The sequence below is a fragment of the Dendrobates tinctorius genome, unplaced genomic scaffold (assembly GCF_039654945.1).
Source record: "Dendrobates tinctorius isolate UK_male_01 unplaced genomic scaffold, ASM3965494v1 ptg000152l, whole genome shotgun sequence".
NCBI classification, from domain to species: Eukaryota; Metazoa; Chordata; class Amphibia; order Anura; family Dendrobatidae; genus Dendrobates; species Dendrobates tinctorius.
Genome location: NW_027361819.1, coordinates 2066630 through 2185987, shown reverse-complemented (window position 1 = coordinate 2185987; position 119358 = coordinate 2066630). Strand labels below are relative to the sequence as shown.

At 47.9% G+C, this 119358-nt stretch overlaps 5 protein-coding genes and 2 long non-coding RNA genes across 14 annotated transcripts; 6 read left to right on the top strand and 1 right to left on the bottom strand.

Annotated features, from left to right (window-relative positions):
• The first annotated feature begins 2140 nt into the window (after positions 1 to 2140).
• Positions 2141 to 11340, top strand: LOC141050719 (eukaryotic translation initiation factor 3 subunit C). Its single transcript, XM_073547319.1, has 21 exons — positions 2141 to 2278; positions 4412 to 4543; positions 4635 to 4700; positions 4781 to 4970; positions 5990 to 6115; positions 6225 to 6285; positions 6366 to 6478; positions 6697 to 6821; positions 6918 to 7092; positions 7176 to 7279; positions 7351 to 7492; positions 7570 to 7695; positions 7897 to 7990; positions 8476 to 8663; positions 8742 to 8966; positions 9050 to 9413; positions 9493 to 9652; positions 9736 to 9801; positions 10018 to 10105; positions 10412 to 10577; positions 11167 to 11340. Exons 2-21 carry the CDS (start codon positions 4443 to 4445, stop codon positions 11250 to 11252), a joined length of 2766 nt encoding a protein of 921 aa, XP_073403420.1. The 5' UTR covers positions 2141 to 2278; positions 4412 to 4442; the 3' UTR covers positions 11253 to 11340.
• Positions 11341 to 11406: 66 nt separating this feature from the next.
• PRODH2 (proline dehydrogenase 2) lies at positions 11407 to 20638 on the top strand. 2 transcript variants are annotated; one of them, XM_073547321.1, is made up of 10 exons: positions 11407 to 12302; positions 12608 to 12801; positions 14035 to 14155; positions 14251 to 14334; positions 14416 to 14496; positions 14579 to 14725; positions 15390 to 15556; positions 15674 to 15784; positions 20126 to 20214; positions 20290 to 20638. In XM_073547321.1, exons 1-10 carry the CDS (start codon positions 11991 to 11993, stop codon positions 20457 to 20459), a joined length of 1476 nt encoding a protein of 491 aa, XP_073403422.1. In that variant the 5' UTR covers positions 11407 to 11990; the 3' UTR covers positions 20460 to 20638. The 2 variants fall into 2 exon arrangements, with proteins under 2 accessions (XP_073403422.1, XP_073403421.1); XM_073547320.1 differs by having other exon boundaries at positions 20126 to 20638.
• A 2936-nt stretch (positions 20639 to 23574) lies between these two features.
• Positions 23575 to 28953, top strand: LOC141050715 (ADP-ribosylhydrolase ARH1-like). 2 transcript variants are annotated; one of them, XM_073547311.1, is made up of 8 exons: positions 23575 to 23861; positions 27029 to 27120; positions 27333 to 27431; positions 27683 to 27788; positions 27867 to 27946; positions 28025 to 28208; positions 28324 to 28538; positions 28612 to 28953. In XM_073547311.1, exons 1-8 carry the CDS (start codon positions 23851 to 23853, stop codon positions 28767 to 28769), a joined length of 945 nt encoding a protein of 314 aa, XP_073403412.1. In that variant the 5' UTR covers positions 23575 to 23850; the 3' UTR covers positions 28770 to 28953. The 2 variants fall into 2 exon arrangements, with proteins under 2 accessions (XP_073403412.1, XP_073403411.1); XM_073547310.1 differs by having other exon boundaries at positions 23576 to 23861; positions 27029 to 27255.
• Positions 28954 to 28968: 15 nt separating this feature from the next.
• On the top strand, positions 28969 to 73099 carry LOC141050716 (calcium-binding protein 5-like). Of its 6 annotated transcripts, none has more exons than XM_073547316.1 (7): positions 28969 to 29103; positions 71421 to 71567; positions 71654 to 71684; positions 71798 to 71941; positions 72115 to 72224; positions 72654 to 72801; positions 72885 to 73099. In XM_073547316.1, the coding sequence occupies exons 2-7, from the start codon at positions 71508 to 71510 to the stop codon at positions 72908 to 72910; spliced, it is 519 nt and encodes a 172-aa protein (XP_073403417.1). In that variant the 5' UTR covers positions 28969 to 29103; positions 71421 to 71507; the 3' UTR covers positions 72911 to 73099. The 6 variants fall into 6 exon arrangements, with proteins under 6 accessions (XP_073403417.1, XP_073403415.1, XP_073403414.1 ...); XM_073547314.1 differs by lacking the exon at positions 28969 to 29103 and adding an exon at positions 31587 to 31700; XM_073547313.1 differs by lacking the exon at positions 28969 to 29103 and adding an exon at positions 65185 to 65297.
• LOC141050714 (WD repeat-containing protein 47-like) lies at positions 29030 to 65165 on the bottom strand. The gene is made up of 11 exons (XM_073547309.1): positions 65037 to 65165; positions 64550 to 64713; positions 31593 to 31677; positions 31371 to 31506; positions 31091 to 31280; positions 30815 to 30923; positions 30705 to 30736; positions 30529 to 30628; positions 30355 to 30420; positions 29902 to 29994; positions 29030 to 29414 (listed from the first exon to the last, which is right to left on the bottom strand). The coding sequence occupies exons 2-11, from the start codon at positions 64693 to 64695 to the stop codon at positions 29271 to 29273; spliced, it is 1101 nt and encodes a 366-aa protein (XP_073403410.1). The 5' UTR covers positions 64696 to 64713; positions 65037 to 65165; the 3' UTR covers positions 29030 to 29270.
• A 16290-nt stretch (positions 73100 to 89389) lies between the features above and the next one.
• Positions 89390 to 93501, top strand: LOC141050713 (uncharacterized). Its single transcript, XR_012220527.1, has 2 exons — positions 89390 to 89463; positions 91759 to 93501. It is a non-coding gene; the product is annotated as an uncharacterized lncRNA (long non-coding RNA).
• A 5293-nt stretch (positions 93502 to 98794) lies between these two features.
• LOC141050712 (uncharacterized) lies at positions 98795 to 103183 on the top strand. Its single transcript, XR_012220526.1, has 3 exons — positions 98795 to 98922; positions 100351 to 100412; positions 100927 to 103183. It is a non-coding gene; the product is annotated as an uncharacterized lncRNA (long non-coding RNA).
• The last annotated feature ends 16175 nt before the right edge of the window (positions 103184 to 119358 follow it).

Sequence of the window (119358 nt, the reverse complement as noted above, 5' to 3'; positions counted from 1 at the left end):
ATTATAACCAATCTACAGAGCAGGTGATCACTTGATTGGTGGGAACCAACCCTGAGGACATGCACTGAGCGGCAGAATGAGGGCACTTTTATCCTTGTGCGCCTGCCTGACCGTCGAACTATTCACTTCCTATGCAGCTGCTCTTCCTTCGGAGAGGTGATAACTTGTCTGCATAGGACAACTTCTGTAAGGGGTATCATACACTGATGAAATAAAGGAAGACTAAAATCCCACATCCTAGATATTACTGAATGAAATATTCCAGTTGCAAATCTGTATTCATTGAATAGTGGAATGTGATGAGAACAATAAAACATAAAAATGATCAATGTAAATCACAATAAATATCCCATGGAGGTCTGGATTTGGAATGATACTCAAAATCAACATGGAAAATCAAATTACAGGCTGATCCAACTTCAGTGGAAATGCCTCATGAGAAGGAAATGATGCTCAGTAGTGTGTGTGGCCTCTATGTGCCTGTACGACTTCTTTACAACGTCTGTGCATGCTCCTGATAAGGTGGTGGATGTTCTCCTGAGGGATCTACTCCCAGACCTGGATTAAAGCATCAGTCAACTCCTGGATAGTCTGTGGTGCAACGTGACGTTGGTGGATGGAGCGAGACATGATGTCCCAGATGTGCTTGATTGGATTCAGGTCTGGGGAATGGGCGGGCCAGTCCATAGCTTCAATTCCTTCATCACGCAGGACCTGCTGACACACTCATGCATCAGAAGGAACCTAGAGCCCACCGCACCTGCATATGATCTCACAATGGGTCTGAGGATCTCATCCCGGTACCTAATGGTAGAGTACCTCAGGCTGGCACATGGAGGTCTGTGCGGCCCCACAAAGAAATGCCTCCCCACACCATTACTGACCCACTGATAAACTGGTCTTGCTAGAGGATGTTGCAGCAGAACGGACTGCACAGCATCTTCAGACTCTGCCATGTGCTCAGTATGAACCTGCTCTCACCCGTGAAGAGCACAGGGTGTAAATGTTGACTCTGACATTCTTTCTGTTCTCTGGCTCTCTGCTATATGGGCATTTGTGATCAGACAGGGTTTCGGGAAGGCCATATCTTGTTAGCTGTGTTCTCTGGCGAATAACAATCGCCCTGCACAGTGTTGAGGGTGTTGGGCTGTAAGCACAGCACCCACTTGTGGACATCAGGTGCTCATACCGCCCTCATGGGGTCTGTTTCTGACACTTTGAGCAGACACATGGATGTTAGTCTGCTGGAGGTCATGTTGCAGGGCTCTGGCACTGCTCCTTGCACAAAGGAGGTGCTAGCGGCCCTGCTGCTGTGCTCCATGGTATAGACACGGCTTGCATAGATGTGCCATCCTGGATGAGTTGCACGACCCGAGCAACTTCTCTGTGTTGTAGACACCGCGTCATGCTACTCTACAGTACCTCAAAGGGATGAGATCAATGACAAAATGCAAAAGTGACCAAAACGACAGCCAAAAAGGATGAGAACAGAGAAATGGTCTGTGGTCACCCCCTGCAGGACTGCTCCTTTATAGGGGTTGTCTCAGGAGAAACTGACAATTGGTGTCGCTTCATAGCTGGTCAGGATGCTGTCACAGAAGTGACTCGGAGTTCCATCGCGGGATTTCGTGTCCCTTATTGTTAAGATCAGTGCATTTTACTGAACAGTTGGGGTTCTGTTGGGTGGGAACAGACGGAGCTGAAGATATGAGAGGTGTGACGTGTCCGTGTCACAGCCGAGCCGCGGCCAGAAGTCATAATGGCGGTCTGGGCCGGATAGAGAACAAGGGAGCGTGTCCGGCGGCCGTGGGGCGCGGGTGATCTCTGGTGTCGGCGCTACACGGCCCCGTATGGCGGTAACACGGCTCCAGGTACAGAAGTCCTGTCACCTGCGGCGGATCCTCCTGGGAGGTCACGAGCGCCAGACCCCGCGGATCACACAATGGAGCTGTCGTGGCTCCCATTTATATATAACCCCTGTAACCCCGGCTGCTAACCTGTCAGCAAAGCTTTTGGTTTCCATAGTGACAACCATGTAGCCAGCAAACAAAGCGCCGTCCTGTGGCCGGGAGCAACAATCACATGTCTGAGCCCCTGCCCCCGACCACACACAGAGGAAAGGGGCGTGTCCCGCTGTCCGCACTGCACGCCGGGAAATGTCCAGCACAAAACAGGAAGTGACGTTACTTCCGGTGTGCGGCTTGCCGGTTTGGCGCATGCGTGCTAGTCTTTCTGCGCCGGATCTATCGAGGCCCGCAACGTGTGTGCGGCTCCAGAGGTGAGAGCGGCCCGGGGGCCCCAAAAGAGGGAAGAGTGCGGGGCCCGGAGCTGTGAGGCCTGGGGAGAGCGACACCAGACCGGGCCCCGGAGCTGACAGATGTGTGTGTGACACCGGGCCCCAGAGCTGACGCTCTACAGATGTGTGTGTGATACCGGGCCCCGGAGCTGACGCTCTACAGATGTGACACCGGGCCCCGGAGCTGACGCTCTACAAATGTGTGACACCGGGCCCCGGAGCTGACGCTCTACAGATGTGTGACACCGGGCCCCGGAGCTGACGCTCTACAGATGTGTGACACCGGGCCCCGGAGCTGACGCTCTACAGATGTGTGACACCGGGCCCCGGAGCTGACGCTCTACAGATGTGTGTGTGATACCGGGCCCCGGAGCTGACGCTCTACAGATGTGTGTGTGATACCGGGCCCCGGAGCTGACGCTCTACAGATGTGTGTGTGATACCGGGCCCCGGAGCTGACGCTCTACAAATGTGTGATACCGGGCCCCGGAGCTGACGCTCTACAGATGTGTGACACCGGGCCCCGGAGCTGACGCTCTACAGATGTGTGTGTGATACCGGGCCCCGGAGCTGACGCTCTACAGATGTGTGTGATACCGGGCCCCGGAGCTGACGCTCTACAGATGTGTGTGTGATACCGGGCCCCGGAGCTGACGCTCTACAAATGTGTGATACCGGGCCCCGGAGCTGACGCTCTACAGATGTGTGACACCGGGCCCCGGAGCTGACGCTCTACAGATGTGTGTGTGATACCGGGCCCCGGAGCTGACGCTCTACAGATGTGTGTGTGATACCGGGCCCCGGAGCTGACGCTCTACAGATGTGTGTGTGATACCGGGCCCCGGAGCTGACGCTCTACAGATGTGTGTATGTGTGATACCGGGCCCCGGAGCTGACGCTCTACAGGTGTGTGTGATACCGGGCCCCGGAGCTGACGCTCTACAGGTGTGTGTGATACCGGGCCCCGGAGCTGACGCTCTACAGGTGTGTGTGATACCGGGCCCCGGAGCTGACGCTCTACAGGTGTGTGTGATACCGGGCCCCGGAGCTGACGCTCTACAGGTGTGTGTGATACCGGGCCCCGGAGCTGACGCTCTACAGATGTGTGTGATACCGGGCCCCGGAGCTGACGCTCTACAGATGTGTGTGTGTGTGAGATACCGGGCCCCGGAGCTGACGCTCTACAGATGTGTGTGTGTGAGATACCGGGCCCCGGAGCTGACGCTCTACAGTTGCGTGTGTGATACCGGGCCCCGGAGCTGACGCTCTACAGATGTGTGTATGTGTGATACCGGGCCCCGGAGCTGACGCTCTACAGGTGTGTGTGATACCGGGCCCCGGAGCTGACACTCTACAGATGTGTGTGTGTGTGATACCGGGCCCTGGAGCTGACGCTCTACAGATATGTGTGTGTGTGTGATACCGGGCCCCGGAGCTGATGCTCTACAGATATGTGTGTGTGTGTGTGTGATACCGGGCCCCGGAGCTGACGCTCTACAGATGTGTGTGTGTGTGATACCGGGCCCCGGAGCTGACGCTCTACAGATGTGTGTGTGTGTGTGTGTGATACCGGGCCCTGGAGCTGACGCTCTACAGATGTGTGTGATACCGGGCCCCGGAGCTGACGCTCTACAGATATGTGTGTGTGTGTGTGATACCGGGCCCCGGAGCTGACGCTCTACAGATGTGTGTGTGTGTGTGTGTGTGATACCGGGCCCTGGAGCTGACGCTCTACAGATGTGTGTGATACCGGGCCCCGGAGCTGACGCTCTACATATGTGCGTGTGATACTGGGCCCCGGAGCTGACGCTCTACAGATGTGTGTCTGATACCGGGCCCCGGAGCTGACGATCCACAGACCCTGCAGTATTGCTGATCCCATCTCTGGTGATTGGCAGCAGCGGTCTGTGTGTGATTCCAGAAGCTGACGATTCACAGCCCCCAGAGATGAGCGACGTCTCTCAGTGCTCTCCTCTCCCCCACAATAAGACCCCTTAATTCCGTATGCCCCCACAGCTGGTACGCCCGTAGCCCCGGCAGACGTATTTGCTTCTGCACTGACACATTGTAACGAGCCCTCAGCATTGAGTATTCTGTATCCTTCTTCCTCCTCAGTGCTGAGTGACGCGCTCTTCTGTCCGCCGCCATGTCCCGTTTTTTCGCCACCGGCTCAGACAGTGAGTCGGAGTCATCGCTGTCCGGAGACGAGATCCTCCCCAAACCAGTGGGGGGCACCTACGGCAAACAGTGAGTGTCTCCTCCTCCTACCTCCCGGGTGGATTTGGGGGGGGCGATCGCAGGAATCTGACAGTCTCCCCCTTTCTGTGCTCACATTTAGGCCGATTATTCTCAGCGATGACGAGGAGGACACAAAGCGCGTGGTGCGCAGCGCCAAGGATAAGAGGTGGGTGATAGCGGACACCCCCCATATTACCACTGTTGTCCGGAGCGTCGCCCGTTCACCCCGTCTCTTGTGTCGCTCAGGTTTGAGGAGCTGACGAACATCATCAAGACGATCCGCAACGCCATGAAGATCCGCGACATGACCAAGTGTCTGGAGGAGTTCGAGCAGCTGGGGAAAGCCTACATCAAGGCCAAGAACATAGTGGACAAGGAGGGCGTCCCTCGCTTCTATATCCGCCTGCTGTCCGACCTGGAGGACTACCTGAACGAGGTATAAGGGGAGCTCCACCCAAAATCGCCCTGTACTGCTGCATCTGTCTGCAGCTTCCAGTAGAGGGAGCGCTCTCTGCAGACTGCAGCTGCCGCCGGAGGGAGCGCTCTCTGCAGACTGCAGCTGCCGCCGGAGGGAGCGCTCTCTGCAGACTGCAGCTGCCGCCGGAGGGAGCGCTCTCTGCAGACTGCAGCTGCCGCCGGAGGGAGCGCTCTCTGCAGACTGCAGCTGCCGCCGGAGGGAGCGCTCTCTGCAGACTGCAGCTGCCACCGGAGGGAGCGCTCTCTGCAGACTGCAGCTGCCGCCGGAGGGAGCGCTCTCTGCAGACTGCAGCTGCCGCCGGAGGGAGCGCTCTCTGCAGACTGCAGCTGCCGCCGGAGGGAGCGCTCTCTGCAGACTGCAGCTGCCGCCGGAGGGAGCGCTCTCTGCAGACTGCAGCTGCCGCCGGAGGGAGCGCTCTCTGCAGACTGCAGCTGCCGCCGGAGGGAGCGCTCTCTGCAGACTGCAGCTGCCGCCGGAGGGAGCGCTCTCTGCAGACTGCAGCTGCCGCCGGAGGGAGCGCTCTCTGCAGACTGCAGCTGCCGCCGGAGGGAGCGCTCTCTGCAGACTGCAGCTGCCGCCGGAGGGAGCGCTCTCTGCAGACTGCAGCTGCCGCCGGAGGGAGCGCTCTCTGCAGACTGCAGCTCCCTCTGCTGGTCACTTCTGCAAATAACAGCCGCAGAAATAAAGGGACTGTGCACAATAATGGAAGAACGTGGCCATAAAATAATAGACGCGTTTCTTATCTGGTGACTCCGCTCCTTTGTCTGCTGTGCTGCAGTGATGGCCGCGGTTAATCAGTGGACTGGCATGATGTTATTGCAGGGAGGCTGGAGCGGCTGCCTCCTGTACGTCATGCGTTTTATGCAGTGGAAATCGCAGCCTTCTCTTCCTATTTTTGACGCTTCGTTAAAACGTAAAATCGATAGTGTGAACTGACCCCAAATCCCCATCACCTGCCTCTGTCTTTTTTCCCGCAGCTCTGGGAAGATAAGGAAGGCAAGAAGAAGATGAACAAGAACAATGCCAAAGCCCTGAGCACGCTGCGCCAGAAACTGCGCAAGTACAACCGCGATTTTGAGGCCCCGATCTCCGCCTATAAGCAGGTGAGACGATCTGGCAGAACAGGAAAGCGGTGTGCGTGTGTAAAGTGCTTCCCCCAGGGAGAGCTGGCACCAAGTCTGATACTCGCCCACATATATTTCCATTTCCCAGAACCCCGAGGAGTCGGCAGATGAAGACCAAGACAAGGATGAGGATGAAGACGACTCCGAAGGTGAGTGTGTACCTTGTGCGGAGCGTTGCCGGCGGCCATGTTTCCTGCATCCGTCTATTCTCGTGTTTCCTCCTCTTCAGCCTCAATGTCCAGCGATGATGACAAAGGTGAAGGCATCAGCGCCAGCAAGTTCCTCAAGAAGGCCGAATCCGCTCCTGCGGACGCCCGCGGCAAGTTACAGAAGAAAGCCGAGGTGAGGAGGATTCTGGGTACCAATGTCTGATGTCGCTAAGTATCTGGAGTCCATTAATTTGGAAAGTCTGATATTCCGGCACCTTTTATAAGGCAGTGGGTCGTGGTAAACAGTCATTTGGGGGCGTAACTCTTAAAGTGACAGCAGATTATTCACGTGTCAGTGCCGGATTAAAGGAATTTTATCAATGCGCCATTAACCTTGTGCTCTTGTGTCAGGACGCGGAGGACGACGAAGAATCCTCCGACGATGAAATCTGGGAGTCCGACTCCGAGGACTCTGACTCCGAATCCGAGGACGAAGACGACAAATACACCACTCTGGCCGCCCGGTTCCTTAAAAAGTGAGTAAAGCTTGGGGGGTCCCTCATCCGACCACTTCTTGGATGGAGGGTCCGGCTCCGCTGCTGTCGATGAGCTGACGCTTTGCTGCCTCGCAGGACCGGAGGACAGTCAGATCGTCAGTCCACCGAAAAGAAGAAGGAAGAAAAGATCAAGAAGAAGCAGGATCGGAAAGTGAAGACCATAGCGGACGAGGGGCTGGAGGGGGAGATGGACGAGAGCGAAGCCGGAGGAGAGTGGGAGAAGGTCAAAGGGGGTGCGCCCATGGTGAAGGTGAGACCTGGAGGAGATTGTGGGGGCTTCGGGGGGCTCTCTTCGCCCTCCGACCTCTCATCAGTCTTTTCTACCTCCTACAGGAAAAGCCCAAGATGTTTGCTAAAGGCACCGAGATCACTCCCCCCATTGTGGTGAAGAAGTTGAACGAGATCCTTCAGGCCCGAGGGAAGAAGGGCACGGACAGGTAACAGGAGGTTGGAGGGTGTCCTCTGACCCCGGGTGTCCTCTGACCCCCCGGTGTTTGCCTCCTCTCAGGGCCGCACAGATCGAGCTCCTGAATTTGCTTGTTGCAATCTCGGAAGAAAATAATTTGGGGCAGGGAGTCGCCGTGAAGATCAAGTTCAACATTGTGGCGTCTCTATACGACTACAACCCCAATCTGGCCGCGTACATGAAGGTAGCGTCGCCCAATGATCAAAACGCAGCAAAGCAAAAACCTCGATCATGCCACTTAACCCCTTCCTCCATGCGCAGGCCGACATGTGGAAGAAATGCCTGGAGTGCATCAACGACCTGCTGGATATCCTCTTCTCCAACTCCAACATGTTCATCGGGGAGAACATCTCCGAAGACTCCGAAAATCTCATCGTCTCAGACCAGGTGAGCGTCGGAGAACTACAACTCCCAGCATGCTGTATATCCTGTAGAACTATAACCAAGGACATCCTAGTGCTGGCTCGTCTGGGAGATGTAGTCAGTAATGAGTCAGGACCAGATGTCACAGCTGCCCGGACCCTCCCCTCCACCCTTATTATATGGGGGTGCACTTACTTATATCCTACTCTTCTCCCTCCCCTCCAGCCTCTCCGCGTCCGCGGCTGCATTCTCACCCTGATCGAGAGGATGGATGAAGAGTTCACCAAAATCATGCAGAACACGGACCCGCACTCACAAGGTACGAGGAGCTGGCTTGTATTGTGCCCTCAAAGAGGTGCTGCAGCGCCCTGAGATCCGGCCCGGAGATGTGTGTGATGGGGTTGGCACATATGACAGATAACTGGTATTGGTCTGAACAGGTTTTCCATTCACTGACAGAAGAAAAGTAAACTTCATATCTGGACCCCTGGGTGATGCCACCGCCGGGTGACCCCGGGGTTCTGCTGCTTCGTATCTGGACCCCTAGGTTGTGCGACCCCTGGCTGAGTGACCCCGGGGTTCTGCTGCTTTGTATGTGGACCCCTGGGTGGTGTGACCTCTGGGTTCTGCTGCTTCGTATCGGGACCCTTCCGCGACCATCCTGCTTTGTATCGGGACCCCTGGGTGGTGCGACCCCCGGCTGGGTGACCCTGGGGTTCTGCTGCTTCATATCGGGACTCCTGGGTGGTGCCGCTGTCCGGGTGACCCCAGGTAACATGTCATCTCCTTACTTGCTCCTTGCAGAGTACGTGGACAACCTGAAGGACGAGGCGCGGGTGTGCGAGGTGATTGAGCGAGCCCAGAAATACCTGCAGGAGAAGGGCAGCACGGAGGAGATCTGCCGGATCTATCTCCGCAGGATCATGCACACCTACTACAAGTTTGACTACAAAGCGCATCAGCGGCAGCTCAGCACCGAGCAGGAGTCTAAGGTGACGGTCGGGCAGGGGAAGTGGTGACCCGCTGGTGGTCTTCTCACCTCCGTCCTGACCTTCCTTCCTTCTCTGCAGTCAGAACAGGACCAGGCGGAAAACGAGGCGGAGGACAGCGCCATCCTGATGGACCGACTCTCCAAGTACATATACGCCAAGGACAGGACGGACCGGATCCGCACCTGCGCCATCCTGTGCCACATCTACCACCACGCCCTGCACAACCGCTGGTTTCAGGCCCGAGACCTGATGCTCATGTCTCACCTGCAAGACAACATCCAGCACGCTGATCCTCCTGTGCAGGTAAGGGCGACCCGGGCCCCTTGTGTCCATCCTGACTTTTTAACCCCCCTGACCCCTTTATCGCGCCCTCTCGTTGCCTCTAGATCCTATATAACCGCACCATGGTCCAGCTGGGTATCTGCGCCTTCCGGCAGGGCATGATCCGGGACGCCCACAATGCCCTCCTGGACATCCAGTCCAGCGGTAGAGCCAAGGAGCTGCTGGGGCAGGGGCTGCTGATGAGGACCATGCAGGAGAGGAACCAGGAGCAGGAGAAGATCGAGAAGCGGCGACAGATCCCCTTCCACATGCACATCAACCTGGAGCTGCTGGAGTGCGTCTACCTGGTGTCTGCCATGCTGCTGGAGATCCCGTACATGGCGGCGCATGAGTTTGATGCCCGCAGGAGGATGATCAGCAAACAGTTCCACCACCAGCTGCGTGTGGGCGAGCGGCAGCCGCTGCTGGGTGAGTCGGACGGCAGCCATATTGGTCTGTGAGACGTGTCTGTGCTCAGCTCTTGTTGACCACTCTCCTTTCTCCGCAGGCCCCCCAGAAAGTATGAGGGAGCACGTGGTGGCCGCGTCCAAAGCCATGAAGATGGGCGACTGGAAAACCTGCCGCAACTTCATAATCAACGAGAAGATGAACGGGAAAGTGTGGGATCTGTTCCCGGAGGCGGAACGTGTGCGCAACATGCTGGTCAGGTGAGGACGGGGTCCGCCATATTGGGGGGGGGGAGGGGTTGTTGTGTCGGGATATGATAGTAAATGTTCTATGCTTCCTGCAGGAAGATACAGGAGGAATCACTGAGGACGTATCTATTCACATACAGCAGCGTGTACGACTCCATCAGGTGAGACCCCCGAGCGCCCACCCACCTCCAATCTGAGGCTCTCCTGCAAACTACAGGTATCAGCCTGTGCCTGATCTCTGCCGAATGCAGCCTCATAATGCACCATAAGTTTCCATTCACTGACCGCAACAGACAGTGTCTATATTAGCCTGACGGGACCCCGGTGCGGCCGTGAAATGCTCGGGGGTCACAATTCTCTTCCTCCTCTCCCCTCAGGATGGGCATCTTGGGCGACATGTTCCAGCTGGAGATTCCCACCGTCCACAGCATCATCAGCAAGATGATCATCAACGAGGAGCTCATGGTGAGTAGTGGAGCTGCCTGCCACGACCGGACCCCCAGCTCCCTCCAGAGTCTGCACTCTGCTGATGTGTATTCTGTTCCCCGCCTTTTCTACACCTGTTCCGCTCGTCGTCTGCGCGCCTGTTCCGCTCGTCGTCTGCGCGCCTGTTCCGCTCGTCGTCTGCGCGCCTGTTCCGCTCGTCTATCTTGCGCCTTTCCCCTCCTCTTCTTCGTCTTGCGCTTTCATCCCTCCTGTTGTGCGCCAGGCACCTTCCCTTCATTTCTTCGCCCTATGCTTCCTATCTGATGACCCCGTTCTCCTCCGCAGGCTTCGCTGGATCAGCCCACCCAGACGGTGGTGATGCACGGCACGGAGCCCAGCTCCCTCCAGAACACGGCTCTGCAGCTGGCAGAGAAGCTCGGGAACCTGGTGGAGAACAACGAGCGCATCTTCGACCACAAGCAGGGCAGCTACGGGGGATACTTCAATCGCGGTGAGGACGGCTGTGTGCGCTGCAGGCTCCTGCTCGTCACTAACCCTCATCATCCCTGCCGCGCTCCAGCTATTGTAGTACTACTACTGCCGGCGTGTCTCAGCATGCTGGGAGTTGTGCGAGCGGCGGGTGGGTGACGACAGGTTCAGGGGCTTCTCTGCTCGTGACGTCTCCTCATTCACATCCATCATCCTGAGGGGGCGGGGAAGCTTTACCGCGCTGCACACCTCACGTCCTGTTCCCTGTAATGCAGCGCTCTCCAATCTGTGGCCTCATTACAAGTCTCAGCCTGCAAGTGTTAGGACTTGCTGGGAGTTGTGGTTTTGCAGCAGGGGCTGTGCTGGCATCTCATTACCATGTCTTCATCTTGGAGATGAGCGGCACCGCACGATCTGATGCCGCTTATCTCCATCTTGTCTCCGTCCTGTCCAGTCATTCACGGGTCACTTGTGGCTCTCCAGCTGCTGCCGAACTACAGCTCCCAGCATGCCCTGAGAGGCTGTAGATGTGTGCAGCTGCGTCCTCTGGTGGTGACATTGAGTCATCGCGCCTCCATCTTCTCTTACATTTTCTTTCTCTAATTTTCCAGACCAAAAAGACTCGTACCAGAGGAAGGAGGGCGGCTACATGCGGCGCGGCTACCGGCGAGACCAGCAGAACCAGAACAATTACTGATCTGTCCGGACCCCAAGATCGGCGACGATCTGTCTGTTATTTTTTATTTCCTTGCCATCATGTCTCTTAATAAAGATATTGGAGTGAACCCCGCCGCCGTCTGTGTATACTGTCTGCATGACCTTAAAGGGACGGGGGTCACCTAGGACATCCCCCCCCCCCCCCCCCCAATCCTCCGCCACTCCAGCGGTTTACATAGGTCTGCAGACGGTAACTTCCCCTTGTGAGAAGTGTTTCAGCTGCCGCTCCGTGCGATAAATCCTTGGGTCTGGACAGATGCGACCGTTCCCACAGGTCATCAAAATGCAAATTGGGACAAGGGCCCTTTAAGAGCAGGAGGTTGGGATGCAGCGGCTCCCTCTGGTGGTGGAGCTCAGTAATTGCACCTTTTCTGCCTTACGCAGGGATGCAGCCTGATTCTTTACGGTTCCTGCGTCTCTATGAACCATGGTGCTCCGCCTGAATAATGGGGAGACGGGGGCTGGGACCCCGGTATTGTGCGTAGTGGTCTGTAGAGGAGATTTTCCCCCTTTGCTGCTCCCTGGTGGTGGATGTGGACATTGCTCTGCGGTGTCATCTCAGAGCATGGGTGACCTTTATTACATTGCCCCCTGCGCGGTCGGACCTGTCGCTGACTAATCGGCCGCTGGTGAAGCGCTCAGCAATGGGTTAATAAGTGTCCCGTCCCTATATACATATGTGTTAACCCCGTCATCCCCTGCGGTGGGGCCATCATTTATGTACACAGCTGCCGCCGTCCCACGTGCGCGGTCATTGGTCACTGACTGTCCCCCCGCGCTCACTGCAGTCCGCAGGTGTCCCCGAGCTGCACTGATCATGTGGCGCTTCGCTCGCTGCCTGCGTTCTGGGTTGTGGCTCTCGCCCCGGGTCTGGACTTGGTCCTGTAAGGCGTTCGCTCACGGGCCGGGACCGGCGCTCAGTTTTTCAGATGGAAAGGCTTTCAGGCTGAAGAGCGGCTGGGAGGTGGTGCGGGGGCTGCTCATATTCCGGCTCTGCTCTGTGCCCACTCTGGTGAGGAACTCCGACAAGGTGAGTGCCGGAAACGTCACCGCTGACTGGTCACAGCTGAGGGTTCGCTGCAGTGTATCAGGCTGAACCATCAGAGCATTGTCCTGACTGATCCCAGACCTGTGCGCACAGCTGAGGGTCTGTTACAGTTGCATCAGATCCTCCCCAGACGACGCATTGTAACAGCCGTCCGGTCCGCAGCCTGCGCTCACTGCAGAGACTTGTTACAATGTGTCAGACCAGGTTAAGACGCATCTCTCACACAGGATCGGACCCCCGATGTTCAGACCCCCGATCTCCTCCATGTCTGATTCTTCTCCCCGCAGCTTCTCTCCGTGGCTCGCAGGCTCCTGGGCCGCAGACTCTTTGAATGGGGCATGAGAGGCTCGGTGTACGGCCAGTTTGTCGCCGGAGAGACCCTCCCTGAGATCCGGGCCTGTACGGAGCGGCTGGCGCTGCTCGGCATTCGCCCCATGTTGGCTGTACCCATCGAGGAGGACTTGGGCGAAAGCAAAAGCGGGTGAGCTGGGAGCCATGATACATAACCTGACCACTAGGGGGCACTGCAACATATTTCATGTGTGATTTTATTGTCCTGCTTTCCTAATGTAATAGTGGAAACAGTCAGTATGAATGACCCCCCCCCACCCTCCTGCCAGTGGTGGTAGCAGCTGCTTATATGTCAGCTAAATTATAGGCCCAGATCATATAAATGGTTTGCATCGGGCCCCGGAAGCCTCACGTTACCCCAATGTCTACACTTCATTAAGAAAAATATTACATTGAAGATAGATATATATAAGGTCACATTACCAACAACTGCCAGCAGATGTCACCAACAATGGAAACTGCCACCTTCAGGTTAAAGGTGGTACTGCAGCACAAAATTAGCAATCTTGCACTTTGACACCATTCACTCTTTTATACTCCTTGTAATTCAGGATGATTTTACAGCAGCTTCATTATCAGCAGAGGCAGGATTACAATGATGGCACCTCAATATACAGCTCACCTCCTCCTGTACAATGACTGACAACACCTCGATGTCACAACTCACCTCTTCCTCCCTTCACCATGACCTTTGATGCTCTCTTATATATTGAAGCATCTAATGAGCGTGTGCAGAGTCTGTTCATTGCTTCTAATGTACACCTCAATTTCCTGGAATAATAAGGAAGAGGCTAAAAAAAAAGAATGAGGGGTCGGTGTGAAAATTGTAACATTTTTAATATGGATTGTGGTAGCATAACATTTTTTACCAGTTTTGTTATTTTTTTTCCTGCCGTTCCCTTGATTTTTCCACTTTCTTTTGTTTTAATCTGTAATTTGGTTCGAGATAAGGGCCTTATTATTTGGTTCTACTCTTTATGGTGTTTTCCATGGGGGCGTGGCTCAGAGCAGCCCAAGAGGATCCTGTGAGCCACACCCCCTCTCAAAGATCATACATTAATGACCAATAGTGCTTAATCTGATGAACACATTGGCTTTAAGGGGGCTCAGAGAGTGTTTGAATGGTGGTGTAGGCTCTTGCTATAGGTTTTGCATTAGAGCCTGAAGTTACATCTCTACACATGAGAACGAAAACGGAAAAAAAAAATGTTTTTTGATATTTTGAGCTGCAGTACCAGTTCCTGCCAGCAGATGTCACTTCTGTTAGTATTGAGCAGGAGCAGTGCCACCTGCAGTCCATGATCGGTACTGCACCCAGTCTTCTGTAAACGCTTTGCTCCGTGTTTGCCGCATCATTTCGCAGGGAGCGCTGGTACGAGCAGAACGAGGAGATCATGCTGAAGTGCGTGGACCTCTCCTCGGCGGGAGGCGACCGTCCCATGATGCAGCTGAAAATCACGGCCCTGATGAGCGCCGACCTGTGCGTGAGTGCGGCACATAATGTAAAGCTGGGGGGAGCGGGAAGCGACAACCATCAGACCCGGTCACCACGTCTCCTCTTCCTCCCTCGTGTCATCAGAAGGTTCTGTCCGTGTGTCTGTCCGATCCGTCTCAGCGGCCGGCGCTCAGTCCTCAGCGGATCGTCTCCATCATGGGGGGCCAGGTACGGGGGGCGTCTCCGCTTTTCGGCCATATTGGCACAGTTTTACGACACTCGTAGTAAACGTCGCCGTCGTTCTCGCAGGATCCGGCTTTTCCCTTCCTGTCCGACGAGCAGAATCGGCATCTCCAGACGGCGGTGCGGAGGCTCAGCCGCGTCGGGAAGGTGAGGACGGCGAATGCGCAGTGTTGCCTAGCAACCACCTGGCTTCCTGCTGTACAGTGCACTGCCTCTGATCTCTCCACAGCACGCCAAGGCGAAGCGCGTCCGTGTCCTGGTGGATGCTGAGTACACGTACGTGAACCCCGCGCTCAGCCTGGTTACCATGGCGATGATGGCCCAGAGCAACACGGACGAGCCCTGGATCTGGAACACCTATCAGTGCTACTTAAAGGTAAGACGTCGTCATGGAGACAGAACAGTCAGGGTGCTTGATGGTCTCTGCCATCTTGGAGAAGGGGCCATGTATCAAAGATAAGACAATCGCCATGGAGACAGAACAGTCAGGGTGCTTGAAGGTCTCCGCCATCTTGGAGAAGGGGCCGTGTACCAAAGGTAAGACAGTCGCCATGGAGACAGAACAGTCAGGGTGCTTGAAGGTCTCCGCCATCTTGGAGAAGGGGCAATGTATCAAAGGTAAGACAGTCGCCATGGAGACAGAACATTCAGGGTGCTTGAAGGTCTCCGCCATCTTGGAGAAGGGGCCCTGTACCAAAGGTAAGACAGTCACCATGGAGACAGAACAGTCAGGGTGCTTGAAGGTCTCCGCCATCTTGGGGAAGGGGCCATGTACCAAAGGTAAGACAGTCGCCATGGAGACAGAACAGTCAGGGTGCTTGAAGGTCTCCGCCATCTTGGGGAAGGGGCCAGGTATCAAAGGTAAGACGGTCGCCATGGAGACAGAACAGTCGGGATGCTCGATGATCTCTCCCAACTTGGAGAAGGGGCCACGTACCTTTGAGCGAACGCCATGGTCGTGCGGGAGGTGCCGTTATGTTGGTGACACCCTCATGGATGGGCTGTTACCCCCCTTGTTGTTTTGTCTTTCCGTCATGGAGCATTCATACAAGAACCTGACCCAGGACCTGCGCACGGCGGACACTCTGGGCCTTTGTTTCGGGGTGAAGTTGGTCCGCGGGGCGTATATGGAAAAGGAGCGGAAACTGTCGAAAGAGAAGGGTTACAGGGACCCCGTCCAGCCCGACTGGGCGGCCACCAACAGGAGGTGAGGAAAGTGGAGCGGACACCGCTGAGGGGCTGTTACAGTGTGTCAGTGAGATCAGAGCTGCGGAATGATACATTGTATCACTGCAGAATTCAAACACTGACCTCTGACCCCCAGTTACCAGCAATCACTGGATCACCTGCTGGAGCTGATCGCACAGGACGGAGCGAAACACAACCTGATCGTCGCCAGCCACAACGAGGAGTCCGTGCTGCACGCTGCGCACAGGTGGGCGTACCACAGGGCTGAGATACACGGCTCAGCAGTCAGTATCACACAGGATAGGATTAGATACACGGCTCAGCAGTCAGTATCACACAGGAGAGGATTAGATACACGGCTCAGCAGTCAGTATCACACAGAAGAGGATTAGATACACGGCTCAGCAGTCGGTATCACGCAGGATAGGATTAGATACACGGCGCAGCAGTCGGTATCACGCAGGATAGGATTAGATACACGTCGCAGCAGTCGGTATCACGCAGGATAGGATTAGATACACGGCTCAGCAGTCGGTATCACACAGGAGAGGATTAGATACACGGATCAGCAGTCAGTATCACACAGGAGAGGATTTGATACACGGCTCAGCAGTCAGTATCACACAGAAGAGGATTAGATACACGGCTCAGCAGTCGGTATCACGTAGGAGATTAGATACACGGCTCAGCAGTCGGTATCACGCAGGATAGGATTAGATACACGGCGCAGCAGTCGGTATCACGCAGAATAGGATTAGATACACGGCTCAGCAGTCAGTATCACACAGGAGAGGATTAGATACACGGATCAGCAGTCAGTATCACGCAGGAGAGGATTTGATACACGGCTCAGCAGTCGGTATCACGCAGGAGAGGATTAGATACACGGCTCAGCAGTCGGTATCACGCAGGAGAGGATTAGATACACGGCTCAGCAGTCGGTGTCACGCAGGAGAGGATTAGATACACGGCTCAGCAGTCGGTGTCACGCAGGAGAGGATTAGATACACGGCTCAGCAGTCGGTGTCACGCAGGAGAGGATTAGATACACGGCTCAGCAGTCGGTGTCACGCAGGAGAGGATTACATACACGGCTCAGCAGACAGTATCACACAGGAGAGGATTAGATACACGGCTCAGCAGACAGTATCACACAGGATAGGATTAGATACAGAGCTCAGCAGACAGTATCACACAGGATAGGATTAGATACACAGCTCAGCAGACAGTATCACACAGGAGAGGATTAGATACATGGCTCAGCAGTCAGTATCACGCAGGATTGGATTAGATACACGGCTCAGCAGTCAGCATCACAGGATAGGATTTCAGCAGTCAGTAATACACAGGATAGGATTAGATACACAGCTCAGCAGTCAGTATCACAAAGGAGAGGATTAGATACACGGCTCAGCAGTCAGTATCACACAGGAGAGGATTAGATACACTGCTCAGCAGTCAGTATCACCCAGGAGAGGATTAGATACACGGCTCAGCAGTCAGTATCACACAGGAGAGGATTAGATACACGGCTCAGCAGAGAGTATCACACAGGAGAGGATTAGATACACGGCTCAGCAGTCAGTATCACACAGGAGAGGATTAGATACACGGCTCAGCGGTCGGTATCACACAGGATAGGATTAGATACACGGCTCAGCGGTCGGTATCACACAGGAGAGGATTAGATACACGGCTCAGCGGTCGGTATCACACAGGAGAGGATTAGATACACGGCTCAGCGGTCGGTATCACACAGGAGAGGATTAGATACACGGCTCAGCAGTCGGTATCACACAGGAGAGGATTAGATACACGGCTCAGCAGTCGGTATCACACAGGAGAGGATTAGATACACGGCTCAGCAGTGAGTATCACACAGGATAGGATTAGATACACGGCTCAGCAGTCAGTATCACACAGGAGAGGATTAGATACATGGCTCAGCAGTCAGTATCACACAGGAGAGGATTAGATACACGGCTCAGCAGTCAGTATCACACAGGATAGTATTAGATACATGGCTCAGCAGTCAGTATCACACAGGAGAGGATTAGATACACGGCTCAGCAGTGAGTATCACACAGGAGAGGCTTAGATACACGGCTCAGCAGTCAGTATCACACAGGAGAGGATTAGATACACGGCTCAGCAGACAGTATCACACAGGATAGTATTAGATACATGGCTCAGCAGTCAGTATCACACAGGAGATTAGATACACGGCTCAGCAGTGAGTATCACAAGAGAGGCTTAGATACACGGCTCAGCAGTCAGTATCACAGGAGAGGATTAGATACACGGCTCAGCAGTCAGTATCACACAGGGTAGGATTAGATATACGGCTCAGTAGTGAGTATCACACAGGATAGGATTAGATACACGGCTCAGCACTGAGTATCACACAGGAGAGGATTAGATACACGGCTCAGCAGTCAGTATCACACAGGAGAGGATTAGATACACGGCTCAGCAGTCAGTATCACACAAAGAGGATTGGATACACGGCTCAGCAGTCAGTATCACAGGATAGTATTAGATACATGGCTCAGCAGTATCACACAGGAGAGGATTAGATACACGGCTCAGCAGACAGTATCACGCAGGATAGTATTAGATACACGGCTCAGGAGACAGTATCACACAGGAGAGGATTAGATACACGGCTCAGCACTGAGTATCACACAGGAGAGGATTAGATACACGGCTCAGCAGTCAGTATCACACAGGATAGTATTAGATACATGGCTCAGCAGTGAGTATCACACAGGAGAGGATTAGATACACGGCTCAGCAGTCAGTATCACCCAGGAGAGGATTAGATACACGGCTCAGCATCACACAGGATAGGATTAGATACATGGCTCAGCAGTCAGTATCACACAGGAGAGGATTAGATACACGGCTCAGCAGTCAGCATCACACAGGAGAGGATTAGATACACGGCTCAGCAGTCAGTGTCACACGGGAGAGGATTAGATACACGGCTCAGCAGTCAGTATCACACAGGAGAGGATTAGATACACGGCTCAGCAGTCAGCATCACACAGGATAGTATTAGATACACGGCTCAGCAGTCAGTATCACACAGGACAGGATTAGATACATGGCTCAGCAGACAGTATCACACAGGAGAGGATTAGATACACGGCTCAGCAGTCAGTATCACACAGGATAGGATTAGATACACGGCTCAGCAGTCAGTGTCACACGGGAGAGGATTAGATACATGGCTCAGCAGTCAGTATCACACAGGATAGGATTAGATACACGGCTCAGCAGTCGGTATCACACAGAATAGGATTAGATACACGGCTCAGCAGTCAGTATCACACAGGAGAGGATTGGATACACGGCTCAGCAGTCAGTATCACAGGATAGTATTAGATACATGGCTCAGCAGTATCACACAGGAGAGGATTAGATACACGGCTCAGCAGACAGTATCACGCAGGATAGTATTAGATACACGGCTCAGGAGACAGTATCACACAGGAGAGGATTAGATACACGGCTCAGCACTGAGTATCACACAGGAGAGGATTAGATACACGGCTCAGCAGTCAGTATCACACAGGATAGTATTAGATACATGGCTCAGCAGTGAGTATCACACAGGAGAGGATTAGATACACGGCTCAGCAGTCAGTATCACCCAGGAGAGGATTAGATACACGGCTCAGCATCACACAGGATAGGATTAGATACACGGCTCAGCAGTCAGTATCACACAGGAGAGGATTAGATACATGGCTCAGCAGTCAGCATCACACAGGAGAGGATTAGATACACGGCTCAGCAGTCAGTGTCACACGGGAGAGGATTAGATACACGGCTCAGCAGTCAGTATCACACAGGAGAGGATTAGATACACGGCTCAGCAGTCAGCATCACACAGGATAGTATTAGATACACGGCTCAGCAGTCAGTATCACACAGGACAGGATTAGATACATGGCTCAGCAGACAGTATCACACAGGAGAGGATTAGACACACGGCTCAGCAGTCAGTATCACACAGGATAGGATTAGATACACGGCTCAGCAGTCGGTATCACACAGGATAGGATTAGATACACGGCTCAGCAGTCAGTATCACACAGGAGAGGATTAGATACACGGCTCAGCAGTCAGTGTCACACGGGAGAGGATTAGATACATGGCTCAGCAGACAGTATCACACAGGAGAGGATTAGATACACGGCTCAGCAGTCAGCATCACACAGGAGAGGATTAGATACACAGCTCAGCAGTCAGTATCACACAGGATAGGTTTAGATACACGGCTCAGCAGTCAGTGTCACACGGGAGAGGATTAGATACATGGCTCAGCAGTCAGTATCACACAGGATAGGATTAGATACACGGCTCAGCAGTCGGTATCACACAGAATAGGATTAGATACACGGCTCAGCAGTCAGTGTCACACGGGAGAGGATTAGATACATGGCTCAGCAGTCAGTATCACACAGGATAGGATTAGATACACGGCTCAGCAGTCGGTATCACACAGAATAGGATTAGATACACGGCTCAGCAGTCAGTGTCACACGGGAGAGGATTAGATACAGGTTCTCTGCTCTTCCAGGATGGCGGAGCTCGGGATTGGTGGGAGCGGCGGTGCCGTGTGCTTCGGGCAGCTCCTCGGGATGTGTGACCACGTGTCTCTCACGCTCGGTAGGTTGGTGTGGGTCAGTGTCTCTCCTCGCGGTACGCCTGGCGGGGCTGACGTTTCGCCGCTCTCGTCCTCAGGGCAGGCTGGGTATCTGGTCTATAAGTCCATCCCTTACGGTTCGGTGGACTCGGTGATTCCGTATCTGGTGAGACGAGCGCAGGAGAACCAGAGCGTCCTCCAGGGAATCCGGAAGGAGCGAGACCTCCTGCGCCGGGAGCTGAGACGTCGCCTCCTGTGTCGAAGCTGAGACTGCCTGCGGCAAAGATGGAGGAGAGATCCCAGGACTCTGACCGGACTCTGTTCTGCGGTGGAGGGAGGAGCTGACAACCTCCTATAAGCGGCGCTCGTGCATGGAGGGGTGCACTTACTTATCTTCGCTGTCTCTGGAGCAATACGAAGGAATTTTATAAAATCTGCCTCAAAGTTTGGTGATTTGGGAGCGTTATGGACGGACGTGGCCAAACTGCCCAGCCAGACACTGCGCCAGCAGGGGGCGACACCTGTCTGCCTCTACACAGATCAGTATTGGGGGACGGTCTGCCCCTCGCTGCCCTGTATTGGCTGTCACCCCGTGTGACCCTGGCATCCTGTCACCAGTTACAGGGGGGAGCGCTGAGAGTAACGGGATGTTCCCTGTGCGCGAGAAAAGGCGTGGCTAAGCCGGCAGAGAGCACTGGGCAGGAACGCTGAGCGCGCGTCGGGGGTGTGAGGTGAGGGCGGGGAGCTAGGGACGAGAGGACGCGCTGACAGGAGCCGACCGAAGGGGTCCTGCTGACACCCCGCATGTACCGCCGTCTCCGCCTACATCCAGGACCTTGACGAGGCTGAGAACTCGGCCGACGACGCTGACACAACTGACGGTACTGACCGGGGGAGGCGAGATCTGTGTGAGGGATACAGACGCGCGTCGCTACAGCACAGCAGCCCGGACACACCGCCATGAACGGTGTCAGGACCGTGTCACAGGCCCCGATAGTGCGAGGACTCTCACCGCTGAGGGAAGAGTCTATTCCCCCGTCCAAACCTACATCCGTTGGGGCCAGTACCCCGGGCAATGACCGTCAGGATCAAAAGAAGACACCGTCACCGCCAGTGTTATAGAGCACACCGTCACCGCCAGTATTAGAGAGGACACCGACACCGCCAGTATTAGAGAGGACACCGACACCGCCAGTATTAGAGAAGACACCGTCAGTGTTATAGAGGACACCGCCAGTATTACAGAGGACACCGTCACCGCCAGTATTACAGAGCACACCGTCACCGCCAGTATTATAGAGGTCACCGCTAGGGTTATATAGGACACAGTCACCACCAGTGTTATAGAGGACACCGCCAGTATTACAGAGCACACCGTCACCGCCAGTATTATAGAGGTCACCGCCAGTGTTATAGAGGACACCGTCACCGCCAGTGTTACAGAGGACACGGTCACCGCCAGTGTTACAGAGGACACCGTCGGTGTCCTCTGTAATACTGGCGGTGACGGTGTCCTCTGTAGTACTGTCGGTGTCCTCTGTAATACTGGCGGTGACGGTGTCCTCTGTAGTACTGTCGGTGTCGGTGTCCTCTGTAATACTGTCGGTGTCCTCTGTAATACTGGCGGTGACGGTGTCCTCTGTAGTACTGTCGGTGTCCTCTGTAATACTGGCGGTGACGGTGTCCTGGACACCGACAGTATTACAGAGGACACCGTCACCGCTAGTATTACAGAGGACACCGTCACCGCCAGTATTACAGAGGACACCGACAGTATTACAGAGGACACCAACAGTATTACAGAGGACACCGTCACCGACAGTATTACAGAGGACACCGACACCGCTAGTATTACAGAGGACACCGACAGTATTACAGAGGACACCGACAGTATTACAGAGGACACCGACAGTATTACAGAGGACACCGACAGTATTACAGAGGACACAGTCACCGCCAGTATTACAGAGGACACCGTCACCGCCAGTATTACAGAGGACACCGTCACCGCCAGTATTACAGAGGACACCGTCACCGCCAGTATTACAGAGGACACCGTCACCGCCAGTGTTACAGAGGACACCGTCACCGCCAGTGTTACAGAGGACACCGTCACCGCCAGTGTTACAGAGGACACCGTCACCGCCAGTGTTACAGAGGACACCGTCACCGCCAGTGTTACAGAGGACACCGTCACCGCCAGTATTACAGAGGACACCGTCACCGCCAGTGTTACAGAGGACACCGTCACCGCCAGTGTTACAGAGGACACCGTCACCGCCAGTATTACAGAGGACACCGTCACCGCCAGTGTTACAGAGGACACCGACAGTATTACAGAGGACACCGTCACCGCCAGTGTTACAGAGGACACCGTCACCGCCAGTATTACAGAGGACACCGCCAGTATTACAGAGGACACCGTCACCGCCAGTGTTACAGAGGACACCGTCACCGCCAGTATTACAGAGGACACCGTCACCGCCAGTGTTACAGAGGACACCGTCACCGCCAGTGTTACAGAGGACACCGTCACCGCCAGTATTACAGAGGACACCGTCACCGCCAGTATTACAGAGGACACCGTCACCGCCAGTATTACAGAGGACACCGTCACCGCCAGTATTACAGAGGACACCGTCACCGCCACTGTTACAGAGGACACCGTCACCGCCAGTGTTACAGAGGACACCGTCACCGCCAGTATTACAGAGGACACCGTCACCGCCAGTGTTACAGAGGACACCGTCACCGCCAGTATTACAGAGGACACCGTCACCGCCAGTGTTACAGAGGACACCGTCACCGCCAGTATTACAGAGGACACCGTCACCGCCAGTATTACAGAGGACACCGTCACCGCCAGTGTTACAGAGGACACCGTCACCGCCAGTGTTACAGAGGACACCGTCACCGCAGACCCCCGTTGTGGCCCCGGCTCCGATCGGAGCTACCTGGTAGTGCAATTTAATTAAGTACATTACTGCGGCGCTCCGGCGGGTGCTGTGGCCAACGCTGTCTTGGGGGCCCGCCGGCCCGGTGCGTGCAGTGTAGGGGATCCAGGGCCCCGGCGGAAAACAACATACGCTATGATTTCGCAGCCTACGCTGCATTTCTGTGCCTGCTGGGCGGAGCGAAGCACACATTGGGCCCGCCTCCCTGCCTGCAGCCAATCACAGAGTGTATTGCTTCAGACTAGTTCAGTCCCGCCCCTTCCCTGAGCCCTCGCTGTCTATTAGCTCTCTGCAGAGCTGCCTGCTGCATGGACCTCTGGGAAATGTAGTTCCTGGAGAGGTGTGTCTTTGAGGGGGTGTGTCTTTGAGGGGGTGTGTCTTTGAGGGGGCCCAATCAGTTCTAGTTACACCCCTGCATCTTTGCATTAGGGAATCACTCTCCCCCATGTCCATATCTCCCTGCCTGCGGTCTCCTCCTGTGAACTAAACCCCTTGTTAACCCTTGCTCTGCCTCTTGCCCGTCACATACACACCCGGTTTAAATGGGTGAACTTTGACCTCCGCTGAGCGCCCAGAAACAGACACAGAATGCGCCGGGCCCTGGCAGTGAAGGGGTTACACCAGGACACGCAGGTCACATGACTCCAGGACAGGAGGGGGGATTCTGGGTAGAAACTTTGCTCCATCGCGTCCACAGGACACAACATGGAGAACAAGTAAGAGACCGGAGCTGCTGCAGCGCCTCACTGCCCGACAGAACCCTGCAGCTGTAATGTCCCCCATGAGCTGCGATTACCAAATCTACTGCTCCCTGTGATCAGTCACTTCAGGCTGATTAATAATGGGAGGAGGGAGAAGAGCAGAGCCCCCCATATATCCCCTCCTGCCCCCATATATCCCCTCCTGCCCCCCATATATCCCCTCCTGCCCCCCATATATCCCCTCTCCCAATATATCCCCTCCTGCCCCCCATATATCCCCTCTCCCAATATATCCCCTCCTGCCCCCCATATATCCCCTCCTGCCCCCATATATCCCCTCCTGCCCCCCATATATCCCCTCCTGCCCCCCATATATCCCCTCTCCCAATATATCCCCTCCTGCCCCCATATATCCCCTCCTGCCCCCCAATATATCCCCTCCTGCCCCCATATATCCCCTCCTGCCCCCATATATCCCCTCCTGCCCCCATATATCCCCTCCTGCCCCCATATATCCCCTCCTGCCCCCCATATATCCCCTCCTGCCCCCCATATATCCCCTCCTGCCCCCCATATATCCCCTCCTGCCCCCCATATATCCCCTCCTGCCCCCCATATATCCCCTCCTGCCCCCCAATATATCCCCTCCTGCCCCCCAATATATCCCCTCCTGCCCCCCAATATATCCCCTCCTGCCCCCCATATATCCCCTCCTGCCCCCCATATATCCCCTCCTGCCCCCCATATATCCCCTCCTGCCCCCCATATATCCCCTCCTGCCCCCCAATATATCCCCTCCTGCCCCCCATATATCCCCTCCTGCCCCCATATATCTCCTCCTGCCCCCCCATATATCTCCTCCTGCCCCCCAATATATCCCCTCCTGCCCCCAATATATCCCCTCCTGCCCCCCAATATATCCCCTCCTGCCCCCCCATATATCCCCTCCTGCCCCCCCATATATCCCCTCCTGCCCCCCAATATATCCCCTCCTGCCCCCCAATATATCCCCTCCTGCCCCCCATATATCCCCTCCTGCCCCCCAATATATCCCCTCCTGCCCCCCCATATATCCCCTCCTGCCCCCATATATCCCCTCCTGCCCCCCATATATCCCCTCCTGCCCCCCATATATCCCCTCCCCCAATATATCCCCTCCTGCCCCCCATATATCCCCACCTGCCCCCCAATATATCCCCTCCTGCCCCCCATATATCCCCTCCTGCCCCCCATATATCCCCACCTGCCCCCATATATCCCCTCCCCCAATATATCCCCACCTGCCCCCCCATATATCCCCTCCCCCAATATATCCCCACCTGCCCCCCCATATATCCCCTCCTGCCCCCCATATATCCCCTCCCCCAATATATCCCCACCTGCCCCCATATATCCCCTCCCCAATATATCCCCACCTGCCCCCATATATCCCCTCCCCCAATATATCCCCACCTGCCCCCATATATCCCCTCCCCAATATATCCCCACCTGCCCCCATATATCCCCACCTGCCCCCATATATCCCCTCCCCCAATATATCCCCTCCTGCCCCCATATATCCCCTCCCCAATATATCCCCACCTGCCCCCATATATCCCCTCCCCCAATATATCCCCACCTGCCCCCATATATCCCCTCCCCAATATATCCCCACCTGCCCCCCCATATATCCCCTCCTGCCCCCCAATATATCCCCTCCTGCCCCCCAATATATCCCCTCCTGCCCCCCAATATATCCCCTCCTGCCCCCCAATATATCCCCTCCTGCCCCCCAATATATCCCCTCCTGCCCCCCAATATATCCCCTCCTGCCCCCCAATATATTCCCTCCTGCCCCCATATATCCCCTCCTGCCCCCCCATATATCCCCTCCTGCCCCCATATATCCCCTCCTGCCCCCCATATATCCCCTCCTGCCCCCCATATATCCCCTCCTGCCCCCCATATATCCCCTCCTGCCCCCCATATATCCCCTCCTGCCCCCCATATATCCCCACCTGCCCCCCATATATCCCCACCTGCCCCCCAATATATCCCCTCCTGCCCCCCATATATCCCCTCCTGCCCCCCATATATCCCCTCCTGCCCCCCATATATCCCCACCTGCCCCCATATATCCCCTCCCCCAATATATCCCCACCTGCCCCCCCATATATCCCCTCCCCCAATATATCCCCACCTGCCCCCCCATATATCCCCTCCTGCCCCCCATATATCCCCTCCCCCAATATATCCCCACCTGCCCCCCATATATCCCCTCCCCAATATATCCCCACCTGCCCCCATATATCCCCTCCCCCAATATATCCCCACCTGCCCCCATATATCCCCTCCCCAATATATCCCCACCTGCCCCCATATATCCCCTCCCCAATATATCCCCTCCTGCCCCCCCATATATCCCTTCCTGCCCCCCATATATCCCCTCCCAACCCCCCATATATCCCCTCCTGCCCCCCCATATATCCCCTCCTGCCCCCCATATATCCCCTCCCCCAATATATCCCCACCTGCCCCCCCATATATCCCCTCCCCCCAATATATCCCCACCTGCCCCCATATATCCCCTCCCCCAATATATCCCCACCTGCCCCCCCATATATCCCCTCCTGCCTCCATGTATCCCCTCCTGCCCCCCATATATCTCCTCCCAGGCCCCCCATATATCCCCTCCTGCCTCCCATATATCCCCTCCCCAGCACTGATATCCAATGTCACCGGAGCTGGATGAGGCCATGAAAGTTACCTGGGAACACCCCTCCTCCACTGCACAGATGGTTCTGTCCCAGATGGTGCACTTCCCCTTTAATGATGTTGGGGGCTCTGAGCAGTGACACCTGCTGGTTATTTACCGGCACTGCATGTAGTAATAGAAGTCTGCTCTCCCTGCACTGAGCGGGCAGAGCTGCAGTGTAAAGCATGGAGGAAGGGGAGCTGGATATTAGACTCCCGGGTCACTGATCATAGCTGTGGCCTAATGGAGCAGAACGGCAGTGTAAAGCATGGAGGAGGCGAATTTTAGACAACCGCCGACTCCAACAGACAATGCAGCTTAGCTGAAGTCACTTGTCAGGCAGAGCTGCAGTGTAAAGCATGGGGCGGATTTCTGGCCACCACAGACTCCCATAGACGCTGTACTCGTGGCGGAGCTCCTGTAACGTCTGCTTGTCGCTGTGTCTCAGGACGGCGCCGTCTCGTGACCTCTACGTGGCCGCCATGTTGCTGAGCGGGGCCGGAGACGCTCTGGGCTACAGGAACCAGCTGTGGGAATATTGTAAGTCGGGGCCCCAGATCCACACGGAGCTGCAGGCGCTGGGAGGACTGGCGGAGATCAGGGCGGCTCTCCCGGACTGGCCGGTCAGTGACGACACCGTGCTCCACCTGGCGACGGGCGAGAGCCTGGCATCGGGTGGGTGGGCTATAATATGGTGGACGGGGGTCCTCCAATCAGATCGCCTCCTGACTTCTCCCGTTCTCCGCCCGCAGGGAAGCAGAATGACGAGCTGTATCACGACCTGGCCGCGAGATACGTGTCCGCCATGACGGATATGGAGGGGCGGAAGCCCGGACCCACGAGCATTCTGGGTAAGAAGCTTGTCTTCCGTTGTTCTATACTCCAGAGCTGAATTCATAATTCTGCTCTGAAATGTTGGCAGAGATCCTGCTGCCGTGCATTGTGGGAGATGTAATGTCTGTAAACCATCGCAGCCGGTTTCTGCCGGGCCGACACTATGTCTCCCACAATGCAGCAGCGCGCGCCCAGGCCCTGAACCAGCAGAGTGCAGCTCTGGGTGTGACTGGAGCAGAAACCGTGATGGACCCTCTTCTCATTTTAGGAACCTCCCAGTTGCGACCCGGGGAACCTGGCGGCTACAGAATCCCCTTTAACCCCTCTGCGACCGGATGCGGAGCGGCCATGAGATCCATGTGTATAGGGCTGAGGTGAGGAGGAGCCAAAAACTATAGGGGGTCCTGTGCACCCCATCGTAGTCCGCGTGATGTCTGGCAGTCTCTCCGCAGGTTCCCGCGGCCGTCTGAGCTGTCGCTGCTGGTCGCTGTTAGCGTGGAGAGCGGGAAGATGACGCACAACCATCCGACAGGTCGGTGATTGCAGCTCCGGGGGGGCGAGCGCTGGTGGCAGCCATGCTGGGTGTGACCGTCCCGCTTGCTGTCTGCAGGGTATCTCGGCTCTCTGGCCTCCGCTCTCTTCACGTCCCTGTCGGTGCAGAGGGTCCCGCTAGCACAATGGGGCCTCCGCCTGCTGGAGACGCTCCCTCTGGCGCTGGAATACGTGCGCTCCACGGACGCAGACGCCGAGCGCCACCTGGAGGTGTGGGATTATTTTCAGCAGTCCTGGGAGAGGTGAGGAGGAGAGGGGCACAGTCGTAACCACCATTCTTTACACTGCAGGCTGCATCCACAAAACAGAAACCAGAGTGACTCTTACGCTGTGACGATTGTGAGGTTCTCTCCCCAGGTACCTGTCGGAGAGGGGTCTTCTGCAGGGCGCCGGGCCGGCGAGGTTCCCGTCTCCTTACGGCGCGGTGGAGAGGGATGTGGAGTACGGGCGGTGGAGTCTGGATGGCTGGCCGGGGCGAAGCGGTCACGACGCTCCCATGATTGCCTACGATGCTCTGCTGGGGGCCCAGGGATCCTGGGGGGAGCTGTGCAGCAGGTCCATGTTTCATGGGGGTAGGTAGCGGGGTATACTCTGGCCCCTGCTTGGTACAGCCAGACTCCGCGCTGACACTGTCCGTCCCCACAGGTGACAGCGACTCCACCGGGGTGATTGCCGGCAGCTGCTGGGGGGCCCTCCATGGCCTTACAGGGGTCCCGGAGGGAAACTACAGTCACCTAGAATACAGGGAGCGGATGGAGGCGGTGGCCCACTCCCTGCACCGGCTGGCCTGGCCCGATCACTGACCCCGGACAGAAGACCACCCTTAAAGGGGAACTCCGGCTCGGTGATGTCATAGAATGCTGCTCTGTGATGAATTGTGAGAGGATGCTGGGAGTTGTAGTCAGATCAGTGAAATCAACTACTTTTATGCTAATTTCATCATGTGACTTCATAGGAAGACAAGTAATAAAATCCGCAGTGACAAAATCCCGAGATTCTATGGAACGTTCCTCATCGCCTCCTGGTGGCCACCACGAGAACTGCGCAGACAACGGCTCCGACAGAATCTGGATAGATCTTTATTATTGGGAGTCAGGGATATAACCCGGAATTGTCGCCCTCTTGTGGGAGGAGTCGGTATGTGATTGGTCAGTAATGGGTGAGGGGCATCGGTGTGGCACTGAGCTTGTGGCAGATGGCAATGTGGCACTGACTGGTGACTGTGGCTGGAGCAAACCTGCAAATAACGAGCTGCACAGTGGATGATTGATGATGGGGGTGGTGGTTCTCTGTACACGGAGGTGTCAGGAGAAGGCGCTGCCTGTGGGACGCATCAGGAAGACTCTGTGCCCAGAGGTGACGGCGAGAAGAGGGGCAGCTGGAGAGACGGGCGACGAGACGTCCAGACTGTAGACTCCACAGGGCAGGTCAACCAGGCTCCCCCGAGTCTGAAGAAAGAGAGCATCGAGTGTGAATGAGCGGCGCGTGCCAGTGACCGGACTGCAAGAAGGCAATGTGTGCCAGTGACCGGACTGCGAGGGCGCGGCGTGTGCCAGTGACCGGACTGCGAGGGCGCGGCGTGTGCCAGTGACCGGACTGCGAGGGCGCGGCGTGTGCCAGTGACCGGACTGCGAGGGCGCGGCGTGTGCCAGTGACCGGACTGCGAGGGCGCGGCGTGTGCCAGTGACCGGACTGCGAGGGCGCGGCGTGTGCCAGTGACCGGACTGCGAGGGCGCGGCGTGTGCCAGTGACCGGACTGCGAGGGCGCGGCGTGTGCCAGTGACCGGACTGCGAGGGCGCGGCGTGTGCCAGTGACCGGACTGCGAGGGCGCGGCGTGTGCCAGTGACCGGACTGCGAGGGCGCGGCGTGTGCCAGTGACCGGACGGCGAGGGGGCGACATGCGAGAACATGTTCCATTTCTAGTATTTTCTCACCTGGAAGGAACTCCGGTCGATAATTCGACAGATGTTGATGTCGCTTCCTGCTGCAATCATGTGACCTGCACCCAACCAGCGGCAGCCGTACACCTGAGAGGCAGAGCGACACATGACAGGACCGGGACATGCAGCAAGCGGATCAGTGCACCGCGCCGGGGTGGAGGCCGCGTAAGTCACTAACTCTAGTCACACATGGAGCTGTCAATGATTGAGGCTAGTGATCGCATCTCCCTGCTCTCCTGCTGGTTCAGCTTCTGTACAGAGCTAATGTTAAACTACAACACCACTAGCCTCCAAACAGGCAGTGAGCAGAATTGTGAGTGCAGCTCTAGATGTGACTAGAGTATAGTGTCAGCGGGAATGTAACTCCAGACGAGCTCCTGTTTCCTGACTTTGGCAGCGGTCGGACCCCCACTGTCCGGTGCTGTCGGCAGGGTTTCCCAGACTCACCCTGGAGGGTCCCCGGTAGTCGTCGGGCACGGTTTCCATTTTCTGTCCGGTTTGGGAATCCCAGACCTGCGAGAGATCACCGATGAGTGGGGGATGTAAGGGTCTACAGGGGGCTTCACCTCGAGTCTGCAGGGAATGCTGGGTGACTCCCGCTATGGCCCCCGCTCTCCTCACCTGCAGATTCTCCTCCTTCCGCCAGGAGCCGATCAGGATCTGCTGTGTGTCCGGATCGATGTCCAGGGCGTCTCCACACACGTGGGGTCCGGAGATCCTCCTGGAGAGGGGAGATTAGGAGTTAGACCACCGTCGCTCACACCTCGGCCCCCCGCACGTCAGCCGCTCACCGTTACCTTAAGGAATGAGTCAGTCTGACGTCCCAGAACTGCAAGAGACGAGACGGCGGCTTATAATAACCTCCTGGAGTGTAATAACCTCCCTGTGCTCACACACGGCCTCTCACCTGCACGGTGTCGTCCCAGCCCCCCGACACAAAACGCTCCTCACTTAGGGGGTGGAAGGTGAGGCCGAAGATCCGGGAACGGTGCCCGTCCATCACAGACAGCGAGGGGCTGCCGGGGGAGCGTAGACACAATATTACATACCTGCTCCTGCCACTAGAGGGCGAGCTGTATTCAGCTCCATATCAATAGGAGCCCTATCCCGCCATGTGCAGCTCGCCCCCTGGTGGTCTGAGCGCTGGTGCAGGTTGGGCCCCGGTGGTGTCGCTGGCACAGACCTGGGCTGACAGATGTTCACACACTTCATGGTTTCGGTGTCATAGACAAGGATCTCATCACTGGACCCTGCGGTCAGGAACCTGCAGCCGGACGGACTGAAGGCTGTGGCGAGGGTCTGGCGCTCCTCTGTCAGGGATCGCACGCAGCTCTGGGTGGAGATATGCCAGAACTTCACCCGCCCGCTGGCATCTGAGGAGGTGAGGAACAGGTGAGACTCAGAGGGGCGAGCGCCACGGTCTTTGGATGATCGCGAGAAGTACGAGCAGCGCGGTATCTCACATGTGGCCAACAGCAGCTCCCCCCGTGAGGACGGCCTGCAGGGCTGAAATCGCAGCGCTGTCACCGGCAGGCGTTGTGCCACAGACTGCTCATCCTGTAGGGTGTGCGCCCAGTGTCCGGCGGGCATGGAGTACACCTGGAGAGACACAGAGCATCGCTCACACCACCTGACACGGGAGCGGCGGCAGCACCGCTGAAGACACTCACCCCACCACACCTCACCTTTATGGATCCAGTGATCAGACCAACAGCAAGCAGAGATCCTGAGGGGTTAAATCTGCAGCTCATCACCCCCTCTCCACAATCACTGGGGAAGAAACAAGCAGAATAGTGAGTGCAGCTCTGGAGTATAATACAGGATGTCACTCAGGATCAGTAATGTAATGTATGTACACAGTGACTGCACCGGCAGAATAGTGAGTGCAGCTCTGGGGTATAATACAGGATGTAACGCAGGATCAGTAATGTAATGTATGTACACAGTGACTACACCAGTAGAATAGTGAGTGCAGCTCTGGGGTATAATACAGGATGTAACTCAGGATCAGTAATGTAATGTATGTACACAGTGACTACACCAGTAGAATAGTGAGTGCAGCTCTGGAGTATAACACAGGATGTATCTCAGGATCAGTAATGTAATGTATGTACACAGTTACTGCACCAGCAGAATAGTGAGTGCAGCTCTGGAGTATAATACAGGAGGTAACTCAGGATCAGTAATGTAATGTATGTACACAGTGACTGCACCAGTAGAATAGTGAGTGCAGCTCTGGAGTATAATACAGGAGGTAACTCAGGATCAGTAATGTAATGTATGTACACAGTGACTGCGCCAGCAGAATAGTGAGTGCAGCTCTGGGGTATAATACAGGAGGTAACTCAGGATCAGTAACGTAATGTATGTACAGAGTGACTGCACCAGCAGAATAGTGAGTGCAGCTCTGGGGTATAATACAGGAGGTAACTCAGGATCAGTAATGTAATGTATGTACACAGTGACTGCACCAGCAGAATAGTGAGTGCAGCTCTGGGGTATAATACAGGATGTAACTCAGGATCAGTAATGTAATGTATGTACACAGTGACTGCACCAGCAGAATAGTGAGAGCAGCTCTGGGGTATAATACAGGATGTAACTCAGGATCAGTAATGTATGTACACAGTGACTGCACCAGTAGAATAGTGAGTGCAGCTCTGGAGTATAATACAGGAGGTAACTCAGGATCAGTAATGTATGTATGTACACAGTGACTGCACCAGCAGAATAGTGAGTGCAGCTCTGGGGTATAATACAGGAGGTAACTCAGGATCAGTAACGTAATGTATGTACACAGTGACTGCACCAGCAGAATAGTGAGTGCAGCTCTGGAGTATAATACAGGATGTAACTCAGGATCAGTAATGTAATGTATGTACAGAGTGACTGCACCAGCAGAATAGTGAGTGCAGCTCTGGGGTATAATACAGGAGGTAACTCAGGATCAGTAACGTAATGTATGTACACAGTGACTGCACCAGTAGAATAGTGAGTGCAGCTCTGGAGTATAATACAGGAGGTAACTCAGGATCAGTAATGTAATGTATGTACAGAGTGACTGCACCAGCAGAATAGTGAGTGCAGCTCTGGAGTATAATACAGGATGTAACTCAGGATCAGTAATGTATGTACACAGTGACTGCACCAGCAGAATAGTGAGTGCAGCTCTGGAGTATAATACAGGATGTAACTCAGGATCAGTAATGTATGTACACAGTGGCTGCACCAGCAGAATAGTGAGTGCAGCTCTGGGGTATAACAGGATGTAACTCAGGATCAGTAATGTATGTACACAGTGAGTGCACCAGCAGAATAGTGAGTGCAGCTCTGGAGTTCTGCAAATTGTCTCTTCAGAGAGGAAGAGGACTAGAACTCTAGTGCCACCTATTGGAGGTAGCAATCCTAAAAGTCAGTGTTGACCCTTTAACAAGCCTTGTTATATGACTTAGGATAAAAGCCAAACCAGAATCTCCATTTGCAGACACTGTGTTTCGGGGTACTGCCCCTCATCAGTGCAAAGTGGGAGATCTGATTTGGCTGTGAGAGAGGCGTCTGACCGATATCCAAGAAGTATCATTTCTCCTTGCGGAGAATGACATGCTAAGCATGTCGAGGTGAGGAGACTTAAAGCCGCAATGCTCCTCTGGGAAATATGCTAATTATGCAAATTGTCTCTTCAGAGAGGAAGAGGACTAGAACTCTAGCAGAATAGTGAGTGCAGCTCTGGGGTATAATACAGGAGGTAACTCAGGATCAGTAATGTAATGTATGTACACAGTGACTGCACCAGGAGAATAGTGAGTGCAGCTCTGGAGTATAATACAGGAGGTAACGCAGGATCAGTAATGTAATGTATGTACACAGTGACTGCACCAGCAGAATAGTGAGTGCAGCTCTTGGGTATAATACAGGATGTAACTCAGGATCAGTAATGTATGTACACAGTGACTGCACCAGCAGAATAGTGAGTGCAGCTCTTGGGTATAATACAGGATGTAACTCAGGATCAGTAATGTATGTACACAGTGACTGCACCAGCAGAATAGTGAGTGCAGCTCTGGGGTATAATACAGGATGTAACTCAGGATCAGTAATGTAATGTATGTACACAGTGACTGCACCAGCAGAATAGTGAGTGCAGCTCTGGGGTATAATACAGGATGTAACTCAGGATCAGTAATGTAATGTATGTACACAGTGACTGCACCAGCAGAAATAGTGAGTGCAGCTCTGGAGTATGGTACAGGATGTAACTCAGGATCAGTAATGTAATGTATGTACACAGTGACTGCACCAGCAGAATAGTGAGTGCAGCTCTGGGGTATAACAGGATGTAACTCAGGATCAGTAATGTAATGTATGTACACAGTGACTGCACCAGCAGAATAGTGAGTGCAGCTCTTGGGTATAATACAGGATGTAACTCAGGATCAGTAATGTAATGTATGTACACAGTGACTGCACCAGCAGAATAGTGAGTGCAGCTCTGGGGTATAATACAGGATGTAACTCAGGATCAGTAATGTAATGTATGTACACAGTGACTGCACCAGCAGAATAGTGAGTGCAGCTCTGGGGTATAATACAGGATGTAACTCAGGATCAGTAATGTATGTACACAGTGACTGCATCAGCAGAATAGTGAGTGCAGCTCTGGAGTATAATACAGGATGTAACTCAGGATCAGTAATGTATGTACACAGTGGCTGCACCAGCAGAATAGTGAGTGCAGCTCTGGAGTATAATACAGGATGTAACTCAGGATCAGTAATGTATGTACACAGTGGCTGCACCAGCAGAATAGTGAGTGCAGCTCTGGGGTATAACAGGATGTAACTCAGGATCAGTAATGTATGTACACAGTGAGTGCACCAGCAGAATAGTGAGTGCAGCTCTGGGGTATAAGACAGGATGTAACTCAGGATCAGTAATGTATGTACACAGTGACTGCACCAGCAGAAATAGTGAGTGCAGCTCTGGAGTATGGTACAGGATGTAACTCAGGATCAGTAATGTAATGTATGTACACAGTGACTGCACCAGCAGAATAGTGAGTGCAGCTCTGGGGTATAATACAGGATGTAACTCAGGATCAGTAATGTAATGTATGTACACAGTGACTGCACCAGCATAATAGTGAGTACAGCTCTGGTGTATAATACAGGATGTAACTCAGGATCAGTAATGTAATGTATGTACACAGTGACTGCACCAGCAGAATAGTGAGTGCAGCTCTGGAGTATAATACAGGATGTAACTCAGGATCAGTAATGTATGTACACAGTGGCTGCACCAGCAGAATACTGAGTGCAGCTCTGGAGTATAATACAGGATGTAACTCAGGATCAGTAATGTATGTACACAGTGGCTGCACCAGCAGAATAGTGAGAGCAGCTCTGGGGTATAACAGGATGTAACTCAGGATCAGTAATGTATGTACACAGTGGCTGCACCAGCAGAATAGTGAGTGCAGCTCTGGAGTATAATACAGGATGTAACTCAGGATCAGTAATGTATGTACAAAGTGGCTGCACCAGCAGAATAGTGAGTGCAGCTCTGGGGTATAACAGGATGTAACTCAGGATCAGTAATTTATGTACACAGTGAGTGCACCAGCAGAATAGTGAGTGCAGCTCTGGGGTATAATACAGGATGTAACTCGGGATCAGTAATGTATGTACACAGTGACTGCACCAGCAGAAATAGTGAGTGCAGCTCTGGAGTATGGTACAGGATGTAATTCAGGATCAGTAATGTAATGTATGTACACAGTGACTGCACCAGCAGAATAGTGAGAGCAGCTCTGGGGTATAATACAGGATGTAACTCAGGATCAGTAATGTAATGTATGTACACAGTGACTGCACCAGCAGAATAGTGAGTGCAGCTCTGGGGTATAATACAGGATGTAACTCAGGATCAGTAATGTAATGTATGTACACAGTGACTGCACCAGCAGAATAGTGAGTGCAGCTCTGGGGTATAATACAGGATGTAACGCAGGATCAGTAATGTAATGTATGTACACAGTGACTGCACCAGCAGAATAGTGAGTACAGCTCTGGGGTATAATACAGGATGTAACTCAGGATCAGTAATGTAATGTATGTACACAGTGACTGCACCAGCAGAATAGTGAGTACAGCTCTGGGGTATAATACAGGATGTAACTCAGGATCAGTAATGTAATGTATGTACACAGTGACTGCACCAGCAGAATAGTGAGTGCAGCTCTGGGGTATAATACAGGATGTAACGCAGGATCAGTAATGTAATGTATGTACACAGTGACTGCACCAGCAGAATAGTGAGTACAGCTCTGGGGTATAATACAGGATGTAACTCAGGATCAGTAATGTAATGTATGTACACAGTGACTGCACCAGCAGAATAGTGAGTACAGCTCTGGGGTATAATACAGGATGTAACTCAGGATCAGTAATGTAATGTATGTACACAGTGACTGCACCAGCAGAATAGTGAGTGCAGCTCTGGGGTATAATACAGGATGTAACTCAGGATCAGTAATGTAATGTATGTACACAGTGACTGCACCAGCAGAATAGTAAGTGCAGCTCTGGAGTATAATACAGGATGTAACGCAGGATCAGTAATGTAATGTATGTACACAGTGACTGCACCAGCAGAATAGTGAGTACAGCTCTGGGGTATAATACAGGATGTAACTCAGGATCAGTAATGTAATGTATGTACACAGTGACTGCACCAGCAGAATAGTGAGTGCAGCTCTGGAGTATAATACAGGATGTAACTCAGGATCAGTAATGTAATGTATGTACACAGTGACTGCACCAGTAGAATAGTGAGTGCAGCTCTGGGGTATAATACAGGAGGTAACTCAGGATCAGTAACGTAATGTATGTACAGAGTGACTGCACCAGCAGAATAGTGAGTGCAGCTCTGGGGTATAATACAGGAGGTAACTCAGGATCAGTAATGTAATGTATGTACACAGTGACTGCACCAGCAGAATAGTGAGTGCAGCTCTGGGGTATAATACAGGATGTAACTCAGGATCAGTAATGTAATGTATGTACACAGTGACTGCACCAGCAGAATAGTGAGCGCAGCTCTGGGGTATAATACAGGATGTAACTCAGGATCAGTAATGTATTGTATGTACACAGTGACTGCACCAGCAGAATAGTGAGTGCAGCTCTGGAGTATAATACAGGAGGTAACTCAGGATCAGTAATGTAATGTATGTACACAGTGACTGCACCAGCAGAATAGTGAGCGCAGCTCTGGGGTATAATACAGGATGTAACTCAGGATCAGTAATGTATGTACACAGTGACTGCACCAGCAGAATAGTGAGTGCAGCTCTGGAGTATAATACAGGAGGTAACTCAGGATCAGTAATGTAATGTATGTACACAGTGACTGCACCAGCAGAATAGTGAGCGCAGCTCTGGGGTATAATACAGGATGTAACTCAGGATCAGTAATGTATGTACACAGTGACTGCACCAGCAGAATAGTGAGTGCAGCTCTGGAGTATAATACAGGAGGTAACTCAGGATCAGTAATGTAATGTATGTACACGGTGATTGCACCAGCAGAATAGTGAGTGCAGCTCTGGAGTATAATACAGGATGTAACTCAGGATCAGTAATGTAATGTATGTATACGGTGACTGCACCAGCAGAATAGTGAGTGCAGCTCTGGAGTATAATACAGGAGGTAACTCAGGATCAGTAATGTAATGTATGTACACAGTGACTGCACCAGTAGAATAGTGAGTGCAGCTCTGGGGTATAATACAGGAGGTAACTCAGGATCAGTAACGTAATGTATGTACAGAGTGACTGCACCAGCAGAATAGTGAGTGCAGCTCTGGGGTATAATACAGGAGGTAACTCAGTATCAGTAATGTAATGTATGTACACAGTGACTGCACCAGCAGAATAGTGAGTGCAGCTCTGGGGTATAATACAGGATGTAACTCAGGATCAGTAATGTATGTACACAGTGACTGCACCAGCAGAATAGTGAGTGCAGCTCTGGAGTATAATACAGGATGTAACTCAGGATCAGTAATGTAATGTATGTACACAGTGACTGCACCAGTAGAATAGTGAGTGCAGCTCTGGGGTATAATACAGGAGGTAACTCAGGATCAGTAATGTAATGTATGTACACAGTGACTGCACCAGCAGAATAGTGAGCGCAGCTCTGGGGTATAATACAGGATGTAACTCAGGATCAGTAATGTATGTACACAGTGACTGCACCAGCAGAATAGTGAGTGCAGCTCTGGAGTATAATACAGGAGGTAACTCAGGATCAGTAATGTAATGTATGTACACGGTGATTGCACCAGCAGAATAGTGAGTGCAGCTCTGGAGTATAATACAGGATGTAACTCAGGATCAGTAATGTAATGTATGTATACGGTGACTGCACCAGCAGAATAGTGAGTGCAGCTCTGGAGTATAATACAGGAGGTAACTCAGGATCAGTAATGTAATGTATGTACACAGTGACTGCACCAGCAGAATAGTGAGTGTAGCTCTGGGGTATAATACAGGAGGTAACTCAGGATCAGTAATGTATGTACACAGTGGCTGCACCAGCAGAATAGTGAGTGCAGCTCTGGGGTATAACAGGATGTAACTCAGGATCAGTAATGTATGTACACAGTGAGTGCACCAGCAGAATAGTGAGTGCAGCTCTGGGGTATAAGACAGGATGTAACTCAGGATCAGTAATGTATGTACACAGTGACTGCACCAGCAGAAATAGTGAGTGCAGCTCTGGAGTATGGTACAGGATGTAACTCAGGATCAGTAATGTAATGTATGTACACAGTGACTGCACCAGCAGAATAGTGAGTGCAGCTCTGGGGTATAATACAGGATGTAACTCAGGATCAGTAATGTAATGTATGTACACAGTGACTGCACCAGCATAATAGTGAGTACAGCTCTGGTGTATAATACAGGATGTAACTCAGGATCAGTAATGTAATGTATGTACACAGTGACTGCACCAGCAGAATAGTGAGTGCAGCTCTGGAGTATAATACAGGATGTAACTCAGGATCAGTAATGTATGTACACAGTGGCTGCACCAGCAGAATACTGAGTGCAGCTCTGGAGTATAATACAGGATGTAACTCAGGATCAGTAATGTATGTACACAGTGGCTGCACCAGCAGAATAGTGAGAGCAGCTCTGGGGTATAACAGGATGTAACTCAGGATCAGTAATGTATGTACACAGTGGCTGCACCAGCAGAATAGTGAGTGCAGCTCTGGAGTATAATACAGGATGTAACTCAGGATCAGTAATGTATGTACAAAGTGGCTGCACCAGCAGAATAGTGAGTGCAGCTCTGGGGTATAACAGGATGTAACTCAGGATCAGTAATTTATGTACACAGTGAGTGCACCAGCAGAATAGTGAGTGCAGCTCTGGGGTATAATACAGGATGTAACTCAGGATCAGTAATGTATGTACACAGTGACTGCACCAGCAGAAATAGTGAGTGCAGCTCTGGAGTATGGTACAGGATGTAATTCAGGATCAGTAATGTAATGTATGTACACAGTGACTGCACCAGCAGAATAGTGAGAGCAGCTCTGGGGTATAATACAGGATGTAACTCAGGATCAGTAATGTAATGTATGTACACAGTGACTGCACCAGCAGAATAGTGAGTGCAGCTCTGGGGTATAATACAGGATGTAACTCAGGATCAGTAATGTAATGTATGTACACAGTGACTGCACCAGCAGAATAGTGAGTGCAGCTCTGGGGTATAATACAGGATGTAACGCAGGATCAGTAATGTAATGTATGTACACAGTGACTGCACCAGCAGAATAGTGAGTACAGCTCTGGGGTATAATACAGGATGTAACTCAGGATCAGTAATGTAATGTATGTACACAGTGACTGCACCAGCAGAATAGTGAGTACAGCTCTGGGGTATAATACAGGATGTAACTCAGGATCAGTAATGTAATGTATGTACACAGTGACTGCACCAGCAGAATAGTGAGTGCAGCTCTGGGGTATAATACAGGATGTAACGCAGGATCAGTAATGTAATGTATGTACACAGTGACTGCACCAGCAGAATAGTGAGTACAGCTCTGGGGTATAATACAGGATGTAACTCAGGATCAGTAATGTAATGTATGTACACAGTGACTGCACCAGCAGAATAGTGAGTACAGCTCTGGGGTATAATACAGGATGTAACTCAGGATCAGTAATGTAATGTATGTACACAGTGACTGCACCAGCAGAATAGTGAGTGCAGCTCTGGGGTATAATACAGGATGTAACTCAGGATCAGTAATGTAATGTATGTACACAGTGACTGCACCAGCAGAATAGTAAGTGCAGCTCTGGAGTATAATACAGGATGTAACGCAGGATCAGTAATGTAATGTATGTACACAGTGACTGCACCAGCAGAATAGTGAGTACAGCTCTGGGGTATAATACAGGATGTAACTCAGGATCAGTAATGTAATGTATGTACACAGTGACTGCACCAGCAGAATAGTGAGTGCAGCTCTGGAGTATAATACAGGATGTAACTCAGGATCAGTAATGTAATGTATGTACACAGTGACTGCACCAGTAGAATAGTGAGTGCAGCTCTGGGGTATAATACAGGAGGTAACTCAGGATCAGTAACGTAATGTATGTACAGAGTGACTGCACCAGCAGAATAGTGAGTGCAGCTCTGGGGTATAATACAGGAGGTAACTCAGGATCAGTAATGTAATGTATGTACACAGTGACTGCACCAGCAGAATAGTGAGTGCAGCTCTGGGGTATAATACAGGATGTAACTCAGGATCAGTAATGTAATGTATGTACACAGTGACTGCACCAGCAGAATAGTGAGCGCAGCTCTGGGGTATAATACAGGATGTAACTCAGGATCAGTAATGTATTGTATGTACACAGTGACTGCACCAGCAGAATAGTGAGTGCAGCTCTGGAGTATAATACAGGAGGTAACTCAGGATCAGTAATGTAATGTATGTACACAGTGACTGCACCAGCAGAATAGTGAGCGCAGCTCTGGGGTATAATACAGGATGTAACTCAGGATCAGTAATGTATGTACACAGTGACTGCACCAGCAGAATAGTGAGTGCAGCTCTGGAGTATAATACAGGAGGTAACTCAGGATCAGTAATGTAATGTATGTACACAGTGACTGCACCAGCAGAATAGTGAGCGCAGCTCTGGGGTATAATACAGGATGTAACTCAGGATCAGTAATGTATGTACACAGTGACTGCACCAGCAGAATAGTGAGTGCAGCTCTGGGGTATAATACTGGATGTAACTCAGGATCAGTATTGTAATGTCTGTACACAGTGACAGCACCAGCAGAATAGTGAGTGCAGCTCTGGAGTATAATACAGGAGGTAACTCAGGATTAGTAATGTATGTACACAGTGACTGCACCAGCAGAATAGTGAGTGCAGCTATGGAGTATAATACAGGATGTAACTCAGGATCAGTAATGTATGTACACAGTGACTGCACCAGCAGAATAGTGAGTGCAGCTCTGGAGTATAATACAGGATGTAACTCAGGATCAGTAATGTAATGTATGTACACAGTGACTGCACCAGCAGAATAGTGAGTGCAGCTCTGGGGTATAATACAGGATGTAACTCAGGATCAGTAATGTAATGTATGTACACAGTGACTGCACCAGCAGAATAGTGAGTGCAGCTCTGGGGTATAATACAGGATGTAACTCAGGATCAGTAATGTAATGTATGTACACAGTGACTGCACCAGCAGAATAGTGAGTACAGCTCTGGGGTATAATACAGGATGTAACTCAGGATCAGTAATGTACTGTATGTACACAGTGACTACACCAGCAGAATAGTGAGTGCAGCTCTGGGGTATAATACAGGAGGTAACTCAGGATCAGTAATGTAATGTATGTACACAGTGACTGCACCAGCAGAATAGTGAGCGCAGCTCTGGAGTATAATATAGGAGGTAACTCAGGGTCAGTAATGTATGTACACAGTGACTGCACCAGCAGAATAGTGAGTGCAGCTCTGGAGTATAATACAGGATATAACTCAGGATCAGTAATGTAATGTATGTATACAGTGACTGCACCAGCAGAATAGTGAGTGCAGCTCTGGGGTATAATACAGGATGTAACTCAGGATCAGTAATGTATGTACACAGTGACTGCACCAGCAGAATAGTGAGTGCAGCTCTGGAGTATAATACAGGATGTAACTCAGGATCAGTAATGTAATGTATGTATACAGTGACTGCACCAGCAGAATAGTGAGTGCAGCTCTGGGGTATAATACAGGATGTAACTCAGGATCAGTAATGTATGTACACAGTGACTGCACCAGCAGAATAGTGAGTGCAGCTCTGGGGTATAATACAGGATGTAACTCAGGATCAGTAATGTAATGTATGTACACAGTGACTGCACCAGCAGAATAGTGAGTGCAGCTCTGGAGTATAATACAGGATGTAACTCAGGATCAGTAATGTAATGTATGTACACAGTGACTGCACCAGTAAAATAGTGAGTGCAGCTCTGGGGTATAATACAGGAGGTAACTCAGGATCAGTAACGTAATGTATGTACAGAGTGACTGCACCAGCAGAATAGTGAGTGCAGCTCTGGGGTATAATACAGGAGGTAACTCAGGATCAGTAATGTAATGTATGTACACAGTGACTGCACCAGCAGACTAGTGAGTGCAGCTCTGGGGTATAATACAGGATGTAACTCAGGATCAGTAATGTAATGTATGTACACAGTGACTGCACCAGCAGAATAGTGAGTGCAGCTCTGGAGTATAATACAGGATGTAACTCAGGATCAGTAATGTAATGTATGTACACAGTGACTGCACCAGTAGAATAGTGAGTGCAGCTCTGGGGTATAATACAGGAGGTAACTCAGGATCAGTAACGTAATGTATGTACAGAGTGACTGCACCAGCAGAATAGTGAGTGCAGCTCTGGGGTATAATACAGGATGTAACTCAGGATCAGTAATGTAATGTATGTACACAGTGACTGCACCAGCAGAATAGTGAGCGCAGCTCTGGGGTATAATACAGGATGTAACTCAGGATCAGTAATGTAATGTATGTACACAGTGACTGCACCAGCAGAATAGTGAGTGCAGCTCTGGAGTATAATACAGGAGGTAACTCAGGATCAGTAATGTAATGTATGTACACGGTGATTGCACCAGCAGAATAGTGAGTGCAGCTCTGGAGTATAATACAGGATGTAACTCAGGATCAGTAATGTAATGTATGTATACGGTGACTGCACCAGCAGAATAGTGAGTGCAGCTCTGGAGTATAATACAGGAGGTAACTCAGGATCAGTAATGTAATGTATGTACACGGTGACTGCACCAGCAGAATAGTGAGTGCAGCTCTGGGGTATAATACAGGAGGTAACTCAGGATCAGTAATGTAATGTATGTACACATTGACTGCACCAGCAGAATAGTGAGTGGAGCTCTGGGGTATAATACAGGAGGTAACTCAGGATCAGTAATGTAATGTATGTACACATTGACTGCACCAGCAGAATAGTGAGCGCAGCTCTGGGGTATAATACAGGATGTAACTCAGGATCAGTAATGTAATGTATGTACACAGTGACTGCACCAGCAGAATAGTGAGCGCAGCTCTGGAGTATAATACAGGATGTAACTCAGGATCAGTAATGTAATGTATGTACACAGTGACTGCACCAGCAGAATAGTGAGCGCAGCTCTGGGGTATAATACAGGATGTAACTCAGGATCAGTAATGTAATGTATGTACACAGTGACTGCACCAGCAGAATAGTGAGTGCAGCTCTGGGGTATAATACAGGAAGTAACTCAGGATCAGTAATGTAATGTATGTACACAGTGCCTGCACCAGCAGAATAGTGAGTGCAGCTCTGGGGTATAATACAGGAGGTAACTCAGGATCAGTAATGTAATGTATGTACACAGTGACTGCACCAGCAGAATAGTGAGTGCAGCTCTGGGGTATAATACAGGATGTAACTCAGGATCAGTAATGTAATGTATGTACACAGTGACTGCACCAGCAGAATAGTGAGTGCAGCTCTGGGGTATAATACAGGAAGTAACTCAGGATCAGTAATGTAATGTATGTACACAGTGCCTGCACCAGCAGAATAGTGAGTGCAGCTCTGGGGTATAATACAGGAGGTAACTCAGGATCAGTAATGTAATGTATGTACACAGTGACTGCACCAGCAGAATAGTGAGTGCAGCTCTGGGGTATAATACAGGATGTAACTCAGGATCAGTAATGTAATGTATGTACACAGTGACTGCACCAGCAGAATAGTGAGTGCAGCTCTGGGGTATAATACAGGATGTAACTCAGGATCAGTAATGTAATGTATGTATACGGTGACTGCACCAGCAGAATAGTGAGTGCAGCTCTGGAGTATAATACAGGAGGTAACTCAGGATCAGTATTGTAATGTATGTACACAGTGACTGCACCAGCAGAATAGTGAGTGCAGCTCTGGGGTATAATACAGGAGGTAACTCAGGATCAGTAATGTAATGTATGTACACAGTGACTGCACCAGCAGAATAGTGAGTGCAGCTCTGGAGTATAATACAGGAGGTAACTCAGGATCAGTAATGTATGTACACAGTGACTGCACCAGCAGAATAGTGAGTGCAGCTCTGGAGTATAATACAGGATGTAACTCAGGATCAGTAATGTATGTACACAGTGACTGCACCAGCAGAATAGTGCGTGCAGCTCTGGGGTATAATACAGGATGTAACTCAGGATCAGTAATGTAATGTATGTACACAGTGACTGCACCAGCAGAATAGTGAGTGCAGCTCTGGGGTATAATACAGGATGTAACTCAGGATCAGTAATGTATGTACACAGTGGCTGCACCAGCAGAATAGTGAGTGCAGCTCTGGAGTATAATACAGGATGTAACTCAGGATCAGTAATGTAATGTATGTACACAGTGACTGCACCAGCAGAATAGTGAGTGCAGCTCTGGGGTATAATACAGGATGTAACTCAGGATCAGTAATGTAATGTATGTACACAGTGACTGCACCAGCAGAATAGTGAGTGCAGCTCTGGGGTATAATACAGGATGTAACTCAGGATCAGTAATGTAATGTATGTACACAGTGACTGCACCAGCAGAATAGTGAGTGCAGCTCTGGGGTATAATACAGGATGTAACTCAGGATCAGTAATGTAATGTACACAGTGACTGCACAAGCAGAATAGTGAGTGCAGCTCTGGGGTATAATACAGGATGTAACTCAGGATCAGTAATGTATGTACACAGTGACTGCACCAGCAGAATAGTGAGTGCAGCTCTGGAGTATAATACAGGATGTAACTCAGGATCAGTAATGTATGTACACAGTGACTGCACCAGCAGAATAGTGCGTGCAGCTCTGGGGTATAATACAGGATGTAACTCAGGATCAGTAATGTAATGTATGTACACAGTGACTGCACCAGCAGAATAGTGAGTGCAGCTCTGGGGTATAATACAGGATGTAACTCAGGATCAGTAATGTATGTACACAGTGGCTGCACCAGCAGAATAGTGAGTGCAGCTCTGGAGTATAATACAGGATGTAACTCAGGATCAGTAATGTAATGTATGTACACAGTGACTGCACCAGCAGAATAGTGAGTGCAGCTCTGGGGTATAATACAGGATGTAACGCAGGATCAGTAATGTAATGTATGTACAAAGTGACTGCACCAGCAGAATAGTGAGTGCAGCTCTGGGGTATAATACAGGATGTAACGCAGGATCAGTAATGTAATGTATGTACACAGTGACTGCACCAGCAGAATAGTGAGTACAGCTCTGGGGTATAATACAGGATGTAACTCAGGATCAGTAATGTAATGTATGTACACAGTGACTGCACCAGCAGAATAGTGAGTGCAGCTCTGGAGTATAATACAGGATGTAACTCAGGATCAGTAATGTAATGTATGTACACAGTGACTGCACCAGTAGAATAGTGAGTGCAGCTCTGGGGTATAATACAGGAGGTAACTCAGGATCAGTAATGTAATGTATGTACACAGTGACTGCACCAGCAGAATAGTGAGTGCAGCTCTGGGGTATAATACAGGAGGTAACTCAGGATCAGTAATGTAATGTATGTACACAGTGACTGCACCAGCAGAATAGTGAGTGCAGCTCTGGGGTATAATACAGGATGTAACTCAGGATCAGTAATGTATGTACACAGTGGCTGCACCAGCAGAATAGTGAGTGCAGCTCTGGAGTTATGCAAATTGTCTCTTCAGAGAGGAAGAGGACTAGAACTCTAGTGCCACCTATTGGAGGTAGCAATCCTAAAAGTCAGTGTTGACCCTTTAACAAGCCTTGTTACATGACTTAGGATAAAAGCCAAACCAGAGTCTCCATTTGCAGACACTGTGTTTCGGGGCACTGCCCCTCATCAGTGCAAAGTGGGAGATCTGATTTGGCTGTGAGAGAGGCGTCTGACCGATATCCAAGAAGTATCATTTCTCCTTGCGGAGAATGACATGCTAAGCATGTCGAGGTGAGGAGACTTAAAGCCGCAATGCTCCTCTGGGAAATATGCTAATTATGCAAATTGTCTCTTCAGAAAGGAAGAGGACTAGAACTCTAGTGCTCTGGGGTATAATACAGGAGGTAACTCAGGATCAGTATTGTAATGTATGTACACAGTGACAGCACCAGCAGAATAGTGAGTGCAGCTCTGGAGTATAATACAGGAGGTAACTCAGGATTAGTAATGTATGTACACAGTGACTGCACCAGCATAATAGTGAGTGCAGCTATGGAGTATAATACAGGATGTAACTCAGGATCAGTAATGTATGTACACAGTGACTGCACCAGCAGAATAGTGAGTGCAGCTCTGGAGTATAATACAGGATGTAACTCAGGATCAGTAATGTAATGTATGTACACAGTGACTGCACCAGCAGAATAGTGAGTGCAGCTCTGGGGTATAATACAGGATGTAACTCAGGATCAGTAATGTAATGTATGTACACAGTGACTGCACCAGCAGAATAGTGAGTGCAGCTCTGGGGTATAATACAGGATGTAACTCAGGATCAGTAATGTAATGTATGTACACAGTGACTGCACCAGCAGAATAGTGAGTACAGCTCTGGGGTATAATACAGGATGTAACTCAGGATCAGTAATGTACTGTATGTACACAGTGACTACACCAGCAGAATAGTGAGTGCAGCTCTGGGGTATAATACAGGAGGTAACTCAGGATCAGTAATGTAATGTATGTACACAGTGACTGCACCAGCAGAATAGTGAGCGCAGCTCTGGAGTATAATATAGGAGGTAACTCAGGGTCAGTAATGTATGTACACAGTGACTGCACCAGCAGAATAGTGAGTGCAGCTCTGGAGTATAATACAGGATATAACTCAGGATCAGTAATGTAATGTATGTATACAGTGACTGCACCAGCAGAATAGTGAGTGCAGCTCTGGGGTATAATACAGGATGTAACTCAGGATCAGTAATGTATGTACACAGTGACTGCACCAGCAGAATAGTGAGTGCAGCTCTGGAGTATAATACAGGATGTAACTCAGGATCAGTAATGTAATGTATGTATACAGTGACTGCACCAGCAGAATAGTGAGTGCAGCTCTGGGGTATAATACAGGATGTAACTCAGGATCAGTAATGTATGTACACAGTGACTGCACCAGCAGAATAGTGAGTGCAGCTCTGGGGTATAATACAGGATGTAACTCAGGATCAGTAATGTATGTACACAGTGACTGCACCAGCAGAATAGTGAGTGCAGCTCTGGGGTATAATACAGGATGTAACTCAGGATCAGTAATGTAATGTATATACACAGTGACTGCACCAGCAGAATAGTGAGTGCAGCTCTGGAGTATAATACAGGAGGTAACTCAGGATCAGTAATGTAATGTATGTACACGGTGATTGCACCAGCAGAATAGTGAGTGCAGCTCTGGAGTATAATACAGGATGTAACTCAGGATCAGTAATGTAATGTATGTATACGGTGACTGCACCAGCAGAATAGTGAGTGCAGCTCTGGAGTATAATACAGGAGGTAACTCAGGATCAGTAATGTAATGTATGTACACGGTGACTGCACCAGCAGAATAGTGAGTGCAGCTCTGGGGTATAATACAGGAGGTAACTCAGGATCAGTAATGTAATGTATGTACACATTGACTGCACCAGCAGAATAGTGAGTGGAGCTCTGGGGTATAATACAGGAGGTAACTCAGGATCAGTAATGTAATGTATGTACACATTGACTGCACCAGCAGAATAGTGAGCGCAGCTCTGGGGTATAATACAGGATGTAACTCAGGATCAGTAATGTAATGTATGTACACAGTGACTGCACCAGCAGAATAGTGAGCGCAGCTCTGGAGTATAATACAGGATGTAACTCAGGATCAGTAATGTAATGTATGTACACAGTGACTGCACCAGCAGAATAGTGAGCGCAGCTCTGGGGTATAATACAGGATGTAACTCAGGATCAGTAATGTAATGTATGTACACAGTGACTGCACCAGCAGAATAGTGAGTGCAGCTCTGGGGTATAATACAGGAAGTAACTCAGGATCAGTAATGTAATGTATGTACACAGTGCCTGCACCAGCAGAATAGTGAGTGCAGCTCTGGGGTATAATACAGGAGGTAACTCAGGATCAGTAATGTAATGTATGTACACAGTGACTGCACCAGCAGAATAGTGAGTGCAGCTCTGGGGTATAATACAGGATGTAACTCAGGATCAGTAATGTAATGTATGTACACAGTGACTGCACCAGCAGAATAGTGAGTGCAGCTCTGGGGTATAATACAGGAAGTAACTCAGGATCAGTAATGTAATGTATGTACACAGTGCCTGCACCAGCAGAATAGTGAGTGCAGCTCTGGGGTATAATACAGGAGGTAACTCAGGATCAGTAATGTAATGTATGTACACAGTGACTGCACCAGCAGAATAGTGAGTGCAGCTCTGGGGTATAATACAGGATGTAACTCAGGATCAGTAATGTAATGTATGTACACAGTGACTGCACCAGCAGAATAGTGAGTGCAGCTCTGGGGTATAATACAGGATGTAACTCAGGATCAGTAATGTAATGTATGTATACGGTGACTGCACCAGCAGAATAGTGAGTGCAGCTCTGGAGTATAATACAGGAGGTAACTCAGGATCAGTATTGTAATGTATGTACACAGTGACTGCACCAGCAGAATAGTGAGTGCAGCTCTGGGGTATAATACAGGAGGTAACTCAGGATCAGTAATGTAATGTATGTACACAGTGACTGCACCAGCAGAATAGTGAGTGCAGCTCTGGAGTATAATACAGGAGGTAACTCAGGATCAGTAATGTATGTACACAGTGACTGCACCAGCAGAATAGTGAGTGCAGCTCTGGAGTATAATACAGGATGTAACTCAGGATCAGTAATGTATGTACACAGTGACTGCACCAGCAGAATAGTGCGTGCAGCTCTGGGGTATAATACAGGATGTAACTCAGGATCAGTAATGTAATGTATGTACACAGTGACTGCACCAGCAGAATAGTGAGTGCAGCTCTGGGGTATAATACAGGATGTAACTCAGGATCAGTAATGTATGTACACAGTGGCTGCACCAGCAGAATAGTGAGTGCAGCTCTGGAGTATAATACAGGATGTAACTCAGGATCAGTAATGTAATGTATGTACACAGTGACTGCACCAGCAGAATAGTGAGTGCAGCTCTGGGGTATAATACAGGATGTAACTCAGGATCAGTAATGTAATGTATGTACACAGTGACTGCACCAGCAGAATAGTGAGTGCAGCTCTGGGGTATAATACAGGATGTAACTCAGGATCAGTAATGTAATGTATGTACACAGTGACTGCACCAGCAGAATAGTGAGTGCAGCTCTGGGGTATAATACAGGATGTAACTCAGGATCAGTAATGTAATGTACACAGTGACTGCACAAGCAGAATAGTGAGTGCAGCTCTGGGGTATAATACAGGATGTAACTCAGGATCAGTAATGTATGTACACAGTGACTGCACCAGCAGAATAGTGAGTGCAGCTCTGGAGTATAATACAGGATGTAACTCAGGATCAGTAATGTATGTACACAGTGACTGCACCAGCAGAATAGTGCGTGCAGCTCTGGGGTATAATACAGGATGTAACTCAGGATCAGTAATGTAATGTATGTACACAGTGACTGCACCAGCAGAATAGTGAGTGCAGCTCTGGGGTATAATACAGGATGTAACTCAGGATCAGTAATGTATGTACACAGTGGCTGCACCAGCAGAATAGTGAGTGCAGCTCTGGAGTATAATACAGGATGTAACTCAGGATCAGTAATGTAATGTATGTACACAGTGACTGCACCAGCAGAATAGTGAGTGCAGCTCTGGGGTATAATACAGGATGTAACGCAGGATCAGTAATGTAATGTATGTACAAAGTGACTGCACCAGCAGAATAGTGAGTGCAGCTCTGGGGTATAATACAGGATGTAACGCAGGATCAGTAATGTAATGTATGTACACAGTGACTGCACCAGCAGAATAGTGAGTACAGCTCTGGGGTATAATACAGGATGTAACTCAGGATCAGTAATGTAATGTATGTACACAGTGACTGCACCAGCAGAATAGTGAGTGCAGCTCTGGAGTATAATACAGGATGTAACTCAGGATCAGTAATGTAATGTATGTACACAGTGACTGCACCAGTAGAATAGTGAGTGCAGCTCTGGGGTATAATACAGGAGGTAACTCAGGATCAGTAATGTAATGTATGTACACAGTGACTGCACCAGCAGAATAGTGAGTGCAGCTCTGGGGTATAATACAGGAGGTAACTCAGGATCAGTAATGTAATGTATGTACACAGTGACTGCACCAGCAGAATAGTGAGTGCAGCTCTGGGGTATAATACAGGATGTAACTCAGGATCAGTAATGTATGTACACAGTGGCTGCACCAGCAGAATAGTGAGTGCAGCTCTGGAGTTATGCAAATTGTCTCTTCAGAGAGGAAGAGGACTAGAACTCTAGTGCCACCTATTGGAGGTAGCAATCCTAAAAGTCAGTGTTGACCCTTTAACAAGCCTTGTTACATGACTTAGGATAAAAGCCAAACCAGAGTCTCCATTTGCAGACACTGTGTTTCGGGGCACTGCCCCTCATCAGTGCAAAGTGGGAGATCTGATTTGGCTGTGAGAGAGGCGTCTGACCGATATCCAAGAAGTATCATTTCTCCTTGCGGAGAATGACATGCTAAGCATGTCGAGGTGAGGAGACTTAAAGCCGCAATGCTCCTCTGGGAAATATGCTAATTATGCAAATTGTCTCTTCAGAAAGGAAGAGGACTAGAACTCTAGTGCTCTGGGGTATAATACAGGAGGTAACTCAGGATCAGTATTGTAATGTATGTACACAGTGACAGCACCAGCAGAATAGTGAGTGCAGCTCTGGAGTATAATACAGGAGGTAACTCAGGATTAGTAATGTATGTACACAGTGACTGCACCAGCATAATAGTGAGTGCAGCTATGGAGTATAATACAGGATGTAACTCAGGATCAGTAATGTATGTACACAGTGACTGCACCAGCAGAATAGTGAGTGCAGCTCTGGAGTATAATACAGGATGTAACTCAGGATCAGTAATGTAATGTATGTACACAGTGACTGCACCAGCAGAATAGTGAGTGCAGCTCTGGGGTATAATACAGGATGTAACTCAGGATCAGTAATGTAATGTATGTACACAGTGACTGCACCAGCAGAATAGTGAGTGCAGCTCTGGGGTATAATACAGGATGTAACTCAGGATCAGTAATGTAATGTATGTACACAGTGACTGCACCAGCAGAATAGTGAGTACAGCTCTGGGGTATAATACAGGATGTAACTCAGGATCAGTAATGTACTGTATGTACACAGTGACTACACCAGCAGAATAGTGAGTGCAGCTCTGGGGTATAATACAGGAGGTAACTCAGGATCAGTAATGTAATGTATGTACACAGTGACTGCACCAGCAGAATAGTGAGCGCAGCTCTGGAGTATAATATAGGAGGTAACTCAGGGTCAGTAATGTATGTACACAGTGACTGCACCAGCAGAATAGTGAGTGCAGCTCTGGAGTATAATACAGGATATAACTCAGGATCAGTAATGTAATGTATGTATACAGTGACTGCACCAGCAGAATAGTGAGTGCAGCTCTGGGGTATAATACAGGATGTAACTCAGGATCAGTAATGTATGTACACAGTGACTGCACCAGCAGAATAGTGAGTGCAGCTCTGGAGTATAATACAGGATGTAACTCAGGATCAGTAATGTAATGTATGTATACAGTGACTGCACCAGCAGAATAGTGAGTGCAGCTCTGGGGTATAATACAGGATGTAACTCAGGATCAGTAATGTATGTACACAGTGACTGCACCAGCAGAATAGTGAGTGCAGCTCTGGGGTATAATACAGGATGTAACTCAGGATCAGTAATGTATGTACACAGTGACTGCACCAGCAGAATAGTGAGTGCAGCTCTGGGGTATAATACAGGATGTAACTCAGGATCAGTAATGTAATGTATATACACAGTGACTGCACCAGCAGAATAGTGAGTGCAGCTCTGGAGTATAATACAGGATGTAACTCAGGATCAGTAATGTAATGTATGTACACAGTGACTGCACCAGTAAAATAGTGAGTGCAGCTCTGGGGTATAATACAGGAGGTAACTCAGGATCAGTAACGTAATGTATGTACAGAGTGACTGCACCAGCAGAATAGTGAGTGCAGCTCTGGGGTATAATACAGGAGGTAACTCAGGATCAGTAATGTAATGTATGTACACAGTGACTGCACCAGCAGACTAGTGAGTGCAGCTCTGGGGTATAATACAGGATGTAACTCAGGATCAGTAATGTAATGTATGTACACAGTGACTGCACCAGCAGAATAGTGAGCGCAGCTCTGGGGTATAATACAGGATGTAACTCAGGATCAGTAATGTAATGTATGTACACAGTGACTGCACCAGCAGAATAGTGAGTGCAGCTCTGGAGTATAATACAGGAGGTAACTCAGGATCAGTAATGTAATGTATGTACACGGTGATTGCACTAGCAGAATAGTGAGTGCAGCTCTGGAGTATAATACAGGATGTAACTCAGGATCAGTAATGTAATGTATGTATACGGTGACTGCACCAGCAGAATAGTGAGTGCAGCTCTGGAGTATAATACAGGAAGTAACTCAGGATCAGTAATGTAATGTATGTACACGGTGACTGCACCAGCAGAATAGTGAGTGCAGCTCTGGGGTATAATACAGGAGGTAACTCAGGATCAGTAATGTAATGTATGTACACATTGACTGCACCAGCAGAATAGTGAGTGGAGCTCTGGGGTATAATACAGGAGGTAACTCAGGATCAGTAATGTAATGTATGTACACATTGACTGCACCAGCAGAATAGTGAGCGCAGCTCTGGGGTATAATACAGGATGTAACTCAGGATCAGTAATGTAATGTATGTACACAGTGACTGCACCAGCAGAATAGTGAGCGCAGCTCTGGAGTATAATACAGGATGTAACTCAGGATCAGTAATGTAATGTATGTACACAGTGACTGCACCAGCAAAATAGTGAGCGCAGCTCTGGGGTATAATACAGGATGTAACTCAGGATCAGTAATGTAATGTATGTACACAGTGACTGCACCAGCAGAATAGTGAGTGCAGCTCTGGGGTATAATACAGGAAGTAACTCAGGATCAGTAATGTAATGTATGTACACAGTGCCTGCACCAGCAGAATAGTGAGTGCAGCTCTGGGGTATAATACAGGAGGTAACTCAGGATCAGTAATGTAATGTATGTACACAGTGACTGCACCAGCAGAATAGTGAGTGCAGCTCTGGGGTATAATACAGGATGTAACTCAGGATCAGTAATGTATGTACACAGTGGCTGCACCAGCAGAATAGTGAGTGCAGCTCTGGAGTATAATACAGGATGTAACTCAGGATCAGTAATGTAATGTATGTACACAGTGACTGCACCAGCAGAATAGTGAGTGCAGCTCTGGGGTATAATACAGGATGTAACTCAGGATCAGTAATGTAATGTATGTACACAGTGACTGCACCAGCAGAATAGTGAGTGCAGCTCTGGGGTATAATACAGGATGTAACTCAGGATCAGTAATGTAATGTATGTATACGGTGACTGCACCAGCAGAATAGTGAGTGCAGCTCTGGAGTATAATACAGGAGGTAACTCAGGATCAGTAATGTAATGTATGTACACAGTGACTGCACCAGCAGAATAGTGAGTGCAGCTCTGGGGTATAATACAGGAGGTAACTCAGGATCAGTAATGTAATGTATGTACACAGTGACTGCACCAGCAGAATAGTGAGTGCAGCTCTGGAGTATAATACAGGAGGTAACTCAGGATCAGTAATGTATGTACACAGTGACTGCACCAGCAGAATAGTGAGTGCAGCTCTGGAGTATAATACAGGATGTAACTCAGGATCAGTAATGTATGTACACAGTGACTGCACCAGCAGAATAGTGCGTGCAGCTCTGGGGTATAATACAGGATGTAACTCAGGATCAGTAATGTAATGTATGTACACAGTGACTGCACCAGCAGAATAGTGAGTGCAGCTCTGGGGTATAATACAGGATGTAACTCAGGATCAGTAATGTATGTACACAGTGGCTGCACCAGCAGAATAGTGAGTGCAGCTCTGGAGTATAATACAGGATGTAACTCAGGATCAGTAATGTAATGTATGTACACAGTGACTGCACCAGCAGAATAGTGAGTGCAGCTCTGGGGTATAATACAGGATGTAACTCAGGATCAGTAATGTAATGTATGTACACAGTGACTGCACCAGCAGAATAGTGAGTGCAGCTCTGGGGTATAATACAGGATGTAACTCAGGATCAGTAATGTAATGTACACAGTGACTGCACCAGCAGAATAGTGAGTGCAGCTCTGGGGTATAATACAGGATGTAACTCAGGATCAGTAATGTATGTACACAGTGACTGCACCAGCAGAATAGTGAGTGCAGCTCTGGAGTATAATACAGGATGTAACTCAGGATCAGTAATGTAATGTATATACACAGTGACTGCACCAGCAGAATAGTGCGTGCAGCTCTGGGGTATAATACAGGATGTAACTCAGGATCAGTAATGTAATGTATGTACACAGTGACTGCACCAGCAGAATAGTGAGTGCAGCTCTGGGGTATAATACAGGATGTAACTCAGGATCAGTAATGTATGTACACAGTGGCTGCACCAGCAGAATAGTGAGTGCAGCTCTGGAGTATAATACAGGATGTAACTCAGGATCAGTAATGTAATGTATGTACACAGTGACTGCACCAGCAGAATAGTGAGTGCAGCTCTGGGGTATAATACAGGATGTAACGCAGGATCAGTAATGTAATGTATGTACACAGTGACTGCACCAGCAGAATAGTGAGTGCAGCTCTGGGGTATAATACAGGATGTAACGCAGGAACAGTAATGTAATGTATGTACACAGTGACTGCACCAGCAGAATAGTGAGTACAGCTCTGGGGTATAATACAGGATGTAGCTCAGGATCAGTAATGTAATGTATGTACACAGTGACTGCACCAGCAGAATAGTGAGTGCAGCTCTGGAGTATAATACAGGATGTAACGCAGGATCAGTAATGTAATGTATGTACACAGTGACTGCACCAGCAGAATAGTGAGTACAGCTCTGGGGTATAATACAGGATGTAACTCAGGATCAGTAATGTAATGTATGTACACAGTGACAGCACCAGCAGAATAGTGAGTGCAGCTCTGGAGTATAATACAGGATGTAACTCAGGATCAGTAATGTAATGTATGTACACAGTGACTGCACCAGTAGAATAGTGAGTGCAGCTCTGGGGTATAATACAGGAGGTAACTCAGGATCAGTAATGTATGTACAGAGTGACTGCACCAGCAGAATGGTGAGTGCAGCTCTGGGGTATAATACAGGAGGTAACTCAGGATCAGTAATGTAATGTATGTACACAGTGACTGCACCAGCAGAATAGTGAGTGCAGCTCTGGGGTATAATACAGGAGGTAACTCAGGATCAGTAATGTAATGTATGTACACAGTGACTGCACCAGCAGAATAGTGAGTGCAGCTCTGGGGTATAATACAGGATGTAACTCAGGATCAGTAATGTATGTACACAGTGGCTGCACCAGCAGAATAGTGAGTGCAGCTCTGGAGTATAATACAGGATGTAACTCAGGATCAGTAATGTAATGTATGTACACAGTGACTGCACCAGCAGAATAGTGAGTGCAGCTCTGGGGTATAATACAGGATGTAACTCAGGATCAGTAATGTAATGTATGTACACAGTGACTGCACCAGCAGAATAGTGAGTGCAGCTCTGGGGTATAATACAGGATGTAACTCAGGATCAGTAATGTAATGTATGTACACAGTGACTGCACCAGCAGAATAGTGAGTGCAGCTCTGGGGTATAATACAGGATGTAACTCAGGATCAGTAATGTAATGTACACAGTGACTGCACCAGCAGAATAGTGAGTGCAGCTCTGGGGTATAATACAGGATGTAACTCAGGATCAGTAATGTATGTACACAGTGACTGCACCAGCAGAATAGTGAGTGCAGCTCTGGAGTATAATACAGGATGTAACTCAGGATCAGTAATGTAATGTATATACACAGTGACTGCACCAGCAGAATAGTGCGTGCAGCTCTGGGGTATAATACAGGATGTAACTCAGGATCAGTAATGTAATGTATGTACACAGTGACTGCACCAGCAGAATAGTGAGTGCAGCTCTGGGGTATAATACAGGATGTAACTCAGGATCAGTAATGTATGTACACAGTGGCTGCACCAGCAGAATAGTGAGTGCAGCTCTGGAGTATAATACAGGATGTAACTCAGGATCAGTAATGTAATGTATGTACACAGTGACTGCACCAGCAGAATAGTGAGTGCAGCTCTGGGGTATAATACAGGATGTAACGCAGGATCAGTAATGTAATGTATGTACACAGTGACTGCACCAGCAGAATAGTGAGTGCAGCTCTGGGGTATAATACAGGATGTAACGCAGGATCAGTAATGTAATGTATGTACACAGTGACTGCACCAGCAGAATAGTGAGTACAGCTCTGGGGTATAATACAGGATGTAACTCAGGATCAGTAATGTAATGTATGTACACAGTGACTGCACCAGCAGAATAGTGAGTACAGCTCTGTAGTATAATACAGGATGTAACGCAGGATCAGTAATGTAATGTATGTACACAGTGACTGCACCAGCAGAATAGTGAGTACAGCTCTGGGGTATAATACAGGATGTAACTCAGGATCAGTAATGTAATGTATGTACACAGTGACAGCACCAGCAGAATAGTGAGTGCAGCTCTGGAGTATAATACAGGATGTAACTCAGGATCAGTAATGTAATGTATGTACACAGTGACTGCACCAGTAGAATAGTGAGTGCAGCTCTGGGGTATAATACAGGAGGTAACTCAGGATCAGTAATGTATGTACAGAGTGACTGCACCAGCAGAATGGTGAGTGCAGCTCTGGGGTATAATACAGGAGGTAACTCAGGATCAGTAATGTAATGTATGTACACAGTGACTGCACCAGCAGAATAGTGAGTGCAGCTCTGGGGTATAATACAGGAGGTAACTCAGGATCAGTAATGTAATGTATGTACACAGTGACTGCACCAGCAGAATAGTGAGTGCAGCTCTGGGGTATAATACAGGATGTAACTCAGGATCAGTAATGTATGTACACAGTGGCTGCACCAGCAGAATAGTGAGTGCAGCTCTGGAGTTATGCAAATTGTCTCTTCAGAGAGGAAGAGGACTAGAACTCTAGTGCCACCTATTGGAGGTAGCAATCCTAAAAGTCAGTGTTGACCCTTTAACAAGCCTTGTTACATGACTTAGGATAAAAGCCAAACCAGAATCTCCATTTGCAGACACTGTGTTTCGGGGTACTGCCCCTCATCAGTGCAAAGTGGGAGATCTGATTTGGCTGTGAGAGAGGCGTCTGACCGATATCCAAGAAGTATCATTTCTCCTTGCGGAGAATGAAATGCTAAGCATGTCGAGGTGAGGAGACTTAAAGCCGCAATGCTCCTCTGGGAAATATGCTAATTATGCAAATTGTCTCTTCAGAAAGGAAGAGGACTAGAACTCTAGTGCTCTGGGGTATAATACAGGAGGTAACTCAGGATCAGTATTGTAATGTCTGTACACAGTGACAGCACCAGCAGAATAGTGAGTGCAGCTCTGGAGTATAATACAGGAGGTAACTCAGGATTAGTAATGTCTGTACACAGTGACAGCACCAGCAGAATAGTGAGTGCAGCTCTGGAGTATAATACAGGATGTAACTCAGGATCAGTAATGTATGTACACAGTGACTGCACCAGCAGAATAGTGAGTGCAGCTCTGGAGTATAATACAGGATGTAACTCAGGATCAGTAATGTAATGTATGTACACAGTGACTGCACCAGCAGAATAGTGAGTGCAGCTCTGGGGTATAATACAGGATGTAACTCAGGATCAGTAATGTAATGTATGTACACAGTGACTGCACCAGCAGAATAGTGAGTGCAGCTCTGGGGTATAATACAGGATGTAACTCAGGATCAGTAATGTAATGTATGTACACAGTGACTGCACCAGCAGAATAGTGAGTACAGCTCTGGGGTATAATACAGGATGTAACTCAGGATCAGTAATGTACTGTATGTACACAGTGACTACACCAGCAGAATAGTGAGTGCAGCTCTGGGGTATAATACAGGAGGTAACTCAGGATCAGTAATGTAATGTATGTACACAGTGACTGCACCAGCAGAATAGTGAGCGCAGCTCTGGAGTATAATATAGGAGGTAACTCAGGGTCAGTAATGTATGTACACAGTGACTGCACCAGCAGAATAGTGAGTGCAGCTCTGGAGTATAATACAGGATATAACTCAGGATCAGTAATGTAATGTATGTATACAGTGACTGCACCAGCAGAATAGTGAGTGCAGCTCTGGGGTATAATACAGGATGTAACTCAGGATCAGTAATGTATGTACACAGTGACTGCACCAGCAGAATAGTGAGTGCAGCTCTGGGGTATAATACAGGATGTAACTCAGGATCAGTAATGTAATGTATGTACACAGTGACTGCACCAGCAGAATAGTGAGTGCAGCTCTGGAGTATAATACAGGATGTAACTCAGGATCAGTAATGTAATGTATGTACACAGTGACTGCACCAGTAAAATAGTGAGTGCAGCTCTGGGGTATAATACAGGAGGTAACTCAGGATCAGTAACGTAATGTATGTACAGAGTGACTGCACCAGCAGAATAGTGAGTGCAGCTCTGGGGTATAATACAGGAGGTAACTCAGGATCAGTAACGTAATGTATGTACAGAGTGACTGCACCAGCAGAATAGTGAGTGCAGCTCTGGGGTATAATACAGGAGGTAACTCAGGATCAGTAATGTAATGTATGTACACAGTGACTGCACCAGCAGAATAGTGAGTGCAGCTCTGGGGTATAATACAGGATGTAACTCAGGATCAGTAATGTAATGTATGTACACAGTGACTGCACCAGCAGAATAGTGAGTGCAGCTCTGGGGTATAATACAGGATGTAACTCAGGATCAGTAATGTAATGTATGTATACGGTGACTGCACCAGCAGAATAGTGAGTGCAGCTCTGGAGTATAATACAGGAGGTAACTCAGGATCAGTAATGTAATGTATGTACACAGTGACTGCACCAGCAGAATAGTGAGTGCAGCTCTGGGGTATAATACAGGAGGTAACTCAGGATCAGTAATGTAATGTATGTACACAGTGACTGCACCAGCAGAATAGTGAGTGCAGCTCTGGAGTATAATACAGGAGGTAACTCAGGATCAGTAATGTATGTACACAGTGACTGCACCAGCAGAATAGTGAGTGCAGCTCTGGAGTATAATACAGGATGTAACTCAGGATCAGTAATGTATGTACACAGTGACTGCACCAGCAGAATAGTGCGTGCAGCTCTGGGGTATAATACAGGATGTAACTCAGGATCAGTAATGTAATGTATGTACACAGTGACTGCACCAGCAGAATAGTGAGTGCAGCTCTGGGGTATAATACAGGATGTAACTCAGGATCAGTAATGTATGTACACAGTGGCTGCACCAGCAGAATAGTGAGTGCAGCTCTGGAGTATAATACAGGATGTAACTCAGGATCAGTAATGTAATGTATGTACACAGTGACTGCACCAGCAGAATAGTGAGTGCAGCTCTGGGGTATAATACAGGATGTAACTCAGGATCAGTAATGTAATGTATGTACACAGTGACTGCACCAGCAGAATAGTGAGTGCAGCTCTGGGGTATAATACAGGATGTAACTCAGGATCAGTAATGTAATGTATGTACACAGTGACTGCACCAGCAGAATAGTGAGTGCAGCTCTGGGGTATAATACAGGATGTAACTCAGGATCAGTAATGTAATGTACACAGTGACTGCACCAGCAGAATAGTGAGTGCAGCTCTGGGGTATAATACAGGATGTAACTCAGGATCAGTAATGTATGTACACAGTGACTGCACCAGCAGAATAGTGAGTGCAGCTCTGGAGTATAATACAGGATGTAACTCAGGATCAGTAATGTAATGTATATACACAGTGACTGCACCAGCAGAATAGTGCGTGCAGCTCTGGGGTATAATACAGGATGTAACTCAGGATCAGTAATGTAATGTATGTACACAGTGACTGCACCAGCAGAATAGTGAGTGCAGCTCTGGGGTATAATACAGGATGTAACTCAGGATCAGTAATGTATGTACACAGTGGCTGCACCAGCAGAATAGTGAGTGCAGCTCTGGAGTATAATACAGGATGTAACTCAGGATCAGTAATGTAATGTATGTACACAGTGACTGCACCAGCAGAATAGTGAGTGCAGCTCTGGGGTATAATACAGGATGTAACGCAGGATCAGTAATGTAATGTATGTACACAGTGACTGCACCAGCAGAATAGTGAGTGCAGCTCTGGGGTATAATACAGGATGTAACGCAGGATCAGTAATGTAATGTATGTACACAGTGACTGCACCAGCAGAATAGTGAGTACAGCTCTGGGGTATAATACAGGATGTAACTCAGGATCAGTAATGTAATGTATGTACACAGTGACTGCACCAGCAGAATAGTGAGTGCAGCTCTGGAGTATAATACAGGATGTAACGCAGGATCAGTAATGTAATGTATGTACACAGTGACTGCACCAGCAGAATAGTGAGTACAGCTCTGGGGTATAATACAGGATGTAACTCAGGATCAGTAATGTAATGTATGTACACAGTGACAGCACCAGCAGAATAGTGAGTGCAGCTCTGGAGTATAATACAGGATGTAACTCAGGATCAGTAATGTAATGTATGTACACAGTGACTGCACCAGTAGAATAGTGAGTGCAGCTCTGGGGTATAATACAGGAGGTAACTCAGGATCAGTAATGTATGTACAGAGTGACTGCACCAGCAGAATGGTGAGTGCAGCTCTGGGGTATAATACAGGAGGTAACTCAGGATCAGTAATGTAATGTATGTACACAGTGACTGCACCAGCAGAATAGTGAGTGCAGCTCTGGGGTATAATACAGGAGGTAACTCAGGATCAGTAATGTAATGTATGTACACAGTGACTGCACCAGCAGAATAGTGAGTGCAGCTCTGGGGTATAATACAGGATGTAACTCAGGATCAGTAATGTAATGTATGTACACAGTGACTGCACCAGCAGAATAGTGAGTACAGCTCTGGGGTATAATACAGGATGTAACTCAGGATCAGTAATGTACTGTATGTACACAGTGACTACACCAGCAGAATAGTGAGTGCAGCTCTGGGGTATAATACAGGAGGTAACTCAGGATCAGTAATGTAATGTATGTACACAGTGACTGCACCAGCAGAATAGTGAGCGCAGCTCTGGAGTATAATATAGGAGGTAACTCAGGGTCAGTAATGTATGTACACAGTGACTGCACCAGCAGAATAGTGAGTGCAGCTCTGGAGTATAATACAGGATATAACTCAGGATCAGTAATGTAATGTATGTATACAGTGACTGCACCAGCAGAATAGTGAGTGCAGCTCTGGGGTATAATACAGGATGTAACTCAGGATCAGTAATGTATGTACACAGTGACTGCACCAGCAGAATAGTGAGTGCAGCTCTGGAGTATAATACAGGATGTAACTCAGGATCAGTAATGTAATGTATGTATACAGTGACTGCACCAGCAGAATAGTGAGTGCAGCTCTGGGGTATAATACAGGATGTAACTCAGGATCAGTAATGTATGTACACAGTGACTGCACCAGCAGAATAGTGAGTGCAGCTCTGGGGTATAATACAGGATGTAACTCAGGATCAGTAATGTAATGTATGTACACAGTGACTGCACCAGCAGAATAGTGAGTGCAGCTCTGGAGTATAATACAGGATGTAACTCAGGATCAGTAATGTAATGTATGTACACAGTGACTGCACCAGTAGAATAGTTAGTGCAGCTCTGGGGTATAATACAGGAGGTAACTCAGGATCAGTAACGTAATGTATGTACAGAGTGACTGCACCAGCAGAATAGTGAGTGCAGCTCTGGGGTATAATACAGGAGGTAACTCAGGATCAGTAATGTAATGTATGTACACAGTGACTGCACCAGCAGACTAGTGAGTGCAGCTCTGGGGTATAATACAGGATGTAACTCAGGATCAGTAATGTAATGTATGTACACAGTGACTGCACCAGCAGAATAGTGAGTGCAGCTCTGGAGTATAATACAGGATGTAACTCAGGATCAGTAATGTAATGTATGTACACAGTGACTGCACCAGTAGAATAGTGAGTGCAGCTCTGGGGTATAATACAGGAGGTAACTCAGGATCAGTAACTTAATGTATGTACAGAGTGACTGCACCAGCAGAATAGTGAGTGCAGCTCTGGGGTATAATACAGGATGTAACTCAGGATCAGTAATGTAATGTATGTACACAGTGACTGCACCAGCAGAATAGTGAGCGCAGCTCTGGGGTATAATACAGGATGTAACTCAGGATCAGTAATGTAATGTATGTACACAGTGACTGCACCAGCAGAATAGTGAGTGCAGCTCTGGAGTATAATACAGGAGGTAACTCAGGATCAGTAATGTAATGTATGTACACGGTGATTGCACCAGCAGAATAGTGAGTGCAGCTCTGGAGTATAATACAGGATGTAACTCAGGATCAGTAATGTAATGTATGTATACGGTGACTGCACCAGCAGAATAGTGAGTGCAGCTCTGGAGTATAATACAGGAGGTAACTCAGGGTCAGTAATGTAATGTATGTACACGGTGACTGCACCAGCAGAATAGTGAGTGCAGCTCTGGGGTATAATACAGGAGGTAACTCAGGATCAGTAATGTAATGTATGTACACATTGACTGCACCAGCAGAATAGTGAGTGGAGCTCTGGGGTATAATACAGGAGGTAACTCAGGATCAGTAATGTAATGTATGTACACATTGACTGCACCAGCAGAATAGTGAGCGCAGCTCTGGGGTATAATACAGGATGTAACTCAGGATCAGTAATGTAATGTATGTACACAGTGACTGCACCAGCAGAATAGTGAGCGCAGCTCTGGAGTATAATACAGGATGTAACTCAGGATCAGTAATGTAATGTATGTACACAGTGACTGCACCAGCAGAATAGTGAGCGCAGCTCTGGGGTATAATACAGGATGTAACTCAGGATCAGTAATGTAATGTATGTACACAGTGACTGCACCAGCAGAATAGTGAGTGCAGCTCTGGGGTATAATACAGGAGGTAACTCAGGATCAGTAATGTAATGTATGTACACAGTGACTGCACCAGCAGACTAGTGAGTGCAGCTCTGGGGTATAATACAGGAAGTAACTCAGGATCAGTAATGTAATGTATGTACACAGTGCCTGCACCAGCAGAATAGTGAGTGCAGCTCTGGGGTATAATACAGGAGGTAACTCAGGATCAGTAATGTAATGTATGTACACAGTGACTGCACCAGCAGACTAGTGAGTGCAGCTCTGGGGTATAATACAGGAGGTAACTCAGGATCAGTAATGTAATGTATGTACACAGTGACTGCACCAGCAGAATAGTGAGTGCAGCTCTGGAGTATAATACAGGATGTAACTCAGGATCAGTAATGTAATGTATGTACACAGTGACTGCACCAGCAGAATAGTGAGTGCAGCTCTGGGGTATAATACAGGATGTAACTCAGGATCAGTAATGTAATGTATGTACACAGTGACTGCACCAGCAGAATAGTGAGTGCAGCTCTGGGGTATGGTACAGGATGTCCCTCCGGCTCTTACATTTCTCTCTCCAGCTGCAGGTCCCCCTCTGTGCTCGGCTCTGGGGTGGGCTCCTGGGGGTCTGTGATGTCCTCCGGTGATGACGGCTGGGTTGGGGGGCGGCTCGGTATCGCTCGGGGTTTCGGGGTCACCAGTATCCCGGCCATCTCTCGGTGCCGTGTGATCTGCAGGAATAGACTCTTGTTACTGACGCTGATGGCTGCGGCTCTGTTCACACTTCATATCTGCATCCTGCGTTATGGCAAGTTACAGTTTTCACCAGGGAGGTTACGTTCTGCCCCCAGAAGTGAATGTCTCCCGTCAGGTCGCCCTGGCCCTGCGCTATAATGAGCGGTGTGTGGACAAGTCAGCAGTATGGCGAGGTAGGCAGAGAGCGGAACATGGTGGGAGCCGCGGTATGTGAGGGTGACAGGTGAGTATGAGGGCGTGGCGCCGGTCACGAGCAGTCAGGGCCACTACACGCGGTACCGCTGCGATTTGTCCCGACCTGCGCTCGCCGCTCGGTCTCGTCCGTCTCCTCAGCGTCCTCGTGTCGCCTAGCAACCTGCCGGAAGTGACGTGGGGGGCGGGGACAGTCGCCTCAGAAAAGGCGGGAAGGTGTTTGTGCTGTCCGCCGCCCCTCTGTGAGGGGAATGGCGGGAGTTTTCCCCGTTATAAGGCGGCGCTCGATGTCTGTGAGGACTGGGGATCAGTATCGCTCATTGCAGTCTGTGTATCATATATGGACGCGACTCGGCGGTGTATCAGGGTATTAGCGGCGCCCCCTGTGGCCATGGTTGTGTCTGGTACTGCAGATCTTTGTGATTACCAGGCGTAGATAAGAAGTGGCAGGTGGGAAGGCTCCTCCGGGGGTCCCCGGTGTGACCCTGATCTGGAGGTTCCCCTGGCAGGCGATGCGGTTGCTCCGGGCGTTCCCCCTGGCAGGCGATGCGGTTGCTCCGGGCGTTCCCCCTGGCAGGCGATGCGGTTGCTCCGGGCGTTCCCCCTGGCAGGCGATGCGGTTGCTCCGGGCGTTCCCCCTGGCAGGCGATGCGGTTGCTCCGGGCGTTCCCCCTGGCAGGCGATGCGGTTGCTCCGGGCGTTCCCCCTGGCAGGCGATGCGGTTGCTCCGGGCGTTCCCCCTGGCAGGCGATGCGGTTGCTCCGGGCGTTCCCCCTGGCAGGCGGTGCGGTTGCTCCGGGCGTTCCCCCTGGCAGGCGGTGCGGTTGCTCCGGGCGTTCCCTGTTGGCAGGCGGTGCGGTTGCTCCGGGCGTTCCCTGTTGGCAGGCGGTGCGGTTGCTCCGGGCGTTCCCTGTTGGCAGGCGGTGCGGTTGCTCCGGGCGTTCCCTGTTGGCAGGCGGTGCGGTTGCTCCGGGCGTTCCCTGTTGGCAGGCGGTGCGGTTGCTCCGGGCGTTCCCCCTTGGTAGGCGAAGCGTCTGGTCCTAGCGTTCCTCGATATGTGTCACAGTTGCTACGGACGTTACCCAGGTATGCATTGCGGCTGGTCCGGGCATTCCCCAGTGCGCGGAAAATGAAGCGGTGGTGGCCAAGGCTTCAAAGAAGTCTTCTTTGCCCTTTGAGGACCTAGGGACTCTCTAGATGGGAAGACTGACACTTTCCTTAAAGGGGCATGGGAGATGTCGGCTGGATCCCTGAGGCCAGCAGTGGCATCCACTTGTACGGCCAGGTCAATGATGGTCTGGCTGAACCAACTAGAGTCTCAGTTGAAAGAGGGAACCCGTCGTGAGACTATACTGAGCGCCTTACCGGTGATTCAGGGTGCTGCCGCATTTCTGTGCGATGATTCAGTTAGGATGGCTGCGAGAGTAGCTGGGCTCTCTTAACGCAGCTCAGAAAGTGTTATGGTTACAATGCTGGCCAGGGGACATTCAGGCCATGTCCAGACTCTGTTCCATTCCATGTGAGGGAGAGTACCTCTTTGGTCCGGTCCTGGACGAGCTTTTGGAGAAAGCAGGGGGCGTTACTGAAGGATAGAGCATTCTCCCCCAATTTGGTAGATACCCTTCTAAGAAGTAGGAAGGTAATTACAACGAGGATCTATGCTAGGACCTGGAGAAAATATCTAGCTACCACAGAGTTTAGGACTGGGGAAGGGGTGCCAATAGGCCAAATCCTGGAGTTCCTTGAGAAGGGACTAGATATGGGTCTTTCCACCAGTGCACTTAAGGTACAGGTGTCAGCCCTGGGGGCCTTATTTAGCTGTGACATTGCTAAGAACTACTGGGTCGCCAGGTTTATTAAAGCAGCAGTCAGGTATAGACCCATACATAGAGAAAAGTTTATGCCATGGGACTTGAACTTAGTAGTCACGGCCATGACAGAAGCCCCTTTTGAGCCCATTTCATCTGCCTCGGTGAAAGTACTCTCCCTCAAGGTAGCCTTCTTGGTCACGTTAACATCAGCGTGGAGGGTGAGTTTTATCCAGGCTCTGTCTAGACTCCCTCCATATACAGAGTTCCTGAATGACAGGGTGGTGCTTAGGCCGGATCCAGCTTACCTTATCCAAGGTAGCCTCCAGGTGTCACAGGAGATAGTTTTTCCTTCCCAATCCTACTAACCTGAAAGAAAATAAGCTCCACTCTTTAGATGTTAGAAGATGCCTACTAGAGTACCTGCCAGCCACTGATTCTTGGAGGAAAGACAATGCCCTGTTTCTTTTCATGGTGCCAGGAAAGCTCTTAAGAGTGTCAAAGGGCACTTTAGCTAGGTGGATTAGGAAGGCTATTTCTCTAGCGTATACATCAAGCGGCAGACTGGCACCGGAAAAGCTGAGGGCGCATTCCACTCGATCCACGGCAGCCTCATGGGCAGAGAGGATGGAAGTCTCCATTGACCAGATCTGTAAGGCAGCTACTTGGTCTTCTCCTTCCACCTTTTATATTCATTATAGGTTGGATATGGGTGCTTCCTCAGATCTCGCCTTCGGTATAAAGGTGCTGTAGTCCCTCTCTAATTCTCTCCTGCTGTCATTGGAGACCGAATAAAATCTTAGTTACTTACAGGTAACTGTATTTTTCGGACCCCATGACGGCACCTTTAGATACCCTCCCTTCTCGTGTGGGTGTGCACTTCTTCCTCTTATTAGTTTTTCACGTGTGTGACTTTGTTAGCCATTAGAATATTGTACTTTTTTTTGCCATTAACCATGGTAATCCAACTGATGCGTGGGAGAGGTGCCGCCCTTTTGTTCTGTAGGTTTCCTGGATCCAATCTCTCATGGTGCTGTCATGGGCTCCGAAAAATACCATTACCGGTAAGTAACTAAGATTTTTCTGCAGCTTCTTTCCTGCCAATAGATTAGGTTTTGCAGAAGAAAAATAAAACCCTGAAAAAAAGTCTAGTGTGAACTTTTACCCTATTGTCTCTCATTCATTCTCATCTAGACTGTTGCAACTCTCTACTGATTGGCCTCCCTCTTACCAACCTTTCTTAAATTTGTCCTGAATGCAGCAGCCAGGAACATATTTCTATAGGACCGCTACATGGATGTCTCTACTCTGTGCTGCAGTTGCACTGGTGGCCCATCTGCTACAGAATACAATACAAACTCATCTCTGCTACTCACAAAGCTCTCCACAGTTCTGCACCACCCTATATCTGATCACTGTCTACCACCGTACACGCGCTCTCTACTCTGCAACTGATCCGAAACTCGCACCTCTCTCCAAAAATTCTCTTGTGCTGCTCCAGTGTTCTTGAATGCAGAGCCCTGTATGATCCTGCTAATATCTAGACCCCATATTTTTTATGTGTGCTCTAAAACACATCTCTTTAGACAGGGGGATCCCCTCAATTCACCAACCTAACCCTGCCCTGTTCCCTCTTTTTAAATTTTCCTCAGTAATCGAGACCCAATTGATCAACATAAAAAAATTGGGCTAAGTTTTACCGTTATTTCCTGCCCATAATTCAGTAAGATTCCCAGTGATCTTGAATGGGACCCTTCATGCTAACTCTCCTACCCCCCCTCTATGTGACTGCCAGAGATAATGGTGTTCTTGGAACAGACTCTTAGGGCGCAGACAGATGGCCTTATTTCTCCTGCGAGGATCGCATCGCAATCCTCGGACTGACTGTCAGCTCTCATGAACTGAATGTGACGGCTGCCTAGAAATACGACAAGCTCAGGTCAGGAGTGGCTTCGGGCCAGTCTGTGCACTGCGATGTGATTCTGCGTGTTGGCGCCAGAGACCACCAGACATTTTTGGAGGTCTTGAGTGCAGTTTTTGACGGAGATGGGTGTTTTGGCAGCACAAGGAGGCAGTGCGCAATAATGGGCAAGTAGTTTTATTGGCTGATCAGTCTATGTGCATAGTGACTTCACCAGAATTGCGAGTGAAGCTCTGAAGTATAAGAAAGGATATTAGGGAGCCATACAAAATAAGTAATATTAATGTATGTGAACACAACACTAATCCTGAGTTGTACCCGGTTAGTAATCGGATGTTCAGAATCCCCTGCGATCTCTTTAGATATTGGATTTATCACAATGATCGTGTCTCACAGATCATTCGCGCCTATCTGCAGGTCAGGGAGACGATATAAATTCCGCCCTTAGTTTGGCTGTTAAGCCTGAGATTTGGGCGCATGATTTGCGATAAATTAACTAGAGCAAGGTTGTGAGTCCAGACTCCGGCGTCCTGATAATCGGGTTAACTGAGATATTATATTAAGCTGTGAATATTCGTCCTCTTATGGTTGATGTGCTGGCTTTATCTTGTCATCTGTTAGGATCTGGTTGCCCATCTGTCACTTCCACTATTTTCTCATCACCCCTTCATCCTCCACCACCTCTGACAATTTGCTTGTAGACTTCACGTGCTTGAAGTGTCCTCATAGCCACAAGGAACCCATAAGCTTTCTTCTCACAGTCAATGCGGCATAAGCACATATTCATAGGTTGAATCATTGGCATCTAGACCGCCATGTCTCAAGCCAACCAGCCCATGGGGTGAAGAGTGACAGCATCAAGATGGGGAATCATATGGGGCACCGCGCTCAGTACAGTCACATGGAGGGAACTCCAAAAGTAAGTATGACCTTGTCTTTATAGACACCCGAAATCTCCATCAAATGACCTAATGAGCTTCCACAATGCCTCGAATGTTGACCTTCACCTCTTAGATGCTCTCCATGGGGCTACCCAAACTTTCCCCTTTCTCTAGTTCTACTACTTTCTCACCGGTCTACCTGAATTGTTTCCCATCTGGATGGTCTTTTAGTTCTCTATAACATCTTCGTAACTTTTTTTTTCAACGAAGAGAACTATTTTCGAGAGAACCATGGAAAATGTGCAGCAATATAGTTTCCACAAAGTACAATAATGGTATTGAGCACTTGTACATGGAACGACTAGAAGAGAGCGAGTGTGTCGCCGATGATCATGCAACTCATGAGCTCTCAGTCTTATCCAGCAGAAGGCAGCAGTCACCTTGCAGATTGTCCTCGTCTGGAGAACAGTTTGGCTGATCTTGTTCCTCACTCGGCTTTGTAGACTAATCTTCAGGACTATTTGTTTCCATCCAGTCTGTTCACATATTTATTGCACCGACATATTCTGCAGCGTTGTACAGGGATTGACATTGGCCCTTGCCCATGGTGGAGCTCTGATTCTGTTTTTGGTGTGTCACATTGTGACAGTGTAAGCTTCATAGGTTGGATTTGAAGCCGGGACTGCAGTGGAAACTATGAAGCCATCGCTCTTTATGGATGTTGCAAAATACTTCTTATTCAGGGTTTCTATGGGATACCGGAAAGGACAGAAAAGCTGCATTCCCTCCATTTTCTGCGAAGTTGGGTACAGTCCATTTCTCCCTGTTTGCGACATGAGACTACGAGAGACGCTGATTTATATTCACCAGTCCCTCAATCTCATGGATGATTTCTGTAGTTCGGAACGATTTACCCTTTTAAGAACATGAATACCTACAGCATATCCAGTAATCATAGGAATCAGGACCAGAATGTGATCTCATGTGGTTGGAGACATTTACGTGAAGTCTTATAATCACCGGCTGATGTGGATTGATACTGGAGACCCAGTCGGATTTTCTGCTTCCAGAATTGATAGAACAGATGTCTGGGGGGGGGGGGTGAAGACTATTAATAAAACAGATGTTCTGAGGAGCCATGTGATATAATCTGTATTATCTTCTCTTGGATGATCTCTGATACCCGCACATTCCACCTCTGGCATCAGTCGCGCACAATCTTTCATCGCCTCGGCTGCCACCTTATTTCATTGCATCGTCTATATTTTATGTTTGTGTGCGGCGGCGTCCTTTACATTTTACGTCCTGCTCTTTTATAACCAATATTTTTTGATCTTATCGTTTCACCTTGACCCTTCTTCAATCCTTGACTCGAAACCTGGTTCCTCCTCTAGCTGGTTTTAGTCCAATGTTCCTTCGGAATCAGATATTATAGTTTCTGATTTCTTCTGTTTTTTGTTGCCCCAGTTTTGTTTGTTTTTTTCCATTTATTTGGAAGAAGTGTCGCGCTTCTACAAAAAGGTGGGTGTCCGATAGATGCGAGATCGATATGAAATAGATATCAGATAGATGTGAGATCTTTAGAGATGGAACGGAGTGATCTATTACCTGGTAGATAGAATTGTATGAGATCTTATGAGATATGACGTTGTTAGAGATGAGCGATCATCAGAGATTTCAGATGGAAATAAGACTCTAACGATGAGAGAAATGGATGTGAGATCAATAAGGAATAGATATCAGTTCGTGAGAATGAGAGATATGAGGGAGATATCTGATAGAGATGAGATCGATAGATTTATATCTTAAATGTATAATGCACAATATTTTATTTGGTTTATGGCACAGATGTAATGTGTCATCTCTCTTGGTACTACCAGGCAGCGGCAGCCGTGTCTCGGTTCCGTCGAAAGCCTCGCGTGTCGGATCCGGAGTTGACATTACCAGTTATTACGCTTGGCTCGGGCATGCAGGGGCTCGGTCCAGCCTGTATCTTTCTACGTAAGGGCATTGCTGAGAAACAGGCGGTAAGTACACAAGGGAATTTGTCTGGAATAGACAGACTTCACACATAAGCCACATCTATTATGTGCCTTCGTTTCTTTTTTTCTAGTACCGAGAACTGGGAACGGATGAGATTGAAGGTAAGCGTGACATAATGACAGAATTGGAGAATCAGTGACCTTGTGATTAGTAACTATATACTTTATACGTGTGATTTACTATCAATAATTCTTAGTCTTTTAATTCCTTGTAGAATTACGTGATGCCTTTTTGGAGTTTGACAAGGACAAGGATGGCTTTATCACCTGCAAGGACCTGGGAAATCTGATGAGGATCATGGGATACATGCCCACCGAGATGGAGCTTATAGAACTGTCCCAGCAGATCAACATGAACCGTGAGTATCACAGGCTGGGAGACTTATAGCTATCTCCAACATTCGGGAGACTTATAGCTATCTCCTGCATTCTACCAGGGAAGAGAGGAGGAGATAATGAGAGGAGTGGTCAGGTCACCCTCTCCCTCCTCCATGTTATCATCTTCTATTTTCACCCCTTTTTTTGTCTCCAGTTGGAGGTCGTGTTGACTTCCAGGACTTTGTTGACCTGATGACTCCAAAACTCCTTGAGGAGACAGCTGGGATGATCGGAGTGAAGGAACTGAGGGATGCCTTTAAAGAGGTGAGAGTCATCTTTTTAGTTCCACCTTTGAGCCTAACGAGCAATATGGCTCTCGTAGACTCACTGTATGAGAACAGGACTGGCGGTGATATTAGAATACAGCCATCGTTTATCTCCATCAGTCACATAGACAATGGCTAGAGCGGTGGCGCACATGATTAACCATCACTCAATTGCAATAGGGCACCACGGACCCCCATTCTTGTAATCGCCATAGGTCCCAATTACTGGACCGCCAGTTTTCAATTGTCTAGGCCTTGGAAAAAGGGATAACACTGTGGACCCACATATGAGAGCAGGTACAGGCGAAAACTCAAAACAGACAATCATATTCCCCCTTACTTTTTATCATTAGTCTAATTGGGTAAATAGAAGATTCTCAACTCTTCCCATTTCACTCTGTACGCTCGTATTGTGATATATTCACAGTTCGACACTAACGGCGATGGCGAGATCACATTGGATGAACTTCAGCAGGCCATGCAAAGGCTCCTCGGAGAAAAACTGACCAATAACGAAATTGCTGATGTCGTCCGGGAAGCTGATTTGAATGGGGATGGGACGGTGGATTTTGAAGGTGGGAGGAGGCCTCCAATACCCTGTCCCCCACACCTCACCCTCCCGCCTTATTCACGTCACTTTTCCGTCTGTCTCTCGCAGAGTTTGTTCGGATGATGTCGCGTTGAAGTCTTACTGAGAAGATTGCAGACGACCCGATATTGTCTTACCCTCACAATGCCATATAATTTACGACGCCTCACAAGCCTCTGTGTCTGTTTGGTTGTAGCTGTGAGTAGCCGACCCTCCCGGTATTATGTATAAGATCTGCTCCCCCTCCACCATTACTGTGAATAAACTTTGTTCTGCTTTTGTAACTTGTGCCGTGTTTAATTATCCTGTGATAATATGCACGAAAGAATGGCGGTGATTTGGAATCTTTTGATTTTTCCGACTGGGATGTAGAGCAGGGATTTACTGGGCGTATGTAATACATACAGTAGATGAATTAGTTCCAGACCGTGAATAGGATCCGTAGGACCATTACATGAGATAGTCAGTGATATTAGTATGCTTGATGAACATTAGTACATCAAGGAATGAAGGATGGGATCTAGTAGTGAGCTGAGCCAGAGCTTCACAACGACCTGCCAGGATCGCGGTGTTTGATCATCAGATTACGTAGATGGTGGCAGAAGAGACTCGATGGGCTGAGGTTCTTCATGTTGCCACCATGTAATGTCCAACTTGTCTATCAGAGAATTCTCCTGTGGGTCCAGTTTCCGACATAAGAATGAGGTCCAACCTCAAGAGTCCCTGGTGATCTAATAGTCAAAATGTGGTCCCTGGTGATCTAGTGGACAATATGATGTATGTACAACACTCTGTGGTCTCCAAGGACGGTATTTAATCCCCTTTTGAACTCCTTAAATGTAAACCCAAGTCTTATTAATGTCCAAGTGACCGCAACCTAGGGAAAACAGATGGTAACCAAAAACGGTATGTGGGTAACGTGAACGGGTCTAATATTGGACTATTTACAACAAGGAAGTGTGGAAAAAAAGACACAATTCCGGTAAAAATTACCATGCAATATGATTCTCCTCATCAATCACGGAGATACCAAACGTCCAGGTTTTATTATTATTTTAATGGTGTAAAAAAAAAAGTTTACAAAAAAAATTTTGGGGAGTTGTGTTGCTATTTTCAGAGACCCAGAACATTTTTATTTTTTTGTCCAGTAGAGCTGTGTGATAGCTTATTTTTTGCAGGGTGAGACAACGTTTTTATTAATAACATTTTGGGATAAATGTGACTTTTTGATCGCTGGCTACAGCATTTTTGTGGCATTGTGTGTCAAAGAAATGGTTAATTTTAGTTCTCTAAAGTCTAGAAAAATAGCAGAAAAAGAACTGATAACCGTTGACACCATTTAATTGTTATCATCTGTCTACGTGATAGGATAATTCTGCCAGTGGTCAGTTCCAAATTCCCCTTTTCTCTCATTTTATGTCTAAATATGTTGAGGCCAAATCTTTTTTTGGCCAAAACACACTAACAGGATATGGTTCCACAAATTGTGAAATTGATACAAGGGAAATGCCAAAACCTCCTCATATTCCCTTCGCTTTCAATTCAGCTTCTCGAGTAGACATCCTAGAAGGCAAAGCTTTACTTTGTTCCACCTTATGTTGATCAATCACGGAATAACCTGTATCAGGTACTTCATCTTGGTAAATCTGTGACACATCTACATAAAACTCTGGATCTACATTAGGGATTGGTGTCTCTTGCACATTGGCAAGTAGCCATGTTAAAAATACAGTATACCCTTAGCATGTCCCCCCCCCAATTCATGACAATGCAAATGGAAGTGGAGGTCATAATTTGGGATTCCTAGAGCCGAGGCTGAGAGAATGGCTTCCTTCAGGTCCTTGAACCCCTCTTTTGCTTCCGGGGTCAGTTGGCATGACTTCTCTACAGTAGCTGGTCAGCCCCAGGAATATACTCAGTGGCAGATATAAGTGAGCTCCATTGCTTGGCTTATGGCTGTTTTCTTTTTTTTTTCCTGCTGGTGTTGTGTTTCAGCTGAGGCGAAATGCAATGACCTAAGAAAACAACCTTTTCCTTTGCTATTAGCAGTTACCTCTTTAAACCTTACATACTTCATAGTACAAAAATATTAACAAGGAAGCTGTTTCCATTAGACATACAGTACCTGTTTGATCTCTCTGCTCAGGGGATATCATCTAATACGCACCGGTACAGTTCCTGGCTTCAATCTGATGAATACTGGTACTATCCTAAACCAGCATCTGTCTTATTCTTTACCCATACTGCAGGTGGTGCCTACTCGAACATTTGCCGAATGTCCTCATCTTGGTCAGTTGCAGGTTCTCACCATCTAGCTAAATTAGCAACATCATGGTGAGAGGGTTGCTTCAGACAATGGGCCTGTAACAGTAATGCCTTTCTTCCAAACTTAATTAAAAAAAACTGCATTAATAGTGCTCAGGATATCTGCACCTATCAAGATTATAGGACATTTATCTGAGACTAGCAATTAGGCCCACAAGTCTGTGGTACGTGCTATTCACACATTCATGGGTTCTGTTTCATACAAGGGATGATCTATTCCACCTGCTCCTAATCCCTGTACCATCTTCCCTGTCCTGAATTGTGGTAAACAGGAGATCCTGAGTTTGAATTGTTGTGGCATTTCCTTTTACTTATATATTATAGTACGGCTCAACCCGTATCAATTAAACATTTAACTTGTTTCCCAGGAGAAAATTTTAATTATGTAATAGAAGCAACAAGGCACTCTTCAAATGAATGGTAGTAGGTGCACAAGTAGGGTCTCCAGCCCACGTAATATTGTGAAAAAACTTGGCACTCAAATGGCAAAGTGGATTAGAGCCTTTGTTTTATTTGCATCCAAATTGTATATTTGTTAAACGTTTTCGATCCAACAACGGATCTTCATCAGAACTTCTCTGAATTGAATATGATATAAGGAGAGGTAATGCGCTGGTGTCACCACCTATGTCACTTATTTTGTATGGCGCTGATTCCTCTAGCCATTAGAATCCTGCGGTGTGACCGCTGAAGTGGAGGGCGTCCTTCACTTCAGCAGGCACACCGCGCTTCCACTGACGTTCTCCACTTCAGCGGTCACACCGTTTTTAATGATTTTAATTTACAAATATCACCCAGCCCCTCCCAGAGCAGCCCCCAGGTAGCGAAGCTCAAGTTAACTAGGAAAATCACCAGCAGATTGAGGATACTCAGGGTTATTCGAATAGAGCTATGAGATCTGTTACTTGGATCTGTAATAAATGCAACAACCCGCAGGAGAAGGGAAAGACAGAATGTGATTTTTGCAGTAGGGCTGAGAGAAATACTATAGTCAGCAGCTTCCCTGTGATAACTCAAACTACAAGCAGACCACCGGAGGATGGGGAGAATGAGGCAAAGGTAGATACCACTACTTGATACAAGCCATGGAGCCGATCTGAACGGTTAGCCATGGCAAATAGCTTCCCTGATCCCTATAAGAATCCATTAGGATTCTACAGAGCAGTGGAAGGGGTAGCTGATAATTATGACGCAGCCTGGAATGCTCTGGAAACATTATGCCGAATATCTGTTGGAGTGCCTTTGCTTGAGAAAATAGAGGCAGTCCCTGCAGATACTAACACAATTCATGAAGTTCCAGAGGATAAGAAAACTAGAGAATCAGGGCGACAGTCAATAGCAAGGTTACTCGTGGTAGCCAAGAAGCTAACAAAAGAGTTGACTTCAGGGGGACCTGAAGCATTTCAGGAACCAGATGAACCTACTGACACATTTCATGCCAGGTGTGCAAGTTGCTGCGTGGATCAGAACCTCTGAATGAGATGGTCTGTTTTAATGTTAAGAATGATGAAGTTATTACTAAGTGTGATGAAGTTAGAATGAGAGAATGTATGTCAGGCAATCTGCAGCATCTCCACACACAGGCTGTTCCCCTTCACAAGATCAGTCTGTGTTTCCACAGCTCCCTCCGCCCCTGTAGTAGCGGAGGGGATGAGACCGGCCCCCCCTTAGGCAGCCCAAAGAGCGAAGCTGCATGCTGACAGGAGATTTCTTCTGGGTCTGCAGCCTTAACATCTGTATAATTCTATACTTGCCTGGTTCGTGTAGCCTCATCTCCACCCCATCTCTGGTAGACCCTGGTGATATACCATCAGGTGCCAAACACGGAGGGAGGACTGATCCCCCATGTCTCCGCAGATGCAAACTAGCTGACTTGTATATGATGCTTCTCCTCTATACTTATTACCCTTGGGTTGCCACAGGGGTTCACAGACAGTTTCTCCACTCCGGTAAGGAACAGTCCCAAGCAATTCCTACGGAGGGGAGAAATGAGGAAACATTTTACATTACGCTTGCAGACAACCCTTACACCTCATATCTATGATTTGAAAAACCCCAGAGAAGCTAGATTTGTAAAAATATGTTACTGATAGGATTGAAGGAAGATCTGAGAACAGAAGTGATGGGAGTACGGCCAGAATGTATATACAATCCCTTCCCATGTTTAGGAGATAGAGGACCAGATTAATAATAGGAAAGTAAAGAAGCAGCAGAAGTCGATTCCTGTTATGGTGAATAGACCTCCGGATGCATTTAATAATGCTGTGAAAACTGTGGTGCAGGCGGCCGGTATACATCACAGGGGAACAGGGGGGAGAGAAGAAAAGATGGGATAACAGACCCAGAGAAGTGGAAGCAAAGATAGCGGTTCCCCCACGGGACGGTCCAATCACTATGACATAATTAAAATTTCCTCCTGGGAAACAAATGAAATGTTTAATTGATACGGGGTGAGCCGTACTATAATATATATGTAAAAGGATATGCCACAACAATTCAAACTCAGGATCTCCTGTTTACCACCATTCAGGACAGGGAAGATGGTACAGGGATTAGAAGCAGGTGGAATAGATCATCCCTTGTATGAAACAGAACCCATGAATGTGTGAATAGCACGTACCACAGACTTGTGGGCCTAATTGCTAGTCTCAGATAAATGTCCTATAATCTTGATAGGTGCTGATATCCTGAGCGCTATTAATGCAGTTTATTTTAATTAAGTCTGGAAGAAAGGCATTACTGTTATAGGCCCATTGTCTGAAGCAACCCTCTCACCATGATGTTGCTAATTTAGCTAGATGGCGAGAAAAACTTCAACTGGCCAAGATGAGGACATTCGGCAAATGTTCGATCAGGCACCTCCTGCAGTATGGGTAAAGAATAAGACAGATGCTGGTTTAGGATAGTACCAGTATTCATCAGATTGAAGCCAGGAACTGTACCGGTGCGTATTAGATGATATCCCCTGAGCAGAGAGATCAGACAGGTACTGTATGTCTAATGGAAACAGCTTCCTTGTTAATATTTTTGTACCATGAAGTATGTAAGGCTTAAAGAGGTAACTGCTAATAGCAAAGGAAAAGGTTGTTTTCTTAGGTCATTGCATTTCACCTCAGCTGAAACATATAACACCAGCAGAAAAAAGAAAAAGCCATAAGCCAAGCAATGGAGCTCACTTATATCTGCCACTGAGTATATTCCTGGGGCTGACCAGCTATTGTAGAGAATGGATTCCCTCTGTATCACAACTGATACAGCCTCTCTTTGATGTGTTGTCATTGTGGTACAACAAGGGACAGGCATACCAACTGACCCCGGAAGCAAAAGAGGGGTTCAAGAACCTGAAGGAGGCCATTCTCTCAGCCTCTGCTCTAGGAATCTCAAATTATGACCTCCACTTCCATTTGCATTGTCATGAATTGGGGGGGGGGGACATGCTAAGGGTATACAGTATTTTTAACATGGCTACTTGCCAATGTGCAAGAGACACCAATTCCTAATGTAGATCCAGAGTTTTATGTAGATGTGTCACAGATTTACCAAGATGAAGTACCTGATACAGGTTATTCCGTGGTTGATCAACATAAGGTGGTACAAAGTAAAGCTTTGCCTTCTAGGATGTCTACTCGAGAAGCTGAGGTGTGTGTAATCGCTGAACATTTGACAGAAAATACTTTTACAGATAGCCGCTATGCATTTGGCGTCTGCCATGATTATGGTCCCATATGCAAGAGCAGAAAGTTTGTTGGTTCCTCTGGTAAGCCCATTAAAAATGCAGAATTGGTGGTCCAGCTCCTTAGAGCATTAGAGCTGCCAAAAAAAGCTCACACTAAAGAGCGCACAAAGGAAGCCGAAGGCAATAACCAAGCTGATATTGCAGCCAAGGCTGCTGCATTGTTCCCTCTTCCCGCAGGAACATACACTGTACAGGTGTCAGGAGAGGTGGATCTTCAATTACTCCAGAGCCTGCAAGAACAGGTCTCTGCACCAGAAAAGGAAGATTGGCAAAGGCACGCAGGTGCAAAGGAAAAAGATGGATTGTGGAGAGCGGACGGTAGGTATTGCTTGCCCAGGGCGCTGTTCCCTATGGTGTGCTCCCTCTCCCATGGACTAACACACCAATCCAAGGATGGAATGGTAAGCCAGGTAAAAGCAAGTTGGGTCGCACCAGGGTTCCATTATGCTGCTGCAAAATTCGTACAGGGATGTGTAATCTGCGCATGCCATAATGTGGGAAAAACGGTGAAGGTGCCACCACAGTGCACCCACAGGCCATTGTACCCTTTTCAGCGACTGCAGATTTCATTCAGCTTCCAAGAGTAGGCATCTAGGAATACGTGCTGGTATGTGTGGATCTTTTCTCCAATTGGCCAGAAGCATGGCCCTGTGCTCATGCAAATGCATGCACTGTGGTTAAAAAGCTAATGTCAGAAGTTGTTTGCAGATTTGGAGTGCCAGAGGTAATTGACAGTGACCAAGGTAGTCATTTCACTTCACAGGTGTGCCAAGGAATCACCCGAGCCTTAGGGATGGAGCAACCATTTCACACTCCCTATCATCCTCAGGGCAGTGGCAGGGTGGAAAGGTTAAATGGTACACTGAAATTGAAAATTCAGAAAGCAATGGCGGAAACAGGTAAACCATGGACTGAGTGTCTTCCCATTACATTGTACACTGTTAGGGTAACTCCCATCAAAAAGACAAGTTTAAGTCCATATGAGGTATTGTTTGGGAGCCCTCCCAAGACAGGATTGTACTTTCCTCAGCAGATGCAGGCCTCTCATTCAAACATGACAGCCTATGTGGGCGCATTACAACAGGTATTGCAGCAAATTCATACGCGTGTTTTCAGTTCCCTTCCAGATCCGTCCTCCTTATCAGGCTCGCATGACCTTAAGCCTGGAGACTGGGTGGTGACGCGAAAGCACCTGAGGAAAAGTCTGGATCCTCACTTTGAAGGGCCCTATCAAGTCTAGCTGACCACACCTACATCTGTTAAGCTGGAGGGAAAATCCACCTGGATTCACGCGTCACACTGCAAGAAGGTTCCACAGAAACTAAAAAGGATGGAATTTGGGAAGAGCTATCCATTCTTGCTCCTCACTGTGATATTATCTATACAATGTAAAAAAGATAATGATGTCTTTGAACCATGGGATAATGACTTATCAAAACAGTGGGCTAATAAATTTGTCCAGTACCATAGCTATATTGCCCAGGTCCGAAATTTATCCAACTGTTGGATTTGTTCTCATGCCCCCATTGCTGCAAAAACTATGCAATATTTTGTAACTCCACTGACAGAGGAAGAGCTATTCAGAGGAAAGTGTTGGGAAATGCGAGCCCTTAATCTGGCTGAGCAGCAGAGTCAAACTTCTGCTGCCCTGCCTATCACAGGTTGAACACAGCAGCCATGGTTCCAAATAAATCTTACTAGAAAACAGGAACCGGTAGATAAGCGACCGATCAATTTGTTTGAATTTAAGGAATATGATGGAAACTGGGGAAACAAGGCTACTGATAAAAATTATATAGGAAAGGTGCCCAATCAGGAGCTAAAACTTAGTTTTGCAGTAAAAACTCTCTTTTCTTTGGGAGATAAGCAAATTTGTAGTGACCAAGTGTGTTTAGAACGATTCCTACATGATACTAATTGGACAAGGAATCATTTCTTCCTTTATGGTAATACAGCACAATGTACAGCAAGAATCATAGAATTGTAGAGTTGGAAGGGACCTCCTGGGCCATCTGGTCCAACCCCCTGCTCAAAGCAGGATTCGCTAAATCATCCCAGTCAGATGTCTGTCCAGCCTCTGTTTGAAGACTTCCATTGAAGGAGAACTCACCACCTCTCGTGGCAGTCTGTTCCACTCACTGATCACTCTAACTGTCAAAAAGTTTTTTCTAATATCTAATCTGTGTCTCCTCCCATTCAGTTTCATCCCATTGCTTCTAGTCTTTCCTTGTGCAAATGAGAATAAAGTTGATCCTTCTACAATGTGACAGCCCTTTAGATATTTGTAGACAGCTATTAAGTCTCCTCTCAGTCTTCTCTTTTGCAAACTAAACATTCCCAAATCCTGCAACCTTTCCTCATAAGACAGGGTTTGCAGACCGGTCACCATTCTGGTCGCTCTTTTCTGAACTTGCTCCAGTTTGTTGATGTCTTTTTTTAAAATGTGGTGCCCAAAACTGGACACAATATTCCAGATGAGGTCTGACCAAAGAGGAGTAGAGGGAAATAATGACTTCACGTGATCTAGACTGTATGCTTCTGTTAATGCATCCTAGAATTGCATTTGCCTTTTTTGCTGCTGCATCACACTGTTGACTCATATTCAGTCTGTGATCTATTAGTATACCCAAGTCTTTTTCACATGTGCTGTTGCTTAGCCCTATTCCTCCCATTCTGTATATGCTTTTTTCATTTTTATTGCCCAGATGTAGTACTTTGCATTTCTCCCTGTTAAAAACCATTCTGTTAGTTGCTGCCCACTTCTCCAGTTTATTTAAATCTTTTTGAATCCTCTCTCTCTCTTCTCTAGTATTAGCTATCCCTCCTAGCTTTGTGTCATCAGCAAATTTAATCAGTTTACCCTCAATTCCTTCATCTAAATCGTTGATAAAGATGTTGAACAATACAGGGCCCAGGACAGAGCCCTGTGCTACCCCACTTGAGACATTCTTCCAACTGGATGTGCAGCCATTTATGACTACTCTTTGGGTCCGATCACTAAGCCAGTTATGAATCCACCTAACAGTTGCCTTGTCCGTTCCATACTTAGTCATTTTTTCAATAAGGATTGTATGAGAGACTTTGTCAAATGCTTTGCTGAAGTCAAGATATACTATAGCTACAGCATTTCCTTGATCCACCCAATCAGTGATACCGTCATAGAAGGAAATTAAGTTAGTCTGACATGACTTATTAGTTACAAACCCATGCTGACTCTGTTTAATTACTTCATTCTTATCCAGGTATTGACATACATGTTATTTAATAATTTGTTCAAAGATCTTTCCTGGTATAGAAGTCAGACTCACCAGCCTATAGTTGCCTGGGTCCACCTTCTTCCCCTTTTTGAAGATAGGAACAACATTTGCTCTTCTCCAGTCTTCTGGCACTTCTCCTGTTCTCCAAGAATTTTCAAAGATTATGGAGAGGGGTTCAAAAATTTCTTCTGCTATCTCCTTCAGTACTCTGGGGTGTAATTCATCTGGACCTGGAGACTTGAATTCATTTAGGTTAGCTAAGTGTTTCCTCACTATCTTTCTGTTTATAGATATCCTGGATTCTTCTATTCCCTTAATAGGACAGTGAATAACAGTTGATGTTACATTTCCTTTCTGAGAGAAAACAGATGCAAAATAGGAATTTAAAAGTTCAGCCTTCTTAACATCCTGTCTTACCATTTCATCATTTTCATCCTGTAAAAATCCTATAGCATCTTTGACTTTTCTTTTACTTTTGACATATCCCCAAAATCCTTTATTATTGCTTTTGAGAGGCGGTTCACGTAGATGAAGAAACCAGAGAAGGTCAGTATGGAGATGGAGCAGCTGAGATTTCCATAAGCATTAATACTGACCCAGAATGTCAGCCATTACGATATTATAGGGCCGTCACTACAGATTTAGACGACTCTTGGTGTCTTTACACTGACACTACCCGGTTGGTTTCAATAGCAATAGCTTTTCTTAATGAATTTCAGTTCGAATTACCAAAGGGACTTTATATAGTCTGTGGAAGTAATGCATATAGGTGGATTCCTAAAGGAGCTGAAGGTTCATGTACACTGGCCAGGTTAGAGCCGGCCACCTGGGTATGGAATGAGAATGAGTTTCCTTATAAAAACGTCTAGCCACATGATAGCAAAACGTACTGCACCCTCTCCATAGCCACCCAAGCATTTAATGCACACCCCATGGTATCTTAAAACTGGGATGGTTCTCACTGGTCCTCTGGGAGTTATGTTCGGAACTCTAAGGAATGCTCAGATGATAGAAGAATTGGGTGATATCTTTGATAATGTAACTGAGTATCTATTTGACGCCATTAATGTAGAATCTGCTTATATGAGACAGCTCATTGTCATAACTAACCAACACTCTATGGTGCTCGACTATCTCACAGCATCTCAAGGGGGATTCTGTCAGGTAGTGGGACCCGCCTGCTGCCTCTATATCGATCCATCCGGACTGATGAGAGTCACTCATGATATAGAACAAGCTAGGCTGATAAAGGAAGGAATACGGAAGGTTAATGCCTTGGAGGACCTGCCCCTCCCTGAATGGCTCGCATGGTTAAATCCTTTGAATCTGTTTAAAGGGATAGGTGGATGGATATCAGGAATAATTCATTTTCTAATTCAAGCAGTTTTTGTGATATTGGTTATTGCAGTAATGATAAGATTTGTTTTACTCATAAAGAAAATTCTTGACTCTAATTGCAAATATTTTCCAGGTAAATGTAGTGCAAAAATTGATACTGACTCAGAGATCAAGCAGACCCAAGTGATGACGACCTTCATAACCACTGTCTAGCGTGAATGTATATTCTGCAACAAGCAAACTTCAGTAGACCAGGCTGATTGTATGCATTGTGGAAAACCGCTGCTCTGAACAAAGACAAAGAACTACGACAATGAAGATTTATATGCACTATGGACTTTAAATGATTTAATATTTACTTATGAATAAAGATAAAAATAAATACACATATAAATATATGACAAAATATGTTACAATATATTACAATGATTATGAATTTGCTATATCTTATTAACACATTACAGACATATATAACTTCCCCTCAATAAAAACTGTTTTACCCTGAGAATAATAAGTAGAAGAGAAGCAGGGAAAGGAGGTCTGATTCACAAGTATAATCTGAATGGATGCACAGTAAAGCTGGTATCCCATGATATACAGTACATAGGACAAGCCGTGTATTTTGTGAAGTAGGGTTACCTTGCAGGCCTCGGATAAAGGCAAGGGCAGATAGAGATAGGTAGACAGATAATAAAAAGAGGGGAGTTGTCAAAGAAATGGTTAATCTTAGTTCTCTAAAGTCTAGAAAAATAGCAGAAAAACAACTGGTAACACATGACACCATTTTAATTGTTATCATCTGTCTACGTGGTAGGATAATTCTGCCAGTGGTCAGTTCCATATTCCCGTCGCTTTCAATTCAGTGATATCTCATAACTAATGATATAGTTGACATGTCGTTATATAACTTTCTTGCCAGATCTCCATTTTGTTAATTGTTACACAATATTACGGAATTATCCATATTTGTTCATTTCCTCTTCTGATGGGCTATAAACGATCCAGCCTGACCCCCCTAATAAAGGAGATTAACTTGATAGACAAGCAACCTGTGTCTCTCTTTTTATTTCTCCGCTCCTAGGATCCTAGTTAAGAGAAGCTCAACCTGAGCTTTACCCGAGGTTGGTGACTAGAGAAAAATCCCGACGCTGACATGTGTCGACCAAAACAACTTTAATTTTGTGGTTCAATGAAGGGAAAGGGGGGTGATTTGAACTCTTCATATTTTTTTTAACTTTTTTTTTTTTTAATGATTTGGTTAGTCCCCTTAGGGGACTCGAAGATGCGATCATCCGATCAATTGTGCTGTATGCAGTGATGCCTCAGCCTCAGAAGTCTCATTTGAAGCTTGGCCACAGGCAGGGTCTCGTAGGGTAGGAGTTCTGTAACGCCAAGCAAGGTGGTCATTGGTTGATCCCCCCGACTTTCATGATAACCCATCATCGACATGCGATCATGTCACGGGTGCGCCATGCGCGCTCATCGGCGCAAGTGAAATGCCGCTGTCAGAGACTGACAGTGGCATTTAACAGGATAACAATTGCGGGCCGAGCACATGCTCCATACACCCACTTCTGACTTTGTGCCGTATGTTTATCAGTCAGAAAATGCACTTTCTGTTACACACAAGCCTTGATTTCAGGATTTTTGTTTAATAGCAAAATTATGACAGTAGTTAAACTGCATGCCTTGTTAGCAATTGGTGAAGAATTAAAAAAAAAAAGGTTGTGAAGTTGCTGTTACTTCAGTGTATCTCGGATCAGTTACTCCACGGTTACACTGACTCCGCAGGTCCAGCTCCTCCCTATATCACTTCATTCTTTGGGTTATTATTTAAGGGCTACTTAGTGGGTAAAGTCACATGCGCTCTGATAACTTCTTCAGGATGTCCTGACTCTCCCGACATCCCACCTCGAAGATTGCAGTCCCCGTTCAGCTTTAATTGTCACCCTGTTTAGTCAATATAGAGGCCAAAGATACCCAGAGCTGAATCCTTCCATGATGATGCTATCATGCTACAATCTACCATACTGACTCAGGGCCGCTGAGTGAAAGCGGATGGTATGTGTTATGATCAGATAGTTTCCTGTTTACTATCGGCGCCTCGTCATCTGGTGCAGCTGGAGAACTCTTCGCTCTTCCCATGACTGAGCTCTGGATTTTCTCTTGAAGAATGATCCTATATTCTCCTCCATTTTTTCCTTACCTGCCTGGACTATGTAGGTCACCGACAGATGTGACTGTCTGACTCCCAAAAAAAATCCTCAAGCGTCGATCATTTCCCTGCTGTCATGTACATGTCTTATGTCACCCAACTTTCCACAAACCCTGGGTGGTATATGCTCCTGCAGGTTGTCAGAGAGTTGTAGGTTGACAAACAGCGATCTTTGTGTCATGTGTCGTTGAGACCAACAAAAAAAGGTGGAAAAAGTTGTCTTGTATGCTAGTCCTCTCCCAGAGCTGCGTATACAGCAGTGTGACGTGTGAGCATTGGCAACAGCAGAATTGTGCATGCTGCTCTGGATGTGACTGGAGTCGACATGATGCGATCCAGGATGACTTGGGAGAGGGAGGGTAACACGTATGTGTTACTTATCACATGTAACAGCTCAATGTTTAACGCAAACAGTTAATATTTCCATTAAAATCCTCTCATCCTTCCAGGAATCTTCCACTAGGCGCAGAGCTGGCAGTTACATCATTAACATAGGAGTAAAGTAAGTGATGCCTCCACAGCACCGTACAGAATGATTACAAGACTCTAATCGCATCCAGAGCTGCAGTCACAAATTCTCAATGTTTTTCACATCCAACTTATTAAATATGGGGAACATTACTAGACAACGTTTTGAGCTAAGCGTCAGGGAGGATGTGTAGTCTCCTTTACAACTTCATGCCTTCTCCTTGCCTTATGTTTGGTCAAGCACAAGAAATCTTCTAGAAGAGCTTTTTCCGGGGATGTTTCTTTGACGACCTTGAGATTTGCAAACTTTACAGCCAACAACACAAGAAGTTAAAGTTGAAACACTTGTGTCACGGGGTCCTTCTCCGATACCACACAATCAACAGAGTGAGGGAAGTGTGAACAATCCCAAGACCTTTATTATAGGCAAAACTAAAAGGTCCTTAAGCAATCCACCACACTGAGGATACAATAGTCCAGAACACGAGTGCAGTTTAGTAACAGGGTGAATGTCCAAGGAGATGAGAGTCCAATAGTACAGCAGACAGAGGATAAAATGGGTCAATATGCTTCCCCTTCTCTCTGACGTGCTGTCTTCACACAATCATCACCACACAGGGTCTGACTTGAACAGTTCATGTCCTCCCCAGCCCCCTCCTTATGTCCAGGGGTAGTCAGACAGGTTGGGGTGCTTTTCAGGCCTCCTAGACCTGACAAAGGTGCCTTGGGGATTAAGGCACTACAGGGGGTTCATCAAGAGGCATAGATACAGTCAGACTGCAGACAGTAAGTGAGCTAATTCAATAATCAGACTTTTGGAAGGTAATTGAGACTGTAGACAATATGGGGAATACATGGAATGATACAGGGCAACAAGAGAACACTATGGAAATCCGTAAAATATAAATAGACACAAAATGATACCCACATAACATATCACACCATAACAAACTGATACACAGCGAGGGAAAGGCGTATGCTAACACTATACAAGAAGGCATACAGTGAGAAACAGGCAGCAATTCCACAATCCACTACCTCGATGATTTTTTGTTTGTGGGTCCCAAGGAATCGAAACTCTGTTCTTTTCTGCTTCAAAAGTTTAAATTAATTTCTAGGCTTTTCGGTGTCCCACTATCGCCGGAGAAAACGCTCGGTCCGTGTACTGTTCTCCCTTTCCTAGGTATTGAAATAGACACAAACGAGATGATTTTTCGTTTACCAGCGGATAAAATAGAAAAAACACTCCAAATGGTTAAAAGTTTCCTCGTGGTAAAGAAAGTCACCCTCCAGCAGATGCAGTCCTTACTAGGTTTACTCAACTTTGCTTGCCGGGTAATGCCAGTTGGCAGGGCTTTCTCACGCAGGTTATCATTAGCTACAAAGGGCATCGCCCAGCCGGGCCACCGAATCAGAATTAATCGCTCAATGAGAGCGGATTTGTCCGTGTGGAATGCATTCTTGGAAAACTACAATGGCCATACATGTGTCATGTCTCAGGAAAGGCTAAACAGCGCCCTAGGTCTACTGGTGGGTGCGGATCTCACAAATGGTTTTGTTGCAATCTACTGCAACCAATGGTGCAAAAGCAGATGGCCGGACATATGGACCTCTGCCAACTGGGGCCGCAACCCCGTCTTGTGGGAGATATTTGCTATAGTTACATCTGTCGAACTATGGGGTGACAAACTAAAAAATGTAAATCTCAGATTTCTAATCAAAAATCCGGGAACCGCCAAATGCTTGAACAGTATGTCTTCCTCATCACCACCGATTCTTGCGCTGTTGCGCCGCCTTGCACTATTATGCCTTAGACACAACATCTGGTGCCGAGCCAGAGTGACGCCTACTGTGGATGATAAAATGGTTAACTCTCTGTTGTCTTCCGATTGGCAGGCCTTCAAAGTCTTCCTTCCCAGCGCAGAACCAACGGGCCTACTGTGTCCTCCCTCCCTCTGGGACACAGTGGCCAATCACTGATGCCCTTGATTCGAGCCTCAGTGACACCGGCTACCTGGCAGGTCTATGGTAAGGCATGGGAAGAGTGGTGCTCGCTAGTAAAAGGGAGGCCAGTTGATACGTGTGTTCGGGCGAGATGCGACGTGGTGGTAGAACTCCTGAATCTGCTCAAGATTAGAAGCGCGTCGGGCACATTAGCGCAGCGTAATTTAACGGGAATAGCCTTTTTCTTTCAGCTAATGGGATGGGCCGACGTAACTAAATATTTTTTCATCAAGCAAGCCGTTAAAGGCTGGAGAAGGCTCCAACCCAGTCAGGAATGTCGTCGCCCCATTTCTTTAAGTCTGTTGCACGATATTATAACAAAATCTGAAACGGTGTGCAAGTCTCAATACGAATCTGCCCTAATATCTACAGCGTTTGCAATCGCATTCTTCGGGGCGCTGCGGATTAGTGAACTGGTGCCGCATTCTAAAACAGCACTAATAGGCGGGTTAATTAATGAGGATCTCGTAATATGCAGCGACGCTCTGCGCATTAGAGTGCGGAAATCCAAATGCGATCCCACCGGTAGAGGGTCGTGGGTCCTGGTCAAGGCTCTAGAAGGCCCCATATGCCCTGTTAAAATAGTAAGACACTACGCGGTTATAAGACACGAAAGTCGTTTTTTCCTCTCACACACCGACGGGTCCCCACTTACTAAATATCAATTTCACACAATTTTTAAAAAATGTCTACAAGCTGTCGGTGTAGACCCCAAAGAATACGGAACACATTCTTTTAGAATCGGGGCAGCCACTGAAGCAGCTAGGGCCGGTGTAGCTGAAGCTGAAGTACAGAGATTGGGTCGTTGGAAATCCGCATGCTTTGGAAGATACATAAGACCAGACCTGCTATAACACATCTTGTTTCTTACAGGAGATTATAAGCCCGCTGTTTGGGTGTTGGGACATTCTTTTATTTATTGGGCGTGCAAAAGAGCCGAGATACGCCCCGGTGGAAAGAATTTACCCACCACGGGCAGACAGCAGTCATCGGCTGCCACATGCTCCACCATCATATCCACCACGGGCAGACAGCAGTCATCGGCTGCCACATGCTCCACCATCATATCCACCACGGGCAGACAGCAGTCATCGGCTGCCACATGCTCCACCATTGCCCACAAGCCGGGAAGAGCTATCACTTCAACCCATTTCAGGTTCCGTTTCTGAGATGGAAGTCCAGCAACATTCAACGGGTCTTGGAGCGCAGAGTCATCAAAGGTCACCAGTTATGGGCAGGACATCACCACCACCGGAGTCGGGGTACCTCCATCTCCTGGAGACTCTCGATCAGCGAGGAACAGCGGTGAGTTTGGCGTAATCAACGTATCTAATAATACACATGACGCTGTGGAAAACAGCCTGGTATCTGCTATCAGGGCGTTAGTTGACCACTTACACCAGCCGGGAGGTCAAACCGTTACTAGGAATATACCTCAATTAGCTAGTTTACACAAAGATGCTTTTTTCTGTGGAATTAGTCCGCTAGGTACACACATAGACCAAGATTCAAAAGAAAAAATTTGGAATAATGATTACGTTGACATATGGTCTCTGTTATCAGCAGACCAGCAGTCAGTTGATAAGGAAAGGAGGACTGGCGATTGGTCATACGATAGAAATAGAGGTAAAATAGCGCATACCATGAACAATTGGCTGCAGGCCTTCGCAGTCCTAGGATGTATTATGGGTCAAAAACACCCAGAACGCTGCTCTGAGTTATTCATATACCAGGATTTGATATATAACTCCTATAAGTCTCATGGCGGTGTTGCTTGGAGGCGCTATGACGAGGAGTTCCGCAGGCGGCTGGCCCTGCAACCAGATCTAGGATGGGGAGTAAAAGCCACAGATGTCTGGCTACGATTAATGCTTACACAAAAACACCCCCCCTTTTCATCATCGGCCACTAGTTTGTCAGCAGCCGCAGGCCAGAACTCAGTGGTCGTACGGAGACCAGGGGCCTGCTTGTTATACAATGAAGGAAACTGTCGCTTTCAGGCGGCATGCAGATATAGACATCATTGTGCAACCTGCGGTGGCGGACACCCTGCATCAAGGTGTACACGCTTCACAAACGCAAACTCTACGAGGCAAAACCCCGGTGAGCGTAGCCGCCATGGGCCCCTGGCTAAGCCTTTACCCCAATAAAGAAGCTGCTCAGCAATTATCTGACGGTTTTAGGTCCGGTTTTTTCATCCCCTTTAAATTTAACCAAGCACCAACATCAGCTAAGAATCTAAAATCAGCTCGGGAGTTCCCGGAGGTCTTACAACAAAATATCATAAAAGAGGTCGAACTCGGCAGGATGGCGGGCCCATTTCAATCATTACCATTTAAAAATTTCAGGATTTCGCCCTTAGGTATTGTGCCCAAAAAAGAACCCGGTAAATATCGGCTAATTCACCATCTATCTTACCCTAAAGGCGATTCGGTCAACGACGCAATTCCCCCCGAAGACTCGTCGGTAACTTACGCGTCGTTCGACAGAGCAATTGAGCTTGTGCGAGCAGCGGGGCCCGGTGCCCTGTTGGCAAAGACCGATATAGAGTCAGCTTTCCGTCTATTACCCGTGCACCCCGAATGCTTTCATTTGTTGGGTTGTAAGGTGGACCAGCTTTTTTATTTCGACATATGCCTGCCCATGGGCTGCTCCATTTCCTGTCACTATTTCGAACTTTTCAGCACCTTCTTAGACTGGGTAATACGTCACGAAACAGGCAGCAATTCCACAATCCACTACCTCGATGATTTTTTGTTTGTGGGTCCCAAGGAATCAAAACTCTGTTCTTTTCTGCTTCAAAAGTTTAGATTTATTTCTAGGCTTTTCGGTGTCCCACTATCGCCGGAGAAAACGCTCGGTCCGTGTACTGTTCTCCCTTTCCTAGGTATTGAAATAGACACAAACGAGATGATTTTTCGTTTACCAGCGGATAAAATAGAAAAAACACTCCAAATGGTTAAAAGTTTCCTCGTTGTAAAGAAAGTCACCCTCCAGCAGATGCAGTCCTTACTAGGTTTACTCAACTTTGCTTGCCGGGTAATGCCGGTTGGCAGGGCTTTCTCACGCAGGTTATCATTAGCTACAAAGGGCATCGCCCAGCCGGGCCACCGAATCAGAATTAATCGGTCAATGAGAGCGGATTTGTCCGTGTGGAATGCATTCTTGGAAAACTACAATGGCCATACATGTGTCATGTCTCAGGAAAGGCTAAACAGCGCCCTAGGTCTACTGGTGGGCGCAGATCTCACAAATGGTTTTGTTGCAATCTACCGCAACCAATGGTGCAAAAGCAGATGGCCGGACATATGGACCTCTGCCAACTGGGGCCGCAACCCCGTCTTGTGGGAGATATTTGCTATAGTTACATCTGTCGAACTATGGGGTGACAAACTAAAAAATGTAAATCTCAGATTTCTAATCAAAAATCCGGGAACCGCCAAATGCTTGAACAGTATGTCTTCCTCATCACCACCGATTCTTGCGCTGTTGCGCCGCCTTGCACTATTATGCCTTAGACACAACATCTGGTGCCGAGCCAGAGTGACGCCTACTGTGGATGATAAGATGGTTAACTCTCTGTTGTCTTCCGATTGGCAGGCCTTCAAAGTCTTCCTTCCCAGCGCAGAACCAACGGGCCTACTGTGTCCTCCCTCCCTCTGGGACACAGTGGCCAATCACTGATGCCCTTGATTCGAGCCTCAGTGACACCGGCTACCTGGCAGGTCTATGGTAAGGCATGGGAAGAGTGGTGCTCGCTAGTAAAAGGGAGGCCAGTTGATACGTGTGTTCGGGCGAGATGCGACGTGGTGGTAGAACTCCTGAATCTGCTCAAGAGTAGAGGCGCGTCGGGCACATTAGCGCAGCGTAATTTAACGGGAATAGCCTTTTTCTTTCAGCTAATGGGATGGGCCGACGTAACTAAATATTTTTTCATAAAGCAAGCCGTTAAAGGCTGGAGAAGGCTCCAACCCAGTCAGGAATGTCGTCGCCCCATTTCTTTAAGTCTGTTGCACGATATTATAACAAAATCTGAAACGGTGTGCAAGTCTCAATACGAATCTGCCCTAATATCTACAGCGTTTGCAATCGCATTCTTCGGGGCGCTGCGGATTAGTGAACTGGTGCCGCATTCTAAAACAGCACTAATAGGCGGGTTAATTAATGAGGATCTCGTAATATGCAGCGACGCTCTGCGCATTAGAGTGCGGAAATCCAAATGCGATCCCACCGGTAGAGGGTCGTGGGTCCTGGTCAAGGCTCTAGAAGGCCCCATATGCCCTGTTAAAATAGTAAGACACTACGCGGTTATAAGACACGAAAGTCGTTTTTTCCTCTCACACACCGACGGGTCCCCACTTACTAAAGATCAATTTCACACAATTTTTAAAAAATGTCTACAAGCTGTCGGTGTAGACCCCAAAGAATACGGAACACATTCTTTTAGAATCGGAGCAGCCACTGAAGCAGCTAGGGCCGGTGTAGCAGAAGCTGAAGTACAGAGATTGGGTCGTTGGAAATCCGCATGCTTTGCGAGATACATAAGACCAGACCTGCTATAACACATCTTGTTTCTTACAGGAGATTATAAGCCCGCTGTTTGGGTGTTGGGACATTCTTTTATTTATTGGGCGTGCAAAAGAGCCGAGATACGCCCCGGTGGAAAGAATTTTTACTTCCCACAACTAGAGGTCAACTGGAGAGGCATCAGAGGGCTCCAGTGGGAGCAGATTTTCCCGGAGTTGGTTAAAATTTCTAAATCGGCTAAAGGGCCGCTGATATTGGTGTTACATGCTGGTGGTAATGATTTGTGCAAGACAACAGGAGCGGAGCTCTTCACGACAATGAAAACCGACATAAAGCGGGCTGTTTGTCTTATACCAGATATGGTGGTGGTGTGGTCTGATATAATATCACGAACAGTCTGGCACGGAGCTAAAGACCCTAAAGCCATTGACAAGTCAAGGAGAAAGATAAACTCGAAAATGGCAAAGTTTGTCAAAGAGAACTTCGGCATCGTGGTTCACCACCACAATCTGGAAGAAAACATCTCACCCCTCCTGAGACCGGACGGCGTTCATCTAACAGATATCGGGCTAGATATGTTCTTATTAAACTTGCAGGACGGGGTTGAACAGGCCTTAATGATGTTGTGTGGGGGTCGGAGTCCTGTGTAGGTCATACACATGATCCTCCGTGGCGGTAGTGTAGAGGGGGGCAAGGTTCGTAACCTCTCATCAGCCGACGTGCCCAGCGGTCGCGGGCCTACAGCTGTGAGTCCGTTGCGAATTGTACTTGCCTCACTCTGCTTATTAATAAACTGTGACCGACCTGTTCAACCCATCCATGCTTGTCGGTGTTTTGTTATTACGGGATTGGTGGGAGGCGGGAAGGCACTGCTTACGACACACAGGTCTCTGCAGTCTTATCTGTGGTGTTACATAGGACTGAAAGTGACATCTACTACATTATCTGTACTCAGAGAGTTATCACCGTGTTATCTGTGGTGTTACATAGGACTGGAGATGACATCTACTACATTATCTGTACTCAGAGAGTTATGACTGTGTTATCTGTGGGGTTACATAGGACTGCAGGTGACATCTACTACATTATCTGTACTCAGAGAGTTATCACTGTGTGATCTGTGGTGTTACATCGGACTGCAGGTGACATCTACTACATTATCTGTACTCAGAGAGTTATCGCTGTGTTATCTGTGGTGTTACATAGGACTGCAGATGACATCTACTACATTATCTGTACTCAGAGAGTTAGCACTGTGTTATCTGTGGTGTTACATAGGACTGCAGATGACATCTACTACATTATCTGTACTCAGAGAGTTATGACTGTGTGATCTGTGGTGTTACATAGGACTGCAGGTGACATCTACTACATTATCTGTACTCAGAGAGTTATCACTGTGTTATCTGTGGTGTTACATAGGGCTGCAGGTGACATCTACTACATTATCTGTACTCAGAGAGTTATCACTGTGTTATCTGTGGTGTTACATAGGACTGCAGGTGACATCTACTACATTATCTGTACATGAAGCAAAATACTCATAAACACTCTCAGACAGGAGGGCATATTCCTGGCATAATGAATTACACCTAGATGCCTCCACTGAAATGTTCGGACCTAAATATAGATCAGTCGCAAACAGCAATTATAAGATTAGGGGGGAGTGGAGAGCCACTCAGACACGACCACAGATCCGTTGTAAAAATATATAATACATATCTTTATTGGGACATACAAACAGATCCTAGACAAACAATGCTAAAGTGTACAGAATAAATCCACGCGATATGGAAAACACAGCGGATCTCCCTAGATCATAAAAAACGGTAATAATTACCAAAATGTACGGTGGTGGGTGGGGAGTCACAGGGGAGACCGCACCGTTTTTTTGCTGCCTGTCATTGTGTGCAAGGCAGCAATCTCACTCCTGTCGGTCATGGAGGGTGAGGGTTAGAGGGATTTTCCCTCCAATATTTTTCATCTCCCTTACAAGGCCTGTTTGTAATATATAACATATGTAATGGTTACAATGAGGATGCCATACTATGTCTACGTAGTATCATTGTCCTGCTCCAGTGTTTATGCACATGTATATCTGTTTACACTCATTCATCGACTTTGTATTAGTATGTGTATACTATGTGACTAGGACCAGTGATAGGGAGTGTCTTTACGTTATCTTGGTGAGGAGAATTTTATGTCCTATTTGGACTACATTATCTGTATGATCTAGGGAGATCCGCTGTGTTTTCCATATCGCGTGGATTTATTCTGTACACTTCAGCATTGTTTGTCTAGGATCTGTTTGTATGTCCCAATAAAGATATGTATTATATATTTTTACAACGGATCTGTGGTCGTGTCTGAGTGGCTCTCCACTCCCCCCTAATCTTACATTATCTGTACCCAGAGAGTTATTACTGTGTTATCTGTGGTGTTACATAGGACTGCAGGTGACATCTACTACATTATCTGTACTCAGAGAGTTATTACTGTGTTATCTGTGGTGTTACATAGGACTGCAGGTGACATGCACTACAAATCCCTGTAGCAGTAAAGGGTTTCCACTCCCACATGTCACTTTTATATGATGACCTCGGTGCTATTCTGGGAATATGTATTTTATGGCGGTATAGATATCGTGCGCAGCAGTATATGGCGGTGACACATGGTATGGGTAAACACACGGAGGATGTTACAGGCCTGATGGGGGGGTGCACTGACTTCTCTGTTAAAGTACAATGAATAGATGATGAATGATTTGAGGAATGGGTAATAGAGCGTGGCCGCAGAGGTGTGTGTACACGCTGGGGGTTATACTCTGCAGATGGATCAGCTGGTCTTTGCTGGGAGCAGAGTCTGAGGTGTGTGAGCGTGCATGGATTTACTGATGCACAGTACTGTACTGCTGTCACCTCTCAGGTATGGGATGAGTGTGCACAGTACTGTTCCGCTGTCACCTCTCAGGTATGGGATGAGTGTGCACAGTACTGTTCTGCTGTCACCTCTCAGGTATGGGATGAGCGTGCACAGTACTGTACTGCTGTCACCTCTCAGGTATGGGATGAGTGTGCACGGTACTGTACTGCTGTCACCTCTCAGGTATGGGATGAGCGTGCACAGTACTGCTCTGCTGTCACCTCTCAGGTATGGCATGAGTGTGCACAGTACTGTTCTGCTGTCACCTCTCAGGTACGGGATGAGTGTGCACAGTACTGTTCTGCTGTCACCTCTCAGGTATGGGATGAGCGTGCACAGTACTGTACTGCTGTCACCTCTCAGGTATGGGATGAGTGTGCACGGTACTGTACTGCTGTCACCTCTCAGGTATGGGATGAGCGTGCACAGTACTGCTCTGCTGTCACCTCTCAGGTATGGCATGAGTGTGCACAGTACTGTTCTGCTGTCACCTCTCAGGTATGGGATGAGTGTGCACAGTACTGTTCTGCTGTCACCTCTCAGGTATGGGATGAGTGTGCACAGTACTGTACTGCCGTCACCTCTCAGGTATGGGATGAGTGTGCACAGTACTGCTCTGCCGTCACCTCTCAGGTATGAGATGAGTGTGCACGGTACTGTTCTGCCGTCATCTCTCAGGTATGGGATGAGTGTGCACGGTACTGTACTGCTGTCACCTCTCAGGTATGGGATGAGTGTGCACGGTACTGTTCTGCCGTCACCTCTCAGGTATGGGATGAGTGTGCACGGTACTGTTCTGCCGTCACCTCTCAGGTATGGGATGAGTGTGCACAGTACCGCTCTGCCGTCACCTCTCAGGTATGGGATGAGTGTGCACAGTACCGTTCTGCCGTCACCTCTCAGGTATGGGTGATGAGTGTGCACAGTACCGTTCTGCCGTCACCTCTCAGGTATGGGTGATGAGTGTGCACAGTACCGTTCTGCCGTCACCTCTCAGGTATGGGACGAGTGTGCACAGTACTGTTCTGCCGTCACCTCTCAGGTATGGGATGAGTGTGCACAGTACTGTTCTGCCGTCACCTCTCAGGTATGGGATGAGTGTGCACAGTACTGTTCTGCCGTCACCTCTCAGGTATGGGATGAGTGTGCACAGTACTGTTCTGCCGTCACCTCTCAGGTATGGGATGAGTGTGCACAGTACTGTTCTGCCGTCACCTCTCAGGTATGGGATGAGTGTGCACAGTCCTGCTCTGCCGTCACCTCTCAGGTATGGGATGAGTGTGCACAGTACTGCTCTGCCGTCACCTCTCAGGTATGGGATGAGTGTGCACAGTACTGCTCTGCCGTCACCTCTCAGGTATGGGATGACTGTGCACAGTACTGTTCTGCCGTCACCTCTCAGGTATGGGATGAGTGTGCACAGTACTGTTCTGCCGTCACCTCTCAGGTATGGGATGAGTGTGCACAGTACTGCTCTGCCGTCACCTCTCAGGTATGGGATGAGTGTGCACAGTACTGTTCTGCCGTCACCTCTCAGGTATGGGATGAGTGTGCACAGTACTGTTCTGCCGTCACCTCTCAGGTATGGGATGAGTGTGCACAGTACTGTACTGCTGTCACCTCTCAGGTATGGGGTGAGTGTGCACAGTACTGTTCTGCCGTCACCTCTCAGGTATGAGATGAGTGTGCACAGTACTGTTCTGCCGTCACCTCTCAGGTATGGGATGAGTGTGCACAGTACTGTTCTGCTGTCACCTCTCAGGTATGGGATGAGTGTGCACAGTACTGTACTGCTGTCACCTCTCAGGTATGGGTGATGAGTGTGCACAGTACTGTTCTGCCGTCACCTCTCAGGTATGGGATGAGTGTGCACAGTACTGCTCTGCCGTCACCTCTCAGGTATGGGATGACTGTGCACAGTACTGTTCTGCGTCACCTCTCAGGTATGGGATGAGTGTGCACAGTACTGTTCTGCCGTCACCTCTCAGGTATGGGATGAGTGTGCACAGTACTGCTCTGCCGTCACCTCTCAGGTATGGGATGAGTGTGCACAGTACTGTTCTGCCGTCACCTCTCAGGTATGGGATGAGTGTGCACAGTACTGTTCTGCCGTCACCTCTCAGGTATGGGATGAGTGTGCACAGTACTGTACTGCTGTCACCTCTCAGGTATGGGGTGAGTGTGCACGGTACTGTTCTGCCGTCACCTCTCAGGTATGGGATGAGTGTGCACAGTACTGTTCTGCCGTCACCTCTCAGGTATGGGATGAGTGTGCACAGTACTGTACTGCCGTCACCTCTCAGGTATAGGATGAGTGTGCATTACTTGTCTGTTCTGCATCATGTCTCAGTCCTACGGTTTCTATTTAAGGCTATGTGCACACACTGCAGATTCACCTGCGGGTTTTTTCCCGCGGAACCGCAGGTAAAACCGCAGGTAAAGTGACCTGCGGTTTTGCTGCGGTTTGGTCTGCGGTTTTGCCCTGCGGTTTCACACCTCTACTATGATAAAGGTGTGAAACCGCAGCAGAATCCGCAGAAATAATTGACATGCTGCGGAAAAAAAACCGCTGCAAAACTGCGCGGAAAAAAACGCAGCGTGAGCACTGCGGTTTTGAAAACCCATAGGCTAACATGGTAAAGTACCATGTCTGCGGACCTGCTGCGGTTCTGCAGGGCCAAAACCGCAGCGGAACCGCAGCAAAAACCGCAGCGTGTGCACATAGCCTTAATTTTTAAGAACTATGATTGTTTTTGTGACGTCAGCGTCTCCCGGACTCCAGAGAGGCTGTAAATGCTCCATATATACAAATAACTATGGATGAAGCCTCCAGGATGTTCTGGATTAAATCTACATCAAATTCATGAATACAATGCTAGAACAAAGTGGAGACTGACACTCCGTCAGCACAGTGATCAGTTAGGCACGCCGCCTTCCAGTCGGGGTGCTGGGGGATATTGCTCCCCAATAATGATAATAATATTGCTCCAGGTTCCTGTACTTTTGAGAGGATGACCTTGAATTAAAGTAACCTGGTGTTGGTAGGGAGCGCCGCTCCTTATGGATTGTACACGGCAATGATTCATGCTCCGATTGCAGGAAATGAGTGGAGTCCTCCAGGTTTTACTTTCTTTATTTCATAGCAAATATTTGGAGCTCGGCCCACGTGATGTGATCCGCTTTGTGTCTGCAGCCCTTTAAATCTGACGTCTGCTGTTCCTATAAACTTCCTCTCTCTTTCGATTTTAGAGTCACTCGTCTCTGAGACTTTTAACTTCTTCATCCCTGACTATAGCAGGACCTTGCCAGTCCCCGGTAAGTGCCGCTTATCATTTACATCCGTCTGATGATCTGTAACTTTATAGATCAGCGATTACACCATTAGTAACATCGAGATCCTCCGTCCAACTAATGCAATTTATCGCTCAGTTATCTGCCATTTCAGGTTACGAAGGGTGAATGTGATCTATTGTTCCCTGTTATCTGCTCATTTCCAATAATAAGATAAGTGATGAGATGTGCAGATTCCTCCCCGTGTCTGTGAATTACAGGGCGATTTACAGGAGCTTCTCACAAAATTAGAATATCATCAAAAAGTGAATTTATTTCAGTTCTTCAATACAAACAGTGACTCTCCTGTATTCTATAGAGTCATTACACACAGAGGGATCTATGTCACGGGTTTATTGCTGGTGATGTTGATGATTATGGCTTACAGCCAATGAAAACCCATAAGTCATTATCTCAGTACATTAGAATAATTAACAATAAACCCCTTTAAAGGCTCCTAAGTGTTTATAAAGGTCCCTTAGTCTGTTTCAGTAGCTCCACAATCATGGGGAAGACTGCTGACCTGACAGATGTCCAGAAGGCAGTCACTGACACCCTCCACAATCATGGGGAAGACTGCTGACCTGACAGATGTCCAGAAGGCCGTCACTGACACACTCCACAATCATGGAGAAGACTGCTGACCTGACAGATGTCCAGAAGGCAGTCACTGACACACTCCACAATCATGGGGAAGACTGCTGACCTGACAGATGTCCAGAAGGCAGTCACTGACACACTCCACAATCATGGGGAAGACTGCTGACCTGACAGATGTCCAGAAGGCAGTCACTGACACACTCCACAATCATGGGGAAGACTGCTGACCTGACAGATGTCCAGAAGGCAGTCACTGACACACTCCACAAGGAGGGGAAGCCCCTATATGAGTTTCACGTTTTGTATTGAAGAACTGAAATACATTAACTTTTCAATGATATGCTAATTTTGTGAGAAGTGCCTGTATATGGGGCCTTAGGCTATGTGCACACGGTGCGGATTCTGCTGCGTTGTACAGTACCATTCTGGTAAAACCAAAAACGCTGTGCACATGCTGCGGATTTTTCCGTGCGGATTTGTTGCGGATTACAATCCGCAGCATGTCAATTCTTTGTGCGGATTCCGCTGCGGTTTCACACCTTCCCATTGTGAGGTGTGAAACCGCAGGGCAAAGCCGCAGGCTAATCAGCAGGTAAACTGCAGGTATTTTGACCTGCGGATTTACCTGCAGATTTTCCAAAATCCGCAGGGACATATCCACAGCACCTAAAACTACGCGTGCACATAGCCTTACATCCACTATACGTGAGCGAGGACTGCAGAGTTAATCAGTCCTGTGGTTGCAGTTTCTGGTTTTAACACCACTGTACATCTGTGCTGTAATAAACGTTCGTTATAATGTTTTTGCTGCAGGTCCGCGATGAGCATTGTGTCGTGGCGCTCTCAATTTGTAGGAAAATGCCGCAAAGCTCTGGGTGAGTGAGACTTTTTCCATAGTCAATATTATAGGCATTTAAAGGAACACTTTGCACAAAATTAATAGGCTGTGGTATACCATAAAGGGGCAGAGCGTGACACAAGCTCCCTGGTCCAGGCTCCAACCTCTGCATTATAAATAATGAGCTGCAATACCACGATCAACCTGTAGGCAGAGGTTGCACTGCTTCTGCAAGAAAGCAGCCATGGTTTTCTAATCCTGGAAATCCATTTTAATTGTTTTTGCAGTTCTACTTATCTTACTGCATGTCATTATGAGGAAAGCATCACATAATATGTAGGGCCTGCTGTAGACACTACATCTCCCACAAGGCAACACAGCATATTCTGTACAGACTTTGATCCAGCAGGGGGCAGAGTGTGATGCTGAGAGCTAACTGGATACCAGCAGAATTTTGAGTGCTGCTTTAGATGTAACTGTAATTGGCAGTGGTATCAGTGCCGGTGTTGGGGTAATCAGGGCGCCGCTGATCTCTTCTTTCTGTCTTTTAGATAATGTGTTGTGTCCATCAAGAGCTACAGAGGAAGATGGACAAACGGGTCCGAGAGAGTGTCTGACAAGAGCGACGGCGGGAGATGGACAAACGGGCCCGAGAGAGTGTCTGACAAGAGCTACGGAGGGAGACGGACAAACGGGCCCGAGAGAGTGTCTGACAAGAGCTACGGAGGGAGACGGACAAACGGGCCCGAGAGAGTGTCTGACAAGAGCTACGGAGGGAGACGGACAAACGGGTCCGAGAGATAGCTGGTGCCTCTGGTTTCTGAAACTGTGGGGGGCCGGAGTGCCATTGGGCAGCATATACCCAGGGCCCACCACAAAATGACACGGTCTGAGCCTTCCTTTCAGATATATCTACCATTGACAGAGAAGATTTATTGTGCAGTGACTTTTACACATCTTCATCTCTGCTAAACTGACGCTTCAGTCACTGCAGATCGAACCTTTGCCTTTCCCACGACCGCACCTTGTTCACATGTACGTTCCCCTGCACATTCCTGCCTCCTTTCTGTATATTCCTTCTTTGTATATAGTTAACCCCTAATACAAAGTTCACAAAATCTTATTTTGATATTGCACCCTTCCCCCCACTACTAGTGTCCAGTTCATTGTCCACGCAGCCCCTTCACCCCACTACTAGTGTCCAGTTTATTGTCCGTGCAGCCCCTTCCTCCCACTACTAGTGTCCAGTGCAGCCCCTTCCCCCCACTACTAGTGTCCAGTTCATTGTCCATGCAGCCCCTTCCCCCCACTACTAGTGTCCAGTTTATTGTCCGTGCAGCCCCTTCCCCCCACTACTAGTGTCCAGTTTATTGTCCATGCAGCCCCTTCCCCCCCATTACTAGTGTCCAGTTTATTGTCCGTGCAGCCCCTTCCCCCCACTACTAGTGTCCAGTTCATTGTCCATGCAGCCCCTTCCCCCCACTACTAGTGTCCAGTTTATTGTCCGTGCAGCCCCTTCCCCCCACTACTAGTGTCCAGTTTATTGTCCGTGCAGCCCCTTCCCCCACTACTAGTGTACAGTTTATTGTCCGTGCAGCCCCTTCCCCCCACTACTAGTGTCTGTAGCCCCTTCCTCCCACTACTAGTGTCCAGTTCATTGTCTGTGTAGCCCCTTCCCCCCACTACTAGTGTCCAGTTCGTTGTCCGTGCAGCCCCTTCCCCCCACTACTAGTGTCCAGTTCGTTGTCCGTGCAGCCCCTTCCCCCACTACTAGTTTCCAGTTCATTGTCTGTGTATCCCCTTCCCCCCACTACTAGTGTCCAGTTCATTGTCCGTGTAGCCCCTTCCCCCCACTACTAGTGTCCAGTTTATTGTCCGTGTAGCCCCTTCCCCCCACTACTAGTGTCCAGTTCATTGTCCGTGCAGCATATTGAAATATAGGGGTCATTGATTTGGATTATTTTCCAGCTCTCTGCCCCTTTGTCATCCTTTACATCTTGCAGAAAGTACTGTGAGGTCAGGATGTGATTAGTGGATTTTTTAATATAAACTTGTAGATACATAGACGACGTTTTATTTTTTCTTATTTCCTTCTCTGTAAAATATTGGGAATCTCGTGAGATCTTCACATGGTTTTGAGTTTAGTGTCTCACACCATCATTTCTGTAGAATCCAAGAGGTGGTGGAGGGGTGTCAGGTGCTTAAAATGCCCTCCGCCAGGAGAAAAAAACCCCAAATTTAGATATACTGGGAAAAAGGTCAATCACCTTGGCATGGGGGTAGAGGCCAAAGGTGTGACTACGAAAAAAAATCATCCAAACACGGTTTTGGGATTAACAGTGGTGGCCTGTACTGGGAAAAAACAGGGAGCTGCGTTTTGACTCCATGTGTGTACTCATTTCAGGTTTCAGAAGTTGAACCCCCATATTGTACTGGGTCTAATAAATCATTCAGATCAAAACAGGTGAAATCAGAAAGAGAATTATTTGCACTTCACCAAATCTTTGCCAAATGTCAATTTTGCACAATTTTGATGCCTAATGTGTCTAAAAAAAGACCATAAAATGGATTCTAAAACTGTTTTTATTATTCAAATTGATGTTATAGGAAACAATCAGCATTCATAGTTTTGGACGCTCTCCTATCAGCGTAATGGAGAGGTAATTTCCTTTTTCCATGTGAGAGACTTGTACGATAGTGTTATTATCATTATTATTATTATTACTGCATTCTCTTTTATGGTTCTGATTCATTCTAAGCTAATAAACGTAATCATGTGAGCTATAATAAAATATTACAGATCAGTAATACTCCTCTGTTACTCTGCTGCATTTTGAGGCAATTTTTTTGGCTATGATATGATATTGAATATTTCAATATTACGCGAGACCCAAAAGATGTGGCGTTTGTGCTCATTTCCTATAAGGAGGTGTTAAGTGCAGGTTGGGAGGCTGTGTCAAAGCAAGAGTAAGTTTGGCCTCAAAGAGGAACAATCACCCGTTCATTAATAGGTATTTGTTTTTCTTTTGTTCCCGTGCCTCTCAGTGCCTCTTGTATGGCCTCCTCTCTCCTGTATATTCATCTAGTCCTTTTATCCAACTGGCCGTGGTTCTCAAGAAAACACCCACCACCCACTCAGGAGCGCTTGGGGCCATACCCACTTGGCTAAAGCTACTAGCTTTATATATATATATATATATATATATATATATATATATATATAGGGAAGAGGGGGCCATATCTCAGGAACAGAGAAGAGCAGGAAAAAAAACAGCAACGCAGGGTTCAGGAGAAGTAGCACGAGGCGATTAGTTGGTGGAACCGCTATACTGTGCCCACTCCGCTCATCCAGACCATGTCCCGAGAACAGGGTGTGGACACTTATTCTTTTCCTTTGAATTGTTTTTTTTACCATTCTGCTTCTATCACCACCTGCTTGTCAGCGGTTTCCTGCTCTGTAGATGTAATTATGCTGCGGTTGCCAGCTCCGGAAACTCAGGATATATTTAATAATTTTTGGGGTGATGTATTTTCTAGCTTATTTCTATTTTCTCCTTGTCATCCATCAATACCTGTCATGTAATAAAAATCCCAACCTTAACATTTTCAATTGATCAATCCTAGAATGCAAACAATCAAAGCACGCTGTGTGCAGACACTGAAGGAGCAGGAAATGATGGGAGATTTCAGCTCTGAAGGCTGCAGAATTTTACTTCTAATTAAAAATGGCTCCAGGGTTCCTTATTATGGACTGTCCAGTATGTAACGATTTCTAAGTACACCTTCAGACAGTAAGATCGCAAATAAACTCTCCAGACTATTCAGAGCTGCATTCACAATTCTGCTGGAACAAACCTTATTTTTGGTTCTACCGGCTGTCACTGATGTGATCCTACAGACGAACTGCATTTGTATAAATTTCATCAAGGCTTCCACAATACATTGCTCTTTGAGCAACAGGAAACTTGGATGTCACCATACAATTTACGGAAGGCGTCAGTGACTGCAGCAGCAAAGTGTAAGCTCCTAATAAGTAATGACCAGTTTATTCGGTCGTCCATGACAGCACCACCTGAGAGAGGGGATCCGCCCTTCAGGAACAGGAAACCTACAGATACAAAAAGGGCGGCACCTCTCCCACGCATCAGTTGGTTTCCTGTTCCTAGAGGACAGAACTTCCTACAGATCGTCCGACCTGGATCATCGAGGATATTCCCAGGCCGGCTGACCGACCCAGGTAGCGGGGGGGTCTCCTACATCGGTCAGTGCGTGGTCCCTGGAAGCGCCACGGTGGGGTCGGGCAGGTCTCCACGGCAGTGTGCGGAGCAGGTGGAGCAAGGGGTTCGGAGGACAGCCGTATCCAGAGTGCCAGCACCAGAGGTATGTATGTCCCGGCCCCTCCTGGTGCGTCCCCCCTGGCGTCCGATCCTCTCCTCATCCGGGTCCGACGTTAGCGCCCAGTTGGCAGGCGCAGGGTGGCGCACGGGGGGGCTGGAGGTACTACCGAGTCGGGGGAGCCATGCCGGCTCCTTTCCGCGCGCTCCCGTGGTCTCAGGTGAGCGGCGGAAGTGACGCGGCGGAGGGGGTGGGGCCAGGAACGCCAAAACCGGAAGTCGGGTGCTGGGCGGCTTTCTGGTATGCGCCACAGAAGCGCTGCTATCCTGGGTCGCGTGCAGCAGCCAGGGGGGGGGAGGCCGGAGCACGGGGCTGGGAGGTCGCGGGAGGGTCCCAGGTGGGAGGTGCCCTCGGCCAGAACCCTGCTGAGCCGGATATCATGAGGCATTATAAGGCAGGCTGGGACGCTGCTGGGGTGCTTCTGAAGGCCCATTGCAGCAATGGATACTATGGAAGTCCCCATAGACCAGCAGGACGAGGTGCAGGAGCGCCTGCAGAAACAGGCCACAGTGAAGCCTCATACAAGTGGCCAGCAAAAGAAGCAAGGACGAACGAGCGGACAGAGCCGCAGAAGTTCCTCCAGACTGAAGGATCCCCCTGCCTCCCTCTGTGAGCCGGTACCTGCTTCAACTGCATGGGTAAGAGATCTCCGTGAAAGTACCCAGATTCAGTGTTCCCTTATGTTTTTTTTTTCGCAGGGGAAGAAAAGTTCGGGAAAACAGATGCACAGGGAATGTGCCCTCTGTAGTTGCCCCTTGCCAGATGCCCACCCTAAAAAGTTGTGTCAGCCATGCGTGCATGGATGGATTGACAGGCCCTTACACTCTCCCCCGTTTATACAGGTAGCGGAAGAGACGCCTGACTGCGCCACAAGCCTGAGGGAGATAATCAGGACAGAGATGAAAGCCCTATCACAAGGGGAATCTTCTAGGAGAAGAGAGGCTAGTTTTTCAGGCTCTGAGTCCTCAGTCGCCCCTAGGAAATACGATGATTCTTCAGAGTCCATGGCCTCCTCTTCGTCTTCTTCGGATGAAGACTCTAGCCGGTTCTGCTTTCCCTTAGACCAAATGGATAGGCTAGTCCAAGCAATAAGGTCCACCATGGGGGTAGCAGACACAAAGCTGGAACTCTCAGCACAGGACATGATGTTCGGGGGTCAAGATCACAGGAAGCGCAGGGCTTTTCCATTAAATGATAAAGTCCAGAGCCTGATAGATAGAAAATGGAAGAGGCCTGAAAAGAGGGGCACCTTGCCACCAGCCTTCAAGTGGAGGTACCCTTTTGATGACCCAGTGGTAAGCAGATGGGATAAGGCCCCTAAGCTTGACGCAGCAGTAGCCAAAGCCTCCAAAAAATCCTCCATACCCTTTGACGACATGGCCTCCTTAAAAGATCCGTTGGATAAAAAAGCGGATTCTTTTCTAAAGGGAACATGGGAGATGTCAGCGGGCGCTCTAAGACCAGCGGTAGCTGCCACATGTACAGCCAGATCCATGATGGTCTGGCTAGATCAACTGGATTCTCAGCTGAAAGACGGAGCCTCGAGAGCATCCATCCGGAAAACCCTGCCGATCATCCAAAATGCTGCTGCTTTTTTAGCTGATGCTTCGGCGGACTCTGCAAGGATGGCGGCCAGGTCCGCAGGATTATCTAATGCAGCCCGAAGGGCGCTCTGGTTGAAGTGTTGGCCGGGAGATATCCAGGCCAGGTCCCGACTCTGTTCCATTCTGTAGGAGGGGGGCGCCAGGAAGGTCCAGCACGTGACGCTAAAAAGCCGCCCCAATGACTAGTTGCTCTGGTAGGAGGGAGACTAGCTGCCTTCTACCCGGCCTGGTCGCTGATCTCTAGTAGCAACTGGATACTGGGGTTGATAGCTGCAGGACTACGACTAGAATTCTCCTGGGTTCCCTAAGATCGATTTAAGGTCCCCCCACTCAGGTCTTCCCCATCAGAACAAGCTGCCCTGGAGGCCGTGGGTTATGATCTATGCCGCAAGAAGGTCCTGACAGAGGTTCCAGAGGGAGAAAGGGGAAAAGGTTTCTACTCCCCTCTGTTCCTAGTCCGTAAGCCAGACAGCTCCTTCAGGACTATAATAAATCTTAAGGCCCTCAACGAGTTTCTGGTCATATGTCTGTTCAAAATGGAAACAATCAATTCCACAATAAAATTGCTGTTTCAAAATTGCTTTATGGTGGTGTTAGATTTAAAAGACGCCTACTACCAGATACCCATTCACGCAGCTCATCAGCGTTACCTCAGGGTGGCGGTTCAGTTAGATGGGTCAGTTCAACATTTTCAATATGCGGCCATCCCCTTTGGGGTGGCATCGCTCCCGGGTGTTTACTAAAGTTATAGCGGAAGTTATGGCCCATCTACGTGAATCAGACATTCTAGTAGTCCCCTACCTGGATGGCTTCCTTATTGTAGGCAAAACGGCGGAACATTGTTTGGAACAGCTACAAAGGGCAATGTCTGCCCTAGAGCGGTTAGGATGGTTGCTTAACATCAAAAAATCTCGGTTACAGACGATGAGAGTGCAGCAATTCTTAGGCCTAATCCTAGACTCCGAGAAACAGGAATGCTGTCTGCCTCCGGAGAAGCTTGTTCGCCTACACTATCAGGTCCTGAACGCTTCCAATAACCCCACCATGTCCATCAGGAAAGCCATGTCCCTTCTGGGTTCTCTCTAGTCCTGTATCCCCGCGGTTCGGTGGGCCCAGTTTCATGCAAGGAAACTACAGGGCGAGGTTTTATTACATCAAAGAGTTCTTGGGGGTTACTTGGAGGGCCAGCTAATGTGGCCCCCCTGAGGGTTCAGTCGCCACGGAGGTACTGCACCTCCTCCTGAGGTGTGGTGCCCCACCATCCAGGAAAGGTGGAGACACCTGACCACACTCCAACACCTGCACCCCACACCACAAAGTAGTGTAGCAAAGCACCCTTTGGTGGCTCCCTGCTTGGAACACGAAGAGTGCTGGGAGGTGGGTGGAGCTTAGACTGCACAAGAGAGCAGGAGAATATTAGGACTAAGGCAGTCTGACTAGGTCAGTCTGTGAGAGAAGCTCCCCTGAGAAGGATGGATTGAAGTAAGTGCTGCAGCAGACCTCAGTGACCTGGGTCTGCTGGCACAGGAAAGAGATATTCAGAAGGCCTAATTCTCCATAAGAAAGATAGTTTTGTACGGAACGTAAGGAGAAGAAGAGAAAAAAGGATTAGGGTTAGAGTAAAGCCCTTCCTCAAGTTCTAGGCGCATGGCCGGGGTCCGGTCCCCGAGGTTGTATGGATACTAATGGTCCTGCGACAGACACCGGAGGAATAGAAGTTGTCACCACTTTATTCCCACACAACACTTGGGGGCACAACAGCAACGAGAGTGAGCCGGGACTTAGTAGCAAGGAGTCCCCGAAGCAGGCTACAGCTGTCTGCCGTACAAGTAGAGTTCTAAGAACATCTGAAAGGAGGAACTCCAGTGTAACTCAGTACCGTGAGTACTTCACTACGAGCGCTAAGGAGAGAGACGTTCAGAAAAGGCACATATGTTGGCGGAGTGGTGGAACGGAGTACTTCATCTGGCCTGGAGGTTGGCTGAGCCCCTGACATAGAATCATAGAATCATAGAATCGTAGAGTTGGAAGGGACCTCCTGGGCCATCTGGTCCAACCCCCTGCTCAAAGCAGGATTCGCTAAATCATCCCAGTCAGATGTCTGTCCAGCCTCTGTTTGAAGACTTCCATTGGAGGAGAACTCACCACTTCTCGTGGCAGCCTGTTCCACTCATTGATCACTCTAACTGTCAAAAAGTTTTTTCTAATATCTAATCTGTGTCTCCTCCCATTCAGTTTCATCCCATTGCTTCTAGTCTTTCCTTGTGCAAATGAGAATAAAGTTGATCCTTCTACAATGTGACAGCCCTTTAGATATTTGTAGACAGCTATTAAGTCTCCTCTCAGTCTTCTCTTTTGCAAACTAAACATTCCCAAATCCTGCAACCTTTCCTCATAAGACAGGGTTTGCAGACCGGTCACCATTCTGGTCGCTCTTTTCTGAACTTGCTCCAGTTTGTTGATGTCTTTTTTAAAATGTGGTGCCCAAAACTGGACACAATATTCCTGATGAGGTCTGACCAAAGAGGAGTAGAGGGAAATAATGACTTCACGTGATCTAGACTGTATGCTTCTGTTAATACATCCTAGAATTGCATTTGCCTTTTTTGCTGCTGCATCACACTGTTGACTCATATTCAGTCTGTGATCTATTAGTATACCCAAGTCTTTTTCACATGTGCTGTCACTTAGCCCTATTCCTCCCATTCTATATATGTTTTTTCCATTTTTATTGCCCAGATGTAGTACTTTGCATTTCTCCCTGTTAAAAACCATTCTGTTAGTTGCTGCCCACTTCTCCAGTTTATTTAAATCTTTTTGAATCCTCTCTCTCTTCTCTAGTATTAGCTATCCCTCCTAGCTTTGTGTCATCAGCAAATTTAATCAGTTTACCCTCAATTCCTTCATCTAAATCGTTGATAAAGATGTTGAACAATACAGGGCCCAGGACAGAGCCCTGTGGTACCCCACTTGAGACATTCTTCCAACTGGATGTGCAGCCATTTACGACCACTCCTTGGGTCCGATCACTAAGCCAGTTATGAATCCACCTAACAGTTGCCTTGTCCATTCCATACTTAGTCATTTTTTCAATAAGGATTGTATGAGAGACTTTGTCAAATGCTTTGCTGAAGTCAAGATATACTATATCTACAGCATTTCCTTGATCCACCCAATCAGTGATACCGTCATAGAAGGAAATTAAGTTAGTCTGACATGACTTATTAGTTACAAACCCATGCTGACTCTGTTTAATCACTTCATTCTTATCCAGGTATTGACATACATGTTGTTTAATAATTTGTTCAAAGATCTTTCCTGGTATAGAAGTCAGACTCACCGGCCTATAGTTACCTGGGTCCACCTTCTTCCCCTTTTTGAAGATAGGAACAACATTTGCTCTTCTCCAGTCTTCTGGCACTTCTCCTGTTCTCCAAGAATTTTCAAAGATTATAGAGAGGGGTTCAAAAATTTCTTCTGCTAGCTCCTTCAGTACTCTGGGGTGTAATTCATCTGGACCTGGAGACTTGAATTCATTTAGGCTAGCTAAGTGTTTCCTCACTATCTTTCTGTTTATAGATATCCTGGATTCTTCTATTCCCTTAATAGGACAGTGAATAACAGTTGATGTTACATTTCCTTTCTGAGAGAAAACAGATGCAAAATAGGAATTTAAAAGTTCAGCCTTTTCAACATCCTGTCTTACCATTTCATCATTTTCATCCTGTAAAAATCCTATAAGCATCTTTGACTTTTCTTTTACTTTTGACATATCCCCAAAATCCTTTATTATTGCTTTTGACATCTCTTGCAAGCCTCAATTCATTTTCAGCTTTAGCTAATCTGATTTGTGCCCTGCAGGTTCTGCAGACAGCATTATATTCTTCTTTAGATATGCCTCCCTCTTTCCATTTTATAAACATTTTTTTCTTCCTTTTTAGCATGTGCTTAAGTTCTGTGTTCATCCATCCTGGTTTCCTTAACTGCTTCCTATTCTTCCCTCTTTTCGGAATTGTTAACAACTGTGCTTTGAGAATTTCATTTTTCAAGATTTCCCATCCTTCCTGGACATGGAGGACACGGCATGGATGCGGGCACCTGTATGCACAACAGACTGAGTAAAGCTTTGGAACTACATGCCCTGGTGTCCTCCGCTTATTCCTGCGCCAACCCACTTGGCACTGCTACATCTCTGTGCTGAACACTGCACCCTCTTCCTCTATATCTAATACACTGCCCTGGGACTACAGCCCTGCCTGTGGAGGGCTACACCATCATTGCTGCACCACACCATCTGTCCCAGAGGATCTGTCTGCAGCGTCGGCTTAACATCTTCATTGCCGAACACCACAGGTGGCATCACGAATCATTCACTAATAAACTTTAATCATCATCCACACATTCAACATTCCCCTTTTACAATGGACGCCCAGGGCCACGGTCCGGGTCACAGCTACCGTGACATCTCCCATTGAAACTCCACAGGCCTGGTACCGAGTACCCCACGGCCCTGGCTCAAGGGGCACTCCACTAACTTTGTAACGAAACACAAGGGAGTCCCTAGAGTGGTGGCTAGAGAAGGATAATTTATCCAGAGGGGTGCCCTGGGAGTATAACATAACCCGCATAATCACCACAGATGCAAGCCCATCCGGTTGGGGGGCCTATATGGGTGAGATTTTGGTCCAGGGCCTATGGGAGCATCATCAGATAGAAATGTCGTCTAACCTGACAGCAGTGGAGCAGGCAGCTAAAAAGCTCCTTGTGTATCTACAGGGCCATCATGTGTGAGTGTTCTCCGACAATCAGGTCACCGTGGCTTATATCAATCACCAAGGCGGGACTCGTTCCAAACCCCTGATGAATGTAGCAGAGCGTTTGTTCCAACTAGCAGAGCAGCATTTTCTATCTTTAACAGCTCTACATATAAAAGGGAAAGAAAACAACACGGCAGACTTCTTAAGCCGCAATCTGCTAAAGCAAGGAGAATGGTCCCTAAAAACCTCCATCTTCAACCTGATTGTACAAAGGTGGGGACAACCAGAGGTAGATCTCTTCGCCACCAAGGAAAACAGGAAAATAAGACAATTCTGCTCCCTAAATCCCAGAGAGAATCCTCTGGCGGTAGATGCCTTTTTGATAAAATGGGACTTCAGGCTAGCCTACGCCTTCCCTCCCCTATCTCTTCTACCCCTGGTGATGAGGAAAATCAGAAAAGACAGGGCAAGGGTTATAGTTATAGCTCCATTTTGGCCCAGTAGGGCATGGTTCTCATGCCTCAAGACCATATCGGTGTCCGATCCTTGGGTTCTTCCGGACATCCCGGATCTCCTATCCCAGGGCCCAGTCTTCCATCCTCAGGTGGCTGGCCTACATCTGACAGCGTGGAGTTTGAACAGTCACTGCTAATAGATAAAGGCTTCTCCCCAGACCTGATTAACACCCTACTTAAAAGTAGGAAAATCATTACGACCAAAATTTACGTCAGAATTTGGAAAAAAATCCTTCAGAACTCAGGAGTAGTCGCTGGGGATTCAGCGCCTATAATTCAAATCTTAGAATTTCAACAGAAAGGTCTGGACATGGGGCTTTCCGCCAGTACCCTTAAAGTACAAGTATCAGCCTTGGGGGCCCTCTTTAACTGCAACATCGCGGGTAATTACTGGGTCAGTAGATTCAGTAAAGCAGCAGGTAGATCCAGACCGGTAGTGAAGGATAGATTCATGCCATGGGACTTGAACCTAGTCCTCATGGCTATGACGGAAGCTCCATTTGAACCCATCTCATCAGCTTCCATAAAAAACTTGTCCCTCAAAGTAGCCTTCCTGGTAGTTCTGACGTCAGCTCGTAGAGTCAGCGACATCCAGGCATTATCTAGGCGTCCTCCTTATATACAGCTCAGAGACGATCGGGTAATACTTAGGCCTGATCCAGCGTACCTACCTAAAGTAGTTTCTAGCTTTCATAGGACACAGGAAATAGTCCTTCCATCCTTCCTCCCCAATCCAGCTAACGAGAAGGAAAAGAAACTACACACCCTGGATGTTAGGAGATGTCTCATAGAATATCTGGCAGTTACCGATCCTTGGAAGAAAGAGAATGCCCTGTTTGTCTCCCATCAAGGCCCTAGGAAATGGTCTTAGAGCGTCAAAAAATACGCTAGCGAACACCTTTTATAGTCATTATAGGCTAGACCTGGGTGCTTCCGCAGACCTCTCCTTTGGTGTAAGGGTGCTGCAGGCTGTAGTCCCTCCCTAAAGTAGTTATTACTCTCTGTAATTCTCTCAGGTGGTGCTGTCATGGACGACCGAATAAAGTCTTAGATACTCATCGGTTAACAGTATTTTTCAGAGTCCATGACAGCACCCGTATATTCCCTTCCCTTAGTTAATTTGGGTGTGCACGTCTTCCTCTTGTATATGTCCACTGGTGATAAATAATTAAGTAGTAATAGTATTGTACATAAATCATGCCATTAACCTTGGAGGTCCTCTTGTGCTCTGTAATCCAACTGATGCGTGGGAGAGGTGCCGCCATTTTTGTATCTGTAGGATTTCCTGATCCTGAAGGGCGGATCCCCTCTCTCAGGTGGTGCTGTCATGGACTCCGAAAAATACCGTTAACCGGTGAGTAACTAAGACTTTTTTGCCTGACAGCTGCCCCTGTTGTGTTGGTGTAGGGCAGGCATGCAGTTGTGCTGCTGCCCGCAGAGCAGACGCCGCTCCCTTGTCGCAATATCCAAATGCATTTGCATCTTTCAGACACAAATACATTTGAACACTGTGCCACCATCACTGGGGCCGGAGGAGCACCGTACACCTCGCCCCCGATGTGCAGCAGTGTGATGACGTCAATTTATGGGGTGGGGCACTGTGTGTGGGGGGGTATTATGGAGAGGGGCACTGTGGGGGTAAATATTATCCAGCGGGGTACTGTGGGGGGAGGGGGATATCATGCTGAGACTCAATGTGGAGGGGAATATTACTGAGAGTGGCACCGTGGGGAGGATATTATGGAAATGCTCAGTGTGGGGAGATATTATGGAGAGGAACAGTGTGGGGGGACATTACAGGGAGGGTCAGTGTGGGGGGCAGTATGTCGAGGATTATACTATGAAGAGGGCAGTGTGGGTGGAATATTTTGTGCAGGAAGCACAGTGAGGGTCAATTATACTTTTATTTTTAAGGGCACCATGTCGGGAATTGCTGCTGCAGATGGAGATGAGAGAAGTCTGCAGGGATGAGCTCTGGGCATAAAATCTCATCATGGTGTCTGTATTACGTGGAAACAAAAGGGATGGGAATGACTCAAATCAGAGAAGATGGTACCTATGATGTACGTGACAGTGGTTCTGACACTGCAATCATGTACTGACAGTGGTTCTGCGGCTGCATTCATGTACTGACTGTGGTTCTGGTACTGATGGTGGTTTTGGCGCTGCATTCAGGTACTGATGGTGGTTTTGGCGCTGCATTCAGATACTGATAGTGGTTCTGGCACTGGATTCAGGCACTTATGGTGGTTGTGGCACTGCATTCAGGCACTTATGGTGGTTGTGGCACTGCATTCAGGCACTTATGGTGGTTCTTGCACTGCATTCAGGCACTTATGGTGGTTCTGGCACTGCATTCAGGCGCTTATGGTGGTTCTGGCACTGCATTCAGGCGCTTATGGTGGTTCTGGCACTGCATTCAGGCGCTTATGGTGGTTCTGGCACTGCATTCAGGCACTTATGGTGGCTCTGGCACTGCATTCATGTAGTGACGATGGTTTTGATGCTGCAGTCATGTACTGTCGGTGGTTCTGATGCTGTGTTCATGTACTGGTAACAGTGGTTCTTGTGCTTCATTCATGTAATGACTGTGGAGGCAGGAGCTTTTAATTTGGGACAGAAAGAGGCAAGAGCCTAGCTATTGGAACACAAGGGACTCAGAAGCCTAGCCGTTCAAACAGGAGGCAGGAGCCTAGCCATTTTAACAGAAGGTCATTCAACAGAGTCATTCCGATTAGCGCGGTTCCTGAATCATCAGCAGCAATTTTCCATGCAGTTTGTCAGACTTCAGTTCTTCACAAAGAATAATCAACAGCAACTCCTTCAGGGTGGACCCTTCATTGTAGTGAGTTAAATTTTTTAGGGCCTTGGAGTGATGCGAGAAGTGGGAAAAGGTTTAATCCGAGCCCTCAAAGCTTGTTACTGTACTTAGTGCTCCTGTGGGGTTTTTGGGTGAAACCTATGTAGAACCCATGAGCCCTGGAAGTAGTTTTCAGATAGAGCGTGTCCTTGGTGGAATTGGCCCTCTGAGCTTGTACTGTCCAAACATTCTAATAAGAAGAGAAAGGAAAATAGATACCTCACAAGCAATCCAAAGGTAGCATAGACGACCAGCCTGGGAACACTGGCTCTAGAGCAAGTATCAAACAAAAGGTTATGGCCTAGTAGGAGAGCAGGAGCCTGGGGGATGTAGTTTAGTGGTAGAGTGCATGTTTAACGTATAAGAGATTATGGATTTTGAGCAACTTAGACCACATAGCCGTTTATGACATTCAAGAAGTTCAAATGAACTTCAGTTTCAGAAAAACTTCAGAAAAACCAAAATAGTCCATTTCCATTTTGTTGGAAATCCTACAGGACAAGTCCTTCTTTCCCGCATTATCGTTGGGTTGTGCCAACTTTAGTCTCATATTTACCGGGAATTTTCATGTTACTACTTGACGGGTTGTATAGTACGAGGTTGATGGCAGGTAACAGATGGTGTAAATATGATTCCTGATCTTGGAAGCTAGACAATGTCGGGCTTAGTTAATACCAGATTTAATACAAAATCACCAGTGTGGTCAAGAAATGTGAATGCTCTTGGTTGGAGTCATTAAAGCAAAATTGGCCTTCGCTTTTCTCTCCGAGTCTTGGAAGGGAGACAAGAGGTGTTTTTTTGGTTGAGGGTCGGAGCTCAGTGTACGGGAACACACACGCCTCCTTGGCTATCGATGGATAATTTGAGATGGAGCGGTGGTGTGAAAGACTTGTTCACTAGGAGTTTGGTGATTGACAAACTGCTTCACATCAAGTAATAATTTTTCTGATGCGTTAACTGTTTTAGTATTGAATCCCGTGGAGTCGCCCTTAGTCCTAGACTTGTATTGAGAGTTATTTGACAAAATTAGGAAGGCTGTGATTGGTCACGGTTAAACATGTATGTGGATTTTGCTGCTTTCACATGGGGGGGGAGCGATGTCAATATTTGCTTTGTTATTTCTACCTTCATTTTATTGCTTATTGCTTCTGTGATAGAGATACGGTGAGACTGATTGAAGGGCAATCTCGTTTGATGAGCACTTCCCATTTTAAAGGTCATCCTCGTTATCTGCGGCTGCAAATCAATACTGCTGGATCACGTCAAGGACCACAATCTCTGGTCTGAAAACATTGGCACTGTAAGCGCATAAAGATGGGCACAATTCTCGATAACAGTGTATCCCGAGTCTGGATAAGTAGGGGCCACTTCAGGGTCTGTCATTTTGGAGAAGCAAACCTTTGGTTTTCAAAGGACCATCTCCTTGGTGTTTCTTCACCATCCTCCCCAGATGTATGGAGAGTCGGTCAGCGGTTGCATTTTCTCCAGTTGCTTCCTCCTCGAGCCTCCTATAATAGTGAGAAAACGACTTTTGAGACAACTAGCTAAAGTGCCGGACCTCTGAGTCACATGTCATCAATTTCATACTCTCTACTGATTAAAGGGAAGCTGTCACCGGAAGTTGGAGGCCTATGTAAATGGCCTGTGTCCGGTCCGATGGGCGGTGTTTCTGCTTCTTTCTCCACCCCATCTGTGGCCCCCGTCCGCGATCTTTGCCGGTATTAGAGAAGTTCAAGTCCATAGTTCTCGCGTGCGCAAAGCAATCTTGCTTCACGCACGCGCAGTATGCTTGGCAAAGCCGAGAATCATTACTGCGCATGCGCCGGTACACTATGTCCCGGAACACGGCGAAATACTTCCAGGACATAGTGTACCGGCGCATGCGCAGTAATGATTTCCGGCTTTGCCCGCAGTTGGGCAAAACATACTGCGCGTGCGCGAAGCAAGATTGCTTTGCGCACGCGAAACTATGGAGTTGAACTTCTCTAATACCGTCAAAGATCATGAACGGGGGGCCAGAGATGGGGTGGAGAAAGAAGTAGAAACACCGCCCATCAGACCGGACCCAGGCCATTTACATAGGCCTCCAACTTCTGCTGACAGATTCCCTTTAACCGACCAGACCTCCCGGTGGCCATGTTTCACACAGATTAGGGGGGATTTAGGCTTCTCTCTATCGAAAGATCAATGGAGGCAAATTTTTCTCTTTAACGCAGAAAGCTTTGAACTGTTCTCGTTTTCATGTTATAATTTGCTGTCTCGACTACACTCTCTTTTTCTGGAGGTGAGTCCCATGTGTTGGAGATGTGGCAATGAAGAACAGGATTTTTCACACATTTTTTGGTCACACAGGTCAATTAGCGATACAAAGGCTCACTGACCTCGTGACTGACCCAACTCCTGCTCTTCCAACATTCCGCTAAAAATATACAGGTATTCTCTAACGAGACACCTAATTGTGACAATTGTATATTCTTGTACATAGGGCAGTATTAGGCTGTGTGCCCACGTAGCGTTTTAAAACGCACAGTGAAAACCGAACTCCTTCCCAGAAATCGCGCAGTTTTTTCTGCGCGATTTTACCGCGATTATGTTCGCGATTTTGCCGCGATTTTCGTGTGCGATTTTCTCAAGCACTTTCCAAGCGATTTGAAGCATCGGGTTTTTACTATTGAGGCCGCCTATGTGGCATCAATAGTAAAAGATAGGATGTTAAAATGCTAAAAAAATAAAAAATCGGGGTATATTTACCTTCCGACGTCCCGCGCTGCCATCCCGGGCCTCAGCGTTCCCAGTAATGCCTTGTGAGACCTGTGATGACGTAGTCTCGCGTTACTAAAGCGATCTTGCGAGACCACGTCATCACAGGGCCTTGTCGCAAGGCATTACAGGGAACGCTGAGGCCGGGAATGCAGCGCGGGACGTCGGGAGGTAAATATACCCTGATTTTTTATTTTTTATTTTTTTTTTACAGGGGTATGGTACCCAGGGCCTGGAGGACAGTCTCCTCTCCTCCACACCGTGGGTACCAACCGCACATGAGACGCTTAACTTCCCGCATGGTGGGCATAGCCACATGTGGGAAGTAAGCAATTCTCATGCATTCCTATGGGTGCGGAATCAAAAGAATGAGCATGCTGCGATTTTTTCCACGATGCGATTCCGCCGCGGAAAAAAGCGCAGCATTAGCACAGCATGTGCGGAATGCCATAGGAATGCACGGGGGGCGTTCTGTACACGATTTTTAAATGTTTTCGCAGCGTTTTCGTGCCGAAAATCGCGGTAAAAACGCTTAAAAATTGCATCGTGGGCACACAGCCTTATAGTAGTTATATTCTTGTATACAGGAGCAGTATTATAGTAGTTATATTCTTGTATATAGGGGCAGTATTATAGTAGTTATATTCTTGTACATAGGAGCAGTATTATAGTAGTTATATTCTTGTACATAGGGGGCAGTATTATAGTAGTTATATTCTTGTACATAGGGGGCAGTATTATAGTAGTTATAGTCTTGTACATAGGGGCAGTATTATAGTAGTTATATTCTTGTACATAGGGGGCAGTATTATAGTAGTTATGTTCTTGTACATAGGAGCAGTATTATAGTAGTTACATTCTTGTACATAGGGGGCAGTATTATAGTAGTTATATTCTTGTATATAGGAGGCAGTATTATAGTAGTTATATTCTTGTACATAGGGGCAGTATTATAGTAGTTATATTCTTGTACATAGGGGGCAGTATTATAGTAGTTATGTTCTTGTACATAGGAGCAGTATTATAGTAGTTACATTCTTGTACATAGGGGGCAGTATTATAGTAGTTATATTCTTGTACATAGGAACAGTATTATAGTAGTTATGTTCTTGTACATAGGAGCAGTATTATAGTAGTTATATTCTTGTATATAGGAGGCAGTATTATAGTAGTTATATTCTTGTATATAGGAGGCAGTATTATAGTAGTTATATTCTTGTACATAGGGGGCAGTATTATAGTAGTTATGTTCTTGTACATAGGAGCAGTATTATAGTAGTTACATTCTTGTACATAGGGGGCAGTATTATAGTAGTTATATTCTTGTATATAGGAGGCAGTATTATAGTAGTTATATTCTTGTACATAGGAGCAGTATTATAGTAGTTATATTCTTGTACATAGGGGCAGTATTATAGTAGTTATATTCTTGTACATAGGAGCAGTATTATAGTAGTTATATTCTTGTACATAGGGGCAGTATTATAGTAGTTATATTCTTGTACATAGGAGCAGTATTATAGTAGTTATATTCTTGTACATAGGGGCAGTATTATAGTAGTTATATTCTTGTACATAGGAGCAGTATTATAGTAGTTATATTCTTGTACATAGGAGCAGTATTATAGTAGTTATATTCTTGTACATAGGAGCAGTATTATAGTAGTTATATTCTTTTATATAGGAGAAGTATTATAGTAGTTATATTCTTGTACATAGGGAGCAGTATTATAGTAGTTATATTCTTGTATATAGGAGCAGTATTATAGTAGTTATATTCTTGTACATAGGAGCAGTATTATAGTAGTTATATTCTTGTACATAGGGGGCAGTATTATAGTAGTTATATTCTTGTATATAGGAGCAGTATTATAGTAGTTATATTCTTGTACATAGGGGCAGTATTATAGTAGATATATTCTTGTACATAGGAGCAGTATTATAGTAGTTATATTCTTGTATATAGGAGAAGTATTATAGTAGTTATATTCTTGTACATAGGGGGCAGTATTATAGTAGTTATATTCTTGTATATAGGAGCAGTATTATAGTAGTTATATTCTTGTACATAGGAGCAGTATTATAGTAGTTA

What these genes read in the sequence shown, in the direction of transcription:
- LOC141050714 (XM_073547309.1), bottom strand. Translation starts at nt 64,695, where the DNA reads ATGGCCGGGATACTGGTGACCCCGAAACCCCGAGCGATACCGAGCCGC. An exon ending in AGACTGACTCATTCCTTAAG is followed by an intron (nt 30,629 to 30,704) that starts GTAACGGTGAGC and finishes TCCCCTCTCCAG; the next exon opens with GAGGATCTCCGGACCCCACG. An exon ending in GGAAGGAGGAGAATCTGCAG is followed by an intron (nt 30,421 to 30,528) that starts GTGAGGAGAGCG and finishes GATCTCTCGCAG; the next exon opens with GTCTGGGATTCCCAAACCGG.
- LOC141050719 (XM_073547319.1), top strand. Translation starts at nt 4,443, where the DNA reads ATGTCCCGTTTTTTCGCCACCGGCTCAGACAGTGAGTCGGAGTCATCG. An exon ending in GCCGCCCGGTTCCTTAAAAA is followed by an intron (nt 6,822 to 6,917) that starts GTGAGTAAAGCT and finishes GCTGCCTCGCAG; the next exon opens with GACCGGAGGACAGTCAGATC. An exon ending in AGCGTGTACGACTCCATCAG is followed by an intron (nt 9,802 to 10,017) that starts GTGAGACCCCCG and finishes CTCTCCCCTCAG; the next exon opens with GATGGGCATCTTGGGCGACA.
- LOC141050715 (XM_073547310.1), top strand. An exon ending in TTTCAGCAGTCCTGGGAGAG is followed by an intron (nt 28,209 to 28,323) that starts GTGAGGAGGAGA and finishes TTCTCTCCCCAG; the next exon opens with GTACCTGTCGGAGAGGGGTC. An exon ending in CAGGTCCATGTTTCATGGGG is followed by an intron (nt 28,539 to 28,611) that starts GTAGGTAGCGGG and finishes CCGTCCCCACAG; the next exon opens with GTGACAGCGACTCCACCGGG.
- LOC141050716 (XM_073547313.1), top strand. Translation starts at nt 65,271, where the DNA reads ATGGACGCGACTCGGCGGTGTATCAGG. An exon ending in GCATTGCTGAGAAACAGGCG is followed by an intron (nt 71,568 to 71,653) that starts GTAAGTACACAA and finishes CTTTTTTTCTAG; the next exon opens with TACCGAGAACTGGGAACGGA. An exon ending in TGAGGGATGCCTTTAAAGAG is followed by an intron (nt 72,225 to 72,653) that starts GTGAGAGTCATC and finishes ATATATTCACAG; the next exon opens with TTCGACACTAACGGCGATGG.
- PRODH2 (XM_073547320.1), top strand. Translation starts at nt 11,991, where the DNA reads ATGTACACAGCTGCCGCCGTCCCACGTGCGCGGTCATTGGTCACTGAC. An exon ending in TCTCCATCATGGGGGGCCAG is followed by an intron (nt 14,335 to 14,415) that starts GTACGGGGGGCG and finishes TCGTTCTCGCAG; the next exon opens with GATCCGGCTTTTCCCTTCCT. An exon ending in CCTATCAGTGCTACTTAAAG is followed by an intron (nt 14,726 to 15,389) that starts GTAAGACGTCGT and finishes TCCGTCATGGAG; the next exon opens with CATTCATACAAGAACCTGAC.